This window comes from Setaria viridis, chromosome 2 (genome assembly GCF_005286985.2).
Source record: "Setaria viridis chromosome 2, Setaria_viridis_v4.0, whole genome shotgun sequence".
Classification (NCBI taxonomy): domain Eukaryota; kingdom Viridiplantae; phylum Streptophyta; class Magnoliopsida; order Poales; family Poaceae; genus Setaria; species Setaria viridis.
In genome coordinates, this window is record NC_048264.2 from 41,475,575 (window position 1) to 41,585,623 (window position 110,049).

Genomic DNA, 110,049 nt, shown 5'->3' on the forward strand with positions numbered 1-110,049 from the left:
TTACTCTATTTTAAATTATAATTCTTAAATGGGGTTGCAAATTATATATAATTCACTTTAGCTTCGATGAAGCTAAAGTGAACTAAAATTTGGAGAACGGAGGGAGTACAGTACTTCACAACAATGCGCAGCTGCCGCACGTTCAAGCAATGCCTTTATTTGTCTTTGCTGTTTGCACCAAAACGGCAGCGAGTATCCTCATGCTAGACGGCGACAGCAGGAGCACGACAAAGAGAAGCCTTCTGACCAAGGGTCTCATTGCATCCAGACACCACGGCAGATCAACTTCGACGACGACGCGCGCGTATAGTCCCCAAACTCCCTATGGGCGAAGGCCGCCGCCGCCGCTGCCGGCACGGCCAAACTGCGGCAATGGACTGCATCAGCCGCCTCCCCGACGAGCTCCTCCACGACATCCTCCTCCGCCTCGACTCCGCCCGCGCCGCCGCGCGCACCAGCGTCCTCTCCCGCCGCTGGCGCCACGTCTGGGCACACCTCCCCGACCTCGTCTTCGACGGGAACGGCACCGATTCCGACAGCGCCGCGCCGCCGGCCTCGTTCCTAGACTCCGTCGACGGCGCCCTCCGCGCCTACTCCGCGCCGGCCATCGAGGCACTCGATATCTCCGTGCCCGGTCCCCGCTGCCCCGCCATCCCGGCCCGCCGCGTGGGATCATGGCTGCGCTTCGCCTCGCGCCGCCGGGGGTCCGCACGCTCTGTCTCGACGTGCCCTGGCTACACATGCTGGAAGCTCGTCGGAAGGAGAAGATGCTCGTGCTGCCCACCATGGATAGAGCACAAGAGATCACGCTCTCTCTCGGAGAAAAGGTGGCGGCTCGGGTTCCGGCCGGCCGGCGTGTTCATGGCCCTGACGGACCTGGAGATACGCGGGGCTACCATGGAAGGCCGCGTGCTGGAAGCCCTCGTGTGCTCGCAGTGCCCTCGCCTGATCGACCTCAACCTTGTCGTCACGTTGGCTGCCAAGTCTGACGTCTCCCTGCGCTCCGACTCGCTCGAAGCCCTGTGTTTCAACGTGGAAAACACACGCCGGGTGGAGATCGTTGCCCCCAGGATGGAGGAACTGTCTGTGCCTTACTCGGACGCCGTTGAGGCTCGTATCTCTGCCCCGAAGCTTGCCGAACTAGCTTGGGACGGCAGCGACTGTGATCCTCGCCTCCACCAGTTTGCTGATGCTATTCGTCACCTCAGGGTGCTTGAGGTCAGCAAGATCTCAGCGTCCCTGATGCAGCAACTCGATGAAAAGTTGACGAGTTGAGACTAGATTTCTGCATTTCAAAGGTGCGTTTTGTCAGTACTAATCTCGTTTGCATCCGTGTCAAAATTAATTATATTCTATCGAATGAGGATGTTTTGTTGGTCATCCAAAGATTTTTTTTTTCTGTTCTCGATGCAGGAAATAGTGGCATACGAGAGCTTCGTGAATGACGCAAACAAAAACTTCCCAAGTGTGGAACCTTGTTCGTAACATTAAATGGGAATTGCCATGGCTTTGCAGCAAGCATGTTGCATCTCTTGAGGAAATGCAACAGTGTAAGGAATTTTATAGTGCAGCACATTAGTTGTGTTGAATTTTCCATGAAGGTAATTTCTTATATTTTAATTCTAATGCCATTTCTCTTTGGTTTGGATATTGCTTAAAGGTTCTGTTAGCTGTGACCTTGCATTTGCTCTCACTTCCCTGTATTTCTTGAGGCCCTGCCAGGACGAGCTCATGGATGGTCACATGATTAGAAATACAATGCATGATATATATATTTGGGCTCGGCTGAACATCACAGGCACACAAGAAAATTTTCGTTGCATATCCTCGAGACCTCGACTAATACTGCATTATTGTCTCGTTTTCCAGAACCATTCTTGCCCATTGCCTTGCCCTTGGTCGCTTACCGGAGAGTTGCAAGGCCGACGACATTACTCTTGATTCACGACATTACTCTTGATTCACTTGAGGTGGTAGAAATTGATTTAAACGAAGGTTCACCTGAAGTAGTAGTGGAATTCGTGAAGCAGCTATATCCCAGTGCAACGCAGCTATATCCTGGAAAATGTAGTAATTAATTATTACAATAAATACGTAAACGAGAGGTTTTGTGCTAAGGTCCGTGGTGTGTGTCGTCCAAATATGGAAGTCGAGTTCGTTGTCTATGGTTCGGATGGAGGGCATGTTTGCTTAGACTGAACATTACTATTCGAGTATTGCGAAAGCCGAATCTAATTTGTATATTTACTAGTTCTGCACTTTTAGGTTGACAATGGTATTTTTTGGTGATTCCTAAGTTTTCACCTATGTGATGCCTTACAAACCATATTATCAATCAATAAGCATATTGGGTTATTCATATCACAGAAAATGGAAAAGGTTTTTGAAACGAGGCTGGCCATTCACACAATGTCAGGCATTTCTTTGAGCCACGAGATGCAGAAGCGTATCGATCTGGGGACTCGCGCTCCCACGCTGCATCGTCCTCGAGTTTGAAACGAGGCAGTTCAGCAAATAGGCCAAAGGGAGCAAAGGGACAACAATAATGCTTACCGTCTATTCTGTGAATTTGGCGCTTCATTCCATAAGTGTATGCTGTATGCGTTTGTAGGCTCGAAAGGACTGAAGGAGCTTGCACTTTGTTTCCAACAAATGGAGATACTAAACTGTTCTGATGTTTTTGTTGTCTTAAGACACCACCATGTCGATCAGATCATATTACCGTCAGATTAATTAATTATTATTTAGACATGCATGTATCGAAGATATTTACTCCGTTTCAAATTATAATTCTCAAGTGTGGGGTTGTTGCAAATTATAATTCGCTTTAGCTTCGGTAAACTATAATTTGGGATGGAGAGAGAGGAAGTTGCAACGATTCCCAGCTGCTGAACGTTATGCGTTTGAAACAAGCAATGATGTCTTCACCAAAGCGGCAGCAGTAGTAGCACAAGATAACTCTGCGACAAGCCGTGATCTGCGGGGATCCTCATGCTACACGGCGGCACGACAAGACAAGCCTTCTGACCAATCATGCCATAATCTTGGGCCTCCATGGAACCTCCAAGTGTAAAGCCTGGCCGCCTCTATAATACTCGATTCCGTCGAGTCTCATTGCATCCAGACGCCACGCCAGATCAACTTCGCCTACACGTAGACACGTCCCTAACTCCCTGTGGACGAAGGTCGCCGCCGCCACGGCCCAGCTTCGGCCATGGACTGCATCAGCGGCCTCCCCGACGAGCTCCTCCACGACATCCTCCTCCGCCTCAACTCCACTCGAGCCGCCGGGCGCACCAGCGTCCTCTCCCGCCGCTGGCGCAACGTCTGGGCCACGCTGCCGCAGCTCGTCTTCGACGGCGACGGGTACGGGACCGGTTCCGACAGCGCCGCGCCGCCGGCGGCCTCGTTCCTGGATTCCGTCGACGGCGCCCTCCGCGCCTACTCCGCGCCGACCATCGACGTGCTCGACATCTCCCTGCCCTCCGGCTGCCCCGCCTTCCCGGCCCGCCGCGTGGGATCATGGCTCCGCTTCGCCTCGCGGCGCATGGCCCGCACGCTTAGTCTCGACGTGCCCTGGTCATCAAGCACGCCGGGAAATCCTCGAAAGGCGGAGGTGCTCGTGCTCCCACCATTGATGGAGCGCAATATATCTGGCTCTCCCTCGGGAACAGATGGCTCCGGATCCGGCCGGCCGGCGTGTTCGTGGCCCTGACAGACCTGACGATAGGCGGCGCCACCATGGAAGGCCGCGTGCTGGAAGCCCTCGTGTGCTCGCAGTGCCCGCGCCTGCGCGACCTGAGCCTTCTTCAAGTCACGTTGGCTCCCGAGTCTGACATCTCCCTGCGCTCCGACTCGCTCGAAACCCTGAGTTTCTGCGTCGTTTTCCCCCACCGCCACCGGGTAGAGACGTTGCCCCCAAGATGGAGCAACTGTCTGTGTGTCAGCTTTACACCTCTGGGGCTCGTATCTCTGCCCCGAAGCTTGCCGAGCTAGTTTGGGAGGGCTATCCTGACTTCTTTGGCTCTGACATCCAGTTTGTTGATGCTAGCCGTCACCTCCGGGTGCTTGAGGTCAGCGAGATCTCAGCGTCCCTGATGCACGATTCGATAAAGTTGACGAGCTGAGACTAGAGGATGTCAACATTTCAAGGGTGCGTTAGTTTGTGTCAATACTAATCTCATTTGCATTTGTCTCAAGATTAGTTTCATGACTTTCATCAAATGAAGGTTGAAAGAAGATGTTTTGTTCGTCTTTTAATGATTCTTTTTTTCCTATGCTCGATGCAGGGAGTAGTGGCATACGAGAGCTTCGTGAATGGCACAAACAACCTTCCCAAGTGTGGAACCTTGTCGGTATCCTTACATGGGAATCATTACCATGGCTTTGCACCAAGCATGTTGCACCTCTTGAAGAAATGCAACAGCGTAAGGAATTTCACAGTACACATTAGTTATGTTCGATTTCCCACGGAGGTATAATTTCTTATATTTTAATTCTAATGGCATCTCTCTTTTGGTTTGGATATTTTGCTTAAAGGTTCTGCTGGAACTTCACGAAATTTTTCATTATATATCCTCGACTAATACTGCATTATCTCTTTTTCCAGAGCCCTTCTTGCCCATTGCCTTGCCCTTGTCGCTTACCGGAGAGTTGCAAGGCCGACGACATTACTCTTGATTCACTTGAGGTGGTAGAAATTTATTTAAACAAAGGTTCACCTGGAGTAGTGGAATTCGTGAAGCAGCTATCCCAGTGCAACGCAGCTATCCTGAAAAAAGTGGTAATTGGGTGTTATAATAAATTAGTATACGATAGGTTTTGTGCTCAGATCCGTGGTGTGTGTCGTCCAAATATCAAAGTCGAGTTCGTTGTTCTTGGTTCGGACGGAAGGTTTGTTTGCTTAGTCTGAACATTACTATTTGAGTTTTGGGGAAGTCGAATGTAATTTGTGTTTACCAGTTCTGCACTCTTATGTTGATAAGGTTTTTTTTTTCTGTGACTTCTAAGTTGTCACCTATATATGATGCTTTACAAACAAAATTATCAATCAATAAGCATATTGGTTCCTCATATCATAAAAATGGTGGAAAAGGTTTTGTATGTTGATGCTTAACTGGTTTAATTTGAAGCACAGCCAAGCAACAACAATTCCTGCTTGCATATTTTCTAGCCCATGTCCTATGCAAGCAGCTACAACCGAACCTGCAAGGGAAAAGGAGCCAGCAACATCATCAATAATTTTCTAGAAGAAATCAGGTAGACTGTAGCATCAATATAATCTGAGCGTTGGGCCACTCTTTGCTAGACTAGAGTAGTACACTAGTACTCGTGATCATTCTGATGGCTTTTCAAGGGCTTGTACTGCAGGTAGGGGGTGATGGCACTGCTATGGTGTTCCGAACTCGAAAAAAAAATCCTCTTACCATCGGGCGACCCCGCATACGCGCATTGTTGCAATTCACAATTCACGCGCAATATGCGTGTGCGCGATCCGTGCGATTTGAAACCATGACCTCAAGCCTTGCGTGATTCTTCCTTACCATCTCACCTACACAGCACATGTGATGGAGTAGATAGGCTTTTCTTTTGAAGTAACTCGTGGAGAAACCTTTAGTGCCGGGTCGTAACACCACCCGACCCGGCACTAAAGGGCTTCCAGGAACTCCTAAATTTGGATCCGGCAAAATGTGACCGGTACTGAGGGTTGAGACGAATGCTCATATTTCTAGTAGCGTGAGAGAAGCTCCTCTGCACGAAGGACATTACAGACTGCATATTGCAGTAAACAAAACAACAAGAACGTGTATTTATCACCATCCTCATTGCAGTCGAGCTAGTGTTTATACTAGGGAGAATAGCGCACTCTGCCGCACCTGTAGGTAGGCGCGCCGTGGCCACCTCGGCCCTAGCTCCGACGGCGGAGGAGGCAAGCGCGGCGCGAGCACATGGGCTTAGCCCCGGCTGCGGAAGATGCAGGCACAGTGCGGCTAGATCGGCCCCGACCTCGGCAACGGAGGCGGCAGGCGCGGAGGTCGGCTTGGCCACCTTGGCCCTAGCCTTGGCTTCGGCGGACATGGCATCAAGACTTGTCGACGCCCCCACGTAGGAAGATGCATTGACGGTCATGGCATCAAGAGCTGTCACCGCCTCGACTTCTATCTCTGGCTCGAGGGCTACATCTGCAGCCACGATGCCAGAGGTAGTTGTCGTTTCACCAGCAATCAGTTGCTCAAGGGTTGCAGAAGTAGGCACCACATCCACAACAGCTGGCGCCTCCTCGGGTACTTGATGCTCAAAGGTCGAGATATCAACATTGGTCGCCGCACCAAAAGCAGCCACCGCCTTTTCAGGTACTTGTTGCTCGGGGGCTGGCACTACAACATCAGTCAAAGATGATATGACATCTTGCATCAATGCTGCTACAAATGATATGGCACCTGGACTACTTGTCATCGCATGATGTTCCTCTGGCTGCAGATCTGTTTGGGCCATGGCAGCATCCTGGACTAAAGGGCCATCGCCATCAGTCACGGGTCTCGAGTCAAGCCCTCCGAGTTCCATACCAAAGGATTTCCTGCATAAGACAAAGCTTTAAAGACACAACAAGTTGATTATGAGCTACAATTAGTACTCAAAAAGAACATATAGATTACCTTGACGATCTTCTCAGCTTCATCGTGGGTTCTCCAAACAACCACAGTGACTTGACAGCTGGAGACTACGCTTTCGGCGTGGCCTGCACATCCACAATAGGATCTTGGCCAGCTTTGAGCTCCGTCTCTGCTGCTTGAGTTGTATCTACGCCAATGGGATTCATCACCTGAGGATCACCCTGAGTGACATCTTGAGGCTTTGGATCATCCTCAATTTTGATTGGCAACATGTTTTGAGCAGCCATAGCAGCCTCCTTCTCCGCTTCGGTCGCCTCTTCAAGTACCTACAAACCATTAATGTCATCTTGAGTAGACATAGTGGCGATATTGGAATTGCCTATTGGGAGTACACGATCCTCAGGATCTTGTCCTTCCTCATAGATGGGAGGCACATCTTCTGCAGAGACAGACTTCTTCATGACCCATTTTGCTATGATGGAGCGCTTCTTCCTTTGTGGTAGAGGAATCACAGCTTCAAGCTTATCAGCAACCGAGTGTTTCCTTGTTCCAGAGGAAGACCCAGCCTTAGTAGACGATTAAGCCCTGACTTCATCCATAGCATCAGAGCTAGTGCTGCTAGAGGACTCGAGTACCTCCTCCTCCTAGTCATCATCACTCCTTGCGCTGTCCGTCGTATACACGCGAGGAGTAGCTTCACAAGTAACGTCCGATCCGAGAGGAGGAGGACCAGAGAAGTACAAGCTGACATCTTCCTACAAAGGAAGACAAGTTAGCAAACCCAACAACTTTAAATAAGTGCTTGGGGGGTACTTACATGCTTTGGTAGGTTGGCGGCACTGAATTCACGCACAATTGTGGGGATCTCAGTCACATGTTTGAACATCCATTTTAGCCTCACCATAATTTCATCTGTGCTATGCTCATCAGGAGAAAGTCTGGATGGATCATTGACACCAGTATACTCGTAGCCCTAGTGGCATCGTTGCTGCAAAGGCTGGATTCATCGCTTTATAAAACTGAAGGCTACTCCAACTCCAGTGAACCCTTCTTGCTTCAGCTTGGCTATTCTATCAATGAGATCGGATAGTTGGAGGCAATCCCCATGTGTTGACTCATCAAGCCACTGGTTGTTCCAGGCGAGACGATGTCTTGTCAGCTTGGGTAGTTTCGGATCATGATTGCCAATGTAGCACCATTTTTCCTTCCACTCAGCATTGAAGTCTATCAACTCATAATCTAGATACAAGCTGCTGAGTTTCTCCCGCATCTGAATACCGACGCCTACGACTACTAGAGTGTGTTCCCTCATCGGTTGCAGCTTTACACGGAAAAATTTCCGGAATAACTGGATGTGAGGCTTGGTTCCCAGAAAAGCTTAACGGAAATGAACAAAAATGGCGGGTGTGGAGAATTTTGTTGGGGTTCAGATGAACCAACTCCAACTTATAATAATCTAGAAAACCTCGGAAAGATGTTGGCAATGCAAGACCACGCTCGATGAAATGAGCGAAAATTATCGTTTCATTGGGGTGTTCCTCCAATGACCATGGATTGCCATAGGCAGATCTCCAACTAATGAAGTCATGATTTTGGAGTAGCTTGGCGACCACAAGCCCTTGATCTTCTCCTCTTTCAAGGATGACCACTTCCAAGCACAAGTGGGAGTTGGCGCGATCTGATCGGTTTTCCCATACTTGGGCGCCGGCAACTGAAGATCTTTTCCCTTGCTCCTTTCTTCTTCTTTTCCCCCTTGACAGGCTTGACAACAGTAGCCTTCCTCCCCATCCTTGATGTCACAAGCATCTTCTGTCGCATACGCTAGGAGGCTGAGTGGTGAGGGATGGCGGCGCTAGCGCTCGAAGATCGGGCAGCGGCGCCCCTAGCGCTCAAGAGTGGATGTTGGAAAGGCAAATAGCAAGGGTAACACAGAAGGGATAACTTTCTTCATTATTTATAATAATGGCACGGTAAAAAAATACGGAAATGAAGTGATTTCGAATCACAGGATTAACAGGAGGAGATACGATTTCCTTCAACAGAAGGTCACATTGACCAAAAGTTGACTCTTTTACCCACCAAACTAGTCGGCTAAAGGCTCAGGGGCTGTGCGTCACGTGTCCATTGATAAAAAGTTTTTTCTCTGAATTTTAAGAGGAAAGTGATGCAAATTACAGTTTGACCCTCAGCTTGATTCTTCGATTCAATCTAAGGTTCGGGGGCTACTCCAAATAGAGAGCGACTTTCATCGCAATTCTATATAAAATTGAAGGTTGAAAGATAGAAACTAAGTTAAATGAGGCTTGAGCACATTCTACCTGCATGGCAGTTTTCAAGTACCTTTGAAGATTCAACTAGATGAAGTATTCAAAGAACACAAAAACTAGTCGGTGAAGTCTACAAAAGTACTCGAAACTATTATATTTGACTAAAAAGTACTCGGGGGCTTGTCGTACATACATCTATGGGCCCACCAGAGGGTTTGGATGGTCCTAAATATAGGGCTGGATACCGAGACACATCTGACATGGAGACCATTGTTCAAGACGGCGTAGTCTACATGGAAAGATAGAAACTAGTCGAGGATTAGGAAAGCACTCGTTGTAATAAGAGTAGAACTCCTGTAGTCATATCCGACTAATATTCTTGCAACTAACCGACCTGTAACCCTACCCCCGGCAATATAAGGTAAGGCAGAGACCTCCTCCAAAGCAATTCAATCCAACCAACATATAGGACTAGGGTATTACACAATCTAGCAGTCCGAACCTATCTAAATTATGTGCCTGCGTTTACCTTCGAGTTCCTAATCTCGACGAGCCCCACTAACCAAAACACTACCTCACGCACCCCTAGGTAGGTTGTCAGGTCTAGATACCGATACGCATCGCCACCTGCACCACTGCCGATGGCCCCACGCCGCGGCCACCTGAGCTGCCACCGAGCTCGCGCGTTGGCCGCCAGCTGCACTCGCTGCCATCACCTGCGCGGTAACGGCCTGTGTCCTGACATGTCGTGCGGCTGACATTACCGTCGCGCGCCCGTGTGGCAACGCATGCAGCAGCCGATGCACATCGCCACCGTCAGTGTTTAGACCCGGCAACCTACCGAGGGGGTACCCAAGGTAGTGTTTTATGCGTGGGGCTCACCGAGATCAGGAACTCGAGGTGAACTCGAACACATGATTTAGACAGATTTGAGCCGCTTATGTCACGTAATACCCTACATCCTGTGTGTTGGTTGTGTTATATTGATTGAACTTGTTTGGAGGGGGTCCCTACCTCACCTTATATTACCGGGGGCAGGGTTACAGGTCGGTTGTTTTACAAGAATACTAGTCGGATTCAACTAGAGAGTCCTACTCTAATTGCTACGAGTAGGGCTAAGAGGGTGGTATGGTGATCAACTTTTAGGCGAGGACGTGTTGTTGCTTGGCAAAAAAATTGACAACCTTGGTATCGGTGGACTAGTTCTTCAATGTCAGTGAGAGCTGTGAGCCAATAGAATCCTACTCTAAAAGTCTTGCCCACGATCATTCTTAAGGATGCGTGGTTGCCACAGATGCCCTTGTGGATCTCCTCCAGTATGTCCTTACCATATTGCCGTGAGATGCATTTCATGAGTACTCCTGATGATGCGTCTCGTCTGTAGAGGTTATCTCCAAATAGAATGTAGTTTTTGCCACGCTGCGAGACTTGCTCTACTTCTATCTTGTCTGGAGGTAACTTATGCTCCTTGATGTAGTCGATAAAGGGGGTTCTCCAGTCTACATCGATCATCATAACCTCCCGGTCTGGCGCATTGTGGCTTCGATCGGTGGTTTTTGAAGGTGCCAGCCCCTCTATTGATGGCTTGTGTAGTTCATGGATGAAGACCCTAGCTAGAACTTGAGCACGAGTAGATCCAAGCTTTGATAAGACGTCTGCGGCTACGTTGTTACCACGAGCCACATGATGGAATTCCAGACCAGAGAACTTGTTCTCTAGTTTGCATACTTCCAAGCAGTACGCATCCAAGTTGTCCTTGTGGTGATCCCACTTGTCGTTGACTTATTTGATGACTACTAGTGAGTCACCGTAGACCAACAATCGCTTGATTTCTAGCGAGACTGCTTGGTGGAGCCCGTGCAGAAGCGCTTCGTATTTAGGTTCATTGTTGGACACCTCCTAAAAGACTTGCAGAACATATTTCAGTTGTTCACCCTTGGGAGAGATTAATAGTACTCCTACGCTGGCGCCCTCAAGCTTGAGTGATCTACCAAAGTACATGACACAATGCTCTGGGCATTCTGCCGGTGTTGTTATTTGATTTTCCCACCACTCTGCTATGAAATCGACTAGTGCTTGCGACTTGATGGCAGTTTTTGACTCGAATTCCATGGACAATGCTCCAAGTTCTACTGCCCACTTGGAGATCCTTCCAGTCGCATCTCGATTGTCGAGGATTTCTCCTAAGGGAAAGTCTATGACGACGGAGATGTTGTGTTCCTCAAAATAGTGTTATAGTTTCCGCGAGGTGAGTAGTATTGCATATAACAACTTTTGAGCTGGCAGGTACCTGGATTTGGAATTTGACAACACCCCACTGATGAAGTAGACAGGCCTCTATACTTTATATACATGGCCTGATTTTGGTCATTCGATTATGATCGCCGTGCTGACGATATTAGTAGTTGTGGTGATATAGAGCAGCAAGTCTTCATTGGGAGTAGGTGCCGTAAGGATCGGTGGCTTTGATAGAAAGTCCTTCAACTATTGAAAGGCTTGATCTGCCTCCTCGGTCCAGTAGAATTTGTCTTGCCGCTTCAGTAGTTTGAAGAAGGGTAGTCCTCATTTCCCAAGTCTTGAGATGAATCTGTTGAGGGCCGCCATGCATCCAGTCCGCTTCTGGACATCTTTGATGCATGATGGGGCATGGAAATTGGTTATGGCAGAGATATTTTCAGGGTTAGCCTCAATCCCTCGGTGACAAATGATGAACTCGAGTAGTTTTCTGGAGGGTACACCGAATATGCACTTGGTTTGGTTCAGCTTCCACCGGAACTCTCACAAGCTTGTCATCGAGTAGATGACTTGGAAGATACCCCGAGCAGCAATCAAGGAAACAGAGTAGAGCGCATCCAGCCATCGAGTCGATGCCTTGGTCAATCCTAGGGAGCCCGAAGGGGTCCTTTGGTGAGTCGAGAGCCTACGACTACTAGGTCCAGGATGAGAGGATAACGTCCTAGGTTTGAGAAACTATGCCACTGATCCTTCCTAGAGAAGGTTATTGGCACCTTGGACCACTTAACTAATGTAGGCGTTGTTGGTTCAATGGACATAATCTCTTAGAGGGCTAGTTTTGGGGACCGCTTGGTAGCATTACCCGGTGTGTCGCCGAAGATGACGTTGATATTGTTGGACGGGTTTTGAAATTTGTCGTTGTCCTTGTCACCATTGTCTTCGTCTTCTTTGGCTTTGCCCTTGTCCTTTGCTCTAGAAGTATCTGGTAGATCTTTCATGACTCTGTGAAGACTGTAGCAGTCCATCGCAGAGTGCTTAGAGTGTGGGTGCTATGGGCACTACTTTTCCAGGAGCTCCTTGAATGGAGTCCTTTCTTGATTCTTGCTGCCTTTCTTGGAAGACTGGGATATCGCCACGACAGTATTGTCTGGCTTCCTCTTATGATTTTAATTACCCGAGTAGTTGCCCCGGTTGTCATTATTGGGTCAATCATTACAGCTCTTGTCGTTGTGTTGGCCATTACTCTGATTGTTGTTGTTCTGACCTCTATTATGACTAGACTCAAACCTCTCTATCTCTTTGTCTTCTTCATCTGCCCAGGTTTGTATCATGATCTTGAGAGATTTGATATCTTCCGGGCGTCTCCTGCTAAAATCTTGGAACATTCGGTGGTCATAGAGACCGTTTTTGAAGATATCTATGGCATCCCGATCTGTGATGTCCACAATGGTGGCCTTCTTGTTGAAGAAACAACGTAGATAGCTGCGTAAGGTCTCGCCTTGCTGCTATTTAATTTGAGATAAGTCAATCCTGTTGCCAGGACGCTGCATTGCCCCTGCGAAGTTGTTTGTGAACGCCGTCTTGAGATGACTCCACGTGTCGATGGAGTTTCTTTCTAGGGACTCAAGCCATGTGAGTGGCCCTGCCTCCATGGAGGAAAGTAGATGACTTTAGTGTCTTCATTTTCTCCCGCTGCCTAAACTGACAATGAGTAGCACTGTAGCAATTGGACTGGATCCTACTTGCCGTCGTATTTAGTGATACCCGGAGGTTTGAACTTGTCGGGTAGAACCATCTTTTGTACTCATTTTGAGAAGGCAAGGGAACCTGTCAAAATCCTCCTCCGAGTACTCGACTTCTTGTTCGCGCTCGCGGCAGCACCCTTCAATGATCGTGCGGGCATTGCGGCTATTGTTGATCCTATGACGGAGGTCATGTACTGGATGTTCAGGCTCTAGATGGGGTCCACGGTGGCCATGGCCTCTCGAGGGTTCCTCTCGACTACCCTCTGCTCCGGCTTGACTCGGTTTGGTGCCCTCAATTCTGGGGTAGTTGTTCATGGCACCCTCATTTCGACTTGGTCTGGCGCCTTCATTGCAGCTTGGTTGCCTAAGGCTACTGCCATGATGGGATGAGGTGTGTCGAACTAAATGTATCGGGCTTTGTTGATCGAGTTGCTCGTACGCACGCTCCGCCAGCTAGGCCAGTTACCTGGTGTACTTGTTTTGAGGCATTGAACGAGTAATCAGGTCGATCGATGCAATGGTGGCGAGAGGAGTATGGTGCTGACGTGATTGAACTGCTTCAAAAGCGTGATCCAAGTTCATGATGGGTAGGTCGGATGCAAGGCGGCGGCAACGCTCTGCTCTTGCAGCGTTCCTTGCTTGCCATCGATCCCTTTGAGTTTCAGTTTCTTCTCCTTCTATGTTGGCGGTGAATTCAGCCTGCGACATGTCGTCTGGGTGACGTTCGTGTCGCAGATTCCTTTCTGTCTGATCTTCATCCTCACCTCCTTGTGGAGTAACGATGGTAAGGAGTTTCCGCTCCGGAGAATAGCTACCCGAACTTGACGTGATGACATCTATGGAGCCGTCTTCTTCTTAGATAGGCAATAGAGGGGTTCCCTCCTGGTACGGAAGAGTGTCAAGGTAGGCGATAAGGTGTGACTCATAGTCCTTGGCGAGAGCAGGCGGCTTCATGTTGGGCCCGTAGAAGAATCTGCCTTGTGCAGTAGATATGATAATCAGACCCTGTCGCGGATCTGATAATGGAGTCTCCTCACCCGGATCCGAGTAGTAACGAGGTCCTCGATCAAATCTGAGTTGGATTGCGATTTGCACTAGCTTGGTAGGCAGCACCTAAGTTTTGGAGTCCGAATGGGAATTGACTTGTATTGTAGGCCGATTCGCACGCTGGCTTAAGTGCCAGCTCGTGGGAACCAATCCGACGAGCAGTAAAGTCGAGTTGTACTCGAACTCGTCCCTTGAGCCTCAGAATATGTCAAAAATTTCGTTGAATTTTTCGACGAAATCCTCCAAAGCTTGGCGATGAAGGTTGATGTCGTACTATTTTTCCTCCGACGCCGATGCAATGTGGCAGTGGAAGTTTCCAGTGCTGTCTGCGACGTAAACCCAGGAGCTGAAGATAAATGTCACGTCCGCTTCGAATGCAACAGTGGGTTTGATGATGATTTGAGCCATCGAGTTCGCTAGTGGATTCTCAGCAAGATCCCCTACCTGGCGTGCTAGCTGTCGTGTTTAGACCTGGCATCCTACTAAGGTATACCCGATGTAGTATTTTATACGTGGGGCTCGCCGAGATTAGGAACTCGAAAGTAAACTCGAACACATGATTTTGACATGTTTGGGCCGTTGATGAACTCGAACACACGATTTAGATATCAATTTTGCAAGCCGAGGCTGGTGAAGTCACTATTTTTAGCATCACTGGTGAAGTTGTTTTAGGAGAATCCCTCGGCTCCTTGAATTTCTAAAATTGGGTCCAATATACTAGGCTTGAAAGTCACCAAGTCTAACTAGCTTCCACGAGCCTGCGGCAGGAATTCCTTCATTTTTTTTTTGACGAACGATTCCTCCATCTTGAAACCCTTTCGGAGTTTCGGGTACGGGAACGTGTACGTCTCCTAATGGGCGAATACTGAGGCTGCCACCATCGGCAAGCCACCATCGACCGCATCAGTGACCTCCCCGACGAGCTCCTCCACATCGTCCTCCTCCGGCTCCGCTCCAATGGTGACGCCCCGCGCACCAGCGTGCTCTCCTACTGCTGGCGCCGCGTCTGGGCTAAGCTACCCAAGATTGTCCTCGACTACCATGACCCACCGCCCCAAGACGTCATCCCCAAGCTCCTGAACTCCGTCGATGACGCCCTCGCCGCCTACTCCTCCGTCGCCCCGGCCGTCATCAAGCGCCTCGAGGTCGCCCTGCCCGGCAGGAGCGGCACCCACATCCCGACCTACCGCGTCTCCAACTGGCTACGCTTCACCTCGCAGCGGAAGGTACACGCGCTCTACCTCAGCGTGCCTAGGCTTCGCACTTAGGATGACGATGTTCGGGAAGGGCTCCTGCTTCCCGCCTGTGACAAGGCAACAAGGATCGAGCTCTTCCTCAAGCACCAATGGCACCTCTGGTTCCCACTAGCTGCCTCGTTCTCGATGCTGACCGACCTAGCGATACACGATACCAGCGTGGAACTTGACGAGCTGGAATCCCTTGTGTGCTCGAAGCAGTGCCCGCACCTAAGGAACCTACAGATCGTTAATGTCCAGTCCCTGTCGGTTGACGTTTTCTCCGTACGCTCCAACTCGCTGGTCTCATTACGGTTTGACGCCTGGATCCAGAATGCTACCTTCCCGTTCCGGCTAAAGGTCGTTGCCCCAAGGCTGGAAGAACTGCGCGCGTCTTGCGATGTTGTTTAGAAGGACGACGACACCTGCAGCCCTCACCGCCTCCAGTTTTTCGGTCACCTCCGGCGGATAGGAATCAAGATTCAACTATAGCAGAGGGCCAGAGGCTATATGAAACAACAACGGGCACGGGGACACTGCTCAAGTCCCCAATAGTCCAACATATCTCAAATGTTTCATTAATAGACCAAATCATGATGTGGTGTCTGTGTTTTTTTGCCTTTCTGGGCTCAATTTTGTGTGATCATCAACATTGCTTGCCACCCAACCCAACGCTCTCGGTACAAGGCCATGCGTTTACGGGTGTGTTTGGATGGAGGGACGGGATGGGACGGTCCCAGTTTTGCATGTGTTTGGTTGGAGTAACTAGTGGGACAAGACAGGATCAAATAGGAATATTCCTTGAAAAATAGGGATGGATCGGTCACTCCAAAACTGGCGGACGGCTCCATCCCCCGTGCACGGCATCTCTCCTCCGTCTCCTCGCGCCCGCCCACCCCGTCCACGCACCCCGTTGCCTCCCCTTCGCCGAGCCACCCACGCCCACACCCCCTCCGATCCTTCTCCACCCCATCTTCTCCTTGAGCCCCTCTTACCCCAGCCCCGGCGGCGGCGATGGGTCCCACGGCAGAGGCCCAGATGGTGGATCACATGCCCTAGTGGCGGCGGCAGCGCAGGACCTCGACGGGGAGCAGGTAGGCGCGGGCCCTGGCGGCGGCTGGGCTTGGGGAGGCGGGCTTGGAGGAGCCAGGGTGGTGTAGGACGACGCGGAGGAGCAGGCGAGGAGGAGCCGGGGCAGCCTCAGGGAGTGGCCAGGGGAGCTTCGCCTGTCGGAGTGGGAGGTAGCTGGCTCGGGGGCGGCGTCAACGGGTTGGAGGGAGCGAGCGCCTAGAGGTGGGGGTCGGGAGTAGGGAGGAAGAAGATTGGAGGAGGAAGAAGATAAGGTGGATGACAGATGAGGCTCGCAATTGACATTTGGGTCCTAACGGATGCAAACGCCGTCAATAATGAACCGTCCTTGTTTTGCCAAGCAAACAACGAACTAGGACGTCCTCATCACTCTAACTAAACACTAGGTGGGATTATCTCATCCTTCAAAAAGAAGGATGACCCTGCCCCATCCCACCGTGCCTTCATCCAAACACACCCGACGGGGAGGGTGGCCTAGTGACATATGGCTCCATACAACACCTGAACACCACCACTACTATGCTACTATTCACACAGATCGCAAGGCACAAAATGTCAAAATCCAAGTGCAGAGTTCAGGGCTAACGCCACGTGGTGTCACCGGCCTTCGACGATGGTGACGGTGACGTCGTTGACGGTGCAGGTTGACGACCACTCGCCGTCGGTGGAGGTGGAGCCCCTGTCGCTGCAGAACCCCGGGTGCCTCGGCTGCGGGAGCACCGCGCCCGGGTTGCCCAGCGCCATGAACACCGCCGCCATGTGCGGCCGGTCGTCGGCCCGCTCCTGCACGCACAGCAGCGCCACCTGCACGCACCGCCGCACCTCCGATACCCTGTGCTCGCCGGCGCCGGCCACCGTCTCGTCCAGCAGCGCCACCGCGTTGCCCTCCCTCCACAGCTTCCACGCCTGCCCGGCCATGGATGGATGGTGAATTGGTGATCAAGCTGTTCGTGTCAACAACAATGCCCTGTTCGTGAGCAAACTACTGTAAAATCGCTTACGTGGCTGAGGAGGCTCGTCTGCTCGCCGCTGCTGTAGATGCCCCGGTTCTTTCGGCCGCTGACGATCTCGAGGACAAGCACGCCGAAGCTGAACACGTCGGACTTCACTGAGAAGACGCCGTCCATGGCGTACTCCGGCGACATGTACCCGCTGCACGCCCATGGCGTCAACAAGTACACTTAGCTACTGAGGTGAAATGCAGAGCATGTTCATGGAGAACAAAAAAAAACGTCGGTCCTCTGTTGATCGTACTTACTATGTCCCGACGACTTTCCTGGTGTGCGAGTCGGTGTCGTCGCCGAAGATCCTGGCCACGCCGAAGTCGGAGATCTTGGGGTTCATGTCCCTGTCCAGGAGGATGTTGCCGGCCTTGAGGTCCCGGTGGATCACCTTGTACCGGGAGTCCTGGTGCAGGTACAGGAGCCCCCGGGCGATGCCCAGGATGATGTCGAACCGCTTCGACCAGTCCAGCTGCGCTGATCGACCCTTGTCTACTCAGACACATATTGTCCCATTTGTTTTGTCAATGTTCAATTAAAGGAAATCAGCGTTGGTAAATGTCGAGGATTAGCAGGCTGGATTGAGTTAATTTTGGTACCGAAGATGAAGTTGTCGAGACTCCTGTTCTCCATGTACTCGTACACCAGGATCCTCTCCTCTCCGTGGATGCAGCAGCCCAGGAGCCTGACGAGGTTCACATGCTGCAGCTTGGCGATGAGCATGACCTCGTTCTTGAACTCGCCCAAGCCCTGCGTCGAGAACTTGGACAGCCGCTTCACCGCCACCGTCTGCCCTCCTTCCAACTCCCCCTGATTCATTTCACGCGAATGAATTCACTTCAAAATTCAAACCAACGTGTCGTTTGCACGATTTGCCACTGCTAAATTTGTCTTACCTTGTAGACAGCGCCAAAGCCGCCTTCTCCAAGCTTGGTCCATGTCGCAAAATTGTCAGTGGAGAAAGCTATGGTCGCCATGTCAAAGAGCGTGACGTTCAGGTCTTTGTTCTGACCGGATTCATCTTCCAGCTTCCTGTCTTGGACCGGAGTAAGTGGGATACTGGAGTCAAACGAGTTGAACCTCTGCGTGCTCTGAGACGTCCCTGGATTGCTCAAGGAAAATTTTTGTTTCATACTCGGGATCAGCACATGGATTTGCAGAAACAACTACCTATTTCTCCTGTCAGAGATGGGAGACTTGGAGCTCACACCTTTGTTTCTGAAAAACTTGTTCCAGAAGAAGAATCCGCCGAGCCCGAAGAGGAGAAAGGCTGCTAAGCTTACGAAAACGGCGACAACTATGTTGGTCTTACTGGGACCGCCTCCATTGGAAGCTGTCAGCATCATCGTGGAAAAGGTTAGTAAAGGCATATTGATTTCATTGTACTATATGAAACTTGTGCACCAGCTGCTACTACTAATAAATGATTGCCTAAATGGTGTAGCTTTGAAAGAAAGAAACCCATAAACTCAATAGCTTTGTAACATGGTATTTTCCTTCTGTATCGTTTGCATTTGCATGTGATTCAGGAGATTGAACTTGTGCAGTTGGCAAGTACAAGAAAACAACCCTGCTGGTAATCAATATATTTTTTTGATAATTAATATGTACTGCAAATGTTGTAAACCTTCCTAGAGTAAAGAAAAGAAGATCGATCATATCAAACATAATGGCAATTTGGTCCCTTTCCTCTCTAGGTTCACTCCAGGGTCCAGGCTACAGCGCTACAAAATAGTATCTTGCAGAGCACTAAAAGGTCTGTTCAAGTTCAACCAAAGATGATGGCTACTAACACAAATAATGAAAAGAATAATCTACGTGAAAGATCAATTTTGAAATCGAAAGCGACTAGCGCTAGCTCGCGTTAGCCTTAGGCACTTGTTCCTGAAAGCAACAGTTGCCAACAAAAGGTCCGGCCAATCTTGATTTTGGTAGGGGAATGGTCAATTCAGGCTTAAAGATGCGCTTATCTGAATTTTCATCAGCTCATGCCTCATGTTATAAGCAATAGAATAACAGACGGAAAGCTTATGGGCCATGGTTAATCCAAGAATATATCTTATTCTCCTTTAGAAGAATCCAACTATCTTGCTCCTAGTTCTTAAGGATCTCTACTAGGACAGAAAAGTCTAAATGGCTCCTTTCTGTCTTGATTACTATGTTCTTCAAAAGAAATTCCGTCTTGACTACCTCATCCGACACAAGTATTCCCTCCAAAATCAATTCTTTATCCTTGAAAACTATGATGTCAACATATGAAAAGAGATGAGCAAGAAGATTCATACGCAGATCGGACGCCGCAAGACGAATGTACAGATCCTCGCCACCGGAAGGGAAATGCCTGATGTCTATCAGCAGCGAGCTCCAGATGATGCAGCCGCTGTCGCCGCCCTTGATGCTTGAGGCGGCGTAGGCCAAGCAGGAGCAGTTGGCCAGGCACATCTGCCTGCACTGGTCGACGGTGATGCTCTTGTCCTCCGTGGCGTTCGTCGTGTCCGGCAGCTTCACGCCGCGCAGCTGCAGGAACCCGTCGCCGGTGCAGTTGAGCGGCGTCACGCGCCGGCAGCCGGCGGAGCTGTCCCTGAGCTGCCAGTCCCGCGGCGACGCCGGCGTGAAGCCGTGCACGCAGCCACACGCCGGCGAGCCGCTGGCGGTGTCGCAGACGCCGAAGGCGCCGCACTGCGCGTAGTGGTCGCACTGGTCCCGCGGCAGCGACCAGTAGAGGCTCCACGCGTGGCCGCCCGGCGGCCACACGTAGCGCTGCACGCTGGACTGGTTCAGCACGAACCGCGACACAACGCCGGCGGCGCCGTCCACCACGAACGTGTAGTACACGTCGCTGGCGTTGGCGACGAACTCGAACCGGAAGTTGCTGTTGTTGGGCTCCATCTCCGGCTCGCCGCTGAACTGCAGCCCGTTCCACGGCCCGTTCCGGTACACCGGCGCCGTGCCGTTGTACCGTATGAACCCCTCGGGCACGCCGCGGATGTCGATGCCGAACGTGTAGTCGCCCTGCGACGGGTCGCCGGGGCTCCGCCACGTCGTCAGGTGCCGGTCGAGCCCGGTGGTCAGGTCCCACCCGAGCTTCATGCCAGGGAGCAGGGTGTCGGACGGGTGGTCGAAGCTCTGCCACAGGACGGCGCCACCGCCGTCCCGGAGCACGAAGTTGCCGCTGTCCAGCAGCTGCGCTACGGGGGCGCCGGTGCCGCTCGTGTTCGATGGCGCCGATGACCAGAATACACGCCCGGAGCTATCGGCGATCACCAGGCTGCCGGTGGCGTTGATGGCAAGGCTAGCCGTGGCGCCGGTGATCGGCGCGTCCCGGTTAGCGACCCAGACGATGGTCTGGGGAGCGATGCCCATGTACCAGATGCCCAAGAACCTCGCCGTCGAGCTCGCCGGGGTGAAGAAGCCCAACTCGAAGACCCCGCCCGCCGAAACAAGCGTCTCGCCATCGGCTAGGGAGGAGTTGGCAGCGATGGTATCTGCCGCGGAGGCAGGGGAGGAGAAGAACGTAACGAGCAGGGGAAGCAAAAGCAGCTGAGCTAATGGCGGCCGCACGCCCGCAACCATGGCTCTGTTCGGCACAGGCCGGAAAAGCGCGACGCACTCACTGCCCAATTCCCCCGTCCCCCCAACTATGACGAGCTACAATTTTTACTCGTCGGCACGCCGGCGAGAATCCTTCGAACCCTCTCACCTACCGTCCCCCATGGGGAACGTTCGTGCATCCGCTTTTGCATGTCGACTTGCGAGGATTTTGAAGTCGGAAGCCAAGATTGACCACGGCGGCGGTTGGTTTGGCAGGGATTTCCACGGCTGCGGTGGGTCGGCTCAGTCCAGCCCAGCTTCATCTGGGATTGGAAAGTGGGTGGTGATGGTGATGTTCTGAGACATTCTCACAGGAGTAGAAATGCGTTAATTCTTCTTCGTTTCTTCCCCGACGGCGACCTCGCCGAAGCAGAGTCTCCCCTGTTGACGCAAAGTGGGGGACTTCAGAGCAAAAAATATCGTTTTTTGTTGAGCTGGTGGTAGTAGTCTTGACGCAAGAGTAGAATTGTAGAAGGCATCACGCCATCTCGCCACACAAGTTTTTCACCTAGCGGTAAAATTGAACCGGTGGGACTTGCGTCTTCCATATGACCCTGCCCCACTGGCTGCAGTAGTGCATTGTCAGGGACGCTAGTCTAGAAGATACAGATCTTTCATTCCGATTGTAGTAAAATTGTCCACGTGCAGAATCAGAGTATCTTATACTTTTAGGATAAAATAGCAATCAAATTGTTGTTTGGTATCGTCTTATATTTTGGTGTCGTTTTAGGAAGGAACCCTATGCAGAAAACGGCCCAAGTCAATTAATTACTGCATACTCCTTTTGTCCATTTCTGGGTTTCACATAAGTCAAACTGTTTTTTTAACTTTGACTGTCAATAATAAAAAATATAAAGATTACTATCATGAAACTAACTATTATGATATGTAATTATTTATATTTAAAATATTTATTTTTATAGATATTATTGGTTAAAATAGCAGATTGAAGACCATGTCGATATCAAAAATGCTTATATTTGTGGACGGAGGGAGCCTGTCATATCTATGTCAATGGAACCAAGTCATTTACTAAATGCTTTTTTTGTCTTGGATATCAAGACGTAACAATATTTCTACACAGATATAGTTTCCTTTTTAAATTTCTTTCTCTTCAACTCATTTCATGTTCATGATGCAACGTTTACTTTAAAAAATAATGGATGATTTACGTATGTTGATGCCGAGTAGAAAATCTGTCCAATCGAACAGTAGTTGACTGTGAAAAAGCGGCCATTGACGGATTGACCCAAGTAAAACCTGGTCATAAATGCACTCAAAAGAAATAAATGTCCCAACATTTGCTAAAGAAACTAAATTTTATATAAAATGGTGCTTGAATTTTTTTAGGGAAAATGCTGATTGAGTTTACATGCAGTGATGCAACCTAGGCCAGAACTTATAATGTTGGCAAGAAAAAGGCCGGTTATCATTCAGAAATTTCGAAAACGAAAAGGCTAACACGTAACGGATCGCGTGCAAGTGAGCTACCCACCTGGGCTTGCTCCATATTGAAGAGCCCCACCCCACTACCTCTTACCGGGTCGTGTGTGGCCCAGTTGAACAGTGTACACGCGCAACCCCCACAACCGGGCCGAAAAGGCGAGGACCACAATCTTTAGATGGCAACCGGGCCGAAAACGCAGCTTAATTTAGATGACACTCATGGGCTGCCCATAGCCGCTAGATGTTTTGCTTTGGAGGCGCACCAGAGCTGCCCTTCTTGAGTAATTTCAGTTAGCAACAGAGTGACGTTCTTCGGAGATGATCTGTCGAAAATCCGATCATTGTGCTCTTTCCAAAGCTTCCATGAGACAAGCATGAAAGCCGAGTCCAAACCTTTCCTTTTGGCCACGTTGATGCTCCTTCTCTTGTCGAGCCCAACTGAACTTCTTGTGCCGGGATGATGTTCTGCAAGTTCAGCATTGCACTGACTTCGTGCCATACCTGCATTGAGAAGGAGCACCTGGAGAAGAGATGATCGGCAGTCTCCAGTTCCTGATCGCAAAGAGCGCAATTTGCTTGCTCCTGCAGCCCTCGCCTTTACCTCCTGACGGCTGTCCAAAGCCGGTTCTTTACTGCTAACCACATGAAGAATTTCACTTTCAATGGTGCCCAAGCTTTCCAAATTGGTTCAGCTGCAGCAAACTCGATGGCGGTGTTGTAGAACTTGCAGGCCGATTTTGCAGAGTAGGAATGGGAGATGTCCCATTTCCAGGAGACTGAATCTTCAACGCCGGCCGTTAACTGAACCTGCCGTAACTGATGCCAAAGACCGATGTATTCAGTTAGCACGGTTACTGTTAACCGTCCAGCAATATCGTTTATCCATGCTTGTGTTGCAGCCCTTGTGCTACTGCCCGCCGGTTTTTGATTCTTGGCCTGATCAAGCTGCACAATTCCGGCGCCATGATGCTGGGCGAAGCTTGTGCCAACCAATTGTCAGTCCAGAACAGCGCCAAATTTCCATCTCCTACACGTACCTCAATGGAGGCTTGAAACAATTGTTTCAAAACCAGATCCTGTTCAAAATCTAGCCTCATGTGTTTCCATGGCCGATTAGAATCCGTTTTCTGCAACCAAAGCCACCTCATTCTCAAGGAGAGTGATGCAATGCGTAGGTCAGGAATGCCCAGCCCTCCATAAGCAAACGGTCTGCAGACAGACGGCCAGGCCACCATGTGCTGCGGGTTTGCCGGCCCAAAGAAAACCACGACGCCTCTTGTGAATTTCCTGCAGCACCCATTCCGGAACTTTTAGGGAGATGAATGTGTGAATGTGTGGACAGTGATCGAGCTCATAACCGCTTTGTTAGTCTACCGGCTTTATTCATCAAGGGGAGCCTTCCAAGCGGGCATGCCCGCTGATACCTTATCAATCATTGGCTGGAAGTGACATTTCTTCAGACGAGTCACTGAAAGAGGCAGCCCCAGGTATTGAATCGGGAATTCAGAGGTAGGAATCGGCAGGATGGTTTGTATAGTGTGAAGCTGTTCATCTGAGCAGGCAATGGGAGCTATCAAGCTCTTGTGCAGGTTAGTGTGGAGTCCGGATGCTCTTCCAAAGAACTTGAGCACCTCCTGGATAGTGGTGACATCCTGAACACTTGGCGCTGCAAATAGAATCATATTATCGGCATAGATGGAACATTGGTAGTGTATGGCACTGTCTGCAGGTGGAGCAAGAACACCATCTTGTGCAGCTCTCTTCAGAAGTCGATTAATTAGTGAAGTGAGTTACAAAATTGTGATCCTATATACGCACGTAGCGAAAGCACTTGCCGGTCCAATTCCCCTGTGGATCCCTGCATCCTAGGTAGCTACCTCCCCTGCAGCATGGTGACGGTGAGGTCGCAGGCGGAGTAGGACTCGTCGGCATGCCCGCCCCCGAACAGCCCGTCCCTGTCCGACGACGTGCACTGCAGCGTGAACGTCGGCGGCTTGGGCGTCGGCAGCACGCAGCTGTCGCTTCCCAGCGCCATCACCACGTAGGGCACGTCGGGCCGGTCGCACGCGTGGTCCTGCACGCACAGCAGCGCCATGTGCACGCACCGCAGCGCCTCCGCCGTCGCCGCCCCCGCCGCCGCCCGGACCGCCGGGTCGACGAGCTCCTCCCCCTTGCCGGCGCTCCACAGCTGCCACGCGTACCCGACGATGTTGATGGATCCCTCCATGTGGTGGAAGCTGCTGTTCTTCTGGCCCGACACGATCTCCAGGATGAGGATGCCGAAGCTGTACACGTCGGACCGCACCGAGAAGAGCCCCTCCATGGCGTACTCCGGCGACATGTACCCCAGTGTGCCCACCACGCGGTTCGTGTTCACCTGGTTCTGGTCGCCGCCGAAGATACGCGCCATGCCGAAGTCGGAGATCTTGGGGTTCATGTCCCGGTCCAGCAGGATGTTGCTGGCCTTGAGGTCCCGGTGCACCACCCGGAGCCGCGAGTCGCGGTGCAGGTAGAGGAGCCCCCGCGCGATGCCCTCGATGATGTGGAACCGCGTCTTCCAGTCCAGCAGACCTCGCCTCGCCGGATCTGCAGAGATCACCGATCAGAACCAACCACACTGTCAGCCTCTGAAGATTGTTGCAAGAATTGTGCTGTGAGAAATTAAAGTAGAATTGAATGATGCCGGGTCATCGTCGTACCGAATAGGAAGGCGTCGAGGCTCTTGTTGGGCATGTACTCGTACACCAGGATCTTCTCCTCCCCCTGGATGCAGCACCCCAGCAGCTTCACAAGGTTGCGGTGCTGCAGCTTGGCGATCAGGATCACCTCGTTCTTGAACTCCTCCAGGCCCTGGCCGGAGCTCCGGGACAGCCTCTTCACCGCGACCTCTTCGCCGCCGGGGAGCTTTCCCTTGTAGACGTGGCCGAAGCCTCCCTCCCCGAGCTTGTTGTCGGCACTGAAGTCGCCGGTGGCCGCCGCTACCACCTCCAAGGGGAACAGCGGCAGCTCGCACTTCTTGCCGCCCTCTGCCTCCTCTTGCTCAGGCTGCTTCGGCCCTGAGAAATCCTGCCTTGATTCCCGAACAGGGAGCAGCGACGGGAGCCTTGGCTTCCCCCTACTTCCAACGATGCCAAGTTTCTCTGCACAGGATGAAACACGGTCGGGGTGAATAATGTGCTCAAATAGCGAAATTGACTGAAAAATCGTCTCAGATATGAACTTTTTCCCTCACCTTTGATTCTTCTCCTGCATTTCCACAGGAGAAGGCCGCATCCTGCTAACACAGCCACAACGACGATAACTGCAATGACCACTGTTGTCCATCGCCTCGTTTTGGAGCCCGTGTCTGTGCAGCGAGAAGCATCAGAAAGTGTTATCAGCACGTGCAAATCTCATGTACAGTAACTAGTTTTTCTACAGTTAAATGAACCAGTTCAGGTTCAGGATGTCATAGCAGATGAAAGCAATTCAAGAATATATGGGTCAAGGTGTCCAAGATTTGTTTTTCTGAACATGCATTCAGACTAGCTAGGTGATATAAAATATCACCATATATGGTCAGACATGACATGCTGACCAAACAAGGTCAAACAGATGTGATGTTTCACATGTTCCCTGTGTGCTAAACTGCTGATTGGAATATCATATGGGTGAACCTAACTGTCCACCTCGGCTTCATCCAAAAGCTCAATAAACCATGTTAGGTCCTTTTCATGGAGCCGACAGACGGCATTGTCTTTTCCCCTTACCTCGAATATTCTAGTTGAGGGAAAACTCTAAGGACGCGTCGTTGCCAAAGCAATTAATCTTTAAGACGAACAAGAGATTGCGATATTTTGTTCTTTTTTAACAAGTCAACGTCCAAAACAAATGGTTTGCAGAAGTTGTCATAGACTCGTAGTTGAAGTTGAAATCGACGAACATTTACTGATTTAATCAGCCTATACGCATCGTCGAACAACGACAGGCAATAAATCACTGAAAATGGTATGACTGTGACACCACCATCTGGAAATCATATGTACCTCAACCAGATAATTCTGGCAATGCAATTTTCTTCAGAAAATAAACAGGATAAGCATTGATTTTCTAAGGGTGAAACGGTCGTCGCGCCGGGGTTTTCACCCTTCAGAATCGCTGTTCACTAGTCCAAGTTTGCAACCATCTTGCACACGCCTACCTCGGTGAATTTTATCTCGTGGACTAGAGAAGGCGCCGCGCAACGAGATTGAGTCCCCAATAACTTTACACGCATGCATTTACACTGCTCACTGCTACTTTGCCTATGTCATTTCTCTCTCTACACGGCTAGAATCGCATTCCTGGAAGAAGGCTATTCTTTCTCAAATCCATTGGTTTGACATTTAGCTCAGTCAATTTGTCAGTTCTTGAGGACAGCCAACAAACAAAGAATTCAAGTATTTGTCAGTTTTTAGCAAGCAAATTAAGAAATTCGTTTCCCAAACAATTTTCTACCCCAGCGAAAACTCTACGCGTATGTTCTTCAATCATAACCAAGCAAGCAAGAACATGGTTCTTACCTAATATGGATGCCGGGACCTTGACGTGCAGATGGTAGCCTTCTCCATCCGGGAACTGGTAGATGTCCAGCAGTTCTTGGCCCCATGTCAGGCAGCTGGTGCCGATGCTGTAGCTGTAGGCGCCGCAGGAGCAGTTGGCCAGGCACGTCTGACTGCACGCATTCTCGTCGCCCACCGTCGTTACCCAGGTGGCGAAGTTGGGTAGCTTCACGCCGGGGAGGTCGGCGAACCCGACGCCGCCGCCGCCGCCGCCGCTCACGTTGGTCTCGCAGGTCAGCGGGGCGCTCCTCACGCAGCCCTGCGCCCAGTTCCCGCCGCCGTACGCCGCCGGGTCTCTCGGCTCGAAACCCTTCAGGCAGGTGCAGACGGGCCGGCCATTGTTGCCGGCGGCGCACTCGGCGTTGGCGCCGCAGGTGTTGTAGGCGTGGCAGGGGATCGTCGGCTGCGACCAGACGGTCTCCCACTCGCCGGTGTCGAGGAGCATGTAGCACGTCTCGGTGCCGTTGGGGTGGAGCATGAACCGGTACTCGGAGGTGTTGTAGGTGTTGAAGACGTAGGACATGACTCCGTCGCGCTGCGACGGGTCGCCGTTGAGCTTGAAGCCGTAGACGTACAGGGAGCGCCACGGCACGCCGACGAAGTTGGTGTTGGCCCACTGGCCGGAGCGCCAGTAGGTGGCGTTCTCCTCGCCGCCGGCGCCGCCGCCGCCCCGGGGGCTCCGGCGCCAGATGTAGAGCTGCGCGGAGCCGAGTGGGTCCTGTCCGAGCGTGAAGTCGCCGGTGCCGGGGTCACTGGCGCTCCGCCACGACGTGAACAGCGTCCGGCTGACGACGGCCCCGTTGCGGCGGTCGAGGGTGATCTTCATCCCGGGGAGGAATGTGTCCGCCGGTTGGTCGAAGCTCTGCCAGACCAGCTCCGGCTGCCCGCCGTCGCCGCCGCCGGCGGTCAGCTGGATGTTCCCGTTATCGACGATGGCGAGGGTGACGTTCCCCAGCGGCGAGGACGTGTTGGTGCTCCAGGCGACGCGGTCGCCCTCCATGACCCGCAGCTCGCCCGACGCCGTGACGGCCGCCGAGTAAGCCGAGGACGCGCTCACGGGCGCGTCGCGGTTGGCCACCCACGGCACCGTCTGCTCTTTGGCCCGCGCGTACATGACGCCCAGGTACCGCCGCGAGGGGTCGCCCTCGGTCGGCGTGAAGAAGGCCAGCGCGAAGGTGCCGCCGGGCGACACGAGCCTGTCGTTGGCCCCCAACGACTGGCCCTGCGACAGCGTCGCCGCCGCGTCGGCACGGACGGCGGCGTGGAGGAGGAAGAAGAAGAAGAGCGCTGCTGCCGTGGTGGCGGCATGGGCCATCACTTCCTTTGGCTCGTGTCGAGGGGATCGGAAGGAGAAGGGAAGAGAAGTCGGGCGGATCAAATGGCGGGAGAGTCCCGCGCGGCGGGTGTATATGATGTGGGCGCGGCGGCGCGCGCGCGAGGCGCGTGGACGAGCCGGTGGGCCGCATGGTTTTTGAATGGGCGGATTAGTCGACTAAGCACTTGGATAGCTGATTGGCATGGCGCGACGAGGGTAAAGTGGTCTGGAAACGAAGGAGCTGAGAAGGCCGGGGTTCACATTGCAAGAAAGGTAGAGTAGGACTGCGCCCGCGCGCACGAGCCCGGCGACAAAACAGCATCTGACTTACGACCGGTAAACTATGAATTGATGGCGAACTGATCCGGTAAATTGACAGGTTTAGAGTCCTCATGAATGATGCGAGGATTGATCATTCGTCATTTGAGGTGCTTCATCCAGTTGAAAAAGAAGGTGTTTTATGTTTACCCTAAGTAAAATTCTCATACTTTGAGTCTTTGACAAGTCTTTTATTTTTTAAAAAAAATACCAACATATATAATATTATATTAGTTTTTTCTAAATTTACCATGAAAAATATATAAATAGTATATTTATTTGGTAATGTAGATGTCAATATACTTGTATATAAATTTATCTAGAGTTTGAGAAGATCAGCTTAGTACTCCACAAAATTAAAACACCTCACTTTCTTTTTTGCGATACAAAACACTTTACATTTTGAAAAGATAAGAACCATGTATTTTTGCGGTAGTTTGTGTATGTAACAGTTGAGATGAGCCCAGTTTATCCCCGTCAAACTTTGTGTCAATTTTTGCTTGGATCGATCTAGGAGGTAACTTCCTCACGGGCGCGTTTCGTTCAGCTGCCGTGGCGTCACCCTGACTGCGGCAGGCAGGCTGTGGAAGGCACGCGCGCGCCACGGATTGTGAACGAAACGCGCTGCTAGTTCTTTGCCCTTGTGGCAAAAGGAGGAGGCGCCGTTTTGCTGACGAGGAGCCGACGCGTCCCTGATCTGCTAGCTTGGGATGGCGCAGCCATTAATCTAGCCTGATCTGACTAACGAGGGAGCACGAGCCTAAGAATTTACGCAAATTTGTCTAGAAGACTAGAAGGATCAGATGAGCCAACGGCCGTTTTTCTAGTCTAGGGCTCTATAGGTCAAAACTCAAAAGCACACGAGTGACGGCCCAAACGACCCGGCCGTGTGTCCATAGCTGGCTGCTGCGACAACTTAGCACTGGGCCTGTCAGTATGTCACTCACACCAACGCAACAATGCCAACAAACCACCCTGTTTTTCTCATGAAAGTTTTCCCGGTGAAACTGAGGAGAGCAGAGAGCACCGCACAGGCAGTCGGGGTGGATCGGACTTGCGACTTGGGGTGGGGGGAAGCGTCGAGCGGAGCGCGTGCGCGTCGGGCTCGGCCAGCCAGCGGCGCGGTCGCCGATCGAGAAAAGAAAAAAGGAATTCGAGTGATTCTACTCGGCGCATTCGTCCCGTCCGTCGGGCTGGTCGGGTCGGTTGCCGGAGCCTTTGTTCAAACGAACTCGCGCGGGGGATGGGCCGGCCGGCCGGCCGGGAACCAGTAGTGATCCGGGCGCCCGCGGCTTGCGACGACGAGCAGAAGCTTCCGCCGCGACCCATTTAGAACAAACCTGCTGTAGTAGTTAGGCAGTAGCCGGTGACTGAGACTCCTCCCACGAAAAGGAATCTACTACTTCTGAGGCCTTGTTTACTTCCCAAATTGGGAGTTGCAAAATTGATATTTTGCCATAAATGCGACACTGTAGCGTTTCGTTTGTATTTATGAATTATTGTCCAAATATTGACTATTTAGGTTCAAAAGATTCGTCTCGCAAAGTACAACAAAACTGTGCAATTAGTTTTTGATTTCGTCTACATTTAGTACTCCATGCATGTACCGCAAGTTTGATGTGATGGGGAATCTTCTTTTTGCATAGTGTTAAAGTTGGGAGTTTGGAGGTAAATAAACAAGGGCTGAGCTGCTGCAGGCTGTGGTACGGTACGATGCTGCTGTGCACTTGTGCATCATTCGATCTATACTATAGTGATCGGTTAACGTGCGACGTCGACGCAACTGCTAGCCGTTGTTGCTTCCAGTTCCAGCTGACTATTCTTTCCCGTACCGGCACGCGGACCGCCGCCGGGAGCTGCCACACCGGAAGTGGCACCTGGAGTCGCCGATGCCGCGTGAACTACTGGTCCAACCGGCGCTGTTGTGTGCCTCATGCTGTGTCTTACTTGCCGTTGACGATGCACCGTGCACCTAGGTTTTCATTAATTCATGCTGAGATAGAGATATAGTTGGACATCTACCAGGCGTTTAGATCATTCAGCCCCAGTTGTTCCCATCATTTTTTCCTGCTTGGTTTTAGTAAATCAAAATCGTAGTCACTAATTAATGGGGAACACCGTGGTACTACTTATGAAAGTAACCCGAAGCAAGCGCATCAAGAGAGAACATCGTGGGGATCGAGCACAGCGAAAAAATGGTTAGAAACCGGTCGAAACGCGCGCGGAGAATCTCGTGAAATACAGCGGGTTGGTATATGGACGGTGGACGCCGGCATATACAAAACTGGCGCGCTCCAACGTACTGTACTCTGCTGCCATTCCAACAACTATCCGTTGTCCGGCCGGTCGGCCGCCGCCGGAAGATGCCAAGCGGTTGGCATCTGGAGGACCCTGCAGTCGCCAATGGCGCGTGGCCTGTGGAGCCCTGGGCCGCTGGTTCTGGTTGCCTCAAATGCATTGCGGTTGCACCACATATTAGCTTGTTGGAGTATCAAAACTTGAAAAGGAAAAAAAACTGCATTATTTAAGATGAGCTTCATGTATTTAGATAATTCGTTTCAAAAAAATGTATTTAGATAGAGCACTATTGTGCAGCTTACGTAGTGCATAATTGTTGGGGGTGTTGTTCTAACCTCTAGCAAACCTACATTATATCGAAACTCAAGAAAAAACTGGTTATTTAAGGCGAGTTTCATGTGGTTATAAGTACATGTTTAGATAGAGATGATCGTATGATTTTATCAAAATCCAGTCAAATTAACTTTTGAAACTTCAATTTTTAATAGTTTCCAAAATATTGTGTATGAAGTAGAAAGAATCATATTGTAGATTTGTCTTGAAAAACATTCATAATCTCGTATTCATTAAGCACTGCTACTACTATATCCTAAGGTCCGACAACGTACTGCGCACGAGCCTAAGGTCGGTCGCAGTCTTCGAAACGTCTCCGATCCCATGAAATGCAGCGAAACATTCTGCATGTCAACCAGATGTACACAGTGGCAATGAAAGCGCATTTGGTATTTTTGGTCTCGTCATCTTTTCCAAACCCTGCAAGAAATTACGCAGTTTTGTCTAGAAGTGCTAGATGAGCCAACAGTCGTTTTTTGCGAGTCAAAAGCGCACGGGGGACGCACGCATACTTATATTCAAACTTTACAATTTTTTACTAATAATTTAGCCAACAATTTTTTTAAAAAAATTTAATATAAATATGATACGGTTGTATTTATTATAACTATAAATAATATAATGTAAGATAAATGAATAAACGGAGACAGTACCGGAGGGAGTACCGAAGAGAGCACAGGTGAGTCAGGGCCAGTGGAGTTGCCACCTGGGACGGGGGAGCATCAAGCGGAGCGCGTGCGCGTCAGGCAGGGGGCAGCCACCCAGCGCCGGTCAGTCGCCGATCGAGAAGAATTCACGGGCCGGGCACGTGCTCCCTCCGATCCCCGCCGGAATTCGATTCTACTCGGCGGACCCGTCCCGTCCGTCGGATCCGTCGCCGAAGCAGCGTTTCTTTCCTGGACGGGCGGGGCGGCGCTTGGAATGGAACCGTAAAAACCAGCGCCGCGCTGGGGAGCGGATCGCGGGAAACACGCTTGAAAACCGGACGGAACGGCCGGAACTTGGAACGAACGCGCGTGAGACGGGACAGGAATCTAGACGCCCGCGGCTTGCGAGACGACGAGCAGAAGCTTCTGCCCGGTCCATCTACAATGAACGAACCTACTAGTAGCACGTCAGATTATTCATTCTCCCTGGAAAAGAACTTACCAGTAATCCGTACTAGTGAAGTACAGTAGCACTAACTGCCGCTGTGCTTCGATCTGCGGGCAGTTCTAACCAAGATACCAGCCATAATTTCATCATCAAGAAACTAGGACTAGATACTATTTTTCCAATGCAAACATCACTATTTCATACTTAAATTTAATATTACTCATCTCTCGTGATGTCTTCGATGGTGTGTAGAAACTAGATCTCATGCAAGACCTGATTTTCTTCTCTTTCTTCATTTACTCTATTGCCACATCATTTTTTATCCTAGGTGGTAGCTCATTTAATTCTATGGACATTGTCGTTGTCAAGATTTGCGGATCGAGACTTAGACTAGTAAATTTCTTTTATGCGCGTAAGGCTTCGGATGGTGGCGTGGGAGACACTGGGTTAGACTGGTTCGGGCAAAGGAAGGCCCTACGTCTAGTATCGGGAGCTGCTCGTGTTACCCACGTGGGACTCTGTAGTAGGGGTTACAGTAGTGTGAGAGAGGGAACTGATCCTAGGTCTCTTGAGTGCGCTCGTGCTCTAAGTGAGTGTGGGTGTGTTCTATTTGCTTTAGAGAGTCTCTTGTCTCAGGACCCCCGGTCCTCCTTTTATAGCGTGAAGGGGAAGCTCGGGGTTACAGATGAGCCAGGCATGAGGAGAAGTAAAAGAGATAAGCTAAGTAAAATATAACACAAGGAGAGGGTCCCAGGGCCGCCGCTCCCGCTCCGGCCTTCGGTCCTTGTTAGCGCGCCCATCGAGGGAGGGCGATTTCTTCCAGATCTTGTCGATGATCTCCCCGGTCGCCGTTGCTGCCGAGCACGATGATGATCCTTAGCCTTGGCATCTGTGCCCGTCGGGGAGGAGGGCCGATTCTGTTACCCTGCTGATTACCCGTGAGACGCGGATGTCGCATCCCTGTCATCGGGAGCACGGGGCGCGAGAGCGAGCGGAGCGCCCTCCTGTGTCGTTCAGCGCGGGCCATGAGTACCCTGCGGCAAATCAGAGGGAGTCGCGACCACTGCAGCTCGTGCCGCACGGCCGCGCATGGGTATTCGTGACGGATTACGTCGGGGGCGCCACTCCCTTTCTGCATGACAGGGCCGCGACGCATTTATGGTGAGGTCGATAGGGGGACCCACGAGATCGGCACCCTGATCCTCCAATCCGCACTCGAGACGGATATTTATCTTGTGGACCCGAGCGAGTCCGACCCCCGCGCCCAGGGTCAGGCGAGGCGGAGTTTTTGCGGCGGGGGTCGGGCGCTCCCGACCTCGGTCCTCTGGGTCGGGCGAGGCGGAGTTTTAGTCTTCAAGGGGTCGGGAACGTCCGACCTCGGGGCTCTAGGTCGGGCGAGGCGGAACGTGGCCTCTCCCTCCTATATTGGGCCGACGGCAATCTTGCCATCTTAGATGGGCCTGGGCCTTTATGTTTTGTTGATTCCATGGGCTAGGGAAGATCGTTAATATTTCCCCCAACAGACACCATCCTAATCATTGGGTTGGACTGCCCTAATAACATGCAACGTAGGTACGTACGCAATGGCTACCGTTGCTTCCAGTGACTATTCTTTTCTGTATCGGTACGTTTGACTAGGAATGGTTCGGATCGGATATGCATGGAATCAAATTCGAATAGCACTATTTACTACATTCGTATTCGAATTCAAATACGAATACAAAACAAATGGTTTGAATTTGGATTCCCATTCGGATACTTGCTCCACTTATAACATAGCATCATAACGAGTATCAACTTTGTTTTGTCGATAGTTTTATAATTGATCAAAAACTATGTTACAAGTAGGGGTAAATTATGAGCATAGTACATAATAGATATATTATTGGATAACTTATTTATTAATAAATAATTAAATATATCAAAATAAATATAAGAATAAGTAGTTTCACAAACATATATATCATTTAATAATAAAAATAAGTTCATCAATACTTTAAATTTTGATTTATGCATTTAGTAAATAATATAATATATTTAAAATTAATATGATTAGTCATATTAAAATTAATTAAACTTTATCATTATATATCACTAGTAATATTAGGTTAACATAATTAGTCATTTGCCATATAAATAATTTTTTAATAGTTTAAATGGTGTAAATAATTATTTTATTAGCAATATTAAAATTAACATCATTTGTGATTAGTATTTAGTAATATAAATAAGTTTTAGATTGCTTCATTGGGTACTTTATTCTTTGCAGATACGGATAATGTTAAATATTTCACATTTTTATCGAATATGAATCTAGAACCAGATAGAAAAAAACACTGAAAATCGAATCCAAATACACCCATTTGACATGCACATTAAAAACGAATACAAATACGGATATCCATAATAACATTTTTAGTGGATATGAATTCGGATAATTTGGATTTCCAGACGTCCATATCCATCCCTATGTTTGACCGCCGGCGGGAGCTGCCAAGTGGCACATGGAGTCGCCACTTTCGCGTGAACGTACTCTTAGTCCAACCGGCACCGTACTGTTATTTGTGTGCCACATGCTGTTACTTGCAGTTCAAGGGGTGTTTGGATACGAGGTGCTAAACTTTAGTAAGATCACATCGGATGTTCGGATGCTGATTAGGAGGACTAAATATGAACTAATTACAAAACTAATTGCACAAATGGAGTCTAATTCGCGAGATGGATCTATTAAGCCTAATTAATCCATCATTAGCAAATGGTTACTGTAGCACCACATTGTCAAATCATGGACTAATTAGGCTTAATAGATTCGTCTCGCGAATTAGACTCCATCTGTGCAATTAGTTTTATAATTAGACTATATTTAATACTCCTAATTAGTATTAAACATCTGATGTGATAGGTGCTAAATTTTAGCGGACTGCATCCAAACAGGCCCTCAATTAGGTGGCGCGTCGGGATGTCGAGTTGATCTGGTGCCATCGTGCAGCTTATTGTTACTAAAAAAAATTCAAAGACAAAGTCGTTTAAATTTGGGGCGAATATAATTGCACGTTTCGTTCATGTTGAGATAGTGATAGTTGGATTATTATGTGCACTTCTTGTCCGTCGTCATCAGCTCAGTTCAGTTGTTCCCATCATTTTCTGCTTTGGATTCTCTCTCTCTCTCTCTAGATTATTCTACGGAGTAGTAAATAAATCAAAATCATAATGACTGATGAGGACAGAGGAACACCAGGATTTAACATTATTGTAGGTCTTATTATTCCTCAATGTGAAGGGTAGACGTCGCTGGCCGGCGCGCACAGAGTTTGCCGCGAAGCAAGCGCTGACCTGGACCGCACCCTCAGTATAAAACTGGTGAGCTCCAATGGTTGGTCAACGGGCGTCGCAGGTACTGTTGCATATCCGTATTATTTGAGTATCGAAACTTGAAAAGAAAAAAAAAACAGTTCTGCAATTGGGCTGAGATTCATGCATGTTTTGTTCATTCATTCAAGTTTAGACTGAGATGTCTATTATACGCGCAACCAACAACACGAAATAATACGGGTGGCTCATATGATATTTGATCTTAATTTGGTGGCACCTCAATTGATCATTAAATTGACCACGCATCATCGCACAGCTTGTTTATTTAGTGTACAATTATTCGGGGATTGTTGTAGCAAACTGCAAACATACATTATCGGAACTCGGGGGAAAAAACATGTGGCATTTGAGGCGAGTTTCACGCGTAACTAATAAAAACATGTGGCATTCGTTGAAAAACTCATAATCTCGTACTACTAAAATATCTAACAATATTCTAAAAAAATGGTCAAAGATAATAAATCCGAATATCACAACATGTTGTGGGATTTGATAATCTACAACAGTATATATTTTTTTGAACGAGTGGGAATGTAGATTATAGAAGATGAAGAAGTTTCACCACTTATAGAAGTTGCTTTCCACAAGCTTGATGTGGAAACAAATCTTCATGTGTAACTAATGTTATGTTCATATGTGCGTGTTACTTTGTCATAGTGACCTCGCTGACCTTGCCCACGAGGTGCGGTCCACAGAGCACCCCAAGCTACAGCTACAGCAGCGACAGCAACCCCACCCCCCTCCCCCCAAAAAAAAGAATAGTCAGGCCCACACGACGAGGGCTGACCGGACTATTCCGAGACGTGGCTGAGATTTCCTCGGAACAGAGGCAGCACAGCAGCTAGCTGCGACCGGTGGCGATGGCGACCGGCGGCGTCAAGCGGCGACAGGTCGGCGGGGCGGGCACGTGCGCTCGGGACGGGGTCGCCGACCGTCGCGGCTCGGTCCGCGAAGCAGCGCGTGTAAAATTTCTGGGCGACGACGCGCACGGCGCGATCCGTGGACGGGCGGGCGCTGCCTGCCATAGTGGCATGACGACATGCGGCGACAACAAGAAGGAAGCTTCTGTCGCGATCAATTTTTGGAATATGAACCTAGGAGTAGAAAAAGTAGTGGCAGAGCAGTAGCTGGCGTGTGGTGAGCCAACTGGTGGGCACCTAGACTAGTCGTGTCATTGCCTCAAAGAGTCCCCAATGGCGCGTGGCCGCCTGGACCATCTACACCTGCATAGCACTTGCACAGCTTCCTCGCTCTCAGCTCGTACCATGTCTGACTCAAAAAATCTAGCACTACTAGTCTCTCGCTGCGTGATTTGGTGGCGCGTTCGCTTGCCATTGCCACGATGGCGACGCATTCTGCAGCTTGCGTAACGCATGATGCTAATAATAGTCGTTCCAACAAAATTCAAAAACGGAAAGAAACTGCGGCGTGGAGTATAATGTTTCTACGGAGATTCTTGTATAACATGGTGTACATTAAACAGACAGCAATAAATTACAAACACGAGATGAGCAAAAATTTGGGAGAATCGGTAAAATTAGAACATTTGATTTTGTCTACATGGGAAAATAACATTATACAAATATATTGGATTTATACTGTATGAGATAAATAGCATTTCTCTTATGCATTCAATATTCAACATGATGACAGTGCTTGCACCTTAAGTAGTGCATGACGCTAGTTGTTCTAACAAACTCAGCATCAAAACTCAAGGTTTCATGCACTTAAGGAGAATTTCATGTTCTATTCACATTTAGATTGAGACGCTGTAGCTTTATGTATTTTTTTTAATAAAGGAAATACACAACCAAATTCTTACATCATCCTCATCCTAGAAGCTGAATAAAAAAAAACGAGTACACCTAGAGCATGAAAAATTCAAAAGTATAATCTATTATTGCTTCTCCATCCATTCTTGGTGAATATATTCAAAGCGATGATCTCTAGTGCTTTGCTTGCTGATTAGATAGTCTCCCTTGTGTCCTCATGGTGCAACAGAAACCAACATCGCAGCCAGTAATTGCTTTATGTATGCAATCGACGGAACGTAATAGGTGTTAGCTATGACATTCTTCAACAGATGCAACACCACCATAGGTAAGAGGGTAGATATGGGGGAATATAGGACCTCAAGAACACAGCTCATCCTATGAAGAGAACAAAGCAGAGAATGTCGATGCAACAACCACGAACTAGTCGGACTTTACATTCAGCTCTGCATGTGTGTCCTGGTTAGCTTTTGCATATCCAGGATTGTAGAATCAATCACCCGTACAGAATTCACTTTCGCAGGACTCATCAACGCCACTTTACGTATCATCATGAAATAAAAAATTTCATACAAATCCACCGCCGCCACCCCTCATTATGCGCAGCAATCCCCAAATCTAGAAAGGAGATTGTGAGTACGACACGAGGTTGTACCGTATCAAGAACAACATAGATGAATCTTGTAGATAACCCTAGATGATGGCATTGAGGCAACAACGACAAGAGAATAGGATTTTAGCGAAGCCGATCGCAAATTTTTTAAGCACAATTTCAAAACAGTAGAAGTGATTGTCGCTCCCTCACAACCCTACTTGACCCTTTAGGACCCTCCGATTCTTGCCCAATACAACAATTCATTGCTATAGAACTGTCTAGCCTATCTCTCTTGAGCATTCCTAATTACCTCTCACAAGCCTTGGATGAGACCTTAGTGTTTGTTTTTGGCTTGATTTATTCTTAGAGGCTCTAACCCCTTATTTATATAGTCCTCTCCAAAGTCCTCATACATGCAAGTAGGAGTTCTGCACCTATTAGGATTCAACGCTCAAGTCCTAATAGAAATAGAAGTCCTAATAGCACACACCTATTGAGTTCTAATCCAAGTAAGATTTGAGTCACTGTACAGCAATCTCCATCTTAACTCTAATCCTTTGAAGTCACCGTGCTCTTTCAAGAATTCGCTCCAAATGGACTTCTTTTTTATTTTTTATACTCCCACCACAAGAGTGCCCCCTCCACAGGGGCTCATGCACATCACCGCGATGTGCATGTTAGTGTACAGCTTGAGTGCCCAGACCCTCCACATGAGAGCTCTTTCATTGTGTAGTTTGGTTAACCACACCGTCCTCTCCTACAGCCCTTCATGCCATAGGTTTGTACCGCCTTTAAGCTCCACCTACTTGCCGGTACTACGTGGTTAGTCCCACCATGTCTTCCTCCTTCCGACAGCTCGCAGCTTCACCTCTACGACTGTTATATTTTGCAACCACCTTTGCAGCCATGCACTTGACCGCAAATGAGATTTGAGTACTAGTCGTTGACGAGACGACTTCCTTTTCCTGATCACGATTTTTACCAAATCTCCTAATAATTGCACCACTTTTAAGGTTTCCTATCACTCGGTATCCCCATGAATCCAGATACCTTTCATGATTACTTGCCATCTGCAAGTAACTCACATAACTCCACCTTGAAGTGATAAGCCGCAACCTTAGAGTTCTAGTGAAATCACATATATTAGATTCTTTTTCAAACCCGGGATATACCGAACTCCCGTCAGTGAGCAATGCGTTCCATTATGCATCTCCAATGTAACAGTTCCCACCTCAGTGATTGTATACTCCTTGCAATCTGCCAAGTGAATGATTCCATTCATCAGGCGTAGAGATCCTTCGTCAAACATCTCCTTCGCTGAACATATATGGAAGCAACTTTCCGAATCTAATATCCATTCACGAGTAGTATCTAGTTGACTAACAATAAGTGCATCACTTTCATCCTCACTTGCCACTAAGCATACTTCTCTCATAGTCTTCAGATTTGGACAATCCTTTATCATGTGACCCTCTTTATTACAAAGATAGCATGTGCATATACCCTTGCACTTGCCTTTGTTCTTCCCGTGATTCTTGACTTTGCATGTTCATCCTGAAACAGTCAATGCTTGATCATCCGAGGATGAAGATTCATGTGCGGACTCCGCCTCTAGTAGATATGCAACTGTCGCGTTAAAGTTGAGAGTAGTTTTCCCGACAAGAATATTCATCACCAATTGCTCCCACAATGACAGTAAGGATGAAACCAATATGACGACCTTATCATTCTCCTCAATGTTCTCATCCACACTAATTAGCTACGTGACAAGCTTATTGAAGACATTCAGATGGTTGACGAATCGTGCGCCTTCCTCCATGCGCAACCTGAATAATTGACGCTTCAACACCCACCGATTTATCAGCGACTTTGCTATATACAAGTCTTCTAAACTCTTCCATAATTTCTTCGGTGAATTATCCTTAATTATCGAATACTTTACCTCATCGGAGAGATATAGTCGAATTGTACTAACAACGTTCCACTCCATCACCTTCCATTCTTCAGCATTTGTGCTCTCCGATTTGTTCCCCTTAAGAGCATCAATCAACCCTTGCTGGACAAGCACATCTCCGCACGCTAAAATTCCCTTTGCCATCAAATTTCTCTACTTGATTCCACATCCCTAACATTGTCTTGCTTTCGTGCTTCCTAGCACTGCCGACCTTCTCACAAAATCAAATCAATCCGACCTCGGCTCTAATACCACTTGTTAAAATTTTATACCCCTTGTTATGCGCAGCAGCCCCCGGATCTAGAAAGAAGAATGCGAGTATGATACGAGCTTGCACCATATCAAGAACAACATAGATGAATCTCGTAGAAAACCCTAAATAACGTCATTGATGTAACCACGATAAGATAATAAGATTTTGATGAAACCGACCGCAAATTCTTTAAGCACAACTCCAAAAGAGTACAAGTGATTGTCGCTCCCTCAAAACCCTAACCCTTTAGGACCCTTCGATTCTTGCCCTATACAAGAATTTAGTGCTATAGTACTGTCTAACCTATCCCTCTTAAACGCTCCTAATTGCCTTTCACAAGCCTTGGATGGGGACCTTAGTATTTGCTTTGGCTTGATTTATTCCTAGGGGCTCCACCCTCCCTCTTGAACGCTCCTAATTGCTTTTCACAAGCTTTGGATGGGGATCTTAGTATTTGCTTTGGCTTGATTTATTCCTAGAGGCTCCACCCTCTTGTTTATATAATCCATGCATGCAAGTAGGTGTATACATTCAAGTAGGAGTCCTACACCTAGTAGGATTCAACGTTCAAATCCTAGTAGAAATAGAAGTTCCAATAGCGCACCCTATTGAGTCCTAATCCAATCCAATTAGAATTTGAGTCACCGTATAACAGCCACCATAGAGGGGGGGGGGGGGTGCGGAAGAAAAGCTAATCTACACCAAATGGCATATTATCGACAGCAGAAAAGGTGAAAAAACAGAGGTGTCATGACTTCAGTATTTGTTGCTATTCTATCTTCCATGCAGCTGTGTCATTGACACAGTGCCAATGGAGTGGCTCTGTTCGTTTTCGCTTGACTTGGTCGACTCAATCTCACGGCCACGGAGCATGAGGGTGGGCGGCCTTGGGTTCGGGAGGCTCGAGTCACTGCTCAACATGATAATTACAGTAGGGATGTCGGGACGCTCATCGGCGTGATCTTGCACGCATAGCAGCGCAATGTGGACGCATCTCAAGACTTGCCGAAGTGAGCACGATGCTCTTATCAGTGGATCGATCAGCTCCGCAGCCTTGTCTTCGTTCCATTGTCGCCATGCCTGAAAAATGGTTGGGAAGTCAGGCATCAAGCAGCAAACCAGAATGCGAGGGCGCCGCCTGTTTAGTTCGGTAAGCTCCCTCAAAATATGGTTGTAGGACAGGCATGTTCTTACGTATCCTGCGATATTCAAGGAGTCCTGATGATAGTGGAAGCTCACAGCCCTCTTTCCTGTGATGATCTCCAAGATCAGGACTCCGAAGCTGTAGACGTCGGACTTCACTGAGAAAATGCCTTCCATCGCGTATTCAGGAGACATGTAGCCACTACAAAACAAAATTCAAGTTATAATAATTATTAAGTGGCAGTGGTGTGGTTCCTGTTCTGGCCTATTGAATTGTGCATACAATGTGCCGACGACACGGTTCGTATTGAATTGGTTTTGGTCCCCGCCAAATATCCTTGCCATCCCAAAATCTGATATCTTGGGGTTCATATCTGCATCCAGGAGGATGTTGCTGGCTTTGAGATCACGGTGAACAACACGTAGCCTTGAGTCCCGGTGGAGATATAGAAGCCCTCTAGCAATGCCTTCAATTATATCAAAGCGTTTACTCCAATCTAGAAGCTCTTGCTTTTCAGGATCTGTCCAAATTCCACAGTTATCACAATTCAATCAGCATATGTGTTGTGCAGAGGGGGAACTGAGATACATGGAAAGTGGAGATGATACGTACTGAACAGGAATGCATCTAGACTTTTGTTAGGCATGTACTCGTACACCAGGATCTTCTCTTCTCTCTGTATGCAGCATCCTAGTAGTCTTACAAGATTACGGTGCTGCAACTTTGCAATAAGTATGACCTCATTCTTGAATTCTTCAAGGCCTTGACCTGAATTCCTACAGAGCCTCTTCACAGCTACTTCTTCTCCCCCAGGTAATGTTCCCTACAGTGATTCATGATATTCGTTATAATTACGCCAAGTATTAATACAAAGGCCACTGTTATCTGTGGAAGTGAACATACCATATAGACAGGACCAAATCCTCCTTCTCCAAGCTTGTTGGAGTCACTAAAATTACATGTAGCAGCTTTCATGCGGTCCAGGGAATATACTTTGAGTTCATGGCTTTTTCCATCCTCCACATCATCATCAAAACGAATGGACTGTGAGATATCCAGCATTGAACTATTCTGCTGGGACCAGGTAGATGAATGCCTTGACCTCCAACTTCTGTGCACTGCATCTGCTCAAATAATGATAATTAAAATCATACACGCGGCTAAGAATTCATATTGAAACTATTTGCTCACCACCACCACCACTTTATTAGTGAGTTATTACAACAGCATTATAGCATTATAGCTAAGTTTTTATATCTGTAAGGCCTGACTGATCACATATTTAAGTATGACACTTTGCCAGGACAGTGATTGATAGTCACCACCTGAAAACTTTGTTCTAACAATAAAGATCATTATGGTCACAAAAGAAGCTTTTTCTATGCTGAATTTTGATGAACCTACGAGCGTAGGCTACGATCTATGTGACCTTGGCTAGAGGATACCTCAAATAACTGACGATGGTAATGTTTTCATGGATTCATCATGATTAATAATACTCATGAAGGAGATGGCTTGACCCAAGGCCCTAACCACTAGCTTGTTTTGGGGTTCACTAAAGCCTCTATATCTTTGGTGAAAACCAACCACCCAACATGTCTAAGCACAATGGTAGATTTATCCTTCACTACAGCATAATCATAAGTCTTGCACCCAATATTTGATTAATTTTCTACATTCAAAATATTTGTAGGTGAACAGTAGTGCGCGCCCACAGGGATTTCTCCGCACGAATGATTATAAAATGGAACCTTACCTTTAATATTTCTGCCACGCCACCACCACAGAACAAGGCAAGCTACCAAAACAACAAGAACCACGGCAGATATTATCATGGCTATGTGCCAAACTGCGTGATGTACCCCTGCTCATCAAGGACAGCAAAAACTGGCATAAACATAACATTTTACATGTGTGAAATATAGAAAGAGTAAAATACACAAGCAGTCCTTAAACTTGTCCCACGGTGTCATCTAGGTCCCTAAACTCTTAAAATGCACATCTAGGTCCCTAAACTTGTTAAGTGTGGCACTTAATCAGCACAAGCTTCCCGATGTGGCAAGCAAACACATCACCTGACATGTGGCATACACGATAGCAGTAACAACCATGAGCATGCAGTAGAGCCTGGGGACCTCCCTGGCTTCATGCTAGAGTGCCACATGTGTAATTAAGTGATACTTAACAAGATTTGGGACCTAGATGTGCATTTTAAATAGTATAGGGACCTAGATGACACCACAAGACAAGTTTAAAGACTGCCAGTGCATTTTTTTTTTTGGATAATATCATTACTTACGTAACTTTTTTGAAAAAGTTACTTACGTAACTCAGAAGCAGGAAGCTTCAGGTTTAGGGTATATGACCCAGTCTGCAACTCATGGATGTCAATTAGTTTGTCACCCCAGACTAGACACCCTGTTGTAGTTGTGTAAACATAGGCACCACATGAGCAGTTGTTCAGGCAGGAACTTTTGCACCCTTTCTCATCCGCCACCGTAGACATCCAATATGAGAAATCAGGCCATTTTATGTTTCCCATAGGAAGAAATCCATCTCCAGATTGGTTGACCTGGCAACCGAGAAGTGGGTTCCTCGTGCAACCTTCAGTCCAATTTCCTGCATTCCACTGGTCCCACAACTTCGGTTGAAAACCTATTGATATAAATCAAAATTTTGAAGTCAGACTGTAGCTAGCATTTAGTTTGTAAGCATGTACGGAAAAAAGGTGTCAAGATGAAAAGGCATCACCCCATGCCCGTATTAGGATTCCTAACTGAAGTTTTTTGTATTGTAAATTGTTGTGAATGATTAGGGAACAAAAATGAAAGCACATGCGTCAAGGGCCCCTTTTGAATGAACGGTATTTAGAAGGCAGGATATTGTAGCTAAATCAACTGGATGGTATATAAGAACCTTTCAATTGAGAAGGAACTAATGTTTTGATGCAGGAAATTTTAAGGAACCAATGCAATTTTTGCAGGAGTGCTACATAATTCCCATGTTCCACTTGAAGCTCTATTTTCCACACCTTCAAAGTTGGAAACTGCAAACCTATTATGGTTGCAGACCGTATCTAATATATTGTCAAAAAAAAGATATTAGTATTCTTAATTTTGTTCAAAGACAAACCTTTCAGGCAGGTGCATTGAGCCTTGCCATCTTGCCCCACGGTACATTTAGCATTTGGACCACAAGCAGCATAGTATTCGCACGCGTTTGATGGTTGGAACCAGACAGTCTCCCACTCTTGTGACGACTTTTTAACCATATAGCAGATGTCTGTGCCATTTGGCAGAACAACAAACCTCTGTAAAGATGTGTTTGTTGCAGTGTATGTGTAGTGTAGGCCTAAGTCTCGATCATTTGACAGTGTCCACCCACTCAGATAGAGTGGCCTCCATGGAATGCCAATAAAGTTCACCCCAGTCCATTGTCCTGATCTGTTAAAAGGATTTAAATCAAGTTATGCTATATCATGAAAAGATAGCTCAACCATTTTCTAAGCAGGACAATCAATAATCTTGTGAAACAATATACAAGTAGTACACTGCTATTAGAAGCTGTTTTCTGTACTGGGCAAGTTCCAACTCATTTCCCTTCCCAGCTTCTGTTAGCTTGTGATGTTTATTTCCTGGGTACTTATCGTCAATGGCAGCTATTCATTTCAATATCAATCAGGCTATTCAACACACAGGTATTGGGACTCAGAGAGTCAAGTGCAAGGTATAATGTGGAAAATTTGCTCTTTCAGATTCATCCAGATGCCCTCCAATAACATGTAAAAACAACAATATTTCCAATCTATTGAGCTTCAGCTACAGTATAACAAAGGTACAATCCTGAACAAAAGTGGGGGAGGAGGTTGCAAATTCATGGCTCTATCCAGAAAAGTGGTTAAACGTTTAGGAATGACTTCTAATCAATCGTGACTGACTGGCCAGTCCTCATTAGCCATGAACTGCAAGTGAAAGGTAACATTTCTCCGAAGAAAAATATACTTATTTCATTGTTTGCAATTGAGTTTGTGGGTTTCTAAAATACCACCACATCTAGACGCTCATCAAGGTAGCACTGCTTCTTTTAGGTTTTTGCACAGCCTGGTTTGAACAAGTTGGTAAACGCTGGCACAGATTTGTGTGGCACCAATGAAAGTATCAAATTTGCTTTGGTAATTCAGGGATTCTGATATTTTCCAAAGGCAAATTGAAGTTTTCCTCCTCCGAACGGCTAGTTTCAGTCCTCTCCATCCAACTATAATTAAACAAAGTTACAAAAGCAATGTTTGGTATCACACATTTTTTTTTAAAAAAAAAGAGGAATTGTCTCTGGCCTTTGCAACTGCACACATCCATTTGGTATCACACATGAAAGGGAGATGCTCGTCTGCTTTTTTTTTTTAATAATGGACGGATATGTTGCAGTGGATGTAGAGGCCAGGATATGAACTATTCTATCATACAAATAAATGAAAGATGCTCGAAATTCCCTACCACCAACTAGGAATAGCCGACAGCTGAAGGTTCCTTCCCACAGACTGAAGCAACTAGCACGGGATTGGCAGCAAAAGTCCAAGCAAACTAGGCTACCTGAATTTGAACAAATTGCCTAAACAAAGATCTAGGGTTGCTCATTTTTCCTATCAACACCGAGCATGAACCGCAACGACAGATATATCCACCTCAATTCAAAAGTTCCAGAGTCAGATGGTGAAACGACACAACTACCAACAGCTAGTACCGTACTACCCATTACCCAAATCAAATTTAGCATACTCCAAGGAGCCCCAGTATAGGCAGTAAAGCAAGCGAGAAGCGGACCTCCAGTAGATGTCATTGCCGTCTCTCCAGATGTATGCCTGGCCGGAGCCGTTCGGGTCGAGGCCGAGCGCGTAGCGCCCCGGCGCGGGGTCCGTCTCGCTGGCCCACGACGTGAACAGCATCCGCTCATTGCCGGCCCTCCCGGGCGGCCCCGGCGCCTGCACGGCGATCTGCATCCCGGACAGGATGGTGTCCGTCGGGTGCCAGAAGCTGTCCCACAGCGGCCCGTCGTCGCTGCGCACCTGGAGGCTGCCGGAGTCCTGGATGGTGGCGTAGTATCCCCCGCGCGGCGCGGCGCGCGAGGTGTTGGAGGACCAGAGCAGCGGCGGCGCGGCCGTCCCGTTCACCGCCGCCGCCCCGTCGAGGACCTGGAGCTCGCCGGCGTCCGTGAGCGCGAGCGACGGCGCCCCCGAGACGGCCGGCGCGGCGCGGTTGGCGACCCAGACGACGGTCCGCGGCGTGATGCCGCGGTACCAGACGCCGAGGTAGAGGCGGGAGGGCTGCTTGGGGTCCGGCGGGAAGAAGCCCACCTCGAACACCCTATCCGGCAAGGACACCAGCGTCGCCGACCCCGACAGCGACGCCCCCTGCCGCAGCGTGTCCGTCGTCGTCTGCGCCTGCGCCGCCGCGCAGCAAAGCCACGCGAGCAGCAGGACGAGGAGCCGAGGAGAGGAGGAGGCCATGGAGGAGAAACGGAACACTCCTCCTCCGCCCCCCATCTCTCGATGTTGCCCCTATTGGCAGGCCACCCTGAGCACCAACCACTCCACTCTTTGAGAGAGAGAAAGTGAGCGAGGAGAGAGAAAGACTGTGCCTTTAATGGTGAGAGAGAGGAGAAGTGCGTGGTGGATTTGTTTACTCGAAGCGTGTCGCTGCAGGTGGGAGTGAGAGTGAATTAAATAATTAATTAGTAGTGTGGTTAAGCATGTGGCTTTGCTTTCGGTTTAGCTTAAGTGCGTGGCGTGGCAGTGAGTGAGGGAGAGAGCGGCCACCGCGGAAAGGGCGGCCCGGAGCTCGAGCTCGATCGCGGCGTCGGCCGGCCAGTGGGCCCGGCGCGTCGGTTGATGCGGACTTGTACTGCGGTAGTAGGAAACTAGGAATAGAATGGGGTTCGATTGAAGATTCGGAGACCTATTTGCCGACTGTGGTCGTGCACTGTTGCATTCAATGGCACCGAAAAGGAAAGATGAGAAGAACGATGGGGCCTAGCGTCCTCGCTCTTTCACATTTAGGTGCTTTTGGCAGGGTTTCGACTCCGACTCCATGGACGGATCCGATTCCATGAACGGCTTCTACCGAAGCCCTGCCAAATGGCAAGGTAGTAAACGGCTTCGCCGCTAGAGCTCCCCAAATGTCGCTAACTGGAGGATCCCACCCTTTGTCTTGTCCTTGGGAGGACCCCGCAGGCCGAGCGAGGCAGCGCCATGAACGGGCGGAGTGAAGGTACTGGTCATCGGCGAGCTCAAGGGCGCGGGGTGGTGGCGGCCGGCGGCAGCTACCGGTGGGTGCTGAGGCGATGTGGAGGCAGCCGGTGGCGGGCGTTGGGGCGCGCGGTGGAGGCGGCCGAGGCGAGCGTTGGAGCGTGGGGTGGAGGCGGGCGCTTAGGTGAGCGTTGGGGCGCGGGGGGTGGAGGACTGGAGGAGAGGTGCAACAGATAAGGAAGAAAGAGAACGCAGGAGGAAAGAGAAGAGAAAAGGAAAAGAAATGGGAACAGAAGAGGGAAAAATAAAAAATATAAAGAACAAGGGCATCATAGACGTTTCATCATTTTTATCCATGTTACACAGCTAGGAGAAGCCGTTTTGCCAAACATTTTTCCATCCAGACAAGCTGAAGTTTAAAAAAAAAAAGCTGCTTCACCGAAGAAGTCACAACTCCAGCCCTGCCAAACAAGCCCTCAGAGGATGACCAATATTTGGCGCGTGCAAAATGTACCACCTTAACTATTTTGTAGGGACCATCTTGTGAGTTGTGATGGATATTGGGGCTGTATGGACGTCCGCCACCGCTCGCCACGCCAAACTGTGGCGACGCCACAAAAATAAAGATGTTGCTTGGTTGACAATGAACTGATGGCAGCCACAGCGATTCCCGTTCATTTTACCGCCACACTGCTGATTTTGGACGCCATCTTCGGCGGCGCCACATCTTCAGCTTGGCGGACTATGGCCGATATCCAAATAGCCTCGTTATTCAGTTCCATGAACTTTGAAAATCTATATTTCGGTTCTTTAAACTTATAAATGTGTCATCTAGGTTCAAAGTTCCTAAAATACCCCTACAATTGTTGATGTGGCGTGTCAATATGGAGATCTGATATTAACAAATCAAAACTTTAGAGGCATTTTCGACACTTTAGGCCTAAATAAGACATATAAGTTTATGGACTTTTATTTGTATAGTTTTTGAAGTTCGTGGATGTAAATAATATTTCTGATAGTGATAAGTATCATTTTAAGTACCACTTATGCATTTACTCTCTCTGTTAGACAAGAAACAACCTAGCTATTTACTCTTTGGTTTCCTTTATAGAATTGTAATTCAGTTTTGTGGGCACAACTTAAGTGGTATTCTCATCACTAGGATGACTAGTGTCAAGCAATCCTGTGGCCACAAACCAAGGAGCAAATACTTGGTGGCCTGGGCAAATTTATGATTTGTTTCAAATATTATCTTTAATAATATAACTATTATGCTGATAAAATTTTCTCTCCTTTTGGGTTCTAATATACTACTCCCTCCGTTCCAAATTATAAGTCATTCCAACTTTCTTGGAGAGTTAAACATTTTTATGTTTGACCAAAATTATAGAGAAAATTACAAAAGTTTATGGCACCGAATAGATATACTATGAAAATATATTTAATGAAGAAACCAATGATACCTATTTGATATCATGAATGTTAGCACTTTATTGTATAAATTTGGTCAAACTTGAGATGCTTTGACTCTCCAAAAAAGTTGGAATGACTTATAATTTGGAACGGAGGGAGTACTGTATAAGGTAGCGATCGCATCATAATGTGCAAGAATCTGCACGCGTGAAGCCCTCAAGTTTTCGTAACGTGTATGGCGTGGCGGCACTGGTGAGGGATCGCTGTACAGAAGAAGCTTCCATTGTGAGCCGGAAGATTCATGTTCCATATATGTTGAGGGAGAGTTTTGTGAGACGGTGTCGGCCTGCCGTCTGTGGTTGCAAAAGCAAAACTGTGAATTTCCAGGCAACTCATATACCAGGTTTGTTGGCTGCTAATGCGCATGTGCTCGACCGATGTGACATTCTGCTCGCAGTACCTACCAGGCTACCACTCATGTGTGTTTTTTTCTTTTTTTGAAAATTATACCACTCATGTGCAAGCTCGATCGCTTCTACTCAACCTCCAGGGGTTCCGTCCTGTATAGCGTACACTGCCTGTCCCTGGGAACAAGGACCACTGCGTATATCCAAATACCGCCGGCTGGTCACCGGAGGATTTGATGATCATGACAATTGCCAACAAACCCCAGATCCAATTAAGACTCTGATGGTTCACGTCTCTGCATCGTATGATCGTAGTCGTAGGCCCATATGGCCAGAGATTTCATCAGATATCGACAGCACAGCAAGAATACAAGATCGATGCAGCATGTCTTTTCTTAAGCTGAAGCCGTCGGTCGATCCATGAATGGCTCTGATTCATTGCCCGTCCTCGACGACGACCCAATTCGTGCTGCACATCATACCATCGACATGAGCTAGGCAGAGACGTGCAGCGCGCGGAGCACTTTATAACTGTTCATAGGATTGAAAATGGGGGGAGAAACCTGACGACGGCAAAAGAAAATGGCGACTCCTCCTTGGTCCTCCCTTTCATTTGGCTTGAAAATGGCAAGCGCAACTGCACAAGGCAAGAAGGAATCCCGGTTAGTAGTTCGTCTTACTCTTCTTCTTCCTCCCTCCTCTCTTTTTCTTCTTCTTCTTCCTCCTCTGCAGGTATGGCTAAAATTTGTAGGGGTAGCTTGGGGGCTCCAGTCCCCAGATTGGATCGGCTTCTGGTCAAAGGAGAACAGGTACGGACCATGGTATTCAACGACATCTACAGGGATATTTTGTGACGCTATTACTGCACGCTACGCAAGAATTTGCACACGTGAAGCCATCAAGTTTTTGATAACGTGAATGGCAATGGCATGATGGTGGATAGCTAGCTGATAGACAGGCGTACGGAGCCATGTTAATTTAAGGGCCCTGACATCCAGGAACATGGACTTACAAAGATAAAAGCGTTCTTGGCTTCTCTGAACAGCACAAAAGGTGTTGGTCTCGTCTCGGCTGGCCACCTGCTTCTGCTTGTACCCGCCACCCTAATGGGTTCAAGTATTTAGCTGTACCAGCGTACAATCATGCAGTCATGTTCCAACAAATGAAGGAATGATCAGTGCTGACATGGAAAGATAACTGGATTCAATAATGGCGTCTTTTGGCCTTTCCATACCGGACTCCGGGCAGTGCTCCATCCCCTGCAGTCTCTCTATCTCTTGTGCCTGGGCATGGGCAGGAAACTTCTCTTTGTGATGTCGAGTAGGACAACACTGTCTGCGGCCACGAGTAGCCGTGAGCCTCCTAGGCGTCAGATCAGAAGCGCATTTGCTTGCCGTTCAAAAGAGTAATGTGCAGGTTATACTGCGCATCACCTCTCCCTGGACCATCGCATATCCAAAGACTACCCTGCACAAACATTTCACAAGTCACCATCTAAGCGGACCCGATGACCAACCGGGCCAACCACCCCAGATCTAATACGAGTTGGTTCACGCCTCTCCCTGCGTCACAATTTCCAAGACCCCTGGTTGGCCGGCCGGATCACATATACAAAACGCAAGACGCCATGGCTTGGCGTCACCGCGTCGGTGAGCGCTCAGCCTCAAGGATCGTAACAAGGGGCAAGGGTCAAAGTAATTCGCGTGCGCTGGTTGAACCAACAAAGCGAGCACCTTTATAATTGTCCTTGGAACTCAAGAGGAAATGACGGGGGTGTTTGGTTCTTTAGCAGCTCCTAAAATTCCTATCACATCGAATGTTTATATACTAATTAGAAGTATTAAATATAGACTAATTACAAAACCAATGCACAGATGGAGGCTAATTTGCAAGACGAATGTATTAAGCCTAATTAGTCCATGATTTGACAATGTGATGCTACAGTAAACATATGCTAATGATGGATTAATTAAATTTAATAGATTCGTCTCGCGAATTAGCCTTCATATGTGTAATTAGTTTTATAATTAGCTCATATTTAGTCCTCCTAATTAGTCTCCGAATATTCGATGTGACATGAATTTTAGTCGGAACTACCATCCAAACACCCCCGAAGCAAACAGAAAAGAATGAGCTCATGTTCGGTCCGAAGCAAACAGAAAAGAATGAGCTCATGTTCGGTCCCTAATTGGTCCAAAGAACTGAAAACGACGACACGGATGGAGACTCGATAATGGTTTGGTGACAACAAAATTCTTAATGCAGCTGCGCCAGTACAAAAGCACATGGAGTGAAGTACAAGATGCATCCCAAATACTGGATAATACCTTATAAAGAATACTGGATAATAAAAACAAAGGACCCACCCATGCTGGCAACGTGTCCCAAATGAAATAAAAAATGTCCCTTAAAAGGGTGGTGAGCAGTGAGACCGATCATCTTGTCACAAAAGGCTCGTGACATGTTGAGCTGGAAAACGAGCAGCTTAGATGCATGAACGTGTAGTACACAACAAAGTCTCTCAACATGAAAGGTAACTGGGAGTTGTTCACCTAAATAACTCCCTATCCAAGCACAGCTCTAGAACCTGACCTTTTCACATCAGCTGGGCATCATAGTATTTTTCTGAGCACCACACAAGTATTTCTGGCAAGGATATGGAATTGCAACACTGGCTTGAATTGGTAGAAAGCTTATGTTTTGTGGTAAGCCATGCATGCGATTTGGTAGGATCCTCGTTCTGATACTGGGGACAAAACGAAAAGCGCAATGGCACCAAGTCCGAACGAGAACATGTTTCAAAGAATTGGAATCACCACTTCCTAACCTAAAAAGTCCAAAGCAGCCAAAAATTTGAAGACTAAAAACCCCAATGCCTACCTGTCATCATCGTGACGAGGAAAGCAAAAAACTAATCCAGCACAAATCAACACTAGATGGGTACCGCCACTAGTTCCCATGTGCCAGAAAGGTAATCTGAATAAGAGGAGATTCCGTGGCGTAGCTTCTCGGTCCTAATGGCAGACAAATCCAATCACTGTAGGAAAAGGATTGGAGAACATAGTACAACTAACCAGGCTCTAGCATAGAAACATCTAACTTTATGTTAAGTACATTTGGAAAAATAACAGAAACTTCCTCAGGGCATGATGTCGGCACAGACCATGAGCGTATCAAAAGATTTCATGAAATCTACCAGAGCTACTTTCAACTCAAATAAAGCAGAGCAAAAGGGAAAAAAATGCACTGATGATTAGTCGGTTCTATAGAAGTGGTTAAACTGTAACTTTCATCAGAAACAGGTAGTGCAATGCGAAGAAAGTACAAAGGTTTTGAACCACAAATATTCACCAGGCAGTCAAATAGTCAGACAAGCTAGGTGAACGAAGGCAACTGAAGATACAAACAATGCGAAAGCATGGATAGACATGGGCACTGAAAGTTCAACAAACATCACATGCACTTCCCAGCTAGCAGTCTAGCACCCAGCCAACAGTCCACTGCTACAACCTTTACATGCTGTGGAAGGAAAGGGCAAGAATTAGAGAGGGAGCAAAAATGGAAGGAAATTATTTGAACAAGCATATGGAAAACAAGAACATTGGTGGTTTTCGAAACAAATGCAAGAGCTGTAACAGTTAAAACCCTGCATCAATAGTGCAGTTCCCAAAATTCCATGTAACTATTCACAGAATAACAAGGGACAGGCTGGAGGCTGGGATACTATAGAGGCATCATTACACTGAAATTCTCATCAAATGATGCGAAGATGGTCAATGCTAGGGACAATGCACCTTCATAATGAGTTTAGTGTACATGACTATAACATCTGCTCTGGTAAATCCAAGTTTGCACATTATAGCTTGGATCAATGATATATCCATGCTGCCCAGAGCCACAATTGTTAGCTATTCTCAAACTTCACAGGTTAAAGTGAATACTTCATTTAAACTGCATAATTTAGCATGCACCTCTACCTACATCACCTCAAGCTAAAAAAGATTTAACAGTTTCTATCACATTTAAGTTGAAAATCTAACAAACTACAGTATGTAATACTGCAGTGCAATATATACAAAAGAAACGTGTAGCATTGGTGCTTTCACAGAAACAAAAAACTTCAGACCCAACAAGTATAGGAACTATTCTTTAGAAAGTTTGAAACCTATCAAACAGAATTGATACAGACCATATGGGGGTTTTCCTTTGTTCAGTGCTAACCTGGATCCAAGAGTACTTTTCACTTCACAACCCAACGACGCGGTCAAGTATCTGCAGAAATTATATCAATTCAAGGTATTAGCGTAATTAAGCACTCAGGACCTTGACATGATGCACGCAAATGAATTTCGTCACTGAATCCATCATAAAGATCACTACTGACTACTGAGTTACAAATAATGATGCAGGCAAGCTCGAACCAAGATTTAACAGTTTGAAGTTTCCAGGCAGTAACTCATAATCACATTAGCATTTAGCACAAAGCTTAATATAGATATATAGCATGCATATAATGAAAATCCTGCCCAAAAATAATCTAATTGTTAGCTAGTCCTTTCAATAATCAAAGCTACAGGCATGAACTACTTAATTTTCAATAGCAATATGGACTCGCACCTCAATTAGTCCATAAAGCTATTAAGGAAACACAAAGCTATGCTGCAGCACGTATATGTGACACAGAAGTACAGAACATACTTCTCTATTTTTTTTTCTCAAACACTTGGAATAGTTCTCATTGAAGACTGTTTCTACTGTTTCTCTAAAACTAAACCAGTTGAAGTATGCGAATGGAATAGTAACTCAGACCATTATCGTAAACTTTTTAAGTGTCCTTTTCCCAAATCATGCTGTTGAGAATCCTTTTTGGCATAGGTAGCTTTTCAAAAGAACTTATTTTAACTGAAAACACATCATTTGGAGCCATAACAGCAAACCTGAGTTCAATCGGTACATATTGTAACTGGCTAGATTGCGCATCACAGCACAACAAAAGCAAAAGAAAAGGTTTAAAGCAAGTTTGCCAACCAGTTCATTCCTAAAAAACTTGCCAGGCAGATTTGGATCCCCAAATGGACCCCACTGCCTAAATCCCAGCATGTCCTTCTTCCTTCCCCTCATACCCTCATGACATTTGTTTTGGAAATATACACAAAAATCCCTGCGGATAACTAATTTGTTCAGGCAAGCTGAACTGCAGGTCTGCAGTTATGGCTTATCACCATTTCAGCTGAAGCCAGAACCAACCAGGGGAGCTCATTGGGGCATAAACTGCAGACTTATATGAAGGAAGCAGGTGAGTTAGCACAGCTTCAGATCTTCAGATACTTTAGGGTAGGCTTACAACTCACTTAATGGATAAGGGGAAGACAAATTTGTTTACCCAAGACCGCATTTAAGTTCAATGATTGTTTAGTTGCACAAGCCAAACAAAAAGCACCATGTTGTGGTCAGGTGCTGTGGGGTCCGGTCCAGTGGCGGAGCTAGGGGAGAAATCAAGGGGGGGCCAATTCCAATGAACAAGTAGAATATAGCAGCCATGTGTAAATATGCAATTTTTAAGATGATTCATGTGTAATTCTAGTTGGAGGCGGGTTAGACACATTCTAAATTAAATATACCTGGGGTCTAAACCCTCAGATCCCACAACAACAGAGTTCAAAAAAGCAACGAACAAGTACAATATAGCAGCCAGGTACTTATTAATCGAAGCCAAACGAACGCAGATGAATAGGAGAGTGCGTAGTGTGTTGGAGAGAGAATGCATGTGGCCATGCAGAACAACAGGTGTGCTCTCTAGTTTATGCATACATGCAGCCATGCAGGCAAGTGCTTTCTTTGGAAATTGCTCTATGACAAGGGGGGGCCATGGCCCACTATGGCCCCAACGTAGCTCCGCCAATGGTCCGGTCACATCCAAGTGTGGGCATCCTAGAATAGATGGACATGAAAGCTGGCACTTGGCTGTGATATGCAAACCGCAAGGGGTATTAAAGGAGACCAAGAAAGAAGATCAGATTGATCACAAGGCACAGGCCCAGTTTCCTTCCCTCCTCTGCTGACTATGGGAGAAGGCCATGCCTTGCTTTTATTGATAAGCTGGATACTAAAGGAGGCAGGTTTGCAAAATATTATAATTTCCTATGACGGGATATGCATTTTCTATAACATAAACAAACTTCTGGGTCAATATATGACAGACATTATTACATCTAACTCTGTTTGCTGGGGAACTTTAGTATCCAGTATTAAGAGGCCAAATACATCCAACTATATTCGTTTCAAAAATACATGCAACTATATCATTGCCACTGATATGAATGATGACCTAACTCCTTTCTAGGTTTATCACTTTACCTTGTCCCACTAAGCTCTATAGCATGCCTAAGCATGGGAAAAACTGGTTCTAGTGAATTTAACATTGAGAATCCAATTCAAGTGCTCCCAGCCGAATGCCCTAACAGGTGAATAAAAATACAAAGTGTTCATTATCTGAGGATAAACTATCCTCAAGCAGAGGATAAAACTAAACTTCCAGAATCAATTGCTTCTAAAGTTAAAAAGAAAACTATGAGAATGCTCATGGTATACTAGATCCATCAACAGAAAAAATGTGAAGCAAAGAAAATATACATGTAATTCAAATGCGAAGCAAAGCAAACAGAAATGTATACAAGACTTAACTAGCCCAATGATTGCAAAACCTATACACCATACACCAGCTTGCTCCACCAAACAGTCAAGTTCCACAACTTATTATATGTTACTATATGAAGCAGACGTACTAAAAGGTCATATAACCGTATGCGGTCCATACCGAGGAAAAGTGTACTCCACCATAAGTGCAATCAGTGCGACATGCATGTTTCAATAAAAGTTAATGCAATTTTCTCTTCAGCTAAAAGAATCACAAATGCATGCGCAAGATCACAGTGCCCAAAGGTAAACGGCAGGGGCATTTGGTCCAAGCGTGAAGTGGCCATGCATGGACATTAAAGAGCTGAAAATATCTCTGGAGCATGCCCCAAAATTTTCAACTCTTCAATGCGCACGCAACGCATGGCCATAGCATGCTTGGACTAAATGCCCCTGTCATTCGCCTTTAGCAGCTCTGACCTAATGTATGCACTACTGAAAAAAATTTGGCTCAAGAGAATTGCATTTCCTAGTAATTGAAAAAATGCCATCTAAATAAGAACTTCCTTGCTAATTACCACTATTCAGTTCCGAATGACCACATGGTTACATGCAAAACCCACCGATTTCCAGTTCTGATTAATTGTTTGTAAATCTGTGGTGCGCCGTTATATTACTGCAACTTAAGGTTTTGGCACAGTTCCTACAGATAATGAAGGCAGGTCTTAGCCCATGCATGAATACATTCTCCTTCCACCCTTCACTGACAATGGTAGGAGAGAAATCATACCTTGGTTCCATTTCAAAAAATAGATAGAAGCTAGGTTAGGTAGCATCAGAAGCTGTAGGATAGGCTTATTATAGCTCACTTAATGGATAAGAGCAAGACGGAATTATACACAAGATATGTTTGAGTTCAATGATCGATTGGATGCACAAGCCAAACGAAAGGCATCGTGTTGTAGCCAGGTCAAAGGTGTTGTGGGGTCAGGCTGCCTCTGCTTCAAACCAAAGAAATACTAGGTACGGACATCCAGGAATAGATAGCCAGGCAGAATCTGGTACTAAGGCTGTGATCTGCGGACTGCATAAGATGCTCACATTCAGGCTAACACAGGGAGACCAAGAAAGAAAATCAGATAACCACAAGGTAAGAGCCCAGTCTCCTTCCGTCCTTTGTTCACAAAGTTAGGGGAGATGAGCAAATAGCTAAGCTGGGTAATTAACGAGGCCCGGTTTCCAGTCTATGACAATAAAAACTTCTGGGTTACTATATAATAGACATTACATCTAGTTCTGTTTGCTGGAGAACCTTTAGCATCTGTATTACAAGGTCAGATATACAAATAGCAAGAAGCGATTGATGTGAAGGAGAAGCAATAAGAAGATCATGAGAATGAGTCCAAAATTCTTTCTGGGTTTATCACTTCATGTGATCCCAGCAGTCTATCCAATACGGTACGCCTAATCATATGTGAAAGAAACCTGGCAAATCTACCAATGAAAATCGGATTCTAGTGCTTCCAGTCAAATGTCCTAAAAGTGAAAAATAAACATACCGTACTGATTAATTGAGGATAAACTGTCCTCTCAAACAGAGGATAAAATTAAACTTCTAGGATTAATTGCTTTCAGATTTTAAAAGGAAAAACAAAGGGATTATTGACAGACAAGTAGAATACATTAGGTAAGATTGTACAAATGACAATGTGAAGCAAAGCGAACAACCAAGTAATACAAATGTGAAGCAAAGAGAACACACATGCATGTACTGTGAACATACATGCAAAATTGTAAACTACAAAACAAGCCCTAGAACCACCAAACCTATTCACAATATACTAGCTTGCACCAACAAGCCCCAAACAGTCAAGTTACACAACTAAATCTATGTTACCGCGCAAAGTGGACCAGCTTAAAGGTAACTAACCAAATACAGTTCATACTCTAGGAAGAGTGTAATCTGTAATGTGCCAAAGCTATTCATGGTAGTCCATGCTAATTATGCATATTCACTTTGCCGTTACTACTTAGCTGTCCACAGAATAACCTACAGTTTGCAAGTTCCGACAAATCGGTCATAAATTTCTAGTGCACATTATATTGTTGCGAGTCAATTTTGTCAGACTTCCGATAGATGATGAAGGCAGTCACTAACACATGCACAGCAGGACAACGTAATCAAGTAAAGGTACTAAACCAGTTACCCTTGTGCTGCTCCTCAGTAGCATCATGGTACTCGGCGTCCTCCTCAGGCACAGGGTGCAGCACATCCTCCGCACCCACCACTGACGACAGGCCCCCGGCCTCCCCATCCTCCGCCAAGCCGTCATCAGGGAAGCGCACCACCACGACAGGGCAGACACAGTGGTGGACGCAGTAATCGCTGACGCTCCCGAGCCTGCCCTTGCTGGTCCTCCGCGCGGCACCGAAGCCCTTGCTCCCCATGATGACGGCACTGAGGCCGAGCCTCTCGACCTCGAGGCAGAGGCGCTCCTTCATGTCGTGGTCCTTGACGATGTGGATCTTGTAGGGGATGCCGGCGTCCTTGAGCGGCCTGGCGAGGTCGTCGGCCTTGGAGGCCGTGAAGGCGTCGTAGTCGTCCTCCATCCGGCGCGCGGCGGCCTCGGAGTCGCCGTCGTCGTCGGCGGCGCCGGCGCTAGGGTTGGGGAGGGAGACGTCGACGGCGCCCCAGTCGGCGCCGTAGAGGACGGAGGTGGGGCGCACGTGCAGCAGGACGACGGCGTCCCCGGGGCGGAGGTAGTTGGCGACGGCCCAGCGCACGGCGTAGGCGGACTCGTCCGAGAGGTCGACGGCGATGGCGATGCGGCGGTGGGAGGAGCCCGAGGGCAGGGCGGCCGCCGCGGCGGTGAAGAAGACCCCCGGGGATCCGGGCTGGAGCGAGGCCGGCGGGGGCGGGCGCGGGGTCGGCGCCTTCACTGGCGGCGGCGGCGCCGACAGCGGCAGGTCGACGGTGGAGGGGGTGGCCGGGGCCTGCATCGCGGGATCTCCTGCGGCGATCGCGAGGGGATGGGAGGGGGAAGGGAGAGGAGAGCTCGCTCTGGGAGTTGCTTAGTGGGGAGGGAGAGGGAGAAGGTACTGGAACGAATGGAAGACTTGGAAGTCGTCAAGCGGAAGTCTGAACAAGGGGATAAACTTGTCACGAGCTGGACGAGGAGCCTCGGAACTGGACGGTTGCACATCGAGGATGGATAAGGACAGGCGTTTGGACGGGTCTGACCCTCTCAGATCCAACGGCTTGGATCAACTTGTGACACTCGCTATTTGTTACTATCTAGGTTTTTTAATACCTACGTACTATTTTTTCCTACTCAGTATTAGTAGCAGGAGAATGCAATGGTTGGGTTGATTTCATCGCATATTCGATAAGCCCTTCGATTCAGAATTTTTGCTGGAGAAATTGCTTACCCTATTTTGAAATTTGTTTGGAGGAGATTCAGGCAAATTCAAAAACACTATTTTAGTTCTGACCCTCGCTGTTCCGCTCCGAGGCTGAAGTCGAGGCCTTGTGGAACCTACTATCCCAGCACGAGCACCCATGGGCCATGGTGCAGAATTTGACGGCCGTGTGGCACCGACACGGCCAACAGGTGCGACCCATTGCTCGCATACATGATCACAACACAGCAAAGCCTTAGCTGCTGTTTTCTTCTAGAGCGCTAATTATTGAGGAAAAAGAAAAGAAACCTTCTAGAGCGCTAAGACCTTCTGTGATGGACAATTGGACATCATGATGCTGATTTGTTCTGAAATTTGTGCTAAACAGTGCCCATCAAAGGGGAATCTTAACTTATCCTGCTGCACATAGTTTCCTTCGCTCGGTCAGCTGCAACTTGCAAGGGCGTACAATCATTAGAGCGCTCCAAGGGGACCACGATTTGGGATCCTTTCTGGAGTCAAGATCATCACATGCCAATGAGCAACCAGTACAGCCGGCAGTTAGGTCTCTTGCAGAATTCAGGCCGCCCTTTTTTCAGTTGCAAGGAATATTCTGGTAACAGAATTATCTAGCTACATCTAGAAGGTGGCTGTTGATTTTAGTTTATTATATTCCGTTGGCGGCTTATCCTGCAATGCACTGAAAAATTATTGCACAGAATAAAGACTAAACAATATGGCAATAAGCCAATAATAGAAGGGAGCATCCGCCAACGGAATAGGAACAGCACAGGACAATGCAAAGACAGAACTAACGCGACGCCCAGCTATTTTTCATGCATTTAGTAGCTTCTGCTCATCAGCAAGGTTGAACTGCCACGTGAGTTGTGCATTAGAACAACTCCAACAATAACCATCAAATCAAAGTCCCCCAAGGTTAAATGGGATTTTCTCTATTTTTGAGAACCACAAAAATATCTCCAATTGCAGCAATAATCCCCATAGATAGAGCCTCCCGGATCCTAGGAATGGAGGGTGGAGGGGGAAATTTGGAGACCTCTCCAAAATAGTGAGCCTAGAGGGTCCGCTGGAGTGCGTTTTTTTTACTTAACCCTCTAAACTTTGGATAGAGAGTTGTTTAGAGGGTCTGCTAGAGTTGCTCGTACTCCTCGCTTTGCTTAGTAGGATTGATATTTGAATATGAACATTTCACTCCATCTCTTTCCTTATAAGCATCATGTCGAGTTGTCTGACACCATCATTTTAAATTTTACAAGGGGACGACATCATGAATCCCTGTCATCCATCGTTGTGTTGGTGAAATAGGCTCGCAAATGGACAAAATATCTCTGTCTCTAGGTGTCCAAAAATCTGAGGGTGTCCCTCCAACCCACTTGCCCATGTGTTGGTGAAATAGGCTCGCAAATGGACAAAATATCTCTGTCTCTAGGTGTCCAAAAATCTGAGGGTGTCCCTCCAACCCACTGGCCCACGGCAGTCGCTGTCTGGAACACGGCCTCGTTAGCTAGCAACTACCCACCTCCTCCTCATCTATTGTTCAACAAATGGGTAAGGTTACATTATCAAAGTGGATTCCGCCTCCACAAACAGTCACGAAGATAAATATGGATGCTCCAACATCGAAGAACTCCAATACCTCTGTAGCAGCAGCTGTGGCGCATGACGGAGCTGGCAACTTCCTTGGCGCCTCAACTCTAGTGTTGGAAGGTATTGTCGATGCCGAAACAGTAGAAGCGATTGCCTGTCGGAAAGGTCTTGCATTGGCAAGTGATCTCTCGTTGCACAATCCTAGAGTTGCAAGCAATTGCGCCAATGTAGTAAGAAGCATTCTGGAAAAGTGGATCGGACTATATGGTTCGGGATTAACTCTAGAAGAAGTTGTTTCGGAAGGGTTGAGTTCATCCACGAAGCTAGACAGTCCAACGTTGATGCACACAGAATAGCTAGAAGTGTGGTTTTATGTTCTTTAGGAAGACATGTGTGGTTTTTATCCCCACCTGATGGGGTTTGTAACTCTTATTCAGTTTAATAAAGGGTGAAGCTCCTAAAAAACCTCCTCCTCCTCTCTCCAAAAAAAACAAAATAAAAAAAACTAGCAACAATCACCAGTGAGATGATGTGATTAATAAAAAAGTATCAGCTAAATCCGCCTCCAGCTCGCTGGAGAGATGATATGCCGCCGACGCTTGACCAAAGTCCCAGCCAGAACGGCGACACGGAACCGGGAGCGAGCACGGCGAGCACCGCGACGTACGCCGACGCGATGGCGGCGAGCGCGACCACGAGCAGGACGAAGAGCAGGTACGGCCGCTTGCTCCACCGCCCCATGATCCCGAGCGCGAACGGGTACAGCAGCAGCAGCACCCACGCGTTGAACAGCAGCCCGCCCGCGGCGCCGGCGAGCTGCGCGAGCGTCCACCCGCCGGCGGCCGCCCTCCCGACCGCCGCGCCGATGGCGGCGACGTTCACCGCGATCACCACCACGGTCGGCACCAGCAGCGGCGCCCACTGCACGTCGTACAGCTCCGCGAACCTCTCCCTCGCGCCGCCGCCGCCGGGCGGCTTCGACGTCAGCTTGAACGGCAGGCCCCTGAGGCCGACGAGCCGGAGCAGGCTGTGCAGCACCGCCGCCGGGTACACGCCCGTGGCGCCGATCATGTAGAACTGCTCGTTGCGGATCCAGTCCAGCAGCGTGAGCCCCGCCCACGTGATCTCCACCACGCCGCTCACCTCCATCATGGCGATGCCAGCGAACAGGTACGCCGCGTAGGTCGCGAACGGCTTCTGGATGTAGAACTCGCCGCAGCCGGAGAGCCACATCAAAGGGAGGAGGTCGTAGGCGAAGATGAAGGCCGCCGAGATCGGGTAAGCCGTCATGTTGGTGTAGGCGACGCGCTGCATCGGATGGAGCCGCCGGCCGGCGAGGAGCGGGCAGTTGCGGGAGAAGAACATGTCCAGGGATCCCCCCGACCAGCGCAGGATCTGGTAGAGCCGCTCCGTGAGGTTGATCGGCGCCGTGCCCCGGAACGCGTCGGGCTCCATGGCGCAGTACATGGAGCGCCACCCCTTGCGGTGGATCCGGAACCCGGTGACCACGTCCTCCGTCGCGATGTTGTACACCCACCCGACGCCGTCGCCCCACCCTGTCCCGTCCTCGTACGCGCAGGTCGCGACGCCGGCGACCTCCGCCTCGAGTCGCCCGTCGAGCGGTGCCGGCGGCGCGGCGGCGACGGGCCGTTCCTGGTGCGTGGCCAGTGGGATGGAGTTGATGAACGGCATGGAGCTGCCGAACTGCCTGCAAGGGTTGTCCGGGAGCTTGGAGCCGTCGGTCTGCCACCGGGGCGGGTCGACGCCGTAGAGCGCGGCGCGGCGGAACATGCAGCCGGTGCCGACGTAGGAAGGGCCCTGGATGCCGTTGAGGCCGAGGGAGGTGGCGTCGAAGAAGACGCGGTTGTGGTTGCAGTACCGGTCCGTGGGGTCCACGTCGTCGAAGCGCTGGGGGAACTGGACGAAGGCCGTGTTCTCGCCGTGGCGCGGGTCGAGCATGAAGCACATGGCGGCGCGGAACGCCGCCGAGTTGTTGATGTAGTGGTCGCCGTCGAAGTTGATGATGAAGGGCGCGTTGGAGAGCAGGGCCGACACGCGCAGCTGCACGTTCATGGCGCCGGCCTTCTTCTGGTGGTCGTGCCCCGGCCTCTTCTCCCGCGCGATGTACACCAGCATCGGGAGCCGCACATCGACGCCGCTCAAATCCAGAGGGCTGCCGGAGCTCGCCGGCACGCCGAGTTGGGGCTCGTCGCCTGGATGGTTCAGCACAACCTGTGTGTTAACAAAAAACAAAGCAGCGCATTCGTTCATGTTTTCCAAGTACTTAAATCCATTTGATTTAACGAACCGCACAAGAGAGTACGTGTTTCATTGATATAGTAAAAAAAATACAAACTTAAATCCGTTTGAATTTGTTCGATGAACCGATCATACGAATACAATCTTTGCACTGCACTGTTCTGTGAGTTTGATTATGTACCTGAACAATGGCGGCGTGCTGTCCCTTCTTGTGGTTTTCAGCCGGTTCAATCCACGTGCCAGGCCAATGCGTTCCATCCGCCATGTACGTCGGCGTCGCACCTTTGGCGCTGTCACGCCCGTACGCCTCCGACCTCCGGGGTATGACGGCGAACAGCGCATCCACGCGCGCCTTGAACTCCTCGTACTCCCGCCGCAGGTGCCGGCGGTCACCGACGAACTCCCGCGGCGCGTCGCCGGCGTACGGCGCGTCCTCCGCCTTCGCCGCGAAGTAGCTCTCGGGCGCCCTCGGCTCGACGCGGTGCTTCCGGCAGAAGGGCGCCCACAGCGCGGCGAACCTGGCGGTCTCGAGCAGCGCCTCGTAGTGGACCAGCGACCCGCCGTCGTCGGAGAAGTACGTCGCGTGACGGTCGACCGGGTAGTCCGTGGCGAGGATGGACAGGACGGAGTTCATGGTGCAGAGCACGGGCTCGTCCACGGGGTCCACGGTGTTGATGAACACGTCGACGGCGGGGAGCTGGCTGGAGCTGGAGCTGCCGCCGCCGCCACCGCCGGGAGGATCGAAGCGTTGGTTGAGGAGCGCGAGGTCGGGGACGCGCCGGATGGGGTTGAGCTTGGAGGCCTGGTTCAGGAGCCAGCTGACGCCGAACCAGAAGTCGCCGACCACCGTGACCCACCAGAGGACCATGGTGTCCGAGTCGCGGTGCCTCACGCGCCAGATGAAAAACTGGGTGATGACAATCAATCTGGCCAGGTTTATTAACCTGTTACACGCGAGTACACGGAGAATGAAGGTTATTCGGTGTAACCGTGTCTGTAAGTGTGGTTAATTTTTTTGTTACTTTTGTCAAGGTTAAGTGTTAACGGCCAGATCAACATTCAAATAACTCTCATAGATGTAGCTATGTAGTTATAGTTTCAGCTGACGGAGAAACTAGAAAGTAGAAACCTCAGAGTTATGAAGGCTATATGGTGTATTCTATTCCATGCGCTCTAAACTTTGCAAGAGTTTCTTGCCACAGGTTGGGGATATAATCCTTTTAACCTGAAAATAATGCATTCACTTAGCACATTAATTTTAACTTTTGCTTTGATTTATCCATGTTTCTAACATAGTATTTGAGAGTGACTGATATATAATTGAGAGTTTTTCACTGCACATTCTGCCTCACATTGGAAGAGTGCTCTGATCAGATTTCAGAGCAAAAGGTCATACACACCCACGTCTCTCCCTCCAAGTATAATAAGTATTCTATTTGTGCCTTTAAATTCATTCGTATCTTTAAATTCATAAATGCATATTGTAAGATATAAACACAATAAATTTGAACAAAGTAATTAATCGATATATCTTGACATCGACTTAAAAACAAATCAGATATAGTAATAAACACCAGGTTACACACAAAAACCTCATCGAGATTGAAATCACTGATGTGCGAAAATCAGGAAGGGAAATATTTCCAGCAGGTTTAGCTATGAACCAAACAGTATAATAGCAACCTAATTTTGTTATCTATTTTTTTGAAAAATACTTTGTTGTCTAACTCAAGTCAACAAATTGCGGAAGATGATGCATGCCACAAGAAAAGTGTGTTGAAAACTAGCCAAGTGTTGAAGATTTGAAAACATTATTAAAAACTATCTAACAAAAATCCATGAAAAGATCGTTGTCTACGGATGAGGTTATGGTGAATTCAACTTCAAACCCTATCCCATTTGCCTTATTAAAAAAAACCTATCCCATTTGGGTGATGATTAAAAAAATACAGGCACTGAAAATAAACAAGTCGCCCCAACGCACGGTCCACGGACCCAGAGGCCATCACGTGCAATGCGTCCTTTTGCCCTTTTCTCCACACTTTATGCTGTGTGAACTTTGGTTCCATCACTCTTCATTGTGCACCTACCCTCGCTAGTACTTTCTACTGTAAACAGTACTCTGTTTGGTAAAGGGTTTGGGGTCAGTACGGCCAGATGCTGCTACTTGTTTCACTTCTTCCCCTGCCGATCAAGAAATTGCACGCTCCCTCCGTTAATCGTAGGTCGAGAGAAATTTAGCTGCTGATTAAGCGCGCATAACGGACAAAGCAATTTACCGCAAAATTTCTAGTTCCTCCGTTTCCCAAAATATTTAAGGTGCGGACGTGTGGTTTGATTCGGCATTGTTTCCGATCAGTACAGGACAGAGAACGTACCTGTAAGGATGCAGGATAATGCCCTTGACCTTGAAGGTCCGGTACAGCAGCGGCCGGCTGTCCTCGCCGCCGCGGCCTTCCCCCGCGGCCACCGTCTCCTCCTCGTCAGCGGGCACCCAGTACTTCCGGTTGTCCTTGCCGCTGGCGCCGGCCCAACGCCCCGTGCCGCCGCCGTTGGCCAGCAGCGGGTCGGTGAGGCCGGCATCGTCACCGGCCGCCGGCGACGGCATGCCCGCAGCCTGGTTCTAAGAACAGCAGGGCAGCGGCTGCCGCCTACCAGCGCGCTAGCTGCACCTGCCCTGAGCTCGACGAGGAGACTGGACTGAGCAAACAAACTGAAGCTAAGGAGGAGCAAGCAGCGAGCTAGGAGCGCATCTTTTATACAGAGACACGCACGAGTGTCCTCCACGGCGGCGGGTGAGGGAGGAATCCGGTCGAGTGGTGAGGGACTGAGGGCCAGATTGGAGGTGCGTCGCCAGGAAAAGACCGAGATGTCCAAGCGCGTCGTGCTCCCGTCACGTGCTGCCCGCCTGCGCCGGCAATGGAACTGGGATCCGGCCACGCATCGGGCAGCGTGTCACGAGCGTGGCCCATGCGCAGTTGGCCATGCCATGCTACTAGACAAATACATCGAGATCGATGCTGCGAACCAACCTCCCACGCAGGAAACGTGGGCTAGGGTCCATGCATGCGCATGCCGTATCTGACCGAGGCAGAAGAAAATTTCAGATGAAGTATAACTGATGGCCATCTCGGGTGCAAAATTATATAGAAATGTCTATTTATTGTGTTGCATGTGTTATCCTACCATGTTTCATATGGCTAAAACATGAAGCACGTAATACTGTATAAGACGCGAGAACAATGTTTGGAATATCATAAAATAGCATAGGCAACATCAAAAAATCTTTTCTATTTCTTTCCCTAAAATCATAAAGGTTGTGGTTGTTGTTTCCCTAAAATCATGAAATATTATAAAATATCACATAATAATGTTTGCAATGCGAAAGGGTCTCTGGTTAGAGCACCGGAGCAGCACTTAGCAGGTTCGGATTCGACTCCCCGTGGGAGCGAATTAAACGGGTGCGAAAAAAAATTATAAAAAATAGGTAGGGGCTTCCCATGTAAAAAAAATAATGTTTGCAACATCAGAAAACACAATATAAAAAATAATAAATAGCAATTCTCTTATTTGAAACTAGAAAATTATTCATCCATACAAATCGATAGGGCAGGTACCGCGAGGGAATTACCCATAACTTGATTATTAGGTCAATCGTCACTTTGTTAGTAGAGCTAATACTTGGACCATGCTATTTATGAATCACCCGAAGCATGATATTTTAGCATGATGACACAATGGATGACACGACACGCCGACACAGCACACATCTTAATTTGTGTTTGGATCGCATGGCAAGAAAATAGCCCATCGATGTGTCTGCAACCGTCTATTAAAAAAAAAAGAGTGTCTGCAACCGGTCATTTGAAAATCGTCCATGGTGTCTTTCATACAGTTTGGCATAACTACGATCACGTAAGAAAAATTACAAAAATCTATAATGGAATCGTGGTAATAAATGTTCTTGAAAATCTGAAATTTGTTGCGCCCCACGTAGCCATGCGGAACGCGTGCGCAACATACAGCGTCCACGTGGCGAGACTGTGTTTGTTTTGGAGGCTTAATTATTGGCAGTCGGAAAAGGTTCAGACGCATGATGGATCGATGGGCGCCGTCCTTGTCGTTTACAGTGTTGGCACACTTTGTTGGAACTGCTCGATGCCAGGAGCCAACGGCGCACACTGCCTTTGGCTGTCGTTAAATCTGCAGCGGCGATTGGTTTGGCGCGAGCTCTTACGCAAGTGTGTAGTGAGACTGAGAGTGACACTGACGTTGGGAAAGTATCTGGAGAATTCTGGACGATCCCGCCTGTGACTCCGGTGCCCCAGACGTCAGGCTGCAGCAAGGTAGCAAGTTCTCCGTAGAACAAGGTGGTCGTGGTAGCAAGGCTCCAAGAGCTTGCCGATGAGGGGATAAATGCCTTGAGGGAGCCATTCAGGTGAATGGTGAGCGGATCCTCTGCTGCACCGCAGCACCAGGAACCTGACGAAAACAAACTGTAACTGGATGGAGCTAAAGTTGTGCAAGAGTGAAGAAACAGAGGTTAGATTCAGTCGTCGTCATGGCACGATATAGAAATAATCAATTGCCGCATCCACGGTTCTTTACCCAAAGTATAATGGCCAATTTTTCATTCATTCACTCAACAAACTTGTACAGGTAATCCATGATTCATTCTCATCATGTGAATTTTCAGCAGTGGGAAACATAATAAGCAAATCAGTGCCACATTACACTCGCATGCCAGAATGCCAGTACATGTCAAAATCTAAAAGAATCTTTTACTCTTTATTTCTTTTCCATACAAATGGCTTTTTTTTTCATTCACTGAACAATCTTGTACAATCAATGCGCGATTTACATCATGTGAAAACTCCACAACCGAAGAAAAAACTCAAACTTACTGTGACATGTGCCACTACTCAACCACAAGCTAAAAACCCCAGCTTGTAGGGAAACTAGCACCACCTGAATGACTGAAGTGGAACCGAACAGAACCAGTGCGTGCAGCATGGATGGCAACAACCACCGCTGCGACTACAACAAAGGCAATCACAAAGAAGATAAACAGGAGATATGGCCTCTTGCTCCACCGTCCCATGATCCCAAGTGCAAAGGGGTAGATCAGCAGCAGGATCCATGCGTTGAACACCAGGCCGAGGGACGCATCCGCCATCTGCAGGAGTGACCATCCCCCAACAATTGCCTTGCCAATCGCCGCCCCAATCGCACCGACATTTACAGCTATCACCACTATTGTGGGGATCAGCAGCGGTGTCCAATGCACCATATACATCTCAGCATACTTCTCGTTCACGGTGCTTGTAGCCTGCTTCGCAGTCAGCTTGAATGAGACACCCTTTCCACGAAAGACTAGCTTCAGCACTATGTGCAGCGTTGCCAATGGGTACACAGCTGTTGCCCCAATGATGTAGAACTGCTCATTGCGAATCCAATCCAGCAACGTGAGGCCTGCCCACTTGATTTCGACCATACCGATGAGCTCTGTCATCACTATCACTATGACAAGGTACAGCACATAGGTGGGGAATGGCTTCTGTATGTAGAACTCGCCGCGGAAGATCCATATGACTGGGAAGAGGAGATAGAAAACAAGGAAGACCGATGAGATTGGGTAGGCTGTCATGTTGGTGTAGGCAACTTGCTGCATGAAGTTGAGTCGACGACCAGCAAGGAGCGGGCAGTGTGAGAAGAACATTTCAAGGGAACCGCCTGACCAGCGCAGAATCTGGTAGAGGCGCTCAGTGAGGTTGATTGGCGCAGTGCCACGGAAAGCATCTGGTTCTATACGGCAGTACATAGAGCGCCACCCTGTCCGGTGCAGTCGGAAGCCGGTCACCACATCCTCTGTAGCAATGTTGTACACCCAGCCTATTTCCTTGCCAAATTCAGTACCTTCCTCATATGCACACTTCATGACATTATCAAGTTCTTCCTTGATTGACTCCTCATCTGCCGGTGGTGATGTCATGGACCATTCTTGGTTTGCAGCTGATGGTATGGAGTTGATGAAGGACATTGAGTTGCCAAACTTGTTGGCATTGTCCACTATCTTGAAGTCATCAGATCTCCAACGAGGTGGGTCAATACCATAGACAGCAATTCGGCGGAACATGCAACCAGTGCCAACATAGGAAGGTCCCTGGATGCCATTTAGACCGAGTAAGGTGGCATCGAAGAAGACACGGTTGTGATTGCAATACCTGTCTGTTGGGTCGACATCATCAAAGCGCTGTGGGAACTGAACAAAAGCAGTGTTGTCTCCATCACGCCGATCGAGCATGAAGCACATTGCAGCACGGAAGGCCAGCGAGTTGTTGACGTAGTGGTCGCCATCAAAGTTGATGATGAAGGGTGCGTTAGTCAGAAGGGCAGAGACCCGCAGCTGTACATTCATGGCCCCTGCTTTCTTTTGATGGTCATAGTCTGGGCTCTTCTCACGGGAGATGTAGACGAGCATTGGGAGACGCACATCAACAGCACTGAAGTCTAGAGGATTTGCAGCACTTGCTGGAGCACCAAATTGAGGTTCATCGCCTGGGTGGTTCAACATAACCTGTTTAACAGCCATGTTGGGGGTAAAAAGATGAATATACTTTCTTAAGTTACTCATGTATGACTATGCCAAGTACAAGATGTAACTATAAGAAACTAAGTTTTTTCCTCAAATAAAAGTGAGTAAAATTGTATACCTTTACAATTCCTGCATGTTGTCCTTTCTTGTGGTTCTCAGCAGGGTCAAACCATGTTCCTGGCCACTGTGTTCCATCTGCCATCCAGGTTGCCTTTGCACCTTCTTTGGCCTCTGCATTGTATGCATCTGAGCGTTCGGGGATTTTAGTAAAAAGTGCATCCAAACGCACCTTGAACTCATCATACTCCCTAGACATGCGCCTATGATCATCAACAAACTCATCTGGTACATTTCCTGTGTACGGGCGTGACTTTACTGCAAAATAGCTCTCAGGAGCTCTTGGCTCAATGCAATGCTTTCTGCAAAAGGGAACCCACAGCAAAGCAAAATTTGCAGTCTCAAGCAAGCCTTCATAGTGGATTATTGAGCCACCATCATCCGAGAGGTATGTAGCAGTCCTATCAACTGGGTAGTCTACAGCAAGAATGGATAGGATAGAGTTCATAGTGTATATCATAGGCTCATTTATTGGATCAACAGTGTTGATGAAAACATCAAGTCTAGGGAGATTAGAGTTGCCATCAGGGAGATCATCGAACTGTTGTTTCAAGAGGGCAAGGTCTGGGACACGCTTGATAGGGTTGAGCTTTGCGACTTGATTTAGCAACCAAGTAACACCAAACCACAAATCTCCAACCATCGATATCCACCAGAGCCACATGTCATCCGCGTGTGGGTGCCTGATACGCCATATGAAAAATAGGACGATAGCAATCAACCTGAGCAGGGTGAGTAACCTGTTGCACAAAAACCAGACCAGAAACAAAATTAGAACAGCTAGAAATGGAAAATCAGCTAGGAGTATTAGCAATGTTATTAAACTGACTACACTGGAATATTACAGTACGATGAAACTATGAATGACTACTGTTTTTTTTTTGAGGAAATGAATGACTACTGTTAACTCTAGTTATATAGAAAGGTAAATTGTGATATCCAGTCCAAGAACACAGTTTTGGAAAATTCGTTACAAAGTTTCACTAAACAGTTTGTAAAATTCAACTACAGAACTGCACCCATTCACGTTGCAAACCATAGTATAGTGCATAAAACTCCCACGAGATGGAAATATTCAGTTAGGCATTCGCTTACTCGGATTGCACAGTGCGCATGGGGCACCTCAACTCTCAGACACAAATCATCGCACCTCAGATCCAGAAATCAGAAGATCCAAAGCGACAGACCTCGCGGGACGCGCCACGCAGACAGCACGTCGGCCCAGCGCTCCCCGGCGACCCGTGCGAGGCGGGTCGGTCGGCATTGCCCTCGGACTGGACGGCGGAAGCTGGGATTCGGGAACGCGGACCTAGGGGCGGACGCACAGCATCGCCGCCCCGTCATCGGCGCTGGTAGGTTCGCTCGCTCGTTGCCGGCGGCCATCGCCGGGGAGGAGGAAAGGCGAGGGTGTGGGCCGTGGGGCACGGGGTACGGGGTGTCGCTGACCCAGACAGGGAGGGAGTGGAGGAGACGAGAACTTGGGGTTCCTCCGTCCTCCTTTCTTGGTAGTGTAACATGTTGGGCCGAAGGCCCATGCAGGGAATACGCGCTTTCTTTCGTAGTAGTGTTGGCCCAGGGAATACGCGCTTTCTTTCTGGTCCAGTAGTGTGTTTATCTCACCTAGGTTAGTTTGGCGAGGCTCCATCTCCAGGTTCTCCTACGGCTCTAGCTGAAGCTCTACCAAACGGTTTGGTTAGAAACAGCTCCACCGCTGGATCACTAGAGGAGCCGGAGCCATTTTATATAGAGAAGTTGGAGAGAGAAAAGTGGCTCCTCCAGCTCCTTTTAGGAGGAGCTGGAGCCCTACCAAACTGGCTCTAAATCGGTTTCCCATAACCAGAGAACAACTACGGTTTGAGTGTAGCTCAGCTGGTAAGGTTATTTTGTGGTGAAACCTGCCCACCATAGTTCGAGTTCTCGACTCAGCACTGGTGCTTCGGGATTTAATCGACGCTATTCCTTTAGCGGTAGGCTACGTGCCTGGCGACAGTGGTGACTTCATCAATTTTGAGGATTTTGGCAGCTCAATCCTTTGAAGGTGCTCATAAAGATAGAGTTGCGTGCGTGTGTTTGTAGGGATGAGCGTGCGTACGTACATGTGAGTGTCGGTGTTATTCGAGGAAAAACTAGAGAACAACTACTAATCTCTCATTTGAAAAATCATAAAGTGCTCATTCAAGTGTGCTAGGTAGAGTGTGCACGTTTATAAAGGTGAGCGATGTACTGTGTTTCGAAGAAAAAAATATACATTGTCCTCTCTCTCAAAAAGGCTCAATCCACCGCCCAAATAAAAAAGCTCAGTCAGGTAATTTTTACTTTCTTATACTTTAGCGCATAAGCAGAACTTTACTAGCCCTTTTTCAAAAGGGTGCAATTCTACTACTTACAGTGACCACAAAATTAAGCTGCGGAAAGTGGGTGTGAGACTGTGAGTACTGAGTAATTTTCGAACTGATCGTTGACGCTCCCCAAAAATGGTAACCACGAGCTTGGCTAAAAGGAGAAACATTGAAAGCGTGCGCGCGAAATCGATCAATGGGGGTGAGTACGAAAGTACACTACACACGCGCGCACCTGTAGGGATGCAGGAGGATGCCCTTGACCCTGTACGTCCGGAACAGCAGCGGCCGCCGCCCATCCTCGCCGCCGTCCTCCAGAGCCGCCGCTGCCTCCTTCCCGTCGATCGGCGTCCAGTACCTGTCCTTCGGGCTGACCGCTGGCTTCTTCTTCTTACTCCTCCGCCTCCTCTCCGCCCCCTGCTTGCCGTTGCCGTTCGCCGCCACCGACGGCGCCGCCCCGCCGCCGTCGTTGTCGCTGACCCCGTTAATGTCGCCGCCGGCACCATTGCTCTCCACCTCCAGCACCGACGCCGCCGTGCCGCCGGCAACGACGACGCTTCCGTTGCCGGCGCCGCCGTTCGCCGGCGCCTGAGGAGGAGCCATGCCTTTGCCTTGCCTCTCTCCAGCAGCCGGCTAGCTCTCTGGGCTTTGCTTAGCTCCCGAAGCTAGCTACTTGCCAGTCACTCTCACTCACACTCTCTCGGTGCACGTCGCACTGAGAATAGTGGTGGTGGTACGGGAGGCGTGCGGATGTATATACACTGATGATCCCTCGCCCAGCAGTGGAAGGCACACCTGCGTATAAAAATACACGTACGCCAGCTGATCTGAAACAATCCGATCGCTAGCGCCCGACGTCGGAGGAGGAAGTACGTACGCGCGGGCTGTCGGTCGTCGACGACTTATCGGCATCACGGACAGAATTGCAGCGAGCGATGGCATCTAAAACACATGGCAGGACCAATAGATAATCTCTCTTCAATTCTGTCCCTGTACACATGTTTTTTTTTATACAAAAAGATCCCAATAGTAATTCGTAAATCAATGCAAGTAATCGATCTGAACCGTTGATTAGAGTGCATGGCACGACCATTAGATTATATCGCCGTTCCTTCCGCCCTGGCCGTGCCCCCGTTCGACACACAAGCAGCCAACAGATAATCTCTTTTTTCTACCGAAAAGAATATCCCAATAATAATCCGAACCGTTGATTTAAAATGCATGCCAGGTATAATAAACCAATTAATCAATCACTCATGGATCCATAATTCCCGCGTCGCATCAGCATCATCCAGGCATGCATGGATTCCTTTGTTTTGGATCCTGAACCAAATTGGCGTGCTCAGATAATGTAGCTAGCTGATCACCCGCCCAGGGTCCAGGGAGGAGGGAGCTGTGTACCGAACACACACGCTGATCTGAAAAATCTGATCTCTAGCGCGCGTCTTTTTACTGTTAAGATCGAAGCGGTCGAGGAAGCAGCACGCGACGGGCTCGGGCTGTCGGTCGGCCGCCTCTCGGCATCAAGGGGGTACGAACATAATGAAGCTACAGTTCTCTACAGCTAGCTAGCAGGGCGTACATTATTTTTGCAGCGACGACCCATGCATGTCATGCAGGACAGGACCAATGTATAATTAGATTATATTAACTATTATTGCATGCCGTGCGTCCCGTGCCGTCGAATAACTAACGCTGCGATGCAAATCAAGCAATCCCTTGTGATCCTTTTCCGTCGAAGAAAGAATCTAATACAGTGCAGCAAGGACGGGTTGGAATAACAGGTCAGGGGCTATTTTGTATTCTTCGGAACAATGCGAGGACTGCGATTGTAGTGAGGGCGAAGGGTATGCATGGAGGCCGATTGATGATGATGTGGCCTAAATTAAAGGACCTATCGATCGATCGATGCTGGCTACAAAGCACAGTACAAACAAGAGCTTTAATTCGCATGCATGCGGTGGCTGGTCACCAGTCACCGATCACACCTCGCATACGGACATGCATGCTGCAGCTGGGGCCTGGGGGATCGGACGGGAGCGCATGCAGGCATGCAGCACGAGCCGTGTGACTGAACGGAAGGATCCACGCCGCCACCGCACGCGCGCCCTCGTCGAGTGAGTGTGATCTCGGCCGGATTCAGCACGTGCAGAATTCGGAGAGAACACGCTGCGCAGTGTGCACTGTGCCTTCAGGTTCAGCTAGCACATGCACGGATGAGACTCGCATCCGATGCCCAGCATTGAGATAGTTTACAGTCCAACAACGTGGTACACAACTTGTCCAGATCGACCGTTAACCCTTTGACCCCTTCCAGTCCAGGGTGTATTGTTGCCGACAAAGGCCTGGCTATTTCTTGATAAGGAACGTAGCTGTTTGTGTATTTACTAATTGTTCTGTTCTGACTTAGATTTTGTTATAGTTTACTGTGACTGTTGGTAACGTATACACAGGCAACACCTAAATTTTAGTTGGGATATGACAGGAAATGGTAGCTGATCAGTGATGACCCTACATGGTTTTAGAAATCCGACAGCAACTGCATCCCCCACAACTCCGCCCGTGTAGTGTAGGCAGGGGCGCACTGATGCGGCTGGTCCCATTGCTTTAGCATAGAGCTAGACGGCTAGCTAGATTTAACTTTATAGATAAGCTATGAAATGCATCCCCTTTTGGAATCTCCCATGAGTATCTTAGCCTTTTCCGATATAATTAACTTAATACGCTCTTTATTACACACTCGGGCACCTTATTAGTACCTGATAGTTGCTTTCTCCTTAAATGAATCGGGCAGTGCTCCTGCTAAGTACTTTTTCGAAAACAAAAACAAAAAAAAATATTAGTACCTGATCGGAGCTCACGGTATTCAGGCGAGGAACGAACATGGCGGTGCAGAAGATAGCGCACGGCATACCACGGTTGTTTGCAACCACAGCAGCACGCAGCTGCAAAAATGAGCCAAACAGAGTGCCAAGTAAAACAGACACTATCGACCGTACTCTCCTTCCCTGCGTCGCTGGCCTCATCGATCACGCGTCGCTGGCGCCGTATCGATGGGGTCAAATTCCGGGGCAGGCGGTCCGTCACATCCGCCAACAATCTTTGGGCTCACGTTCCTGTGAACGCACAGCTCGGCACGATCCAAACGCGAGCACTACCAGCATATAGTATCGGCTGAGCCATACCCATCCAGCTTTGCCCGCGTGCGCGGCCGCCGCGGGTGCTCGGGAGGGATCATCCATCCACGCACGCCGCTGATCGTTGATCGGATCAGGTGGCCGCCGCTCCGCTGCGCTCCGACCCGTCGTGCCGCGCCATTATTGCGTTGCGCCCGCTGGTGGTGGCCACGCTAGCTAGCTAGCTCCATGCATCGGAGTCTTAGGTCCCGTTTGGAGACCGGACTAATGTTTAAATATTAATTGAAAGTATTAAATACAGATTAATTACAAAACCCATTGAATCAATTGATCAATGTTAATTCGTGAGACGAATCCATTAAGCCTAATTAGTTCATGATTTGATCGTATGATGCTACAGTAAATATGTACTAATCATGAATTAATTAGGCTTAATAGATTCATCTCGCGAATTAGCCACGGCTTATGCAATTAGTTTTATAATTAGTGCACATTTATTTCTTTTATTTGGTATCCAAATATTAGTGGCTGTTTGGATTAAAGTTTCCCCTGTCATATCGGATGTTCGGATAATAATTAGGAGAATAAGCCTAATTAATCCATCATTAGCAAATGGGTACTGTAGTACCGCATTGTCAAATCATGAACTAATTAGGCTTAATAAATTTATCTCACGAATTAGACTCCATCTGTGTAATTAGTTTTGAATTAGACTATGTTTAATACTCCTAATATTTAATACTTTTAATTAATATCCAAACATCTGATGTGACAGGTGATAAAGTTTACCACGTTGGAACCAAACGGTCCTATGGATTCAAACACCCCTTGTTCTTTTGTTCTCCGATTTCGCTGGCAGCGGCACTGGCACCACTACCACTACCACTAGTAGACAGCTGCAAGTGCGCGCGAGTGTCGGTGAGGCGTATACTACGAATTAGAGACCGGGGGCTTTTGGGCCCGGGGGAGCCTGTTCGTGACCTACGGGTGAGGGAACGGGTCGAGCTGGACACGATTGATGACTAGCCAACAGCATCCATGGTGACGGTGGATCACGCACGCATATCGATCCCCGCATCTGAAGACCAGTTAGGTGAGTAATTTATGGTCTGTTCGGCTGGACTTATAAGCCGGCTGAAAAGCTGAAATGGTTGATTTGTTATGAGAGAAAAACATTGTCGGTGGCTGATAAGCTGGCTGATAAGTTGAAGCGAACAGACCGTTAGTATTCGGTGTAGTTTACTAATCCGAGCATGCACACCGGCATGCGCCGCTACGTCATGCGGTCGTCGTTGATGCAGGCTCGGCGTAGCTAGCTTCGTGCTCGCCGCCTCGCGCCTTGCCGGGACACGGGAGTTGCCCGATTGTTGCCGGGTGGTGACGCGCGCCTGACCGCTGATGAGCTCGACATCTGCTGGGCCACCTCTAGGGAAGGGGAGTTGTGTGATGGATTTTGGTGGGCCGATGAGTCAGTTAGCCCCTACCGTCCAGATTTTTTTTTAATTTTTATATTTTTTTTCGATTTTGCAGTAATATACAGTCGGATGAAAAAATTGCAAATCTAGGCTATAGCCGGCGGTAAGGCCTTACTTACCGTCACAGCTGGCGGTAAGACCCTCCCGTCCAACGGTCAGCAGGTGTCGTAATTGCCGCGCGCGATTCGAGGCACCGTCGCCGGCCCAGGCAGCGGTAAGGCCCTTATCGCCGCCTCAGCCGGCGATAACTTTCTTTCCGCCGCTTGGGCCGGTGACCGTCACCCCCTATAAAAGCTGCTCGCGCCCCTCCCCTCCCCCCGCACCAGAGCGAGCGCCAGGCAGCACGAGCCAGAGAAGAGAAAGAGTAAAGGAGGGAAGAAAAAAAAGAAAGAGAGGAGAGGAGGAGGAGGGAAGAAAAAAAGAAAGAAAGGAGGAAGAGGAGGGGGAAGAGGGAAGGAATTTCTTCCGTCTTTCTTAGGTAAATTTTTTTAATCTTGTAGTTTAGTTAAGTATAGTATAATATAGTATAGTTTAGTTTAGTTAATTAAGTATAGTATAGTTAATTAGGTTTAATAGATTCGTCTCACGAATTAGATTCCATTTGTGTAATTAGTTTTAAGCCCAGCACGGTTCTCGGTTTAAGCCCACTCGCGCTTGGCGAGCGCGATGTAGCCCACAGTCGCCGACGCAGACCGCCGCCGTGGGCTCGTCGCCCGGGAGCACCACTACGCACACAGACAAACCCGAACCGGCATTCGACGTGCGTGTTCGCCTGTGGGGTGCTGTAGCCGAATCCCACATCTTGTGCGGGTGGCCGCATCTTATCTCGATCTTGTACCTAGCTAGCAGCAGCCGTAACCGCTAGTATAGTATAGTATCTTTTAAAAATTTCATTTTTAAAAGAACGAGATCCAGTCTAGTGTATGAACAATAGGTAGGATTTTTATCAACGTGGAAAAATTAAAAAATGGACACCTAATCCGAGTGTACGCGACCAGAAAGCCGAAAAGGGAAAGCACGAGAATGCTTCAGACAGAAGCACACCCCATGCGGATAGAAAGATCACAATCATCTCTATATATCTTTAATTTAGTTTAGATCTAAATTTAGAAATAATAGTGGATCTGAGATTTAGAAATATTAGTAGATCTAGATTTAGAAATAATAGTGGATTGAGATTTAGAAATATTAGTAGATCTAGATTTAGAAATAATAGTGGATCTAGATCTATATTTAGAAACTTTAAGCTGCATTTAGATATAGGAAAATGTAGCTTAGTTAAGGCTACGCAGGCTACACAAATCAGGGATGGATTTTGAAGGACTCACACGACGAGGCAGCGAGGTCCAACGGCCACACTTGGTTCGATGAGCTTTTCAAAGTGGATCCTGACGTGCTCGGTCCCTCCCAGCTGGCAGACGCCCCGCAGGGTCCTACACAGGGTGCAACCCAATACCTCGGGACACCATAGGGTCCTACATAGGACGCGACCCAGTACCTCACGACACCACCTGCGGAGGGAGCGGGAGGACGTCCGACTCGCAACGTTCACCCGTCGGAGCCCTGGACGTACGGCCGGCAGCAGACCAGAGCAGCGCAGCGGGTAGCGAGGCGTGGTCGTGGTGCCGGCGAGCCTCGTTTCAAGCGAGGACACATTTAGTGTGTAGGATGACTTGTTATTTTTTTATCATTTGTAGAATTATGATGTGTACGATTATCTTTATGTGCGAGGACTGCTCTATCTACATAAGAAGTTAAATGCTTTTCATTGTTCGCGTGCGTTCACTACACAAGTCTAAACATTTCCCAATTAAGAATTAAAAACATACAATTAAAATAATCGATCACTACGAATGAAAATTGTGCGGCAAATAACGGAGTACATGACCTAAGCACAACACAATGAAACGTCCAATAGTACACAACATTATCCATGAATAAACCATGGACACACAACGAAAGGTCCAACCGCACATAACGGAGTATTAGCCAATAACAGAGCCTACTGAGTACAATGAGGCCAATTTCCCTTCCTCAGGGCATCGGGGTTCTCCTCGATCGCTGCTTTCGCTCGGCGTGCACGCTCAAGTTTCATCTCCCTCTTCTCCCTCTCCACAGCAAGACACCTTCTTTCCTCCTCTTCCTTGTGCTCCTTCTCTGAGCCTCTTCTCCATCCTCTCCTTGTTCTCTACCGCCCAACGCAACATATACTGCATCTCCTCCTTGTCCTCAGGCTTGATCTCAGTGTTAATCCACTGCTCAAAATCACAAAGTGGTGGAGGGGTCTGCAACAAACGGAATAGTTACAAAACAAAAAAACATGCAGGATATCATAGGATAGTAAAAAATTAACAAACAACATCGATTACTCACCATCTTGTTGATCCGGCACTGACGAAGCATAGGCTCAAATTGAAAGTTGGAATATATCCAATACCTGCCTATATGTGTCCTCTTCATCGGACTTGGCTACCTTGCAAGGATCGCCGCAAAAGCACACGGGCACTGAAACACCACTAGGCAGAGGCAAAGGGTCGAAGGCATTTCTGGTTAACGGAACACCAGTCCACCTTTACCATTTTCATTGTAAGAACCGGAAGCAACTAAGATTAAATCATACGACTAGTAGTTAACGTAATAACGTGCACTGAAATTACCTTGGTTTCCTAGCTTTTCCACGCCTTGGCATCCTACGGTTGTATAATAAAAATATTAAAATTTCATAAAACTATACTACTAAATACTTCTAGATCTAAATACTAAACTATGAACTAAAAACCGAATCTACTATACTAACTAAGCTACATTTGTAACATCTAAAAGCACACAACATATCTGTAGATCTAAATACTAAACTATGAACTAAATATCGAATCTACTGTACAAACTAAGCTAGATTTTTAGCATCTAAAAGCACAAGATATTTTTAGATCTACTATACTACGATATTGAAAAACTTACCTAATGACTAGGAGGCTTCTTCCCCTTCTTTCCTCTCTTTCTTTCTTCCTTCCCTTCCTTCTCTCCCTCTCTGGTTCTCCTCTCAAAAACAACAGGTCTGGCTCAAGAGTTGGGAGGCTTGCTGCGAGGGTTTTATAAGGGAACCCCCGCCAGCCCAAGCGGCGGTAAGGTGGCGGTAAGGACCCTTACCGCTCGCGCGCTGGTCGAATTGCTGCGGTGCAGGAGGCCAGGTCCTTAGCGTTGGCCCAGGCAGCGGTAAGGACACGCGCCCGCGATGTCGGCGTCTTACCGGCGGCTGAGGCGGTCAGGCCTTATCGCCGGCCCAGCCGGCAGCAATAGCCTGGATTTGCAATTTTTTCATCCGACTATATATTTCTGCAAAATAAAAAAAATAGAAAAATAAAAAAAATCCTACCGTCCGTCCACTAGTCCTCTCGACAACCGTCTCCTTCACGTCAGCACCCCCGGAGTTCAGGCCATTCGCTCCACACCTAGCGATCCCCAACGCATTCCTCGAGCACCCAGGCCTAAACAAACGGCGACAGCAGCTACAATCTCATTCGGTCATTCCTCATGTGCGCTCTCTGCCGCTGCGCGGCGTCCAGGGCAGCGCAGATACATTTGGCGCGAGGCCCGGTCCGCCGGTTGTCAGGGCCGGTTCCCACCGTCACGCCATCAGCTCTTGGCGCTGGCGTCTCTGTGTGAACGTGGACACGGCCGAGCCGACATCCACGGGACAGCTTGCCACCTTGCCGGCGAGCGCATCCGATATCCCGTGCGGCAGAACGTCCGAAAAGTGGTCGGAAGCTAGCGGCGAGGGCCAGGAAGGTGTGTTTTGTTGTCGCCGACGAGCCCGGTGAGCGACGAGAGCACCCGAGAGCCGAGACCCAGACCGAGGGGTGGACGGTAAATGGAATACCGTCCACCCCTTGGGGTTCTCTCGACCGTCGGATCGGACTCAAGCGGGTGAGATCAGCTACCGCGAAGAAAAGGAACCCCGAACCCCTGTTTCCATCCAGCTCGCTCGGCGAAGTCCCCGCGCGCGGGTCGCCTGCCGCCGCGCGCCGCCTCATGCCTACCGAGCCCTCGAAACGCACCGCGGCGACCTCGGCGACCCGGCGGCGCTCCTTCCGTCTTGCCGCGCCTCCGGGTCCACGAACCCCGCGCGCGCATGCCTGGAATACGACACGCTTCCGCCGGTGCACCTCGCGGTCGGCGTCGATCGAACCGTGGCATCCCGACGGCGTCCCACCTACCTCGCACCTGAAGAACATCGACCGCGCTGTCTCCAAGGAGATCCGGAACACGTCGTGCGCCAGCATTGGCCTCTCGCTGAGGTGCCCGCTCTCGAGCTTCGCACGCGTTGACGCGGATGAATCCCGTCGAGGTGTCGCGGGCGGCAGCCGGCGAGCATGGTTGTCTTCCCCGTTCCGGTCGGCAGACTACCCAAGTCTGACGAGGCCAGGCCGGCGAAAGCTCGGCGGCATCCTGCCTCTTCGCCTTTTCACGTTGCGGAGCTCACGACGGCGTAGTTTGCCTTCGTCGATGGCAACCAGGTGGGCGGCGCCGCGGCGGACTACCCAAAGCGGGTGGACGGTAAATGAAATACCGCCACCCCTGGTTCTATATTAATCGTTGGATCGGGCTTCACCGGCCGAGATTGACGAGCGTAATCACAAGTACGAAACAAAAGCCCCTTTCTCCGCACCGTCCGGCGGCCGCCGCGCGCCGCCCGCCTCGGAGCACGCCGCGGCGATCTCGGGCGGGTTCGACACAGGTCCTCCAGCGCACGCCTGGAACACGAGCCGCTTCTGCCGCGCGTCTTCCCCGGCAGTCAGCCGGCCCCGTCCGCAGCAGCCGTATCCCAGGCAAGCCGGAACACGCCGTCGCTCAGTCGCTCACCATAGTGAGCCCGTCGACGATGACGAGCTAGGCGCCGTTGCTGGGGGTGAACACACCGCAGAGGCTGGGGGTGCGCGATGATGGCCATGGTCGCTCGGCAGGTACAATCAATACGGAACTGTTAGCCTTGTGTCTGTAGTGTCTGAAAAACAGCGTCCTCGGTGGAAGCATAAAGCTGACAGTTCAGGCATGGTGCATTGCATGGTTAACCCTCCATTTTAGTCTAGATATCAACTGCCTTTGCTTGATTGTGCAGGTTCCTGGAGAAATCCTCCTGTTCCCAAGTACTCTTCAGCAAAAAGTTCGGTCGTTTTCTGCAAGCGTGCCTATGTTTCTACCTTGCAGTACCCAAAACTTAATGTAAGCCATGTTTAGTTACTCCAAATTCCCAACTTTAACACTATGCAAAAAAAAGATTCCCCATTACATCAAACTTACGGTACATGCATGAAATACTAAATGTAGACGAAATCAAAAACTAATTGCACAGTTTTGTTGTACTTTGCGAGACGAATCTTTTGAGCCTAATTAGTCAATGTTTGGACAATAATTTACAAATACAAACGAAATGCTACAGTTGCGTATTTATGGCAAAATGCCAATTTGGCCACTCCCAAATTGGGAACTAGGCCGTAGATGCTCTACTCTCAAGTGGCGTGCACATTTTCCCGAAACCACCATCACACGATGCATTTACTCTTCAACAGGTATCATTTGCAACAGTAAGTAACTAGAAATATGCTGAAACCTAGATGCAGCCACGGTTGAATATCGTAGATACGGTGTTAGAGTTACTCGACGTTCTACTTTGTTCATGCTTGCTCTTTTACTTTAATTAGGTTGTTCTGCACAAGCCTCTAAAACAGATCTTTTTTAAAACGAACAAGAAGAGCCGCCAATTATATTAAAAAAAAAGAGTTCCAGACTAAAAATATACAAGAAAAGAAAGGGAAAAGAAAAGAAAAACAAAACAAAATAAACTCGTCCGGTTGGATTGGGACATCAACGTGGGTAGCCACTCAATTCAAAACCTGCCACACCCTACCGGTTGGATTGGGATATCAACGCGGCCTCAGCACTCCGATCGCCACGGCAGCACCCACCAACATCCATGCTCATAATTCGCCGAAACCTCCAAGCATGACGAGGCTTTGATAGGAAACCGATAGAAGGAGATTGCACCGCACCGAGAAGGCCACCGTGATGCGGGACCCTCCGCTATAGTGCCGCAACACCACACTCCACCTGACAGAGTGAAACCACTGAATCCGGATCTCTCGCAGGTTGCCTTGCAGTCGCCACCGCGATAACACAACGCACGGGGACCTCGCCGCATCCGCTGTTGGACTCCACCTCACTCTCGTCGCCTTGAAGAAACACCAAGCGCGGGGGTCTTGCCACACCCACCATAGTACTCCACGTCACGTATCTGTTTCTTTAGTCGATGTCATAGTGGTGAGCAATATTGCCCCGCTCCACAAAATCTCCGTCGATCAGCCAAGCCGGCGCCACAAGGTCGACTTCGTCTCGTCGCTTCACCTGCGCAAAAGCATCTCCGCTATGTCAGCAAGCTAGAGAAGTCACTTACACTATCTTCCAACAATGCACCGCAACAGGTAGCCCAGCCTAGCTGAGCAACCCGCTGCGGTCCGCTGCAAGCCTAATTGTCCCATGATGCCGTTGCCGCAGGAGTCGTCCTCCGACGTAGTCCCACGCTGCACTGACCGTTGCTTGGCAATGCCAGCCGCCGTGGTCCGTTACAAGCAACCAAGACCAACAACCATGTGACAATCCCTGACCGCCACCATAACCGCGATCGCCTTCACGTGGCATCGACAACACCCATCCAGCTTGCCACGTGGCGGAATTGTCGCCACCGACTGCGGTCGTCCATGACTAATGGACCAGGAATGCCACGGACTGAGATGGGTCTCTAGAGACGACGCCTCCAAGGAGGGCATGATGCTAATGGCGCTGAAACTGGACAGGGTTTTCACGCAGAGGACCCCATGCGGCAAGGTTGTAGCTCAGAAATGACACCCCCAACACGGAAAACGACGGCGAGGGGAGCATCCTAACCCCAGCACGCTCATGGTTTGGCACTCCCGGCCACAGTCATTACAGTCCAACCAGGGCGGTATCGCCGTCGTGCCTCCTCGCACCACACCGACGTACCTACACCTCCGCTCGCCCGCTGGCAGTCATTCTCCTTGCGCGCACCTCGCGCCGCCCCACGCACAGCTTGCGTGCAGCGCCTCCTCACGCTGCTATTTTCCGCGCTGGCGCCACCTCCACGCCGCGCCCTGCGCTGCAGCCCGCGGGCCGCTACCTCATGCATGCGGTCACCATTGGCCACCATGCTCGTGAGCAACCGCGTCGCGCTGCTTTCCCACTTCATGCCGCCGCCGCTGCCATACCACCTGCTCCACCACCCTCCGCTGCTGCTGCATTACCCACCGCCGCCATTGGGCCAGTCCCCAGGACACCATTGCCCGCACACGGCCGCAACCGCCGCTACGAGGCTGCCTACCTCGCTACTCACTGCCCCTCCATGCCGCCGAACCCGCGGCCACTTCCTGCACGAGGCCGTCACCAAGCTCGTGCGCCGCCGTCAACGGCCGCCCGCCTAAGAGGAGCAGGCCTGCCCCTATCGTGCCCGCACGAGGCCGACGGCTGCCTTAGCCCTGTTGCGCCTGTGCCCGCAGCACCGGGTCACCACCACCGCGCAGCCACTACGGACTTCGCGTCGCTCCCTCATGGCGGAATCACCGCCGTCCCGCGTGAGGCCACCGGGAGCTCCCGCCGACAGCCGATCCACGTGGATCCGCCCCCCGAGGCGCCGAATCTGGTCCCCGGGACACCAGATCTGCCGGCCCGGGCCGTCGCCGCCGCCTCCATGGCCGCCGCCGCGTCGTTGACCCAGGCGGGGGCACCTCGGCTGGCAAGAGGAGCCCCGTCGCCGCCGCCTTCCTAGCAGGCACACCGGTGCCCTGCTTCGGTAGCGGCGAGGTGGAGAGAAGGCTGGGAGGGGGGTGGCGGCAGCGGATGTTGGAGTGCCACCAAGTTGTCCCCCAGAGGAGACGACGCTTCAGGGGCCTCTTTTGCACTGTTGGATCTGCATAAAACAGATCTTCTCAAGCTAATGTAAACTTTTCAGAAGATCACCCAGTTGCCAAATGCTCGTGGAGCGATTAAACTGACATTTCAATCATGATTTGGCTCTTGGTTAATTAAGTGTGCAGATTTCAAACATGTTGCTAGGCTGCTGCCTCACGGGTCTAGTCGGATTTGTTATCACGTACACACAAGTTACAATACAAAAGTAAGAGAGAACAAAAATCTTGATAGTTTTCATGTCACCATCTCACGTTGGATAATACAACCCTTGATTGAGCTAAAATCATAGAGGAAAGATTCCAAATTATTGCATTAAGTGCGCAATGGCATTATCAAAATGATTTAGTTCTTCCCAGATGACCCAGTCACTAGTTCTGCTTTACCAAGAGAAGCTGCAATTTCTGTCCAGTCCGAAGGGTATATGGCACGGAAGGTGACATACATGATAGCGACTGTACCAATGGACATCACCATCAGAACAAACAGGATGGCAGGTTTCTTCCCCCACTGTCCCATGATCCCAAGTGCGAACGGGTAGAGGAGCACTAGGATCCACACGTTGAACACCATCCCGAGCACAGCGTGCTGGGCCTGCTCCGTGAACAATCCCCAGGTCGCGGCCTTGCCTATTGCCACTCCAACGGCTGCGACATTCACCACGAACACCGCAATGGTTGGGATCAGCAATGGCACCCACCTCACGACGTACAAGTCGGCGAACTTATCGTTGGAGCAAGCTTCTGTCTGCTTCGACGTGAGCCTGAAGTGAATACCCTTCCCTGTGATGAGCTTCAGCACCATGTACAGCACCGCCGTCGGGTACACGCCGGTCGCGCCGATCATGTAGAACTGCTCGTTCCGGCACCAGTCCAGCAAGGTGATGCTCGCCCATTTCAGCTCGAACATGCCGATCAGATGGATCATCGCAATGATTATGACGAGGTACAGGATGTATGAGCCGAAGGGTCTCTGGATGTAGTATTGCTCGGAGATGAGCCACATGACGGGAAATAGGTTGTAGGCTAGGATGAATATTGTGACGATCGGGTAGGTCGACATGTTCAGGTATGCAATGCGCTGCAGGGGGTGCATCCGAGGACCGGCAAGGAATGCATTGCTGTGGGAGAAGAACATCTCAAGGGAGCCACCTGACCAGCGTAGTATTTGGAGGAGACGCTCGGTGAGGTTGATCGGAGCGGTGCCACGGAATGCGGCTGGTTCTATGGAGCAGTAGATGGAGCGCCAGCCCTGCCGGTGCATGCGGAATCCTGTCACCACGTCCTCCGTCGCGATGTTGTACACCCACCCAACATCTCTCCCCCACGGAGTCCCATCCTCATAAGCACATGTCATCAGGGATGTCAACTCATCGTTGACTGACTCCTCAAGGAATATCGGCGTGATGGACCGTTCTTGGTTGGCGCCATCTAGCATTGAGTTTATGAACAATGCTGATTCACCAAATTCTTTGGCCTTGCTTATTACCTTGATGGTGTCTGCTCTCCAGCGCGGTGGCTCCATGCCGTATAGCGCAGCGCGACGGAACATAGTTCCGGTGCCAAGGTAGGAAGGCCCTTGCAGGCCATTGAGGGAGAGCATGGTTCCATCAAAGAAGACACGGTTGTGGTTGGCATACCGGTCTGTTGGGTCGACATCATCGAAGCGTTGAGGGAATTGGACAAAGGCCGTGTTTTGGCCGTCACGGGGGTCAAGCATAAAGCACATGGCGGCTCGGAAAGATTGCGAATTGTTGGTGTAGTGATCGCAGTCGAAGTTGATGAGAAAGGGTGCGTTGGATAGCAAGGCGGAGACACGGAGCATCACGTTCATGGCACCGGCCTTCTTTTGGTGGTTATAGCCAGGGCGCTTTTCGCGGGATAAGTAGACAAGCATGGGGAGGCGAATGTCAACGTTGCTAAAGTCAAATGGATTGTCAATGCTTGTTGGCGATCCGAGTTGTGGCTTATGGCTTGGATGGTTTAGTACGACCTGTCGAAGAGCGTGTTAATTCTCAATAGCTAGCTGATGATGAATCCATTTAATAAATGATTATGAAAGCGTGCGGCTTTAATTATACCTTAACAATTCCAGCATGATGTCCTTTTCTGTGGTTCTCAGCTTGGTCAATCCATGTGCCAGGCCATTGTGTCCCATCAGCCATCCAAGTTGCCTTGACACCATCTTCTTTGGTATTCTTTCTGTTGTACGCCTCAGACCTTTGGTAGATGGTGTTAAAGAGAGAGTCTATCCTCACCTTGAATTCTTCGTATTCTCTGCGCACACGCCTGTGATCACTCATGAACTCTTCTTGCATGCTCCCCATGTATGGTTGCCTCTTCACCCCAAAGTAGTTCTCTGGGGCTCTTGGTTCTACGCTATGCTTCCGACAAAAGGGGACCCATAGCTTAGCAAAGTTTGCAACTTCAAACATTGCCTCGTAGTGGACTAGCGTTCCACCATCATCTGAAAGGTAGCAGGCATACTTTTCCACCGGGTAGTCAGTGGCAAGGATGGAGAGAATGGAGTTCACCGTGTAGAGTATCGGCTCATCCACCGGGTCGACGGTGGTGACGAAGACGTCAATGCCAGGCAGCTTGGACTCGCCGGAGGTGGAGGATTCGTACTGATCTCTGATGGCGGCGATGTCCGGAACGCGCTTGATGGGGTTGAGCTTCGGGATCTGGTTGAGGGCCCATGAGAAGCCGAACCAGACGTCCCCAACCATGGACATGGCCCAGAGCCACACGCCGTCATGGTTCCTGTGCCGAATACGCCATACGAAGAATGCGATGACGGCGATCAGTCGCAGAAGAATCACGAACCTGACAGATATGATAACGGGCAGACACATTAATTTGGTAGCAGTCAGTTTCAGAAGAGCATGTAATGGTGGTTTCGAGTCAGGATTCATTGACAGTCTAGTAGGACGCCACACCAACCTGTAAGGGTGCAGGATGCTGCCCTTAACCTTCATGGTCCGGAACAGCAGGGGTCGGCTGGAGTCGCCAGCAGGCATGTCTCCCTCCTGGACGGCCACCCAGGCATCGTTGTCCTTGGCGTCGCTGATCCGCTTGGCCGTGGGTGAGTAAGCTGCTGCGCTGTTGCGGCGGTTCTCCCCGTCGGCCACGCCGTTGCCGGTTGCGGCCTCGACGTGGAGTCCGGCATTGATCCGGCGAGTCACCGCTGCGGCGGCCATCAATCTTGAACGGTGAACTCCTAGTTCGTGTCAAGTTGGTGCTTGCCCTGGGGGTTTATATGGGGCGGGAAAGCAAACAAAGCAGGTAGGCGGAGAGGAGTTGGGGACTGAAGCGAGGGGGACCGTTATTGAGTACCGTATTTTTTAGGAGTTTTTTATAGTACACAATACCACTACTGAGTAGTACATTATCACGGGTAATTTAGTAAAATGTGATTTCAAATGGAATAGTCTTTTAGACTTTACGTTAGTGTAAAAAAATGTTATAGTGACGCCATTTGTGTTTTTTTACCATGATACTATTATATTACTTATACTACTCATGTATACTACCCATACCACAGGTGAAAACTATACCCATACCACAGGTGAAGTTTTCAGTAATATACAATTAATCTTAACCGTCGGATGATTTTATACTAATCCTTTTTAACACTAGTATAACCTAGTATTGTGTACCGTAAAAGATTCCCCGGCATGGTCAAATACAGCAACTGCGAAGCCGCCATTACTTTATACTTTTCCATTCGTTCTTCAGGCCTGCCTAGTGCACTACAGGCCTACAGCAATCAGTCAACTTCTGGCCGATCAAAATCAACAGGCCAAAAGTCACCTTCTTGCCATACAAATGCTTCTCGGTTTGCGTCTTTTAAGTTTTCAACACGGATGGATGACATCTTTACGGAAACGTGCACGCTACCCTAGGGGTAACGACGAGTTGTTTTGATCGATGTGCCTCCAGCTCAGCTAGGCTGAAAGCCACAGGAGAACACGGAGTACCGTTCACTTGTACAGTTAACAGCAAGTTCTTGGACTTCTTCCACCCAGTCTTCTGTGGATGCGTTACTGTGCTGCAGTTCCTGACTCGCTGTGGGTGTGAGAACTTGAGAGGAGCGCACGAGACTTCGATGTCAGGCGAAGTGGTGAATCGGTTTCAGAGAGCACGGAGCACTGTTGGGAGTGTCGGACTGCCCAACTCTCGATAGGAAAAGGTGAAATCAGCGGCACAACCAACTCCTACAGTCTCCATATATCCAACACCAACTCAGTTCGCTCACTCGTATTTCAGTGTGCCTTTTCTTGTGAAGTCTTTCTGAAGAATGTTGCCTAAATTAAGTACAATCAGGCAGTCCAGGCGGCTAGAAAAATCTCTGTACTTTTGGTTTGAAAATAAGGTAGGATCGTTGTCGCCATGAGGAAAAATGCTACATTTGACCAATCATATTTTTTGAAAATTTAAGTTGGTCAGATGATAATTTGAAGAAATAAGAGTATACCACACTGGAGTCCCTGTACTTGAAGTAGAATTCTATTGTATGTAAAGTTGGCTAATCTCTGAACTCTCACTTTCAGGTTGTACTTCCCAGTATACCTAGGTCCAAATTTTTTAGGTCCAAATTTTGTAGTCCTCCATTAGCAAAGGGATGCATGGTTCCATTTCTTTTACATTAGTTGTTTACTATCTGGTATTCTTCTCAGTATGCTTCTGCATTTCTGGTATTCTTGTTATACTTTGTTTAATTTGGTATATACATTTGATGTATTTTAATCTATATAATACCTAGTACAACATGGATCTTAGTTTTGAGGCCTGGATAGCTTTTGGCAATCGCCTAAATGTGATATTATTAGTAGGTTTATTAGAAATTACTTTGCCATTTTTAAATATTTTAAATGTTTTTGTGACATAATTTGTGACTACAGTTGTTTATCAAATATATAACACCAGTTTAGCTCGCCCACTGATATTTCAGTGTACCTTTTCTTGTGAAATCTTTCTAAAGAATGTTGCCTAAAAATTAAGTACAATCATGCACTTTCGGTGGTTAGAAAATCTCAGTACGTTTTATTTGAAATAAGGTAGGGTGGCTGTCACCACGAGGAAAAGATGATATTGGAGTTTTGTTACGTTTGACCAATCATATTTGTTGAAAATTTAAGTTGGTCAGATAATGGTCAGAAGAAATAAGAGTAGACTGCACTAGAGTCCCTGTACAAAGCAATTGCCACTTCTACCTTTTTGCAACATGGATCTTAGTTTTGAGTCATGAAGCAATTGGGTGCAAGGTTAGGATCCTTTATGCAATCGCCTAAATGTGATAGTATTAGTACTTAGTGGTAATTCATCAGAAAGTATAGCCACTTCTACCTTTTTTTTGAAAAAAAATAAATGTTTCATGTGACATGATTTATGACTACAGTTGCTTATCAAATTGTGTGATCAAAGGCACCTCAAGAAACTCTGAACTGAGGAAGTAGCCAGCAATTCAGCATAAGGATCTAGACCCTTTTTGAGTATACAAATAACGTGAACCTGAACGCTTCTTTCAAAAGGGAAAAAGAAGAAGAGAGAGAATATGCTTCGTCGGGCTTGGGCCTAAATAACAAAGCATAGACTAGTATATCTTAATTATTCAGCCCATCACCGTACAGCTCACTAGGGACCTCAGAAGCCCACAAAGCTGGTGTTCCGTTCCAAATTTCATTCCAATCAAATGAGAACAACAACAGTATAATTTGGCGGAGAGGAGGAGGCGAGTATCCGTTCGAGGGCTGCTCCTGCTCGGTGTTCATCTCCGGCAAAGTCGCCGCCGCCGTTCGCTTCTTTAGTTGGGGCGGATTCTCCGCCAGTCCGCCTAGGCGTCGACCTTCGTCTTCACATGCTCGCATGTAAGCTTCAGTTTCCTCTGCTCTGTTTGTTGATGAGCTTAACTGTTGGTTCACGAGTGAGCTTGTTCTGTGTGCTCGAAGTGTTCGATAGAATGTATTGAGAACTGGTTGTGTATTTTTCCAAGATAACATGAGAGGGCTTCTATCGCAATGTCTCTGGTTTTTTGAAAGAACGTTGGATTAATTTATAATTTGTTGTAAACCAAAGTCTTCATGCATCCTCAGCATTATAGTGGTGAATGCTTCCTATCCACATAAAATAAATATTTCGCCTAGAAATCCACTCTTAACTTGTACACAAAGTACTAGTTTAGCATGTATTAAATATTTGTTTGGTTCATGAAAAATTGATATCCAGTGTTTCCATCGCCAAGTTGCACTAGATTGTACATTTGAACCGGGAGTCTGGGACAAATTCCGAATAGCGTTAATTTGAAGTATTCTGTGTCACCAAGTATGAACATATTATTTTTATTTGATACAATGGAACATAATGAGTTCCGAAGTTACATTGTTTCTTTTTACTATGTCACCTAAATCGGTATAACATTAGCTAGTAAGATATGAAGAGCCACATATATCACACCAACAACTACAAAGACTGCTGGCAACAATACCACTAGGACGATTGGTCTCTTCGCCCACCGGCCCATGATAGCTAGTGCCAATGGGTAAAGGAGCACCATGATCCAAACATTGAACAGCAGGCCCAGTGCCGCATGCATCTTCTTTGCCGCCGTCCATACTCCCATGTACACCACGGCCTTGCCCATGGCCACGCCAATAGCGCCGATATTGGCAACCAAAACGAACATTGTAGGAATCAGCATTGGAGTCCATTGCAGTTCATACAAGTCGGCATACCTGTCATTGGTGTCGGCGTTTGTTTGCTTGGAAGTGAACCTGAAGTGTATACCCTTCTTTGTGAGGAGTGTCTTTGCCATGTGCAACACTGCTATCGGGTATGCACTTGTTGAACCGATCATGAAGAACTGCTCATTGCGCCGATAGTCCATCCATGTGACCCCTGCCCACTTTATTTCAAGCCAGCCGATCATGTGGATCATCAAGATGATTATGAGAAGGTACACAAAATACCTAGTAAAGGGCCTCTGGATGTGTATTTCGTCAGGTATGAGCCACATTACTGGGCAGAGAGCATAAAGCAGGATGAATAGTGATGTGACTGGGTAGACTGTCATGTTGAGGTAGGAGACACGTTGAAGAAGTTGCAGTCTCTGTCCACCAACAAGTGGGTTGTTGTGGGAGAAGAACATCTCTAGGGACCCACCAGACCAACGAACAATTTGGTGAAGGCGTTCGGTTAGGTTTATTGGTGCTGTGCCACAGAAAGCATCATGCTCCATTGTGCAATACATGGTGCGCCACCCTTGCCCATGGATACGAAATCCAGTCACTATATCTTCTGTTGCTATGTCATAGATGTAGCCAACACCCTTGCCCCAGTCAGTCCCATTATCATAAGAAGCTGTGACAACCATCTCCATCTCGGCGACAAATGTGTCATCAAGTGGTGGTGGTGTGGTTGACCTTTCTTGCTTTATGGCTTTCGACACCGAGTTTGTTAAGGGTGTGGACTCTCCATACTTGTTAGAATCAGCTGTGATGTTGCCTGGTCTGCAATGAGGTGGGTCAATGCCATAGAGTGCTATGCGACGGAACATGCAACCAGTGCCAAGGTAAGATGGTCCTTGCAAGCCATTTAGGGCTAGCATGGTTCCGTCAAAGAATACTCGATTGTGGTTGCCATATCGGTCTGTTGGGTCAACATTGTTGAAGCGTTGAGGGAACTGAACAAAGGCAGTATTATCACCTTCCCGTTGGTCTAGCATGAAGCAGACAGCTGCACGCAGAGCTTGAGAATTGTTGATGTAGTGGTCACAGTCGAAGTTGATGATGAATTGCGCATTGGAGAGTAGAGCAGAGACTCGCAGCAGTGCATTCAAGGCACCTGCCTTCTTATTGTGGTCGTAGCTTGGATTCTTTTCTCGAGAGACATAGACGAGCATTGGCAGGCGCACATCCGTGGTATTGAAGCTAGGATTTCTTTCAGCGTTCACTTGTGGACCATGATGATCTCCATGGATTGGATGGTCCATCACAACCTGTTAAAGGAATCAAAAGTATCAGTGCAAATTCCTTGTGCAAAATTTAATATTTAAAAACAGAAGCTCCATAACCAAGCAGTAAGTGGGCTTTTTAAGTATCTCAAATACATACTACTTATTAAGAAATCAAGAACCAGTACTCTGAACTTTAATACCTTAACAATTCCTGTATAATCTCCTTTTCTATGGTTCTCTGTTGGATCGATCCATGTACCTGGCCATTGCATCCCATTTGCCATCCAAGTCGCTTCTGCATCTCCTTCTGGAGTTCTCATGCTATTGTAAACAACTGACCGCTTGCGAATGGTATCAGGAAGGTTATCCAAGCGGATCTTGAAATCATCGTACTCCATCTGTACCCACTTATAATCATTCATGAACTCCTCCGATGCTCTCCCAATCAGTGGCGGCAACTCCAGCTCAAAGTAGTTTTCTGGTGCTCCCGGCTCAATGCAATGCTTGTGGCAGAATGGAACCCAAAGAGTCGCAAACTTTGCGACCTCAACCAACGCTTCGTAAAGGATCAATGCCCCGCTATCATCAGAGACGTAACAGGCAAGTCTATCGACCGGGTAATCGGTGGCGAGGATAGAGAGAATGGAGTTAATGGTGTAGAGTATCGGCTCACTGACGGGGTCGGCGGTGGTGACAAAGACATCTATCGATGCCAGGGAGCTTAGAGGTGCCATCGGGGAGGTCATAGTGAAGCTTTAGGGCAGAGAGGTCAGGTATGCTTTTGACGGGGTTGAATTTGGGCAGCTGGTTGAGGAGCCATGAGAAACCAAACCAGGCGTCCCCGGCAACGGACAAGGTCCAGAACCACATGACATTGGATTTGTTGTGCCTGATGCGCCAAACGAAGAACAGTAGGACGGCTATTAAGCGGACAAAGATCGGTGCCCTGTCACAGCCAAAATTCACTATCAGGTGTCTGTCATAGAAATGCTGGTAACTGGGTGAAAGTATGCCATCAGGTCCTTTTGCAGAGATGCAAGTGAATGCTAATGCATATGCATGTTCTGATGTTCATGTAAATATGTCAAATTGTCAACGGAAAAGGAAGCACTCGTGCATGTGTGCTAGGTAATGACATTAGCATCGAAAGTAGTGCCTGAAACATGGGAGCCCGCGTAAATGTGCAGCGGCTAATCAGTTAAAGAAACTGCAAAGAATATATTAGTCCATGATTTGACAATGTGGTGCTATAGTAACCATTTGCTAATAATGAGTTAATTAGCTTTAATAGATTCGTCTCGCGAATTAGCCTAGGGATTCTGCAATTAGTTTTATAATTAGCTCATGTTTAGTTCTCATAATTAGTATCCGAATATCCGATGTGATACGATTAAAATTTAGCACCTGGTATCCAAACACCCCTATGGTGCCGGTTGTCAACTTGTCAGACATGGAATTCTGCGTCATGCCAGCCGGCACGTCATTTACTCGTTGCTGGTTCAGTTTCACCGTTGTTACGTAATCTTCCTGCATGCAAAACATATGCAGTTTGGCTTCATGCTATCTACTCCCTTTTTTGTTCTACAAAAACACTAGACTTTTTAGTTCTGTCGTAGGTCATGCTACTTCTCTTACTTTTCACTAGGTTAATTGAAAAATATATCAACATCTATCATGTCAAATTAGTTTTGCTAAATCCATCATAAAATATATCTTAACGTATTTATTTGGCACTGTAAAATGTTAATATAGTATTTGGTTCAAAGTATGTAGGTTCATAAATTTATTAGTAGTACAAGTTAATTAATTAGACCAGATATAAAATTTATTAGTAGTATGAGTTGTTAATCAGGCCAAATATGAGCACCCCTTTTCTTCCGAAATATTTGGTATTAAAATGTTAATATTTTTTTATTTAGGACAAAACTAAAATGTCAGTTCATGCTCATCGCACAATATATTCGAATTTTATAGTTACGACTGAATCGCTTGAAATTAATTTCAACTGTGCATTGAATATTTTGAGCACTGGAAACTCAAAGGGAGTTTATAATTTAGGTATTAAGTGCATTATCACCTTGAGTCGATTATACATCTTAAGTCTTAAAGCTAAATGCACATTCAATCAATTTTTTAAAAAAAGAAAAGAAAAGAAGGAAAACAGAAACTTCATCTTTTTGCGCCCAGCTGGGCCCAGTCATCGTCCATAGCAAGCTCACTCAGATGTCTAACACTCGGCCCATTAACAAGACCGCTCAAATTCTCTGGAAACAAATCTGAAAGCCCATAAGATATGCTCTAGCAACAATCAAGCCCACGAAGCTCGTTCCCGACGCCAAAAGCGGCCGCGCATCTCTTAACGGTCACCGCGTCCAAGCGTTCAAAGTTTCTTACGCGCGCAGAGGCGGCTTGTGGCGTTCGTCTCCGGCAACGTCGCCCGGTCACCGACGATGTCGGCTCCCCTGCCCCCCACGTCTCCGTCAACCTTCGTGTTCTCCTTCCCACAAGTGAGCCTCTGTATCCTCCGCCTCTAATTTGGTGGAATCAATGTTTGGTCTAAGTGATATCCTGTTGTCCCGTGTTGTATCATCCAAATGTTCGATCAAATGCTTGTGTGAACCAGCCGTGTGCCCTTGATTCTTGCAAAACTTTGGTTAGTCTCTAGTTCTCTATTTTTTGAGATCAGTCTCTATTTTAGTAGTCACATTCTGGATATTTGGTGCTAGATATCTGTGTGTTCCCTACGGTTTGCTGTCTGTACTTGGCTGAAATTCAGTTCGAGAAGAATCTTTGGGTCATGCATTCTTGGCATTACGAGGGATATATAGGGCTTATATTAGGTAAGCTGTGAAGAAAAAGTGAGTGATTAATAGCTTGGTACTAGTACAGTAGCTGGGATTGATTGAGACCAGTAAGATAGTTTATTTCCAGTTAAATCAGAAGTCATTAGTGGCAGAGTAAATAAAACTAGTTCAAAGCAAAAACAACTGCTAACATTAGCTGCCAAATGTACTTCTACCCTGCAGCCAATGTTTTCCAGTTGAAGTGGACTGTATGATGTTGAATTCAAATGATCTGCATTCAATTTGTACCCTTTTTTCATTTTTACCAAGTAAGAATACAGTGGTTTATTTGATACAATAGGACATAATTGGTCCCCTGGTAACTACACAAGAAATTACATTGTTTTTACTGTACCACCTAGAATGGAATAACGCCGGCAAGTAAGAGATGGAGACCTACATACAACAGGGCAACAAGTACAAAGATAACCGGCAACAAGACAACTAGGATGATCGGCCTCTTTGCCCACCGTCCCATGATTGCTAGTGCAAATGGGTAGAGGAGAAACATGATCCATATGTTGAACAGCAGACCCAGTGCTGCATGCATCTTCTTCGCTGCTGTCCATGTGCCAATGTATACCACGGTTTTGCCCAGGGCTACACCAATGGCACCAACATTGCAAAACAGAACTAGCATTGTCGGGATGAGCATTGGCACCCATCGAAAATCATACAAGTCGGCAAACCTGTCATTGTCGTCAGCTGCTGTTTGCTTTGAAGTGACCCTGAAGTGTATGCCCTTCTTTGTGAGGAGGTTCACTGCCATGTGCAGCACTGCCGCTGGGTATGCGCTTGTTGAGCCGATCATGAAGAACTGCTCGTTGCGCCAGTAGTCCAGCCATGTGACCCCCGCCCACTTTATCTCGAGCCAGCCAATCATGTGAATCATCACGATGATTACAAGAAGGTACACGACGTACCTAGTGAATGGTCTCTGGATGTATACTTCATCAGGGATAAGCCACATCACCGGGCTTAGAGCATAGATCAGGATGAAGACTGATGTGACTGGGTAGATTGTCATGTTGAGGTAGGAGACACGCTGAAGAGGTTGGATCCGACGCCCACCAATGAATGGGTTATTGTGGGAGAAGAACATCTCTAGAGACCCACCAGACCAACGCACAATCTGATGGAGGCGCTCAGTTAGGTTGATCGGTGCAATGCCACAGAATGCGTCATGCTCCATTGTACAATACATGGAGCGCCACCCTTGCCCATGGATGCGAAATCCAGTCACTATGTCTTCTGTGGCTATGTCATAGATATACCCTACACCCTTGCCCCAATCAGTCCCTTTGTCAAAAGAACATGTCACGACCCTCTCTAACTCGGTGAGAAATGTGTCATCAAGTGGTGGTGGTGTGGCTGACCTTTCTTGTTTGAGGGCTTTTGACACTGAATCTAGGAAGAGTGCTGAGTTACCAAACCTGCTAGCCTCGGCTGTGACATTCTCTGCTCTGAAGTGGGGTGGGTCAATACCATAGAGTGCTAAGCGACGGAACATGCAACCAGTGCCGAGGTATGAGGGTCCTTGCAAGCCATTAAGAGCAAGCATGGTTCCATCAAAGAATACCCGATTGTGGTTGCCATAGCGGTCCGTTGGGTCAACATTGTCGAAGCGCTGCGGGAACTGGACGAAGGCAGTGTTATCACCAGCTCGCTGGTCTAGCATGAAGCATACCGCAGAACGTAGGGCTTGAGAATTGTTGATGTAGTGGTCGCAGTCAAAGTTGATGATGAGTTGGGCATTAGTCAGAAGAGCAGAGGCCCGCAACTGGGCATTCAGGGCACCTGCCTTCTTGTTGTGATCATAGCTTGGGTTTTTCTCACGAGAGACATAGACAAGCATCGGGAGGCGCTCATCAGTGGCACCGATGCTGGGAATGCCTTCAGCATTCGGTTGTGAATGCCCACGGCTTGGATGATCCAGGACAACCTGTTAAAGAAGGAATCAAACCATCAGTGGCCAAATTAAGGTAACAACACTACATTGCCCAACATTAAATATCCCTGAACTGAAGTTAGTGGGTTGCATGAGTATCTCAGTTATTTACTTGCTAAAACATAGATAACAACTAATCTGAACTTCAGTACCTTAGCAATTGGATCATGGTGTCCTTTTCCATGGGTTTCTGTCGGATCAATCCATGTGCCTGGCCATTGTGTCCCATTTGCCATCCAAGTCGCCTTTGCATCTCCTTCCGCAGTTCTCATGCTGTTGTACATATCAGACCTCTTGCGGATGGTATCCGGGAGCTTGTCCAAACGCACCTTGAACTCATCATACTCCATCTGCACCCTCCTGTAATCATTCAAGAATTCCTGCGATTCTCTTCCAGCCTGCGGTGGCGCCACCATCTCGAAGTAGCTCTCTGGTGCTCGTGGCTCAATGCAGTACTTGCGGCAGAATGGAACCCAAAGAGGCGCAAACTTTCCAACCTCGACCAATGCTTCGTAGAGCACCAGCGCCCCGCTATCATCCGAGAGATAGCAGGCTAGCCTGTTGACCGGGTAGTCGACAGCGAGGATGGAGAGGACACAGTTCATGGTGTAGAGTATGGGCTCGTCGACGGGATTGGCGGTGGTGACGAAAACATCAATGCCGGGGAGCCTGGAGGTGCCATCGGGGAGGTCAAAGTGCCTCTTGAGGGCGACGAGGTCTGGGATGGTCTTGACGGGGTTGAACTTCGGGAGCTGGTTGAGGAGCCACGAGAAGCCAAACCAAACGTCGCCGACGATCGACATGGTCCAGAACCACATGACGTCGGATTTGTTGTGCCTGATGCGCCATGCGAAGAAGAGAAGGACGGCGATCAAGCGTATGATGATGAGCAACCTGTTACATGAATACACGTCGTCAGGTCTCGCATAGATATGCAAGTTGATGTCTGTGCTCTCGTGTATGTGACCAGAAAGGAAACAGCCCTCCTGCAAGATCCAGTCAATTCTGTCGGCATCAAAACTAGTGCTTGGAACATGATGCCCAGTGGAGGCTCAGGTCAACGGTTTGATCACTAAAAGAAAATTCTGCCAGCAGGATCTAAGCTGGCAAAATCTAACAGGCAACTAGGAAATGCACATCTTCAAAGCAAATAGAAACTATTTACACAGCGAGCTGTAACTAAAGACATATCCAAAGCAAATAGAAACTATTTACACAGCGAGCTGTATCTACTATTCCTATGCATGCCACCCATTAAAAAAAATAGCTGAGCTGGCTTACCTGTAGGGCTGCAGGAGGGCGCCTTTGACCTTGTACCTCCGGAACAGCAGCGCGCGGCCGTCCTCACCGCCGGACTCCTTCGCCGCCCGCCTCTCCGCCTTGTCGGAGGCCACCCAGTACTTGCCCTTGGCACCGTGGCCGGCCTTCTTCGCGGCGGCACCATGGCCGTTCGCGCTCGCTAGAAGCGGGTCGGTGAGGCCGCCATTGGCCACATAGACGGCACCGGCTGCCGGCGCCGGCGAAGCCATGCCTGCAGCAAGGCAAGGCCTAGCTAGCTGCGATCGTTTTCCTCTTTTCCAATGACCAGATGGAGGAAGGTGAAGGGCACTGACACTCAAGCCAGTGCAGTGGCACACGACGGGAGGAGGCCAGGAGCTGTGCACTTATATAGGAGGAGGCACGACGGCTGCCGGGTCGATGCACGAGGGGGCCTGTGGGGCGTGCCGTCCGGCACTAGTAGAGAACTCGCCTTCAGTCCTGGTTGAGTGATCCACGCGAAATATGCACGTGTGCGGTGCATGGGATTCGAACCCACGACCTCAAGCCTCGCGTGTAACTTCCTTGCTATTCCACCTACACAGCACATCTGACTATATAGGGGATGCAATCCTTTTATATTAACTCGTGAGGACCCTTTTATCCCGGTTGGAAACACCAACTGGAATAAAAGACTTCCTTTTATCCCGGTTGGTATTACAAACCGGGATAAAAGGGTTTGAGGGATTTAGTCCCTTTTTAGCCATCCGTGGGGATCCTTTTATCCCGGTTTGAAACACCAACCGGCTCCTCTTTTATCCCGGTTGGTGTTTCAAACCGGGATAAAAGGCCTCTCAGGGCTTTTTTTTCCACTAGCCTTTGCAACCGGGATAAAAGGTCCCGGTTGGTGAGCCCCCCCGCCAGTGACCGAGCTTTAGTCCCGGTTCGTGAACCTTTTATCCCGGGCCAACTTTAAACCGGGATAAAAGGAGACGCATGGAAGGTGAGTTCTCTACTTAGTGCGGGTTGCCGGGCAGTTCACAGGTTGTACACACACCTGCCGCGAAATGCATCCAGGTCTTTGTTACCATCTATGGCCGATGGATCCGTCGATCCGGCGGTGTGTCTACAAACTAAACTACCAGCATCCATGCAGAAAACGTGGACCGGGAACTCCTCACCAGTCACCTCCGGTCCATGTGCTCCGGCGAGGTATCGGACAGCAAGGCAACGGCCGGAATGCACGGGAGTGCACGGCGAGCACGTCGCGGCGCAGTGCAAGACTGCAAATGGAGGCTTGAAGCCATGTTTTTTCTTTTGCACACTGTCAGGCATATTCGTTAACCCAGCTGTGCTCTGGACCTCTGGTTGTTAACTGGAACAGTAAGTTCGATATGTGGGAGTTCTGTCAAAGTCAGCTTCTGGCTCATTGCCGATCGGAAGATGGAAACAGGGGATCGGTTTGTCTCTTCTTTCGGTTTTTAATCTTGGAGCAACCTGCGCAAGTGGACTATGTGGTTGCAATGATCGGATCTGTCTTGAACACGCAGCAGCCTTACCATCAGCATCGGCATCGGCATCGGCATGGGAAACTAGATCTTGTCACCGTGAGGAACATGGAAGGGGGATTAAGAAAACCATATATTCCTGGCGCAGTTTGTCTGTTCACTTCTCACCTCCCAGATCTGAGACCAGTTAGTTTAAGCACAACTTGTTGCGTGCCTGCACTTGTTTACTCTGATCATGATCGTGCTGCATGTTCCTGCCTGCCGTTTGTGTTCCAGCAAGGGATCTTTTTTTAGTCAGGAATCTCTCTAGCTAGCTTACAACGGTTGAGATCAGATCTGAATTGGGGCAAACACATCTACTAAGTACCAGTACCCAGGACCAGGAGATACATAATTTCGCGTGCCGATTGACCGATGGAAATGAGAGAAATTGACCTAATTGATTGCAGGAAAATGGCTACAAATTCACGTGCTAATCACAAAACGAGGAGAATCTAATGGCTCTATTATTAGGTAGCGTGATGGAGATTTATGCTTAAAGATTAATGGTTTAGCACTCTTATATGGCCAAAATCTAAGACTCGTTATTTAGGGGTTAGTTGGGTGCTGTGAGTCGCACGAGCTAGATCATGGGCTCAATCATGGAAGAAAAAAGGGCATATACTATTTTTTCAGCTGCGTGTCTCTGTTAGTGAAAGCTTTTTTGGAATAACAGGACATCGCAAAATGACGCCCCAGTTCCATTAAAATGAGACTTAGGTGCGGAGAGCAGTTAACCTTAGCGCAAAAGCAAAAGAATGTTTGGACTGCATGCAGCAGTTAACAAAATGAACAAAGTCTCAGACCATATAAGAACATTCAGGCTGCGGTAGATTTGATATTTTACATCTGTGCTCGGTGGTCATTAAAATATTATTCACCATGAGTGCTTCCATAGTGCCAGGCTGCCAGCCTTCCATCCATGTAGAGGTCTTTCAGTCGCTCTTTAGTTGTCAAGGTGCCTTCTATAATGTCTTCAGACACAAAGTCACCGATCCATCTTTGTTAACTTGCACGGAGTCCTTGAATATTGGTTGCCAACTTACAAGCCTTTACATGATTCTTCTCAAATAACTTTGACAGCTACTGCAGTACAACTGATACTGAAGATTAATATGATTTCTACTTTTCGGTAAAGCTCACAAAACTGCTAGACAAACAATATCCAAACTGCCTACTTTTTATTACTCATTCAAAGTTTGCTTTGGACTCGTAATCATTCCCCAAGGCAGAAAAAGCCCATACAGCACTGCAGCAGATGTCTCTGTTCCAATTGGTGCATATCATCATATGAACCTTTTGTTCTGGAAAACTTTCCACAAAAGGCATACGTGAAACCATCATTATGCATGTTATATAGTAAGTTGGAGTCCCACTGGCATCTATCTGCACAACCGTTTCACAGTTTAGAGTGTGAAAAACATATTACCGATTAGCAAACATCATGGATGGATAAAGTTGCTAGAAGTTACTCTACATATCGGGCCATAATTTTTCTACGAAAATATGTCAGGATCATGGTGAATTGATACCTGAATTTTCCGTATATGAATTGATCTTGTTTTGTCTACTCAATGAAATAGACAACCAAAAGATGATGGTTCTAAGAAATTTGTGGCTTCAGAGTGCAGAGTTGCATCTAAACTAGTGTGATCACAGATAAATGGATCCTCAGCTCAAGCCTGAATCAACATTAGGTACCTGATCATAGAGACACCCATACAATGTTTCTTAATCAAGTTACCTTCTTTCATCTCATGTCTTAACTATCGTACTAACTTGGCCATAAAATAATCGAGATTGCGCCTCGTTCAGATGCATGCTTTCGTAGTAACAAGCTAGAAGCCTGGCAAACAGGTATGAGGGCTCCATGTGCAGAATACATCGGGTGCCCTTTACGCTGGATCTAGAAAAGATGAGCTTGCTGTATACACGCATCGGTCGATTTGAAGGTATCTGAATATTCTATCGGTGGTTCGTTCACAAAAAAAAAGTCTACCGTTTGGTCTTAGAATAAGGGTATGACACCATCGGCCGTTCAAGCGGCATCCATCTGTGATGACACGCAACTGTTTAGGTAACGTGGAAAAACATATTTGCAAGTTTTGTCTGCGAGAATAGGGAAGTTTTTTTAAGAAAAATTATTTGGATGATGGAAATAATTGAGGCCCTTCACAGGGATCCGATCTAGTTTGGCAGTTTGCTATGATTTTAGAGACCAGCACTCAGCAGCCCATGCATGCTAATCAAATCGATGAAATGAAATAGAGCAATATTCCAGCCCGGTGCACTAAAAAAGAAAGGAACATCACCGGGCTAAATATGGCCCAGATGACGAACATCCCAGTGTCCGCGGGCCCATAAGGCCTCCTCCAACAAGGACAGACAGGTCAGCTACCTCATAAAGATTCACATCAGCATTTTGGTTACGAGAGAGAATACCCGGAGAGAGAAAAACGTCCACGCTTAGCTCGAACGGAATACGAGGTCCGGCGGGCCCGCTAGCACACCCCCTCTCTCTCCGTGTCTCGCTTCTCCTCTTCGCCGCCCCCTTCGCATCACCGAGGACGCAAGAATGGGGCCGCCGGCGTGCGAGGTGATGCAGAGCCTGAGCGCGGGCCTCGTCGGGGCCGGCGGTCGCGGGGTTGGGCGCGAGGCGGGGCGGAGCGCGGGGGCGGCCACGGGGTCTGGCACGCACGAGCCGGGGCGGAGCGCGGGCGCGGCCGGCCTCACCGGGGTCGGTGGCCGGCGTAATCACCGCGCAAGGCGAGCGTAGTGCGGCCGACTTCACCGAGGCTGGTGGGGTGGTAGCGGCCAGCGCGCTCGAGACGTGCGTGGCCCGACTGTGGTGGTGGCTGGCGCGCGAGGCGACACGGAGCACGGCGGACGGCCTCGCCAGCGGCTGGCGTCGTGTGATGCGCGTGGGAAAGGATGGAACAGCGGAGACCCGGCGTCTCTTGGGCAGATTCCTGGCGATCTCTGACTCCATGTTCTTGTTGTACGTCTGCGTGAAGAATTAGATGGAGCCATGGAGGAGAAAGAATCTGATGGAAAGACAAGATAATAACACTTGGAAACCAGAGCTGCTGTGCAACCTTGAAATCTATTAATCAAGGCTACAAGATGCTCATCCAATGAATAGGGTTAGAGATGAGGTTAATTTGCACTTAAGCGTCCGTCGGCTAGCAACGCCAAACGATATTTTGCGAATCCTCCCTGGACCCTACCTCCTCCAAACCCTCCTGCCATGGAGTCCGACGCGTGCGGCGTTTCGTCTCTCACACGGACAGAACGCGCCGCCACCATGGATCCTGTGCACGGGCAACGGACGGACGCACTCTCTCAAGTCGTTGTCGCTGATCCCACCATCGTCGTTGATTCTGTCTCCATTGACACCAACGATGCTGGACTTACAGGAAGAAGTTTTGAGGCTGCCGCCATGGATCATGTTGTCATCACCGTCGACGCCGGAGTTGGAGGACTCATAGGAAGAAGGTTCCATGCTGCCAGGCGCTCCGATGTCCAATGCGTCGTGTGTAAGCAATATAATCACGCAGAGTTCTTTATTTACACCCATTGCAAAGAACATTTGAAGCCCGTGGTTAGAATGATGTTTGATACACTCACAGATGTGGAGAAATTTTACAAATCGTATGCACATGAAGCTGGTTTCTCTGTTCGTGTTGGTCAGCACAAGAAGCAAAATGAGGAGATATTAATCAAGCGGTATTATTATTCAAGGGAAGGGTATGGAAAGGAGAATGTAAAAAATATTATTGATGAATCCGGAAAAAAGAGAAAGACACATAATACGATGGAAGCCAGATGTGGTTGTGAGGCACATATTGTTGTCAAGCTTGGCAGTGACAAGAAATATCGGATAGCTTCAATGGTTGAGGAGCACAGCCATGGTTTTGTGTCACCAAATAAGAGGCATTTGCTAAGATCCAACCATAATGTTAGTAAGAGGGCAAAGAGTGCTTTGTTCAATTGTTATAGGCTAGCATTGGCACCTCACAGGCATATAGACTTCTCCATGTTAGTGAGGGTGGATTTCAGAATGTTGGGTGCACGCTGAGGGATTTGCAAAATTATTACCGTGACCTCAGGACCAAAATCAAGGATGCAGATGCACAAATATTTGAGGCACAACTTGAGCGAAAGAAGGAAGTAAATCTTAGCTTCTTTTATGACTTTATGGTGGATGAACAAGGATGACTTAGAGGAGGAGAGTGGGGTGTGCCAATGAACAAGGAGGGAAAATCCTAGCTTCTTTTACAACTATTACCCTATAGCTAGCAGGGTGCCACGTCAGCACGTGGAACCCACTAACCGTTGACCCATTGACCGAGTCAATACTGATGTCATTAGGGCCCACTGATGATGTCATCAAGACGCGTGGCACGCTCTAGTGTTGCCACATGTCACGCTTGTGATTTTCCTATTTTTCGCAAATTATTTTAAAATCCAGAAAATGATTTCAACTTCAAAAATTCATAACTAATTCATCTTAACTCCAAAAATTATGAAACCAGTTTCATAATTTTTCTAAAATCATAAAGAACACGATATACTAGTCCTTCGACTTGCTCCTACGAAACCAAGATTGAAAGGATGAAATGATTGACGAGCATTGCGATATTGATCCAATGTGTTTTCCAGAAATGTTTAAGGATTGGTCATGGCTGGATTTCTTGTAAATTTATTTCAAACCTAAATTCAGATTTTATGCTATTTTATAGTCAATAGAAATACTTCATGATGATGGATCATCAGGTTAAGATCGATCTAAACCAATCCATTTTTTCTATAAACATACGACATGCCAATGGTTAAACAAGTTACTAGAAATGCAAGACAACCAATACGAAATGCTAGAAAATCGGCCGCACTTAAGGGATGTCCTCAGCATCTAGAAACATGTGCTAAGGTGTACGTGCGACTCGTTCAGATAATGAGTTCAAACAAATAAGAAATTTTTTTGTTTGGGTCTTCTTCGGTTCTCTTTTGGTTCTTCTTTGCAAATAGACCCTAGGTAATTATGATAATCGCATAATTAGGAGCTGCTGAAGACTCAGAGCTGAACCCGGAGCCGGAGCCGTTCAAGGATCACTACGAGGAGGAAGACTACTCAGGTTCACGCCCATTCAATTTGAATACCCATTAGGCATTGCTACTAGTATGCTAGTGCTTTATTTCTTCGTATGATGATGATGAACCATGCATAGCTTATTTTATGCCTTGAATCCTTGCTTGACCTACTACCATACTACTATATTGCGATGTGCGATGCTTGCATGTGTATAGGATATCATGAATAGGATTCTTGGCGTGAGTAGGGTTAAAACCGGCAGGAGAAGGTGTTTTTGGGATACTTGACGGGGGTGAGCTTTACACTACTCAATCTTTGGATTGGGGGCTTGGGGTTCGTTCTCGGACGTTCTCTGTTTGGTACTTGTTGTGAGTACATGGTTGAGGAGCATAGGAGTTGGTGGTGATACCTATTATGGGTACCGTTGCGATTCATGTGGTGGAGTCGCTTTGTGGAAGTTAGGAGCTCGTCCCGGTCTGAAACCGAGTGGGTCGCCATGCTTCACGGGAATATGTTAAACATGCACGCCACTCGCTGAATTATGGGTTTAGGCCCGAGTCGAGACTGGCAAGTGCGGTACCATACCTGCTGCAAGATAGACTATCAGTGCAGGGGGAAGAGGTGTTGACCTATGGGCCCCTGATTTGCTTTTGCCTCCGATTGGCCCTGGTGGGAGTGCTTCACAGTTCCAGGATGGTCCATTGCGGGGGATCGCATCCGAGCTCGGTTGCAGGATGGTATCGTAACTCTCAGGTTCTTCACTCGATAGGGTGATGTTCTCTCGGTCGACGAACCGTTTGCGCTCACCTCGAGATGGGTTCAGGTGTACACGCTCTGTAGAGTTCAAACTATACGTATAGTCACGTCCTCGGTCATGGACAACCCTGTGACATCACGACTCTCCATTGTTTTGGGATTCTCTACCTTCCCTTTTTAGCTACATGTGTGTGATGTGAGCCGCAACTACAGACGGGAAGAGGGGAAGTTGCTCCCTTTCCCTTTAGGATCCGGCTGTAGTTGTTGAGAGGCGAAGAGAGGGAGTCTTCACCTCGAACCTAGTTTGGAGTTAGGATGTTGGTGATAGGGATCCTGTCGAGGCAGGTGGGCCCAATGTGATGAGAGATTGGGATGGATATATAGTTTATCTTTATGCTTGCTGCTGCTTAGGAAACCTGAGCCTACTCCTTATCTACTTTTTTACCATTAGCAATAGGCCACTTAAAGCTTGCATACGGATGGTGACGTGGACCTGTCATATTCCTTGGGACAACTCGTGCATTTGCAGGTTATGAGTTCGACTTCGACAACAACTTCGATGGATGGTACGATTGAGGGCTGACTGCTACGCTCAAGGATGCCTGTGGGGATGATAGTGAAGATGGAGGTACCGCCAGAAGCTAGTTACCGCTGCGTTGGTTTTATTTGTGTCGTTTAGCCCAAGGGGCATGTACCACATTGTACTCTCATATTCTGAGATGTAATAAATAACTTGTACTGTTATCATTGTATGGATGTGATATTGTGCTGAAATGAGTTATATATGTGATAGCTACTGATCTAGGGATTATCACGAGGATACATGGAGTCAGGTTTTCAGAAATGAAAACCCGGTTCGTTTCAGTTTGACATAGCTTTGGAGTGCCAGCGCCAAGAGGAGTTGAAAGCCGACAATATAAGTCTTCACACCACTCCTAAATTGATGACACCATGGGTCATGAAGAAGCAATGTAGTGTGATATATACACATGAAGTTTTCAGTAAATTTCAGGGACAAATCGTAGCTGCAAAAGACTATTGCATTATTCAAGGTATTACAGAGTGTGAGATATAAACATTGTCACCATTAGCAGTGTATCTAGAAAAGAGCTAGTGGTTCAGTTGAACAAGTTAAACATGTTTGGTAGGTGCTCCTGTAAATTATATGAGTCCTATGACATCCTGTGCCGTCATATCATACAAGTGCTTAGAGCCGAGAAGCAAAATGAGATACCATCAATTTATATTATGAAGAGATGGGAGAAAAGATGTAAAAGGTGTGTATTGTATGATTTTTGTTGTTGTTTTGTACAATAGTCTTGATCAGATCTTCAATTTTACAGGGAACTATTCTTTGACGAAGAAGGTAACCTATTGGATGAAAAGCCTGAAGATCCTCTGGAGGTGACAAATGCAGAAAAAGATTTCAAATTCACACAAAAAGTTTGAAGATCTTATCCAAATGGCCAAGAGTTCTGAACAAGGGATGGACTTTTTATTTTCTAGTTTATCCAACCTAGTAGAACCTCTCCAAAAGATCACGCTTGCTATGAGAGTTAATAAATAGGATGAGTATGAATTTTTCCTTGGTAGTAAAATTCCAAATGAAGTCAATATACATCCACCAAATGATATCAAGTTGAAAGGGAGATGCAAAAGAATTAAGGAGAACAAGGAGATGAAGGCTGTAAGTAAAGGTAAAAGTAAATGGACGTGTGGAAAATGTAAGCAAGTAGGGGATCATGATGTACGCAATTTCCCAAACAATATTGTTGGTTGATATTTCAAGTTCGTGTAACCTTTTAAGATGCTTCTTGTAGACACTTTTTTTACTAGTGACATCATTTAGCTTATTGCTACTAATTTTCAATGTTTCAGTGCATTATACAACATGGACATGGAGTTCACTGCAATTTATTTGATCAATGCATTTGCATAAATGTCATTGCATTTACATTCTTACACAGAAGTCAATACACAGAAGTCAGTACATATTGCTCAAATTCTACCTCATACAGCTCAGATTGGATATATTGCTCAGTGCATTATACACAGAAGTCAGTACATAGTTCAGGAATTACACAGAAGATAGAATTGGCATTGGCAATACACAACACCGAGCCGCCGCCCATCTCCAACGAGGCGGCTGCACCTCCCTAGCCACCGTGGATCTCTACGCTCGGGCGGCGGTGGGTGGCGGTTGACAAGCTCCTCGAAGGCGGCTCAATCACCAAGCCGTCGAATCAACAGGCCGGCAGGGTGGCGCCCTGGCCATGCCGGGCGGAGTGGCACACCACGAGCGGAGGGTGCCGATGGGCCAGCACGCCATAGGTGGAGGGGTGTCGACGGGATGGCACACCATGGGCAGAGGGGCATCGACAACGCCTTCACCAAGCTAGCAAAGCGGAGCACCACAAACGAAGGGACTAGATGGATGGAAGGGGCAGGGGGTTTGGAAGGGGCAGAGGCTAGGAAGGATTCGCAAAATACCGTTTTGTATTGTTGGTTGGCGGGCGCTTAAATGAAAATTAATCCCATCTCTAATCCTATCCATTGGATGAGCATCTTGTGGTCTTGATTCGGAGTTTCCAAAGTTGCACAACGGCTCTGGTTTCCACCAGATACGGTGCCAAATTAAGAAATAGCTTATAAGTGGGTCCCACAAAACATGGAGAACTGTGATAAAAGCTACTCCCACCGTTCCAAATTATAAGTCATTCCGATTTTCTTGGAGAATCAAAACACAAGTTTGACCAAATTTATAGAATAAAGTACTAACATTCATAATACCAAATAAGTACCATTAATTTCTTCATTTATATCTATTTGTATAATTTTGGTCCAGCATAAAATGAACTTATAATTTGAAACGGAGGACCCGTTGGGTGTTCTATCTTTTGTGCTATCTCAGCCCCGTTTGATTTCACGGACTAAAGTTTAGTCCTTTAGATACTAATTAGGAGTATTATTATAGATTAATTCCAAAACCAATGGCACAAATGGAGGTTAATTTGTGAGACAAATCTATTAAGCCTAATTAGTTCGTGATTTGACAATATGATGCTACATTAAATATGTGTTAATCATAAATTAATTAGATTTAATAGATTTGTCTCGCGAATTAGCTTCTATCTGTGTAATTAGTTTTCTAATTCGCATCCGAAGATTTGATGTGACCTGAACTGAACTTTGATCCCCTGGTACGGAAGCGCCAGTTTTTGAGATAGCAGTTAGCTCTTATTGTTGGAAGGGCCTAACCCAAATTCCAGCTCTCCCCCCTGCCCACCGCAGGCGGCGTTCCGCTGTTAGCCTCTCGCACCGTGTGGGTCCGCCGCACAGTGCCACCTCTCGACGCGTCCGGAGTCGTCGGCTCGCCGACGCAGCCCTGCCGGTTGCGACGGTTGGCGGTTGCCTAGCAAGCAGCGGTGCTGGCGCCATTCGCGGGGCGTGGCGCCGCAGGCAGGAAGCTCCCGCCTGCTCCCGCTTCGTCTTCTCGCTCCAACCGAATCCCCAGGTTCGCCTCCCTCCACCTGTCCCATCCTCCCAATGTTTCCAGTTTTGCGCTTCCATTCGCCGACCCATCGTGTCCTCCCAGCAGTGCCTGTCCCGCGTTCGTTTGCGCGTGTGCGGTCCAATTAGAACTGCGGAATTTGAGCCCCAGATTTCACCACCGTGGTTGCTAGTTGCTTATTGCTACGGAAAGTTAGTTGCTAAATTTTAGTGTTGTACATTGCAATTTGCAAATGTCGGC

At 48.3% G+C, this 110,049-nt stretch overlaps 9 protein-coding genes and 1 pseudogene across 10 annotated transcripts; all 10 read right to left on the reverse strand.

Moving 5' to 3' along the window:
- Positions 1-5,613: 5,613 nt before the first annotated feature.
- Positions 5,614-16,406, reverse strand: LOC117844429 (uncharacterized). Its single transcript, XM_072291912.1, has 2 exons — positions 6,657-16,406; positions 5,614-6,577 (listed from the first exon to the last, which is right to left on the reverse strand). The coding sequence occupies exons 1-2, from the start codon at positions 6,677-6,679 to the stop codon at positions 5,614-5,616; spliced, it is 987 nt and encodes a 328-aa protein (XP_072148013.1). The 5' UTR covers positions 6,680-16,406.
- A 119-nt stretch (positions 16,407-16,525) lies between these two features.
- LOC117844430 (receptor-like serine/threonine-protein kinase SD1-8) lies at positions 16,526-21,122 on the reverse strand. Its single transcript, XM_034725138.2, has 7 exons — positions 19,519-21,122; positions 18,444-18,566; positions 18,130-18,335; positions 17,833-18,043; positions 17,491-17,725; positions 17,234-17,384; positions 16,526-17,138 (listed from the first exon to the last, which is right to left on the reverse strand). The coding sequence occupies exons 1-7, from the start codon at positions 20,804-20,806 to the stop codon at positions 16,830-16,832; spliced, it is 2,523 nt and encodes an 840-aa protein (XP_034581029.2). The 5' UTR covers positions 20,807-21,122; the 3' UTR covers positions 16,526-16,829.
- A 2,808-nt stretch (positions 21,123-23,930) lies between these two features.
- On the reverse strand, positions 23,931-28,180 carry LOC140221728 (G-type lectin S-receptor-like serine/threonine-protein kinase B120). Its single transcript, XM_072291578.1, has 4 exons — positions 26,812-28,180; positions 25,503-25,616; positions 24,970-25,410; positions 23,931-24,856 (listed from the first exon to the last, which is right to left on the reverse strand). Exons 1-4 carry the CDS (start codon positions 28,163-28,165, stop codon positions 24,144-24,146), a joined length of 2,622 nt encoding a protein of 873 aa, XP_072147679.1. The 5' UTR covers positions 28,166-28,180; the 3' UTR covers positions 23,931-24,143.
- Positions 28,181-40,663: 12,483 nt separating this feature from the next.
- Positions 40,664-46,932, reverse strand: LOC117844614 (G-type lectin S-receptor-like serine/threonine-protein kinase B120). Its single transcript, XM_034725343.2, has 9 exons — positions 46,120-46,932; positions 44,432-44,742; positions 43,625-43,954; positions 43,056-43,163; positions 42,203-42,423; positions 41,912-42,122; positions 41,582-41,819; positions 41,350-41,500; positions 40,664-41,235 (listed from the first exon to the last, which is right to left on the reverse strand). The coding sequence occupies exons 1-9, from the start codon at positions 46,836-46,838 to the stop codon at positions 40,930-40,932; spliced, it is 2,595 nt and encodes an 864-aa protein (XP_034581234.1). The 5' UTR covers positions 46,839-46,932; the 3' UTR covers positions 40,664-40,929.
- A 5,670-nt stretch (positions 46,933-52,602) lies between these two features.
- LOC117844616 (universal stress protein PHOS34) lies at positions 52,603-59,158 on the reverse strand. The gene is made up of 3 exons (XM_034725345.2): positions 58,204-59,158; positions 53,582-53,632; positions 52,603-52,879 (listed from the first exon to the last, which is right to left on the reverse strand). Exons 1-2 carry the CDS (start codon positions 58,994-58,996, stop codon positions 53,625-53,627), a joined length of 801 nt encoding a protein of 266 aa, XP_034581236.1. The 5' UTR covers positions 58,997-59,158; the 3' UTR covers positions 52,603-52,879; positions 53,582-53,624.
- Positions 59,159-61,356: 2,198 nt separating this feature from the next.
- On the reverse strand, positions 61,357-66,104 carry LOC117844611 (probable mixed-linked glucan synthase 9). The gene is made up of 3 exons (XM_034725339.2): positions 65,641-66,104; positions 63,444-64,206; positions 61,357-63,235 (listed from the first exon to the last, which is right to left on the reverse strand). Exons 1-3 carry the CDS (start codon positions 65,868-65,870, stop codon positions 61,553-61,555), a joined length of 2,676 nt encoding a protein of 891 aa, XP_034581230.1. The 5' UTR covers positions 65,871-66,104; the 3' UTR covers positions 61,357-61,552.
- A 1,919-nt stretch (positions 66,105-68,023) lies between these two features.
- Positions 68,024-73,133, reverse strand: LOC117844610 (probable mixed-linked glucan synthase 8). 2 transcript variants are annotated; one of them, XM_034725337.2, is made up of 3 exons: positions 72,549-73,133; positions 69,976-70,714; positions 68,024-69,839 (listed from the first exon to the last, which is right to left on the reverse strand). In XM_034725337.2, the coding sequence occupies exons 1-3, from the start codon at positions 72,914-72,916 to the stop codon at positions 68,196-68,198; spliced, it is 2,751 nt and encodes a 916-aa protein (XP_034581228.1). In that variant the 5' UTR covers positions 72,917-73,133; the 3' UTR covers positions 68,024-68,195. The 2 variants fall into 2 exon arrangements, with proteins under 2 accessions (XP_034581228.1, XP_034581229.1); XM_034725338.2 differs by lacking the exon at positions 72,549-73,133 and adding an exon at positions 71,070-71,569.
- An 11,885-nt stretch (positions 73,134-85,018) lies between these two features.
- On the reverse strand, positions 85,019-88,120 carry LOC117844612 (mixed-linked glucan synthase 4). The gene is made up of 3 exons (XM_034725340.2): positions 87,845-88,120; positions 86,983-87,727; positions 85,019-86,894 (listed from the first exon to the last, which is right to left on the reverse strand). Exons 1-3 carry the CDS (start codon positions 88,099-88,101, stop codon positions 85,248-85,250), a joined length of 2,649 nt encoding a protein of 882 aa, XP_034581231.1. The 5' UTR covers positions 88,102-88,120; the 3' UTR covers positions 85,019-85,247.
- A 3,144-nt stretch (positions 88,121-91,264) lies between these two features.
- Positions 91,265-94,322, reverse strand: LOC117844431 (probable mixed-linked glucan synthase 3; annotated as a pseudogene).
- A 1,609-nt stretch (positions 94,323-95,931) lies between these two features.
- LOC117844615 (probable mixed-linked glucan synthase 3) lies at positions 95,932-99,293 on the reverse strand. Its single transcript, XM_034725344.2, has 3 exons — positions 98,928-99,293; positions 97,799-98,540; positions 95,932-97,640 (listed from the first exon to the last, which is right to left on the reverse strand). The coding sequence occupies exons 1-3, from the start codon at positions 99,173-99,175 to the stop codon at positions 96,057-96,059; spliced, it is 2,574 nt and encodes an 857-aa protein (XP_034581235.1). The 5' UTR covers positions 99,176-99,293; the 3' UTR covers positions 95,932-96,056.
- Positions 99,294-110,049: the final 10,756 nt, after the last annotated feature.

Bases quoted from the DNA above. Each gene is read 5' to 3' on its own strand.
- LOC117844429 (XM_072291912.1), bottom strand. From the start codon at position 6,679: ATGAAGCTGAGAAGATCGTCAAG. The intron at 6,578-6,656 runs GTAATCTATATG...TGTCTTATGCAG, and splicing joins AAGCTGAGAAGATCGTCAAG to GAAATCCTTTGGTATGGAAC.
- LOC117844430 (XM_034725138.2), bottom strand. From the start codon at position 20,806: ATGGTTGCGGGCGTGCGGCCGCCATTAGCTCAGCTGCTTTTGCTTCCC. The intron at 18,336-18,443 runs GTGTGAGCTCCA...TGAGCAATCCAG, and splicing joins CAAGTTTTTCAGAAACAAAG to GGACGTCTCAGAGCACGCAG. The intron at 17,385-17,490 runs GTAAGTACGATC...ATGGGCGTGCAG, and splicing joins AGGAAAGTCGTCGGGACATA to CGGGTACATGTCGCCGGAGT.
- LOC140221728 (XM_072291578.1), bottom strand. From the start codon at position 28,165: ATGGCCCATGCCGCCACCACGGCAGCAGCGCTCTTCTTCTTCTTCCTC. The intron at 25,411-25,502 runs GTGAGGGAAAAA...CATCCTGTGCAG, and splicing joins ATGCAGGAGAAGAATCAAAG to AGAAACTTGGCATCGTTGGA. The intron at 24,857-24,969 runs GTACGACGATGA...TGATCTCTGCAG, and splicing joins CCTCGACGCCTTCCTATTCG to ATCCGGCGAGGCGAGGTCTG.
- LOC117844614 (XM_034725343.2), bottom strand. From the start codon at position 46,838: ATGGGGGGCGGAGGAGGAGTGTTCCGTTTCTCCTCCATGGCCTCCTCC. The intron at 42,424-43,055 runs GTAAGGTTCCAT...TTATTTGAGCAG, and splicing joins GCGTGGCAGAAATATTAAAG to ATGCAGTGCACAGAAGTTGG. The intron at 41,501-41,581 runs GTATGCACAATT...TTTGTTTTGTAG, and splicing joins AACCGTGTCGTCGGCACATT to TGGCTACATGTCTCCTGAAT.
- LOC117844616 (XM_034725345.2), bottom strand. From the start codon at position 58,996: ATGCAGGCCCCGGCCACCCCCTCCACCGTCGACCTGCCGCTGTCGGCG.
- LOC117844611 (XM_034725339.2), bottom strand. From the start codon at position 65,870: ATGCCGTCGCCGGCGGCCGGTGACGATGCCGGCCTCACCGACCCGCTG. The intron at 64,207-65,640 runs GTACGTTCTCTG...CGCGTGTAACAG, and splicing joins ATTATCCTGCATCCTTACAG to GTTAATAAACCTGGCCAGAT. The intron at 63,236-63,443 runs GTACATAATCAA...GTTAACACACAG, and splicing joins AGCACGCCGCCATTGTTCAG to GTTGTGCTGAACCATCCAGG.
- LOC117844610 (XM_034725337.2), bottom strand. From the start codon at position 72,916: ATGGCTCCTCCTCAGGCGCCGGCGAACGGCGGCGCCGGCAACGGAAGC. The intron at 70,715-72,548 runs GTGCGCGCGTGT...TTTGTGCAACAG, and splicing joins ATCCTCCTGCATCCCTACAG to GTTACTCACCCTGCTCAGGT. The intron at 69,840-69,975 runs GTATACAATTTT...GCTGTTAAACAG, and splicing joins AACATGCAGGAATTGTAAAG to GTTATGTTGAACCACCCAGG.
- LOC117844612 (XM_034725340.2), bottom strand. From the start codon at position 88,101: ATGGCCGCCGCAGCGGTGACTCGCCGGATCAATGCCGGACTCCACGTC. The intron at 87,728-87,844 runs GTTGGTGTGGCG...CATATCTGTCAG, and splicing joins AGCATCCTGCACCCTTACAG to GTTCGTGATTCTTCTGCGAC. The intron at 86,895-86,982 runs GTATAATTAAAG...GCTCTTCGACAG, and splicing joins ATCATGCTGGAATTGTTAAG to GTCGTACTAAACCATCCAAG.
- LOC117844615 (XM_034725344.2), bottom strand. From the start codon at position 99,175: ATGGCTTCGCCGGCGCCGGCAGCCGGTGCCGTCTATGTGGCCAATGGC. The intron at 98,541-98,927 runs GTAAGCCAGCTC...TTCATGTAACAG, and splicing joins GCCCTCCTGCAGCCCTACAG to GTTGCTCATCATCATACGCT. The intron at 97,641-97,798 runs GTACTGAAGTTC...CTTCTTTAACAG, and splicing joins ACCATGATCCAATTGCTAAG to GTTGTCCTGGATCATCCAAG.